Raw genomic sequence first — 137,512 nt, 5'->3', positions numbered from 1 at the left:
TATCTATCTATCTATCTATCTATCTATCTATCTATCTATCTATCTATCTATCTATCTATCTATCTATCTATCTATCTATCTATCTATCTATCTATGTACCTACCTACCTACCTACCTACCTACCTATGTATCTGTCTGCCTGTCTGTCTGTCCGTCCGTCCGTCCGTCTATCTTTATTTATTTAGTTACTTGTTTACTGGAAAATAACACATTTAACTTTATAACCAGAACAACACACAAGAAGGGACAAATACTCGGATAGAAGATGAATCTCATTTCCCACATCGACAATAATTAATTGAACCACGGACTGCTTGGTTGGGAGTGATTACGCTATCTACTAAAACAAGGCGGCAATATTTAAAGTAATAATAATAATAATAATAATAATAATAATAATAATAATAATAATAATAATAATAATAATAATAATAATTGGAAATTTATCGTTTGAAGGTGGAAAAATTCAAATATCTCGGAGCAACAGTAACAAATATAAATGACACTCGGAAGGAAATTAAATGCAGAATAAATACTCGTATGGGAAATGCCTGTTATTATTATTCGATTGAGAAGCTTTGTCAATCCAGTCTGCTCAGCCGAAAGAATTTATAAAAGAGTTATATTACCAGTTGTTCTATTTCACTGAGAAATATAAAGTATATATATATATATATGACTCCCAGGCCGAAACTAATCAACTAAGGTAACTTTAAACCTAGTTCATTAACACGAGAAAGTAATATATACTTTATATTCCTCAAAATATTTGGGGCTAAGAGGATGAAGTTACAGGAAAATGGAGAAAGTTACACAGCGCAGAACTGCACGCATTGTATTCTTCACCTGACATAATTGAGAACATTAAATCTAGACGTTTAAAATGGGCAGAGCATGTAGCACGTATGGACGAATCCAAAAATGCATATAGAGTGTTAGTTGGGAGGCCGGGAGGAAAAAGACCTTTGGTGAGGCCGAGACGTAGATGGGAGGATAATATTAAAATGGATTTGAGGGAGGTGGGATATGATGGTAGGGACTGGATTAATCTTGCTGAGGATAGGGACCGATGGCGGGCTTATGTGAGGGCGACAATGAACCTCCGGGTTCTATAAAAGCCATAAGTAAGTATAAGTATTGATAATAAATTAGATTCGAATTGGAATTTCAGGAAGAGTGGATGTGATCCTGAATTAAAAAGCCAGATTGAAGAAGGAAAAGAGAAACGTAAAGAAATAGCGGAAAAGATTGGAAATAGTGTAAGAAAACAGTATGATGATCTGGGACCAATAACATGGTATGAGATAATTACATTGGTACTGATAATCTTGGCTGTTATTCTTATGATTCTTCGAGACCCTGTATGGTTCCCTGGTTGGGAACAAGGATTCCAGTCTATATTTAAGCCAATAAAATCACCTGATGGGGAGGAGATGTAAGTAGATAATGGTAATTACTTTATTTATAAACAATTTTATGTTTTTTTCTATAATAATGTCACCAGAGGTCTGAGATTTATTAGGACTATTTTGTGAATAAAATAAAAATGTAAATAATATACCTCAAATATACAAAATGTTAATATTTGTATATTTACGAATACTTAACCTATTCAGACATTGTGAAGTTGGAATAGAAGCATATCGATTACTCTAATAAAGAAATTGGTTGTTATTCAGTAATGCCAATTGCGAAAAGCGAAATATAGGTTTAACAATGTTAATTACATGTGCTGCGCTTTTCTCTTATTATTATAACAAGTACATTTTCATTACCTGCTGACTCATAATTTAATTAACACATTTGATAATATAAGTAACCTGACTAATACATTAATTACAAGTAAAATTAATTAAATGAAGAATTGTTGAAAACGCAGTTTCAAATCTGAATGAAGGAGTATCATTTTCTTCAGATAGCCTACAATGGACATGAGATTAGAAGATGTAGATGAGGAAGTAGGATTTCGCACTTTATTTAGTACTTCATCGTTACATTACACACTACACCGAGAACTATGAACTATGTGTGGAGACAGCAATGTTTATGTATTCACACTACAGCGAGAAATATGTTGCTACATAATACTATACAAGGTCTTTGGGTTTTGATATGCGCTGATGTTACATAAATTTGACCATCTGACTTTCTATTAATTGTTCAATTTCATTCACGTAATATAAATTTTATAAGCTACAATTAGATTAGTTTGCCTGTGGGAGCGGAACCAATGTCAGCTATGCCTTATTTCGACCGTTATTCCGTGCTACAAGAAAGCATTTTACATAGCTGCATCTACACGGTTCAATTTTCCATGCGCGTCTTGGAACAATATTGAAAGAATCAAGGTTCAATTAAGATGCATGGAGATTTTGTGTCTATATGATGCGCCGTTTTGAATGTCGTCTTCACTGCGTAAATATAATTCTCATCGATTTACGAGGAAACAGTTGGCGACACTGATTATACAAAAGAGCGACCATACGATAAATTGATAGTGATAAATCTAGCTGCAAAAATTATCGCGATATATGATTGTGATTGATTGGAATTCAACATTTCATTGAGTCGAAAATGGAATGACGTCATATAAACGAAATAGTCATACAAAATTTAACAGGTGTTAAATGCTGATATATATTTTATAATTTGTGTTTAATTTCAGGCGTATAAAGGATCCATCCGTATTTGCAATTATTATATTCCTCATGAACGCCATCCCTTCCACTCTGAATTTCATTCATTTCTTCAGGCCTGACAGTAGGTATCAAGATCTTCCTACCAGATAACGAAATAACGGGTTTCTCACTTACGACGCAACTCCAGGTCTCCGGCGTTGCTCGTAAAGCATTAGCTTGGCAGGAAGGCAGCACTCACCGATTGCGCAGCTGGCGGTCTTCCCCGTTTCTCGTAACAAGATTAGTCTTGTAGGCGCCTTAGCTGTAAACAGTGCGTATTACTCAGCCTCGTTCAGTTTCGTTTGCTGTGTGATTGAGTACACGTTTGTTCATGCTTATTGTGTGTAGTTTCTTTCGATATGTTATACACTAGGGAGCAACGAGTCTTTATTGTGTTAAACTATGCAAGAACAGAGTCGTATGTGGAATGTCAGCTTGCTTTTATACAAAAATTTCCCAGCGTACATGTTCCCAATAAATCGATGATATGCAGATTACTAGAAAACTTTAAAGAGACTGGATCCGTGTGAAACATAAAGAAAACTAGAAAACAAAGCGTTGTAACTGAGGAAAAATTAGACGAGATGGCAGCGGCCTTAGGAATAGATTAGAAAAAGTCGTTGCCTCGTTTAACATTTCAGTGATTGTGATTTCAACAAATAAAATTTCTGTAGCCGAAATTCGTCTAGTGTTTAAACGTGCAGCAGAGAAACGTCATTTTGAGCACCTTCTTTAAATAAAGGTAAGTTTAATGTAGTCATATTACTTCTTAGTTTACGCACAACTCAGGGGAGACAAGCCGGGCCGTGACGCGGAAACTGTGCTAGGCGTATGCGGTAGACGTGCCGTGGGAGATGTGGGCAGGCGGTTGCGTCGTACGTGATAAACCCTTTAGTATCGTTGAAGAGAACCAGTCTAAAGAAGATAGCTTAATTTGATGATAAATTAATTTTAGAATTTTGTTATAACTTAGGAGCGGATTCCTAGGTAATTAAATATTATTTTTGCGTGTGATAAAACACAATTAACAAAGTTAAAAATTCCGAACATGAAGTTTCAAGTTTAAAACCCGAATTTTATTGCACATAAAACACATATTTTCACAAAAAAAATTATGTAAATACATATTTTCAGGAAATCTGTCATAAACACATAAATCTTGGATTTTTTTTTTACTTAAATAATTTTTTACAAGAACTTTTAAATATTTTAAAACTAAATCAATTATATCACTCAGAAGTACGTCATCTTTTTTTAAGAATTCTTGGTTGCTTCGGGTTTCTAAGCGCTGTGTGGTGTATCCGTGATCCATTTTTGTAATAGTATCGCCTCAAGTTCTGAGAACTGCTAGGCAGCAATTCAGTGTTATTATTAGAGAATAAATTAGCATGGACACGGAGGAGAGATCTTGCAACACATAATTAGGAATGTTTATTGTTGCTGAAAATGATTTCATTCCACGCTTTGTTTGTGAAACACAACAGATAAGAGCTCCGGAATGAACATTATTTAATTTAAACAAATCTCTCGCCTCTCGCTCATGTCCATCAAGTAAGGCAATACGTCTTGTTGTGATTCCCTGTTATTGGGCTTCGTCAATCGATATCCTTCAAGATATACTGAAAGATAGTTATTTAAAAAAACGATTTAACTTTCCTATTAGCAAATTTAAGCTTTTTGTGTGACACCATAAAAAAAACTCGAAACATCCAAAAATCTGTTGTTTGACAGGGAGATGCGTGCCGTGGAAATTAAACTAGACTCGCTACCAAGTTCAGAAGCACAATTACTAAGGGACAAATTTCAGAATGTGTTTGGGAAAAACAGTGGATATAAAAAATGTGTAAAGTTGCTCACGTATTGGAGGATGTGTCTGTAGGTGAAATTGACGGTGTATGTGTTTGTGACATTCATCTCTTTAAATATGCACGTCTGACGTCCTGTGATGTGGAAAGATCGTTTTCACAGTATAAGTCGTTGTTCAGAGATAATCGGCATGCATTTGTGATGGAGAATTTGGAGATGACCTTTGTTGTTCACTGCAATTCTCGGTCAATTACTAGCACTCAAGTGTGGTTGGTGAGTACCTAGTAACATTTTTTTTTCAAGCTAATTAAGGTATTTTTGTCATATTAAAAAAATATAATTTTTATTTTTAGTAAATATTTTCTTACTTTTTAGCACATAAAAAAATAAATGTATTTAAATTTTTTAGCACATAAAAATCCGCTCCCTAGTTATAACTATTTCTTCTTGTAAGATTTGTTTCTGATATCGTTCATTTCTTTCCACAAAAAATTATATAGACTCATTGAAGATATTTAATTGTTAAGTAGTAATCAGTCGCGGCTCCTAGTTGAAGGCTCTAAGACGAAGCCATTCCTACAAAAATGTAAAAGTATGTTATTTTCAATGATGGAATTCAGAATTTAAATGAATAGGAAACATTTAGAAATTTTACTCAGTCCATTCGGTAAAGATAGTAAATACGTTGAGAACTGTTGATATCAGTAGATGTTTTTCAGATGTAAGTAAGCCTACCAGTACAGTAGATCAGGCAATATGCTATATGTACGGTATAGTTTATGTCAAGTTTAAAAAGCCTTCGCCTATAATCAACAATTCATTCTAGTCAGTGACGTACACAGAATTTTGTCAATTTTATCATTATTAAAATTGAAGACTTCACTGCAAGAAGGGGGAATGTCGAATTTATTTCATTTTGCAGGAAATGAAATTTAAACTTAGACCTAATTTGCCATTCATAACTCTGTTTTATGAATCGGGACTTTTCATCCCCGTAAACTCGCACCTGGGACATTTCGCACATAAAAGAAAAATGTCATTAGGACGTTTTCTAAGTAACTTCACAGGATCTGATTGTCGTACATATCCAACTTCACAGGATCTGATTGTTGTATTACGTTTCCTAAATAACTTCACAGGATCAGATTGTTGTACGTTTCCTAAGTAACTTCACAGGATCTGATTCTTGTACGTTTCCTAAGTAACTTCACAGATCTGATTCTTGTATGTTTCCTAAGAAACTTCACAGGATCTGATTCTTGTACGTTTATTAAGTAACTTCACAGGATCTGATTCTTGTATATTTCCTAAGAAACTTCACAGGATCTGATTCTTGTATTACGTTTCCTAAGTAACTTCACAGGATCTGATTGTTGTACGATTCCTAAGAAACTTCACAGGATCTGATTCTTGTACGTTTATTAAGTAACTTCACAGGATCTGATTCTTGTATATTTCCTAAGAAACTTCACAGGATCTGATTCTTGTATTACGTTTCCTAAGTAACTTCACAGGATCTGATTGTTGTACGTTTCCTAAGAAACTTCACAGGATCTGATTCTTGTACGTTTATTAAGTAACTTCACAGGATCTGATTCTTGTATATTTCCTAAGAAACTTCACAGGATCTGATTCTTGTATTACGTTTCCTAAGTAACTTCACAGGATCTGATTGTTGTACGTTTCCTAAGAAACTTCACAGGATCTGATTGTTGTACGTTTCCTAAGAAACTTCACAGGATCTGATTGTCGTACGTTTCCAAAGTAACTTCACATTCTTGTATTTCGTTTCCTAAGTAACTTCACAGGATCTGATTGTTGTACGTTTTCTAAGTAACTTCACAGGATCTGATTCTTGTACGTTTCCTAAGTAACTTCACAGGATCTGATTGTTGTACCTTTCCTAAGTAACTTCACAGGATCTGATTGTTGTACGTTTGCTAAGTAACTTCACAGGATCTGATTCTTGTCTTACGTTTCCTAAGTAACTTCACAGGATCTGATTGTTGTACGTTTCCTAAGTAACTTCACAGGATCTGACTGTTGTACGTTTGCTAATTAACTTCACAGGATCTGATTCTTGTATTACGTTTCCTAAGTAATTTCACAGGATCTGTTTCTTGTATTACGTTTCCTAAGTAACGTCAAAGGACCTGATTCTCGTACGTCTCCTAAGTAACTTCACAGGAGGATTCTTGTTCGTTTCCTAAGAAACTTCACAGGATCTGATTCTTGTATTTCGTTTCCTAAGTAACTTCACAGGATGATTCTTGTACGTTTCCTAAGAAACTTTATAGGATCTGATTCTTGTACGTTTCCTAAGTAACTTCTCAGGATCTGATTCTTGTACGTTTCCTAAGAAACTTCATAGTATCTGATTCTTGTACGTTTCCTAAGTAACTTCTCAGGATCTGATTCCTGTACGTTTCCTAAGAAACTTCATAGTATCTGATTCCTGTACGTTTCCTAAGTAACTTTTCAGGACCTGATTCTTGTACGTTTCCTAAGAAACTTCATAGGATTTTATTCTTGTACGTTTCCTAAGAAACTTCATAGGATCTGATTCTAGTACGTTTTCTAAGTAACTTCTCAGGATTTGATTCTTGTACGTTTCCTAAGAAACTTCACGGGATCTGATTTTTGTACGTTTCCTAAGTAACTTCATAGGATCTGATTCTTGTACGTTTCCTAAGAAACTTCATAGTATCTGATTCTTGTACGTTTCCTAAGTAACTTCTCAGGACCTGATTTTTGTACGTTTACTAAGAAACTTCATAGGATTTTATTCTTGTACGTTTTCTAAGAAACTTCATAGGATCTGATTCTAGTACGTTTCCTAAGTAACTTTTCAGGACCTGATTCTTGTACGTTTCCTAAGAAACTTCATAGGATTTTATTCTTGTACGTTTCCTAAGAAACTTCATAGGATCTGATTCTAGTACGTTTTCTAAGTAACTTCTCAGGATTTGATTCTTGTACGTTTCCTAAGAAACTTCACGGGATCTGATTTTTGTACGTTTCCTAAGTAACTTCATAGGATCTGATTCTTGTACGTTTCCTAAGAAACTTCATAGTATCTGATTCTTGTACGTTTCCTAAGTAACTTCTCAGGACCTGATTCTTGTACGTTTCCTAAGAAACTTCATAGGATTTTATTCTTGTACGTTTTCTAAGAAACTTCATAGGATCTGATTCTAGTACGTTTCCTAAGTAACTTCTGAGCATCTGATTCTTGTACGTTTCCTAAGAAACTTCACGGGATCTGATTTTTGTACGTTTCCTAAGTAACTTCATAGGATCTGATTCTTGTACGTTTCCTAAGTAACTTCTCGGGATCTGATTCTTGTACGTTTCCTAAGAAACTTCACGGGATCTGATTTTTGTACGTTTCCTAAGTAACTTCACATACGAAGCATAATATAATAAGATGGATGAAAAGATCATCCGTCTCTATTTTGTCTTCTTGAGCACTTACAAAGGGAGGTCATCAAAATTCAGCGGGATGTGGAGAAATTACAAAGTGGGCAATCACTTATAAAGAAGAAGAAGAAGAAGAAGAAGTATCAAGATGATAAGCGGGTTGAGTGTGTTGTGTTTGTCTATCAAGAATATCCTGATGAGGGTAATATCCCCCAGTGTATAAGAGTTCTTTGCCACAACTTTGCTGGAACTTTTTGAAGTTAATTCTGGTAATCTCTATTTTCAAGACAGTAAAATTACTGTAAATAAATATTGCAATAAATGAACAGTGTATAACCTCTATTTTTACTCTAGTAGCCTGGTACGCATTGAGCATATGACCAAAAGTCCACTCGTACGTATTGAGCACATGACCAAAAGTACATTGGTACCAACTGTTAGTCTGACGAAATGTCCATGGCATGAGTTTTCTGGTACAAAATATCCTTGAATCCTATTTTAGACTTTTAACATTACTGTTCTAACTACTTACGAAAATAAATAGACGAATAAATAAATATACAACTCCGGAAGCCCGTCTTTTAGAGCCTTCTCCTATTTGAAAACCATGAGCCGGGACTGGTAATAATGTAATATGAATTTTTGTACAGAATCAAAATTTCCTTAAATTTTAAATTTTTTATATTTAAAAATCGTTATTTGTTCTTAACTTTATTTGCAGATGATTCTCGCCCTACAAGAGCAGGAACATCATTGATTCCATGGAAGGCAACCACTAAGAGATTTCCTTGGTCCATTTTCTTTACAGTTGGTATGTAGGCCTAAATGTTTGTAATATTTAATTTCTTTGTTGATGAGTGAGATGGCGGGAAGTACTCACTAATAATGCTGTCATTTTTCATTATACAGTTTATGGAGTAACTAAAAAGAAAATTGTTACGGAGATGGCATGCAGCCTACTCATTAATTCATTTTTAAGTAGTATGCATTTCGCTATTTGGTTTCTCTATCATGTTTCGAGCGATTACTAGTTAGACTATGATTTGTTTTCTTGAACCGTATTTGAAAGTCGTAGGTAAATAAAATCATTTAGCAGTCATTTACATAAAAAGCTGAACTTCAGTTTTCTGGATTACATCGAAAAATCATTTTTTATAATACAAAAATTAAGACTGTTGTCTTCATTGTTATAAATTTCACTATTGAAGTAAGTAGATACCGGTACATGTAATTTTTCAGGAGTTCACATAAAACATTTATATGTAAATAGGAGGGAGGATCGGAAATAACGCACTTTTTTTTCTGCAAAATATTTAATACTTACTTATGGCTTTTAAGGAATCTGTAGGTTTATTGCCGCCCTCACATAAGCCCGCCATCGGTCTCAATCCTGTGCAAGATTAATCCAGTCGCTACCATCATATTCCACCTCCCTCAAATCCATTTTAATATTATCCTCCCATCTACGTCTCGGCCTCCTCAAAGGTCTTTTTCCCTCCGCCCTCCCAACTAACACTCTATATGCATTTCTGGATTCACCCGTATGTGCTTCATGTCCTGTCCATCTCAAACGTCTGGATTTAATGTTACTAATTATGTCAGGTGAAGAATACAATGCGTGCAGTTCTGTGTTGTGTAACTTTCTCCATTCCCCTATAACTTCATCCCTCTTAGCCCCAAATATTTTCCTAAAAACCTTATTCTCAAACGCTCTTAATCTCTGTTCCTCTCTCAAAGTGAGGGTCCAAGTTTCATAACCATAAAGAAGAACCGGTAATATAACTGTTTTATAAATTCTAACTTTCAGATTTTCCGACAGGATATTAATATATAGGCCTAGCACTTAGAAACGTCATAATCATTTTGTTCGTAATTGAACCTTTTTATTGATTTTGTATATTGCATAATATTCTAATTGTATAAAACTGTTTATTGTCTGTATTCCCCAGTAGCATTTCTTGGAGTTAAAAATATTACAAACTTCTATGATGTGTAATATTACTTTCAATAACATACATTCTCATACTTCACTTACAAGCAAACATTCTGAGGGGCAGATAAAAAGGTTTTTTTCACCATGTTAACAATGTCAAAAGAAGTGCTTACACAAATTTTGGCCACTTGACCACAATCACGAGGGCCGTAAAAAATAAGTTTGCTAGGGCCCATTGACAGAACGAATACAGAATTTTATTGGAAAAATTTATTGGAACAGACACAGCAATAGTTGAGCTATTTTTCAACATTTGTCATATCATGGGATCGACAGAGAGGTGCAGACGGCTGTCAAACGCTGGTTCCGATTCCAGGCGGCTGACTTCTACGACACAAGGATACAAAAATTGATCCCATGGTATGACAAATGTCTCAATTCCAGTGGGGGATATGTTGACAAATAGCGCTTCAGTTGCTGTAACTATTTGAATAAATATTTCCATGCAATTGTGCTTTTTTTCTATAAACGGCCCCAGAGAAAATCACTTTCTGGACGGCCTCGTAATTGCGATCGAGTGGCCGAAATTTGTATAAGCACTTCTTTTGACATTATTAACATGGTGGAAGAAAAATATTTAACTTTTTTATCTGCCCCTATCAGAATGTTTACTTGTTAGTGTACAAAATGTATTGATGGAATATCGGTCTATGTTGCCTGTCTGATAGTAAATTTATGAGCGGAATTACGATGTAACATTTCTGTTCCTCCTGCACAGTTAGCAGATTGGAACATAGACCGTTATTCGATCCAACTCTTCAATTTGTGTAGTACAACAGTGACATTAAACAGAGCATTTGAATTTCCTTTGCTTCAGGCGGTGGTTTTGCAATGTATCTTGCAATGAAGGACTCGGAATTACTGGAATGGCTTGATGTGAAGTCGCTGAGAGAGATGCACCACGGACTGATACTGTCCCTGGCTTGTCTCTGCACAGTGATGCTCACACAAGTCATGGATAGCGTTGTCGTGTTCTTCATTTGTGCTCCAATATTTGGAGAATTGGTAAGTTAATTTCTGTTGCCTTTAATGAATGAACATTTAAGTGGTTGTATTTAAAATTAACATAGGAAAATAAAACAAAACTTAACACATTAATTTTGTTTGTATTTTAGTGCAAAAATGCTAAAATATATGGCTCTCATGTGATTGTTGCTATTGGAGTGTGCTGCTCGTTTTGCTTCCTCTTTCCATGGAGAAGTATACCAAATGCGATTGCTTATCAGAAAATCAAAACTTCGATCAAGGATATGGTAGGTATCGTAGAAATTTATTTATTGTATCGCAATAGAGTAGACATGTGTACCTACAGTACAATGACGAAATAGACTATATCTGTCCCACACAGTGGGCCAAAGAAAAGGCAAAAAATTTAAAGGTTATATTCAGTAGCTAATGATTTCACTTGAAAGTTTATTTCACAGGCAAATTTCACAGTCCTTGTAGACTGGGAAAGTACTGTAATATTTAATTTTGTACTATTTATTAAACATTCAACCAACCAGACACTATATATTACAAAAGGATCTAAAAATACATTTAAAATTGCAAGCCTCATCCAGATCTCAGATGTTCTTCAAACTGTCAGATGATATCCTGTGTAATTTCTATAAAATAAAAAAAAAGAAGCAATACCAATCTATATCATAGACACACTTATTGCTAAAACTCCAGTTGTGAACGAAATTCCAACATGGAAATGAGTGATTCCAGAACATAGCATACAAATTCCAGGAAATCATTCCAAAAATGATCCTCCATACATTCTTAAGTTAGATGCCATGGAACTACTCTGCAGCACATATAAGGATCACCTTCAAATTTATACAGATGGATCTCTAAATCCTAATAATGGAACATCAGGGTATTATATTCCAAAATATCAAGAAAGTTATTTCATATCATGATCATCCTCCTCCAGTCTTGACACTGAATTGCTAGCTATTGATACTGTTCTTCAGTGTGTTACTCAAATTTCTGAAAAATCTATTTGCATACTTACCGACTCCAATATATAATATAATTAAATATGTACCAAACCTATATGCATATAGAATTATTCCAATTCAGAAACAACTACTTAAACTAAAAGAACTCCAAAAAGAAATAACGTTTCAATGGATACCTAGTCATTGTGGTATACCTGGAAACGAGAAAGTTGATAACATTGCAAAATAGGCAACATATTTGCAACCAACACTTCTTCAAGTGATATCTCTATCCAGTGATTTTGCTTCAGTAAAGTCTCATTTTACAAACCTATGAATCAACAATTGGTTCTCTTCTGACAAAGGAAAAATTTTACAGTCTGTACAAAAGAAACCAAATGACCTGGAAATGTACAAAACCTTGCCCAGACATGTTCGAACATTTTTAACAAGAGCCAGAACAGGTCACATTGTCACTCAATTGTACCTACACCGATTTCACATTTCTGATAATCCTACTTGTATGTGGTGTAATAATCATGATGAAGATCTGGAACACATTCTTCTATACTGTCCATCCATAAACCACAAAAGAAGTCAATTAAAATCATCAGTACCCGTTGCAGAAGACACAGCCCTGCAGTATATATTGACTACACCCCAACTCTGGCTACTAGCAACAGGCATCTATAATGAACACCGATCAAAATACCCCTCATTTCTCGTGAAAAACAACAACTGAATATACTACAGTGGACTATAGTGGACTTTATGTTGTCGGCAAACAGCTGGATACATTAAGAAGATTGATTGATTGATTAAACATTATTTTTTATTTTTTGTAAGGCAGTGCAAAATCGATCGTTTATGCCGAACTAAGCATTATGGTCTTACGAGTTCAGCAGGCCAAGCCGTTTGTTGTGCTATCATCATTTGTTTTCTTCCGTTTTGAGTTCTCATTTTGTGAATAATGGGTCGCTTAACGAACGAAGACAAGATTTTCATTAAACATTTGCACCAATATGATAATTTATCTGCCCGTCAAATTGTAAGGAACTACGCTCAGCGAGAATGGTCTGTTTCAAGTGTACAACGATTGATCAGCGAATATTGATTATAAAGAATGGACACTGAGCGAATTTTCCTGTGTTTTGTTTCTCTGTGCGCCGGCGTTTAGTTCCACTTTCAAGCGCTAGAGGTTAGTGTAATCGAGCATACGCTAAGATAATTATTGAGAATAGAGTTGAGACACAGGATCCAAACATCGCCTACCTTATTGCATAATCCAGTAACGCTTTGCTTCAAATAAATTCAAGTGAACAGCTTTTCCTTATTTCTCAGTGACAAACTACTTGTAATAATAATTTTTTATGTTTCAGATTTAATAAATTATATTATAGAATAATATAATACATTATAAAATTATGTATCAAATTCGTTTACTATTAAGGTGGGTGCTCCTGTTATGGCCATGTTCCTGATATGGCCACTCCCCTAAAAATTCGCTAAATTGCAGCAGCATCCAGTGAAAGAGCATCCTGGTATGTCACTTGATCGTTTTCCATCCAGTCAGGTTGAGCAATATGGCGTCAGTTGCCTGTTTTGCGGTTTTCATGTGACCTCTTCTTATTTTTCTCTGGTAAGTCTCCTTTGTTTTATGCATGTTTTTCAAAGACTTGTTTCATGAAAACCATAGTACTCCATTAAGTTTTTAATGTTCTGTTGGTTGGTGTTGTCGTTGATGGCGTATCTTTTACGAGTTGTTCATAACGAAATGATTTTCGTGAAAGCTTACCTGCTCCTGATATGGCCATATCAAATGCACCATGGCCATATCAGGTTCATTTCATTTTTATTTTTTCACTTGACAAATTTACATGCCTTATAGCTGGGATTACGCAAAAATTTTGTGTTTTAAGAAAAACAACTTAATTTTTTTTATGGAAAAACCTGTTTTGACTACACTTTTGAATTATAAAAAATATTATTACGTGTCATTTTTATTCATTTTACACCAAAATTATTTAATTTTAGCACAACTGCGTTATCAAACTGAAAACAATCACGATTTGTAGAACATGGAACAAGGGTGGCCATATCATGTGCACATGTTCCTGATATGGCCACTAGGTAGACTTTTGGAATTTGAGACTTTTTGGACAATTAAAGCTATTTTTATGGGGAAAGGAAATTGTTTTAAGAAAGTCCATTAGACTGAGAACGAGTAAGAAAAAAGTGGTTTACATTTTTTTCAAAATGGCGACTAGAAAAATTCTCAAACCTTAGCATGGCCATATCAGGGACACCTACCTTAGTATACAATATAATATAGGTATATGGTTGAATATTGTATTTTATTCGGCATTGCGTAAAGTGACTACTTTTTTACGCACTAATGTTTTAAAGGTTCATTTTACGCACTGATAACAGTGGGTAAAATGCAGCTTTACGCACTATCGTAGAAAAAAATAATAAGAACATCCTTATGTATTTCAGGTGATTGCTGGAATTGTGCCATTGGTGTTCTCACTGGCTATCACCGTGGCATCTTTTATGTTTATAGGGAAAATGACTTTGGACGTTTGAACACCGTGTAAAGATTCACATTATATGTCTCTGATAACGTTAACTTTTACTATATTATTGTAGATTATAAGAATACTAATAATGTGCAATGTGCAATGGAGGTACAGCGTGGTGCAGTATTACCCCATCAATGCCATACGCCACAATGAACATCACCTTCACAGAACTTTGTGTAGGGCGCACTTTCTTCGGACGAGAAGAACCTGGATGCTTCCATTCATTTGATTGACGTTTCAAGTTTCGTTGGTTCGTATGAGCGAGCCCAGGTTTCGTCCATAGCGACGATTCGTCCAAGAAAGTCGTCATCTTTCCTTTGGTACCGGTCCAACAAAGCCTGTGCGACTACATAGCGGTGCCATTGTTAAACCTTGGAAATTTCATGGGGTATCCAACGCCCTGTAATTTTGCGGTAACCCAGAATGTCTTGCAGAATGTGGAGCACAGTTTTGTGACATACTCCGACTTCCGCTGCTAACTCACGCGCAGTCCAGCATCCAACAGGGAAGCAAGGAGTTGAACTGTGTTGTCCTCCACGCTGAGTCGTCCTGTACAGAGGTTGTCCTGAACGGCATCCCTGCCTTCCCGGAACGCTTTAACCCATCGTGCCACTGTGCAATATTGCAACGCTGCATCGGCACATGCTTCACGCAATCCCTGAAAGAATTCTTGTGCACTATGACCTCGTGTCACTTCAATTTTGATCCAGGAACGTTGCTCTAGTTTTGTAAACGTGGTCTTAGGGCGCTCGCACTATCCCTATGAAAGTCAACGTTCTACACACTGCAGTAGATTGACAGAGTACTGTCGCCGCTGGCTGCACTAACTCATCTAACAGTCCTTGTTCATGTCCACACAGCTGGCAGCTCTTGAAAGCACTATCGTCACGTGACAGCAATGTTGCCATAACTTTTTATCCAACCTATGTAGAATGTACTTGCCGTCACAAACTGGTTGAAGGGAAATTCAGTGCACTTTGAATGATATGTTACAAGGGAGACAATGTGTTATTTCATTTGTGTAATTTTCTTTTAAATGAAAACCTACCTTTAAAGGGGCTTATGTGGTGAAATATGGTACCATAGAAGGTTCTTTTCTTCTGGTGCGAGTGGACATTTTCAAGCAGGCTAATACAAGTAAGTGTATGCATGAATTCAATTAAAACATTTTCAAAAGTGTCAGTCTCTGTATTTTATTGCATTGTGCAGTTTAGTGATTTGTTGTATCATGTTGTTTTGTGTTTTACCATATGTGTTGTGTCATATTGTGTTGTGTTTTACCATATGTGTTGTGTCATATTGTGTTGTGTTTTGTCACAGTATGTCACATTACATTGTGTTCTTTCATATTGTATCGTGTTGTGTTGTGTCATGTCACATTGTGTTTTGTTCTATCATATTGTGTCGCATTGTATTGTGTCATATTATGGCATATTGTGTTGTGTTCAATCATATTGTGTTGCATTGTGTTGTGTCGTATTATGTCACATTGTATTGTGTTCTACTATATTGTGTTGTGTTCTACTATATTGTGTTGTGTTATATTTAGGAAAGATTGGAGAAAGCTGGGTTTGCTATGAAAGACCTGGTCTTGGGCAGAACACTATGAATGAATGAATGTGTTATATTATGTTACATTATGTTGTATTCTATGCATTGTGTTGGGTCATATTATGTCACATTGTGTTATGTTCTGCCATATTGCATCGTGTTGTGTTGTATCAAATTATGTCACATTGTGTAGTATTCCGCCATATTGTAATACCTCTTTTTCTGTCATATTGTCAGGGGCAGGTATTTATGGAGATTAATTTTATCATTTGTGTTTTTAATATTGGTGCTGGCGAAGATTGTTGGAGATTGATTTGTATTCTTGGCGGAGATTAATGGAAATTTTGAAAAATACAAGTTTTTTTGGAATTTGAGTATTAACTCAGTATGAATATTACTTTTAAAATAATTAACATTAAAGATTCGTTGGATTCTGGTAAAGGTGCGGTATGGCCAATAGACAATATTTGTTGGATTGAGGTTGTATTTAACACACATTCATTAGAAACGAAAAAAAAACTTGCAGCCCTGAAATTAACACTTTCAAATTAAATTATCCGTTTTTGAGTTCACTAATGTAATCAGAACACCTGGAATACCATGTAATGTAGCCTACTTGAATATAAATAACAAATTCAAATGAAAAAAAAAAAAACGAAAAAACTCAGAATATAAAATTCGCTATAAAACGACGCAATAACAATAATTCGCCAATGTGTTCATATTTAGCTATTATGAACGCTATTCCGCGATTTGTCGCGATTGTTTTATCCGTATATTATTAATCAGAATCACTTAATTCGTTAAGATTGGTAAAACATATCTATTGTATATCTATTATGTCGTGAATTTCGCGATCTCCATAAATACCCGGCCCTGCATATTGCGTTGTATTATATCACATTGCATTGAATTCTGTCATATTGTGTTGCATTGTGCTGTGTTATATAGCGTCGCGTTGTGTTGTATTGTATTTCAATACACACATTGTGTTGTATTCTGTCATATTGTGTCGCGTTGTTTCATTTTATCACATTGTGTTGTGTTCTGTCATATTGTGTTGCTTTGTTTTGTGTTGTATTACAATACTTCGCATTGAGCTGTATTCTGTCATATTATTTCTCATTATGTTGTGTCATAGTATGTCACAATGCATTATGTTTTATAATAGTGTGCCACGTTGTGTTACGTCATATCGTGTTGTGTAATTTTATTTGAAACGGTGTCGGATCTTCTCAGATTGTGTTATGTCGTCTACACATTGCATGAGAAGGCAAGAATTTATAAATTTTGAGGATATATACAAAAAGTGTTTAAGAGAAAGTTCAATCAGCGATGTGCCTTTCCAATCTGAGAAAAAGTATAAATCATTCTGAATATTTTCGGAAAAGACAATTCTTATTGAAACTGAATCCCTGAGTTTCGCAAAGTGATGTCACTCAGGTAGCATGTTAAGAATTAGGCTACAAGACTTGCAGCAGAGTTTCTTGAATCCAGGAATAACACAGTAGCGCCCTAGAAGAACGGTTAATCGACAGTAAGTGGACATATCACGACGACATGGCTTTGGCTTGTAGCATAGAGGATCTTTTCTTCTGAATTCCCCCTTACATGGACGATGCTCGTCGGAGGGAGATGGTCCACAATCAAAGAATGGTTCGCCACGAGGAGCGGGACATCGGAATTCCCGTGTCTCTACTCCATGTCCGCAGCTCACAGAGCACTGTAAACACAAAGGTTTGTTTTATTCATTATGTGAACTTGTTTACATTCTTCAAGATTATGATTGTATGTGTATGTATGTATTTATTTACACTGCAAGTGGGCAAGCACTCGGTCGCAGTGGTATATACAATATAAACAATACACAATAAAATGATCAGCAATACACAATAAAATTTACAATACACAATACAATTTTACAACACATATACAATTTTATACACAATACAATAAGAATACACAATACAATTTAACACAATAATAATAAAACATAAATAAAATATCTAATTTTACAATACAACCTACATAATTATGTATAGGTCCTACATAAGTTTCAATAGTCTTTCACTTTACTCTCATCTCATTCCCTGTAGTGGCACTATGACGCATTTCACTGACACTCTGTAACACATTTCACTGACACTATAGAACACATTTCATTGACGCTATAAATTATCACTGATCGGAACTGTTCACTGCACTGTAAAACCATAACTTCACTGACTCACCTCGCTTCACTGATACAACAGTTCAAATAAGTCAAATAATTACATCCTTATGCATACTTATAAACAGAACTACATTTAAACTAAACATTTCTAGTCTAAGGCCCTCTTACACGCTATTTTTAAATAATTTACAATTCAAACCAAGGAAGTAAACTTGTCAGGCTAGATAAATACATGTCACATTAAAAAATTAAATGTTCAATGTCACCTTAATTTTAATTTGCACTTTATACACAACTTTTAAAGTTATTCTTGAATCTTCTTTAAGGAAGGACAGCCCTCAAAGACCGCTGCAGGTAGGTCATTCCAATCATTTATAGTTCTATTTAAAAATGAGAATTTACCTACATCCGTTTTCTGTTTCCTACATTTGATTTTAAAATCATGATCGTTCCTACCATAGTACGTTGGCTTTTCTAACCGAGCCGTTATGTCTACCCATGCTTTCTGACCTAAATGTGCTCTATACAATGATGTTATTCTAGTTTTCCTACGTCTGTTTTCCAAAGTTTCCCATTTAAGTTCTTTTATCGTATCGTTTCCATCTTCTCTTTTACCTTTAACAAATTTAGCTGCCCTATACTGGATTCTTTCTAAGAAATTTATCTGATATATTCTATAGGGATCCCAATATGTAGTTCCGTATTCCATTAACGGTCGCACTAACGTTAGATATGCTATTTCCCTCGATTTGGGGCTAGCCTTTCGTCAAATGAAAAATATATCTACAAGTTTTTATGAATTAGTATGAAATCTTGTTTTGAACTGTTGCTCGACGTGGGATAATGTAAAATCATCAAATTATACTTTTTATAAAGAAGAAATGGAGAACTATTTTGCTTATTTCTTTATTTCCGTTAATAATTTTGGAATATTTTTCATGAAATGAAAGGAGACAATACGAAACGTCTGTCTTTACATACTTTTTAAAGAGGACGATACACTAATTTGAAAATCAGAAAATTCATACGAATAATGCGGTATAAAACAAACGAAATAGACTAGAATATAGTAGCTTACAAAAAGTTTAAATATTAATCTGGAAACTACAGCTCTTTAAAGTTTTTTCACGTTTGTTATTATTCTTAACCCTTAAATTGACAATGTACCTTATAGGATACAACAGTTAATAGGCTGTATGCTGTAATTTTAATAGAATAAAAAAAATGGTAGGGAAATTAAAATTTCACAATACTATAATATTGTCCAACACATAAAAATATGAACATTGCGATAGTTGTTTCCTTTACGGTCCGACAAGGTTTAATAAACTAGTGTGAGAAATGAAGCTTTGCCAAATTAAGGGTTAACTTTTCATTAATCTTCTACTGAAACCCCTTTCATTTTTTTTTTTTACATCTTTCTGTTTCCATCCGCATGTTAACATGATGAGACAGATGTCGAACTCAAATCGTTGTGTGATTCCCTCTGCCTTTCTTTTCCTGAAGACTTTACTAAAGCTACAATTCGAATTTTCGAGAAGAATTGAGAGGTCGTGAATATGAATCATGGAAGACCCTTTCAGGACGGGGAAAAGGTGTTGAGATGTATAGCGAAGTAACAGCCGCCAACAGTTGGATTGCAAACAAGAAAGGACTTTCGACTAGTGAACGGATATCTAGCCTGAGAATGACAGCAAATTTAGCAGCTGTTCGTTCCGTTCCCGGCAGATCTCTCGACGGTACCCGGTGCAGACATGGCTGCCCGGAGATTGAAACTTTAGCACACGTCTTGGGATTCTGTGAACAGGGATTGCTCTTGAGGAACTCTAGACATCATCTTAAAAGATCCAAAATTGCTGCCGCATTAAGAAATAAGGGCTGGATAGTAGAAGAAGAAATCTCCTGTCTAGCTGAAAATGGGTCAACGAGACGAGTAGATATTTTAGCGTACAATGCTGACACTAAACAGGGAATCATTGTGGACCCCACGATACGTTTTGAAGTAGAATGTCATCAGTCAGCCGAGGTCCACCTTGAGAAGAAGTCGATCTATGAGCCTACAGTCAACTATTTCAAGCTGAAATACGCCTTAATTAACGTTGAGGTATTCGGCTTGCTCATAAGTGCTCGAGGGACTATACCAGCTTTTTTCGAAGAATTTCGACGGCAGTTTGCTCTACCAACACCTCTGAGGGATGACATTGTGATAATTGTGTTAAAAAAATTCTGCCAAATCCTAATTAATCACATGGTGCCACATTAATAGCAATTGCAATTTTTCACGCCCTTTTCTTTGTTTCCCGTCTTTAAAATTTAATATCAATGTTTACATAAGTATACTAATTTTTTTTTTGAGGATATACTGAGTCCGTAAGGGCTACCCTCAATGGGGGGCAGTTTACTATTATTATTATTCTTTCATACTTGTTTTGTTCTTCTTTGTGTTCTCAATTTTTAATTATTAATGTAAAATTTAAACATACAAATTGACAGAAACCACCTATAAATAAAATTATACCACGAAAAGCCACTTAAACGGACTGAAAAGGACATTTTTTTTATAAATAGAACTTATTTTTTAATTGGTTATTTTACGGCGCTTTTTCAACAGATATGGTTATTCAGCGTCTGAGTGAGATGAAAGTGATAATGCCAGTGAAATAAGTTCGGGGTCCAGTGCCGTAAGTTACCCAGCATTTGCTCTTGATGGGTTGAGGGGAAAGCCCAGAAAAAAAAACCTCAACCAGGTAACTTGTTTCGACCAGGATTTGAACCTGGGCTCTCTCGTTTCACGATCAGGCATGTTAACAGTTACTCCACAGCGGTGTAAAATAAAACACAATATTTTAATTTCTTGGAAATGCTCTATAGAGATAAATACATTAAAATTTGTGTAATATGAAATTCAAATTGATATTATACTTGAATAAAATTTGTGTAATATGAAATTCAAATTGATATTATACTTGAAAAACCATTGTAAATATTATGCACAATGTTTTATATTCAATACAACATTTTTACTCTTTGGATTACCTGGGACCAGTTTCCTCCGATCCAGTGCGCAGGACAGGGGAGCCGATTGCAGGGTCTTGTGGTATCTGGTTTGATTCCCACTCGGCATTGCTCTGGATTTACCATATGCCTCCAAGGTGGATCGCTGCTATTTGTACGGTTATGGACACAAAATATCTCACGCTCCTGCAAGCCTCTAGAACCACAGGTTGTGGTACATTCCTCCCAGTCTCCTGATACCCAGACAAAGTCACAACTGTGGGAAGGACACAAAATCATTACCTTAATAATAATAATAATAATAATAATAATAATAATAATAATAATAATAATAGTAATAATAATAATAATAATAATAATAATAATAGTTAGTGAAAATAAATCTTGATGTGAAATTTTAAATAATATAAAATTAAGATTCCTAATTCTCCAAGAACAATAGAAGTTGTTATCTTCAGACTAATAAATAGTAACTGGAAATGATTGACAGCTCATCTCTTCAGAATTGGAATTTATACGTCATCAAAATGTGCTCTGTGAAGAAAAGAAAATTCAACTATGAACTTGGACCACATATTGGACAGCAAAGCTGTCAGAAAGAAGAAAGACACTCTTTCAGCTTTCCCAATAACGGGACTGCCTCATTGGACAAAGCATAACACAGAGTGAAAACAAAAACAGACCACAAAAGAGAAATGTGGGGAACGAACAAGAAAGGGAAATTAAAAGTACAGGAAGGTTAAGAGCGTATATACAGATTGTTTAAAAAATACGGGGCATAATTTCAGGTATGCATTTCCCACATGTAGACAATCAAAATAGTTCATTACAACATGTGTCCGGAAATGCTTTATTTCCGAGTTGTGGCCTTCACAACATTGAAATTCACCGGAACGTTTTTCTTTCCACAGGTCGTTGCCGTCAAAGGAGACATTAAGAGGGCACTCTGACAGTTCATTCCGAGGCGAAGGTTACATTCAGTGTTGTGTAGGCGTTAGACTGTGTGACATGTATTCAAATCAAGAGCTGGCGAAGATACACTTCATGTACGGTAAGGCGGACAGCAAAGCTGCGCTGGCTCGTCGTTTGTACCAGGAGAGGTACCCACAGCGACAGTGTCCAGATCGGAAGGCATTTATACGTCTCCATTACCGTCTGTGCGAGTATGGAAAATTTAACTCTCCTGGTTTGGGAAGGGGACGACCAAGATCTACAACTCCAGAAGTACAGGAGGAGATTCTGGAGGCTGTGAACATGACTCCTTCTATCAGCACATGAAGGGTAGCGTTGCAAGTCAATGTTCCTCATACGACTGTCTGGAGACTGTTGAAAGGGTATCAATTGTATCCTTATCATTTGCAACGTGTACAGGCCCTGTCACCAGTAGATTACCCTGCACGAGTTAGGTTCTGTCAGTGGTTCTTGCAGCAGTGTGGTGTAAATCCGAACTTTCCTGCCTTAGTATTATTTACAGATGAAGCACAGTTCACACGAGATGGCATAACAAATTTCCACAATCAGCATGTATGGGAGTATGAAAACCCACGTGCAACTGTTCCATCTCATCACCATGCGCGGTTCTCCCTCAACATGTGGGCCGATATCATTGGTGATCGATTAGTTGGACCCCATGTACTTGTAAACGGACTTACGGGGCAGGCGTACACAAACTTCCTGGAAAACACCATTTCTCATGTTTTAGAAGACACTCCACTGATCAATCGTCAACACATTCACTTCTTGCATGATGGCGCTCCTGCACACTTCAGTCGTACGGCTCGCCGGTACTTGGATCGAAGGTTTTCTGATCGATGGATAGGTAGAGGTGGCCCAATTGCTTGGCCTCCACGCTCACCTGATCTGAACCCTCTCGATTTCTACTTGTGGGGCCACTTAAAATCATTGGTTTATTTGTCTCCGGTGCCTGATTTGGAATCCCTTCGGAATCGAATTGTGGCATGTTCTGAGGACATACGCAATACTCCTGGAGTTTGGGATCGTGTTCGCAGGTCAATGAGACATCGATGTGAGGTCTGTATTCAAGCAGGAGGTGGACATTTTGAACATCTTCTGTAATGACAACTACCTGCGGAAAGAAAAACGTTCCGGTGAATTTCAATGTTGTGAAGGCCATAACTCGGAAATGAAGCATTTACGGACACATGTTGTAATGAACTATTTTGATTGTCTACATGTGGGAAATACATACCTGAAATTATGCCCCGTATTTTAAACACCCTGTATAACAGGCCTAAACATAATAAACGGATTCGACGTTCTTACAGTCAAAAGTGTTAATAACATCACAAACATTTACTGGCATATTAGAAAACAAATATATAAAATTCAATGTTCTGAGCATTTGATAAATAATAATAATAATAATAATAATAATAATAATAATAATAATAATAATAATAATAATATGATGTTGCTATTGTTAAAACTCTTTGACTGAAACAATTATAATGCATCAAATATTCTTCAGCGACAAACTTGAACATTTTCACCCAAGAAAATTAAGATTTAGTTTTATTACAAACTACAATAGCGGTAGAGAATTTTATTATTATTATTATTATTATTATTATTATTATTATTATTGTTATTATTATTATTGGTGATGTTCACGGTTTTATTGTTTCATGATTTATTGATTTTTGTATAAAGTAAAATAAAATGAAAACCGTAGGAGTTCCGCGGAATATATTTTGAGAAACACTGGTATAAGGCATATTACTGCGAGTTTTTGTAATTTTAAGTTATGCAAAAAATTGAAGAAAACACTCAACAAGTATTTCAAACATTTCGCAAGAAGGTATTAAGGCTGGTTCACAATAAATCGGGAATAGAAACGACAACGAGAACGAGAGCGAAAATAATGTTAAAATAAATGTATTTAAATGTGAGCATTCACAATTAACTATTGTAAATGCTAACATTTAAATACATTTATTTTAACAATTTTTCTGTTCTCGTTTTCGTTGTCGTTTCCGTTCCCGGCTTATTGTGGACGAGCCTTTAGTTGTGTATTTCAGAATAATCTTCGGAGATATCAAAAGTGTATTGAAGAAGAAGGAGGACACTTTGAACATCTCTTGTGACGTAGATAACTTGCATCTGTATCTATATTTTTTAAGTTGTTTATAAACATTTTCCCCGCGGAACAGGGTTTAGAAACTAAAGTTGTTACCGTAGGAAGGCCGGCGGTCGATTTCGTGGTAACTGCGAGAGACATATAAAATGCCGCTTTGCTGCGGTGTGAAGGTAGCGTCATAATTTGGACACTAATAGTAAGTAGAAGTACAGTACGATTAATTAGTCCTGACAGTCGCCGGAGATGTGCGCGTAGGACAGGCGAGTCCATTTAGTTACGCCAAGGTGTGTTTGGGTTATTCACTCGCTTGCCTTTACCGACCGCTCGCCCTATCTCTACTCCGGAACTCTCCCCACTCCTCCTATTACTTCCCCTCTTTCGCGTCGCTGAGCTGTCAGGTCTAAATAATCTGTCTGTAAGAAGACTGTACACATTCCACGTATTCCTTATCGGTCTTTAACAGAAGCTGATAGTCTACAGAAGACAACGAATTAACAAACCTGAAGACATAATGATCGGTGAAGAATCACAGGAAGTACTGTCGGTGACTCAGGAGAAGACGAGAGCGGACTGATGAGGAAGGGATGTGAACAGCTAACGTACGACAACACGTGTAATATTTGTACTGCAGTAAGCGGAAACATTAGGTCTCCTTCTGTTCAACTTAGATTTAATTTTCATACGCATTGTTACTCATGTTTCCTGCACGAGTAATAACCTGGCTACTGGGATGCTTGTCTGAGCGATGTTTATAATAATCAGCAGCGATAGTCAAGAATAGTGATAGCCAAAAGCTGTGTCGCGACACATGCCCCTGCCTCCACTCAAGCGTAACCATGCCATCATACCTCCACCCTCTGTTTTACAGCCTTCACTTCGATATAAGACAAGACATTTTGTGCGAGATCGTGCGTATTTGCTTGTTTTCCGCACAGAACCAATACGCGGTAAGTGTGAAATACCACATTCAGTATTCCCAACGTAACACACATAACAATTTCCCTCTTCTTACCGCTTAAGCGCGACATTCATTTTACTGCTTTAGGCTTTTAACATATTATTTTTAGAGACGTTTAACATAGTAATAATTATAAATTGTAAACTTACCACTGCAATTTCACCTAAATTGCAATGTTAATTATTGTTTTTAAATATTTGCAAAAATTAAGTAAAGTCTACTACTCCACGAAACTTATTGCATTCCTGATACAAGTAACATTAAGGAAGCCGTGAAAAAATCAACGAGATTCCAGATGCCGATGTTATTACTGCAATATGTTATATAAATAATATTGTTAAAATATTAAAATGAAAAATAAATCATTACATAACCTTACCGTTTGTTTTAAGTTCGCATTTATAGACTGGGGGGGGGGGGAAGACAGACGTATATCACGGCCTGCTGGAATATAGTAAACACAGAAAACATTTTACAGCAACAATGTTGAAGAAAGATATTTTGGTTTTCCGAAGTTGCCGTCATTAAACAGAAACCAACATGGAGATTTCATTGCAACTAATTAGAAATTCGTCTTTCAGGTATGTAATAAACGATCTTGGCACAAAATAAGTATGATACACGAGCGGTATGTTTGTTTTCATGTTCTCGGAAATTAAAAAAGCTCAACTACGTTTCGCTTTTTCAATCTTTTCCTCGAACATGAAAACGTCAACATACCGCTCTTGTAACGTATATTAATATTATAAGCAGCGGACGTACGCATGTAATGTTACAAGTGTGCAGCAGGATAATATGTTTCCATGTCGTTTTCAAAACAGAAAACAGATAATATGCAAAACCTTAATTTTAAGGAGCATGGGAGCAAAAGTCCTTCTTTTATAATAATAATAATAATAATAATAATAATAATAATAATAATAATAATAATTTATTTGTGCAGATGGCAAAAATATGAGATACTTAATTTGTTGTAAAATTTTAAATGAAGTATAAAAGAACAATGTACGTTGTCATTATTTTTCTTGATATAAAGACTAGCACACCCTTACCTGTAAATTCATTAATTAATGAACAATAAATAGTATCGGCTTCTATGTGTTAGTCGGGGTAAAATACTTCGACGTTTTTTTTTTCGACGTATGTAGTGTAATTTGAATATTTAATTAACAAACAAACAATAAAAAGTACCGGCTTCTATGTCTTAATCGGGGTAAAATACTTCGACATTTTTTCCGGCGTATGTAGTATAATTTACAAATTCGTGACCAGCCTGGTACATTTTTCTAATTTCAAATAGCCTATTTGCTGATGTAAAGTACACGTTGTTTTTATGATAAACAAGAAAATATATTTTATTTTATTAATAACATAAAAATAATGAATATTAGGATAACAGTTAACACGGAAAAAAGTGTATGTGTAGTTAATAAGTGAAATATTATTATATTCCTTTTGCTTTTCGGTCACAGTCCGTGTCTGCACTGTTATTCACTGCATTACCTGAGGAGATACCCACTCCACTCCTCTTCCTGCGATAGTGGTGAGCGGGTTGCATTTCTATTACGTCACAATTTCGTGATGTTTGGCAACCACTGGTCAAGAAGGTCACATTCTTTCCGCTCGTTTTCTCCTGAGTAACGGACAGTAGAGTCCACCGAATTTTCTCACCTGATGAGGTTGCACCGCTCCATTCTGGCGGTTGGCTTGGCGACCAGCGAGCAATGCCTGCGCGGCACAAGACGACCCGTGTCTGTGTCTCTGCAAGCCACCGTCTTGTGACGTCTGCCCCCTCCACAGCTGCGGGAGCACGGCCCCCAGCCACCCACCTGCCACACGTACCGGGAGCCAGCCCCCATCACCGTCTGGTGCAGCGTGTATCCACTTCGAGATGCCACTTCGACGCCCTGGTCCAGCGACGCGCCCTCTGCAGACATCTGCAAGACAAAGCGTACATTTGATTAACTGTATTTGCAAAATACTTTCATTTTATCTGTCATGGACAAAATAATGGCACTATTTGTGTTCTATACTTGATTTTTTTTAAGATGGGACATGACAGGAGCGTTGCGATCGGAAAAACAACTGAATGTCACATAGCGTGGTAGGCCTGTTACTATGGTAACAACGGTTGAGTTGCCAAACTTACAGTTCCCACATGGCGAGCGCTTAATAGCTCTCTTGGCGACATTTATTGTGCACACAATGTTAGCATTGGTACGTTTCGTGTTTGATTCTCTGTCGATTTTTGTATTGTTTTCTTACCTTCGCGTCAATTGTCAATGAATGTTTTAACGTCAGCCATCTAACGTCAATTGCTAGCTTCCATCAGCTAGCAGCGTGGTAGTCCATATTGGCAACATGGCACTACAGTTCCAAGCTCGTCCGCTTAACTGTCATGTCCCATCTTTCAAAAAAACAAGTATAGTTAACTTTCTTCCTACAGTGCATGAGGATTAAGTTGGCGTGATTTCTACTGTCCTTGTCTGAGGTCCTTGTCTACCGACTGCCACCAGATGTGACCGGCAAGAGGTTTCCTTTTGTACAATTCTTGGAATGCCCTTTCTCCTCCCTTCTCCCTTCACACTTTTGCAAACCCAATTAGTGGATCTCTCAGTGGCGGCCCGGGGTTGTTCGAGTTCATTAGTTAGTAGTATTTTGTGAATAGTGAAGTGAGTTTGTATCTTTTTTTTTATTGGGTTATTTTACGACGCTGTATCAACATCTAAGGTTATTTAGCGTCTGAATGAAATGAAAGTGATAATGCCGGTGAAATGAGTCCGGGGTCCACCACCGAAAGTTACCCAGCATTTGCTCGTATTGGGTTGAGGGAAAACCTCGAAAAAAACCTCAACCAGGTAACTTGCCCCGACCGGGATTCCAACCCGGGCCACCTGGTTTCGCGGCCAGACGCGCTGACCGTTACTCCACAGGTGTGGACGAGTTTGTATCTTGTTGTACCAATTTAATATAATATGATTCACAAATTAAAATGTTTTCGGAGATATATGGTTTCACTGTTACCTTAAATATTGTAATGAGTGTTGTGCTCTTGTATTTAATAATAATGGTAGGCAATATGGGAAAACGCGGGGAAGCCTTGAAGTCGGACGTTATGAACATGGTTATTAATGCACATAAATTCTTTACTGGAGAATATGCGGAAAACAAACAATATCTGTGCCGAGTTTTATCGAAAGTACTGCTGCAGCGACACATACATCATCTCGTGGTGTTGACAGGATTAAAATAGAAAAAAAAAAACAAAGAAAAACAAAAAAACCAAAAGGAAGCGCTAGAAAGCGGAAGTGGAAGTGTGCTGCGAATTCCAGGAAAGAAACGCCCGAACAGAACTCTTAAAAAACGTGTGTAACAGGTTAAAAATGAGCGCACTTGCAAAAGTGACGAAAGAAAATTGGAGGAAGGCCTGTGAACGCAAAGAAAAAGTTGAAAAATTTTATTGGGCGAAGGATGGACTTGTAGATGGAAATTTATTATTGGTTCGTAATCAATTTGGACGACACGGACACGGACGAACTTTCTGGCTGAGTGGAGTCAGAATTTGAAGAGGAAGAGAATGCCGCCACTGGTAACTCGTGGTCGTTTGAAGGAGTGTCGACCATCATAAATGAGGGTAGAAAGAGATGGTGAGCATTCTCTCTCTTTCTAAAAGGGACTAGACAAGTAAATCCTCATGGACTGTAAGTAGTCTAGTGACTACCATTCCATCGGAGTTCGCGGATCCAAACCCGGTTGAGGGAAATGGATTTTTAAAGAGTGATAAAATTCGGAGTTTACAAAACAATCGTGAAGTCAAAATTGGCATGAACTTCTGACAATGAGAAACGAAAAAAAAAAAAAAAAAAGCTGAAAACAAAACAAATGCCAATGACTATAGATAGACTCCTGGTCTCGAGATAGCAAGCTTGTCTCGGAATCCGAGGCCGCGCTCGGGTATGGGTTCGAGTCCCACTTCGTCTGATTACCTGTTTTGGAAAACCTTGGAAAAACTCAAACTGTAAGCCGAATATCATGTAATTTCATGGCGAATCTCGGACTTATTTGACCAATTAGATATACGTGTCGTTAAGGCTACATGTTATTTCAGAACACTTTGTAGAGTTTTCTACAGAAATACAGCAGATAGGAAAACGAAATTTTCAGTCATCATAAAACTGACCTTGTTTTGTTTATTAATACCCATAATAGGTAACTAGAATTATTTTCTTTCAGTTGACAATAATTAAATACTGGAGTGACAATTTTTTTTCTCAGAGACTGTTTGTAAGAACATAATAAACAATGTTATACGCATTGTTTATTAGTATTTTATATTGTTTTTTTACTTGGTTATTTAACGACTCTGAAACAACTACGAGGTTATTTAGCGTCGATGGAATTGGTGATAGTGAGATGATATTTGGCGAGATGAGGCCGAGGATTCGCCATAGATTACCTGACATTTGCCTTACGATTGGAGAAAACCTCGGAAAAAACTCAACCAGGTAATCAGCCCAAGCGGGAATCGAACCCATGCCCGAGCGCAGCGCAGGCAAGTGCCTTAGCCGACAGAGCTACGCCGGTGGCTTATTTTACATTGTAGGTGAAAGCTTTTTTGACATAAAGTCTTAATTATTATTTTAAAATTATTGATTAAATACATAAAATTATTATTATAATTATAATAAATTCATTAATGCATAGTGTTCTGCCCAAGGGCAGGTATTTCACTGTAAACCCAGCATTCTCCAATCTTTCCTATTTTCCGCCTTCCTCTCAGTCTCCGCATGCGATATATATATATATATATATATATATATATATATATATATATATATATATCCTAATGTTGTCTATCATCTAATATCTTCTTCTGTCCCGAACTCTTCTCCTGTTCACCATTCTTTCCAGTGCATCCTTCAGTAGGTAATTCCTTCTTAGACAGTTGCCAGCAAATTTATTTTTTTTTTCCTGATCATCTTCAGCACCATTATTCTCTCTTCACTCACTCTTTCCAACACAGCTTCATTTCTTATTCTGTCTGTCCATTTCACACTCTCCATTCTTCTCCATATCTCTATTTCAAATACTTCTAGTCGTTTCTCTTCACTTCGTCGTAATGTCCAGTTTCTCCCCATACAATGTCATATTCCACACAAAGCACTTTACTAGTCTCTTCTTAAGTTATTTTTCCAGAGATCTGTATAAGATGCTCTTTCGCCATTGCTATCCTGCTTTTGACTTCTGGTAGCAGCTCTTGTTGCTATTTATAGTTTATCCCAAGTATTTGAAGCTGTCCACTTATTAATAAATTAATAAGCAATAATTAATATTTTTTATCAAAAAATCTTTCACCCACAATGTCAAACTACTGATAATGAGCAATGTGTAGACAAATTTTCATTGAGTTCTGACAAATCGTTTCTGGGAAAATGATACCAAACAAAAAAAAATTGTCACTTCTGTGTTTAATTATTGTCAAGTGAAAGAAAATAATATTAGTTCGTTATTTTGGGTGTAAATGAACTCAACAGAGTCCATGTTATGATGAGTGAAAATATGTTTGTCTATTGCTACAGTTGTCCCGCGACATGGCGTCGTGGTCTAAGGCATCCTGCCTAGGACTCGCTTTACGGAATGCGCGCTGGTTCGAGTCCTAATGGGGGAAGAAATTTTCTCATGAAATTTCGGCCAGTTATGGGATCGGTGCCCACCCAGCATCATGATGCACTTGGGGAGCTACGATAGGTAGCGAAATCCGGTTGCAAATATCAGCTATAAAGGCTGGGGGGGCTCATCGTGCTAACCACACGATATCTCCATTCTGGTTGAATGATCGTCCACCTCTGCTTCGGCATGTGAGCGTGAGGCCAGCAGTCGGCTGGTCGGTCTAGGCCCTTCACGGACTGTAGCGCCATGAATTATTATTGCTACAGTTATGGAGAAAATTCAATTTTTTTTAAGTAGGCCCTAAGGTAAAGCATACGGCAGGCATGTCAATTGATGCCCACAGGAGCAAGCGCGCGCTTTAGAGCCCAGGAGAGCCTGAGCGCTTTACAGCGGAAAGGAAAGAGACAGACGAAAGAGGTGGTATATGCCGCTTGGTCGAGCTACATTCAGGGATGGCCAGCACTATTCAATAGATAAAGGGAAGAGAACTTATTAAAACTGTATCCATGTTAATTTTTAAATTTGCCTGAGAAGTATAAGTGCATTATAAGAATGTAAGTTTTAATTTTAATGCTCATTTTTCACAAGTTTGATTTTTTTATACAAAAGAAATATTTTCTCAACTTTTCGTATAGAAAAGTGAAATTTTCAGGTATAGGCCTATTTATTTAGTAGCCTTATAGAATGTCTTCGTAAATCTAATATACCGTATATACGTATTACTGAAGACAGTGTATTGAAAATTTTGAAAATAATCGCATGAAAATTGTTTGTAAGGAAATGAATTAACAAAGCATCTACTGTTACATCATAGGCTAAGCAAAAGATACGTGCCCATGTGTTGTAAAAATGTCAGCTGTATAGCTTCAGCAGATTTCGAGAAAATAATTTAATATTCTGATGATAGGAAGTTGCTCACAAATATCACCTTAAAAGCATAATGCGATAAGAGATTTGTTATGTAATATTAGTTACACTTAAAACAGATACAGTACCTAGGTAACTTTGCTTTGTACTGTAATATTGTTTTGATTAGTTTATTGATTACCTAAAGATACCATCAATATAAATTCCAACTTATCATGTCATACTCAATCTCTTACTTTGGAATATCACTTTCTTTATGAATGATGTGTTTCATCCACTTAATACAGTATAATATTATACTACTATGGAATTTAAGTGAATATTCCTTCTTAACTCTCTATTATGTTATTAAGATTTAAAACACAAGTGCAATATTAAGAAATCAGTGTCAGTACTTTTGTTTTAGAGGCAATATAGATAATATTAAACAGAAAGAAGCCATATAAAAATAACGACATAAAATTTCACGTTCCGTTTGAAGTTTGTGCACCACAGTTTTCTTAATCCAACAGGTTGCTTATTCATGTACACAACCTTTCCTCTTTCCATACTTAGCGCTTGCTGCCCGCGCACGACGTCAAGGTCAGAAAAATGTGCTTGCTTTGACATCACTGGTCTAGGTCCTTCACGGACTGTAGCGCCATGGATTATTATTGCTACAGTTATGGAGAAAATTCAATTTGTTTTGAGGTAAGGTAACGCATACGGAAAAGCTGGCAAACTCTACCAAGTGTCCTGAAATAACACTTGCCAAACATCTCATCCATGAAGTGGCAGGGTCGGCTCCAAATTTGGTACCTGTACAAATAGACCTTGGGTTCGCGTCCTTTGAATTTCTCTCCTACTAACCGACACGACGAGCTCTGCAAGCAGTGGTCCGCGCGCCCAGAGTCGTTCGCGGTCGCCCCTCCTCTCGTAATGGAACCTGGCGCCCTCCACCACGACGGTGGTGCTGGTGTGGCGCTCCTTGGTCGCGGGCACCGTCCACACCGTCACGGTGCCGTACATGGGCACCGGACCCGACAGCTTGAGGCGGAGGTCGTCGGGCGAGGCCAAGCTGTACTGGCGGCTGCGGCGGTCCCTGATCACCAGCTTCACCAGGTCCGCGTGAGCCGTGCGCGTGCGCACGTCGATCCACACGTCGCGAGCCAGCCGCGGGAACACGGCCACGCGCGTCATCGCTGCCAACAGGTCATCAGCTCACATTAATATCCTTCTGTAAGTATATAGTCTTCAGTCCCGTTTGTCATCACTAAAAATAGAAATTTACCCACAGAGACTACGAGGTGTGATCATTAAATTCCGAGACTGTCTCTGCTGGGGGCGAAGGGATCACGTGATTGACACGCACGCGCAGCAGTGACATTAAACGATCTTGAAGAGGTGCGACTCAAAGTTTCAAAGCGCTATCTTCATTGAGACCTGTGTTATACAAGGTTTTGTTAGCACATGAATCCGGGCATTTGCGAAATCACGATGGACTCGAAACTGGAGCAGACAGCCAACATCAAATTCTTCGGGAAATCGGCAACCAAAACCAATGGAATGTTGAAGCAAGCCTACGGGAATGAAGCAGTGAGTCGGACGAGGTGTTTTGAATGGCATTCGCGTTTCAGAAATGGCAGAACATCGCTGGAGGACGACGAGAGTCCAGGTCGACCACATACGTGCAACACTGCCGAAAATATCGAAAAAATTCGACAAATTGTGCATGATGATCGACGCATCACCATCAGAGAAATTGCTGACGTCAACATGTTATTTGGAGAGGTTCACATGATCGTCATATCCAAATCCAAGTGGATGCTCCATGACGACAATGCACCAGCTCACAGAGCTCTCGCAACACGCCAGTTTTGCGCCCGTACCAAGATGGTCGTCGTTTCTCAACCCCGTATTCACCAGATATGACCCCCTGCGACTTTTTTTTGTTTCCGAAGGTGAAATTGAAGCTAAAGGGTCGCCGTTTTGGCACGGTGGAAGAGATCCAACGCGAATAGCAGAAGGTTCTTGGCAGGCTTAAAAAATGCGACTTCCAGGAGGCATTCCAAAAAAGGCAGACGCACTGGGATCAGTGTATAGCTTGCCCAAGGGAACTATTTTGAAGGGAATGGCAGCCAAATTTAAATCGGATAATTTTATTTCCACATATGAGACAGGTCTCGGAATTTAATGATCACACCTCGCACGAGGTTAGGTATGCATAGAGTGTTCGTTGTTGAAAAAGAGAGTGAGCGTAGCTAGCAATGCAAGTGTATGGGTACCTGTTGAGGAACTCTGCCGTGGTATAAGCAGGGTGAGGTTGTAGCTTTATGTGATTAATCAATCAACGAATCGCAGTGAAATGTAAACAAATCACTGGAGCACAACGCTGAATCCTGCACATGAAAAACGTATCCCCATTCAGTTGCTGCGATACACAATACATTTGAGTTGTAACCTGGCCATATCTCAGGATTCATGTCATTCATGACGTAACGACATCTAAGCCAGCTGCGACTAAAGCGGGTGTCGTGATTACATCGTGTAATCACAGATATTCAAACGGGTACGAGGAATTTCTTGTACATTGCTTGTGTTTCATTCACGTATTGAAGGCAAGCAATGGCGGTATCATGTCGCTCTACAACCAGTAGTAAGAGGTGTTTTCGTAAAGAATGAGAAGAACTTTTTTGATGTTCTGTCGGACAAAATGTGATATGTTTACTTTGCTCAACGATTTAATTAGGACTATAAAGAAACATTAATTGCCACGCTGAATAATTTGTTATTATTATTATTATTATTATTATTATTATTATTATTATTATTATTATTACTGATCACTAAGTATGTGTTTCTATAATTCTTCTGTACGTGCATAAATATTGATATTTTTAGATTTTCTCCCTAGAAGGATAAAATTATTAGGTGTTATCTCAATTTTAATCTTCTTAATCTTTAGGTGAGGGTAACTATTTATTAGTTATTCATTTAATAATAATATTGTAGAAAAACTGATTGAATACTTTGTGCCAACGAATTGTTAAACGCCAGGAATTAACATGTGTTAAATCATAGCCAGGAAGAGAAAGATGAGATAAATAAGCGTAAGGAAGTCAGCTACCTAATGGGGTTTAAAATATCTCGTGCTCTAAAGCCTTTTAATAGAACAGAATTTCTAAAAAAAGTAATGATTAAAATAGCTTAAATAACTTGTCCATAAGAAGTTTTTAATTTTGAAAAACTACGAATTTCTCGACCAAGATCGAGAGAAGAATTTAGAAAATTCCTGATTATATTCAAGAGGAAGGTTAAAAAAAGAAGCAAGAAAAATCGTATATTATTCACTGGCTCTTGATGACAGCAGTGACAATACTGATATAGCAAAGCTTGAGATTTTTATCCGCGGGATTGATCAAGATGTCAGTACAGAACCACCACTGGTTATAGTTGCCAGACAAGTACCTATCCTCCGTCACCTTACTTCATAGGCTGTCTTTCTCATGTAATCACTGCAGCTCGAGTTTTGGTCACCGCTGATATAAGCACAACTAACCTAACATCCTCATGTTGTGGTATAAATTCCTACCTTTAGTCAACACTTTAAACATGAAACATTTATGTGTTTCACATTCGAGAAATCTGGTCACAGTTTCTGTTAATATGGTGACGTTATTAATGAATTACAGTAGGTCTTGGGTGACTGAAATTATCATAACCAGAGTTAATGTCCAATGCAAATAGTCCATTGTACTGAAAAGTCCAACACAAATCGTCATGGTTGTTTGTGTGTCTTGTATTACGAGATCGATTAATGTATGTGTATTTAATTGTAATTATGTGTAAGTATGTGCTATGGGTATGTTATTGTGTGCTTGTATATTTCGCATTGTTTAATATGTTTAACTGTGGACTTTTCGTTGTGACGTGTAGTATTTCCATATTTGTTCTATGTTATTGTAGTCGTGATTGTTGTTAGCAATATGTTCTGCGTAATTTGATGTGATGTATTTATTGTTTTAATATGTTCATTGTATCTTATTTGATATGATCCTCCTGTCTTTCTATGTAAAAATCTGGACAGCTATTTATGTATTTATTTTATTGCTAGTAAGTCTGAAATGAATACAAGTTAATAAATACAATGTAAGATAAACTAGCCCACTTCTGAATGAATAAGACTCGTGCTCAAGAGGGGATTCCAATACAGACAAAAATAAAATTAAAATTGAGAGTGAATACAGATTAAAATGTGTTTATTATGTTTAAACGCAAACTACAAATCCAATAAAAATTACATTTTAATCTGTAAACCCCGATTGAATTATATTTATTTGTTTGTTTGATATGATTATTTAGATATTTCTGTATTCGGTTATTTGTTTTATATGCTATCTTGTATTTTAGTTTTCTGAATGGAGTTGCAGTTTTGTATGTATTAATATTGTGCTATATTAATGTTATGTATGTTATGTATTCATTCTCGTGTGTTGTTTGTGTTGGTTTGTCATGTTTTTGTTTTGCCATTTTTATTAGTGTGTCTATTATGTTAAGGTTATATCCGTTGTCTTGTGCTATATATTTTATTGTATTTACGTAGTTCTTCAGTGTAGTTGTCATTGTTCATTGGTATATTAATTAATATATGTGTCATTGTACGAAAGCTGTATGTTTTTGTTTTATGGGATCTCATAATACACGATATACACGCAACCTTTCCCCACCATAAGAGAAACACACCCCCACTCCCACCACTGACGAAAGCAAACGCCGGAAATCAAGACCAGCTGGCAGCAGTAGTTCGAAGGACACTGAAGATGACACCACACCGGCGTTGAAACGGGGCTCGTCTGTCATAAGCAGGGAACGGATTTATATGGACTAAAAATATATGAAATATGTAAATATATATGTAGTTATTTTTACCAAAATATGGAATTAAATATGGATTTTTACCAAAATATGGAATTAAATATGGACTTAAAATTATAAAAAAATGACTATGTACGTTAAATATTGGTACATTTTAATCAAACTAAACAAAAAATATAATGGACGTACCTTATCTTCCAATGTAGTTTCAACAAAACACAATTTTTATTGTCTGTTACCATAACAATAGGTTACAAACATTTCTTTCAAGTGCTGAAAAGTGAATCTTCTTCTATTGTCTCTGAGGATAGATTTATACTGACTAAAAGAGCGTTCGACGTCACAAGAAGTAACTGGTACATAATTCAATTTCACAATGTCTGCTGGGGATAAGTCCAAGTTAATCTTCACTGTTGATTCACCACTCATCACAGCAACAACCTTTTGTAGTTCTTCATATCCAGGGTTTTTTGAAAGTACAGTGTCCACCTTAGCTCTTACTGCATCTGCAACTTTACCTCTACCACGATTCAGTTGTTCCACAGTACTATTTATAATTTCAAAACTTTCAGATAGTGAAAGGTGCCTATTTTGGAGACTTTTGAGCGTTTTTATGATGCATGAAAATGTATGCTGAATGTGAGCTAAGTCATTCTTCACACTTATGTCACAGGTAACTGTTTTCGCAGTATCAATTGAGACTGCATCTTCAGAGTCCAATGCAAGGAGAACATTGTTAATAGAGTCTATATGTTCGGCATAATATTCAACTGCTTCTAGCCATGTACCCCATCTAGTTAAAATTGGCTTTGGTGGCAATGGAATTTCAGGGTACATTTCTTTCAACACGTTAACTCTACTGGGAGCTTTGAGAAATACTTTTTTCACTGATGAAATCAACAAATCTACTTTAGGGAAATTGTCTCTGACCACTTCTGCCACACGATGAAATGCATGCGCCACACAAGTAAAATGAGTCAATTTAGGATATACAACAGATAATGCTTGTCCAGCTTTGACCATATAAGGGGCAGCATCGCTAATAAAGAATAACACATTATCGTACATAATACCCTTTGGCCACAGGATACCCATAGCTTCGTTGAACAGTTTAACTATAGTTTTGTTATTGCACTTTTCTAGAACATCACAATGTAAAAGAATTCGTTCAGAATATTGTTCACTTAACAAACCGATAACTACATTACCAACAAGTCTACCTTCTTTGTCGGGAGTCTCATCAATGGAAACCCAAATTGAACTATCTTTAATTTCATCTCTTATCTTCTGTATTGTCTCATCGTAGATGGATGGAGCATACGTCTTCCTAAGTGTTGACTCATCCGGGATTGTATGTTGAGTATATTTTTCAAGGAATTCCCTGAAGACCTTATTCTTTAGTTTGTAGAGAGGAATATCAGCAGAGATGAGAGAACGGCACAGGTCGATGTTAAACTCAGATCTTACATTCGATGTTGTTGGTTGTGTTAAAAACAATTGTCTCTGCTTGGAATTTAGTTGTTTGTTGGCCTGATGTTTACTAGTTGTAATGTGTTGTTGCACCAGGAACTTTTGTGTAGATGATACTGCACACTGACACAAATTACAAAATAATATTTTATTGTCAGTTGATAAACCATCTTCTTTAAATTCTGAAATGTAACTTGTTAGTTTTGATTTTAAATTAACTGAATGACGTACTTTTGGCATATTTACCGTCTTTATAGTATGATTTACAAAACTGAACCTATGTGTACTCTGACTGGCATTTAACTGTTGAGCTGCACAACTGAAGTCTGTTAAAAATTTTAAATTAAATTAATACAGTTTTGTAACTTACTTTCCCATTGTTGATAGGACTGCTAATTTTCAAATAACTCTGATGTTAAAGGGATTACTGAACATGTGTTTAAATCTCTATTGTTGAAATGTATTTTTAAAAGTTAATGGAATTTTGTTTTGTTTTATTGTTAAACCTAATATAATATGGACTGTTTTATATGAAATATGGAAAATATATGGAAATTAACGAAAATATGTACTAAACTCTAAAATATGGAAAATAAAAGTAGGATTTTTCAACCCTACACATTGTGAAACATAAAGATAATGCAAAATATAAATTATATTAGCTTTATAAGTAAATATGTATTTACATATAAATCCTTTCCCTGGTCATAAGGTACATTGCCTTTTTTAAAAAATGGTAACACTTTTGACGTCAGTGGCGGCTCCTGCATATTTCTTAAGAGGAGGAAAGAAGTTAACAGCACGAAATGACACCTTCTTGAATGAAACATGCTACAAATTAGCCTACATGCATACATGTAAGACCAGGTAGTGTTGGGGTTGGCCTTCCCTTCTGTATAGCATAATGTGTTCTCGTGAACTGAGTTTCCTAAATTGTCCAAAATATATTATGTTTTCACGTCCAATCATTGTTGAATAATTGCACAAATTAACAATTACAAGGAAATTCACAACTTCGTAGCATTTTTCGAGCACACTACAGCATCACACGTGTTGGAAGAGACTAGCTACTAACACGTAACCGGAACTTTTTACAGAAATCAGAATGGGAAATAATCTGTTAGGAAAGCGAGAACACTGCACCTACCCACGTGGTCTTGTTGCCACATGTACATTTTACAAGTTCAGTATCACACACTTTTGAAGAATGTCAGTTCTTGTAAAGTCATACTATCATTATTGTTCAAAGCTGCCGGTGGCCGATTAATTTTTTATGTTAAAAATAATGTAGTTTGCAGTACCTACTTTCAGTTTCAAATATATTTGTACAAAACTGACAGCTTGGCTGTTGCCCTGTCTAGTAAACAATGACTAGAAGTGAATTTCAGGGGCCAACTACGTAGAACTACTTCCTTTTTGTTTTACATAAACCCGACTTTAACTTTCAAATATCCACGAAAGTTTCAAACCATGTGCCTATATAAAGTGCAATGAATAATATTTTTGATTTATAATTTAAAAAAAGTTTACATGGTTTCTTTCATAGCTTAGCGTTAAAACTGTTTTTATTGTGCCTCCTCCTAGATGTGTTATAGTCTGGTTGAAGGCATCATCGTTAGATGGCAGCGGTAGCGAGCTTGCTGCACGACCAGTCGGTTTCTATTTCCCGCCCATGCGCTGATTCAGAGGAGGATCTCCTCCCTCTCCGTTCATTTACTTGCTTTAAAACGCTGTTTCTTTCTCTGGCCGCTAGTGCGCTGTTGTCTATGTGTGTTAACTGCAGTAGAGGAGGAATGGAGTGCCTTTCCTCCACACAGACAATCTCTCATCTTTCTCACAGTTTTCTACAGCACATGAGCGCGCGTCGTTTAAAACTCGATCAACCGAGTTTTTCTTATAGCTGTGAACTTAAAAATTATCGAATCTTCCTCGAATTTCAAGGTACATATTTTATTTGGCATCTTTCAAAAAAAGAAAATGTGAGGATGACGTTCCTCCCTTCCCTCCCCCGAGGAACCGCCACTGTTTGACGTGTTAACTCTTAGAAAATTTTATAGTTTTAATGAAGTGTTAAAGTGAACAGTAAAAAACAATGAATAATGCTGTATTTCGTAGTGGAGACTTGCCTCTTCGTAACTTGCGCTCGAATGTGTTGGTGATGTTCCGACACTGGGAGTTATCGCCACCGCAGACGCCACAAGAGTCCTGCTGCACAGACGACTCCAGAACACCGTCGCACCCTAACGCCTGACAGTGACCCTGTAGTTCAAAAACAGCGTCAACCGGTCTGTTCTACACTAGACTTCTTTGGGCATTTTAAACAGTTTTAACTTAAACATTGTTTTACAGATTCAAGAAAGATGTGATACAGTAGAACACAGTCCCAGAATAAGACGGAGAAAACAGTAGTGTTTTACTGGGACTGAATGAGCGTTAGATAAAAATTAAATTATATTAAAAAAAATTGTGCTTTACTTTTAAATCTCACTTCATAAATTATCTATCGATAATAATTTGTTTCCGGATCCATGTGCTTATACTTGACCCACCTGAATGCAGATGCTCTTGTCGTAGTTGTCATAGGAACACGGTGTGCCATCTATGAGGTTTTCACCGGACATAAATACTTCGCCAGTCTCTCTGCTTACACATGTCAGCTGACATTTCATCGAATCTGCGGACAGAACAATCATGAAAAGGTACAGTAAACAATGCAAGTAAACAAAAACGACTGGTCCGAACTGGACTAAACTCTATAAGGGTGCTATTCATAGACATTTCGCTAGCCCGCGCTACGAGCGTGCTATACTAGCCCCGACTATCGACTGGTTACTTGTACAGGATTCATATCATATCATATCGCTAACACTAGTTTATGAATACGAAAAACGTTAGTTCGCTGATCATCCACCGGAAGCCCGCGATAAGAATGTCTATGAATAGGCTATGGCCATAACAGACTATAAACATAATTAATTACTCTATATTAAACTATAAACATAACAAGCTCTAAACTAAATTACGCTTCAAACTATCAACTTAACTAAGCTTTTAACTAGACTGCAAACTATTTTATAATCCAAAGTAAGCTCTATTCCAAACCAAGTGAGATACTATGCGACCAAGCTTTCAGCTGGATCGGCTAAATAATGAATCAAATGTCTCATGTTATTGCGAGTTACTGAACTAAACGTCTCATGTTATTGCAAGTTACTGACTAAACGTCTCATGTTATTGCTAGATACTGGACTAAACGTATCTTATCATTGCGAAATACTGAACTGAACGTCACACGTCATGGAGAAATACTGAACTAAACTCAAACGTCATGGAGAAATACTGAACTAAACTCAAACGTCATGGAGAAATACTGAACTAAACGTCACACGTCATGGAAAAATACTAAACCAAACGTCTCATGTTATTGCGAGTTACTGAACCAAACGTCTCATGTTATTGCGAGTTACTGAACTAAACGTCTCATGTTATTGCGAGATACTGGACTAAACGTATCTTATCATTGCGAAATACTGAACTGAACGTCACACGTCATGGAGAAATACTAAACTAAACGTCACACGTCATGGAAAAATACTAAACCAAACGTCTCATGTTATTGCGAGTTACTGAACCAAACGTCTCATGTTATTGCGAGTTACTGAACTAAACGCCTCATGTTATTGCGAGATACTGGACTAAACGTATCTTATCATTGCGAAATATTGAAATATCATTCAGTTACACGTCATTGCGAAATACTGAACTAAACGTCACACGTCATGGAGAAATACTGAACTAAACGTCACACGTCATGGAGAAATACTGAACTAAACGTCACACGTCATGGAGAAATACGGAACCAAATGTCTCATGTTATTGCGAGTTACTGAACTAAACGTCTCATGTTATTGCGAGTTACTGAACTAAACGTCTCAAATTATTGTGAGTTACTGAACTATACGTCTCATGTTAGTGCGAGTACTGAACTAAACGTCTCATGTTATTGCGAGATACTGGACTAAACGTATCTTATCATTGCGAAATACTGAATTGAACGTCACACGTCATTGCGAAATACTGAACTAAACGTCACACGTCATGGAGAAATACTGAACTAAACGTCACAAGTCGTTGCGAAATACTGAACTAAACATCCCATGTCATTGTGAGATACTGAACTAAACGTCACAAGTCGTTGCGAAATACTGAACTAAACATCCCATGTCATTGCGAGATACTGAACTAAACATCTCACGTCATTGCAAAATACAGAATTAAACGTCTTACGTCATTCTTGACAACCGCAGACCGCATGTAACATCAGACCTACCAACCTACGAGACGTGAAATGCGCGAGATGAGAACTTAGTAGGATATATATTTTTTACTACTACTACTATTAATAATAATAATAATAATAATAATAATAATAATAATAATAATAATAGAAAAGGGATGAAGACGTAACATTGAACACGAAAATTATGCGATCACCTCTAAATTCTGCAGATTTTTATCGTATCAGTGTTGGGGATAGAAGTCATGAGCTAATATTGTGAATGACTCGCGTATTATGCGTGAAAGTTGGTAGGTATGTAATATAATCACAAACTGATGACAATAAACCTACGGCAGCGACCTGCTTCGTCTCTTGGCCGTACAGTAAGTGCAGTTACTTCATCATATTCTTTGCTTTGACCAAAAAAGCATGACCTTCATAAATGCGTCAACTAAAGTGTCCGACAAACTGACAAATTATTTGACTGGGTTTGTTGAGAAAATTATTTAGCGAGGCGTTAGGAAATTGAAGGTTGTTAAGATGACATTTGCCAGACAAAATGTGACAAAAAATTATAAAGTAAAGACCATATGTGAGCCAGTGAACGCACTCGGGTCCGCCTCGTGAGCGAGCCACGTGTTGTTAACCCTGTGCCCCAGGCCTCCCAAGGGCACGATGGTGGGGAGCCGAGCGCACTGCTGGGCCCGCACGTCTTTCAGCGGCTCTGGACAGGCTGTCTGTCCGCAGATGAGGAACTCCTCGCTCTTGCCGATGCATTCCCTTCCTCCGTACACCGGCCTGGAACATGTGACAGAGGAATTGAGGAAATCCGTATGATTGCCTGTAACATCTATAAAGGATTTAGGATAGTTAATTATAATAAATACTGAACTTATCTATACTAATAATAAATCTGTAGCCGAAAATTTTCTGGTAATTTTCGATTTTTCAAAAACAATTGGTCTTAACATATATAATTAACCACCCTGAAACCGAAAATCGCATTTTTGAAATTTTTGTTTGCATGTCTGTCTGTATGTTTGTTACCTTTTCACGCGATAATGGCTGAACCGATTTATATGAAAATTGGAATATAAATTAAGTTCGTTGTAACTTAGATTTTAAGCTATATGGCATTCAAAATGCTTTATTTAAAAGGGGGGTTATAAGGGGGCCTGAATTAAATAAATCGAAATATCTCGCTTATTATTGATTTTTGTGAAAAATGTTACATGACAAACGTTTCTTTAAAAATGTTTTCCGATAGGTTTTATTCTTTACAAAATTTCGATAGGACTGATATTTCATGAGATAAATGAGTTTGAAATTAAAATAACGCCATCTAAGACGGTGCAATGAATTAAGAACAAATGACTTCGTCTATAAGGGGCCTTGGACAACAACAATCGAAACAGCGGCCTTGGACATCAACAATCGAAAGCTATTAAACATAGCCTACAGAGAATGTTTCTGTGTTTGTATGAAGTAATATCAGAAGCTAAATTAATCGATTTGTATAATTAATTATTATTTCACCATTGGAAAGTGTAGTTTCTCTAGATGGACATAATGCTATAATGTTATTACAGTAACGTCTGAGTAAATCGAGGACAGGTAAGATTAAAATAGCTTCTTATGCACAGAAAATTTGATAGGCTATTTTGTACATTCGTTTTCTGTATTTCTTAAAATAATATTTATGTACACTCATTTTAATCTCAGAGAATTAACGAACAACGAGTGTGTATTGATTTAGTATGCAGTAATAGTACGTTAGCTTAGCAATCCATTATTTTATAATTCAAATTTTAATTATGCTCAATTGAATCGTGTTAAAATACATAAAATACATATGCAATAAATGCAATGCAAAAAAAATTGGGTAATGAGCGAAGCAGATTATCTTGCGCTGTTGTAAAAGTTGTTCCCTGGATCAAACGTCCTACTTTAATTATGTAATTACTTTATATTTATTTCTAACAGGTGCAGCGGAGCGCACGGGTACGGCTAGTAATAAATAAATACTGAACGAGGCGCCACTTACTGCAGACGCGAGCGAACTTGTGCCTTGCAAGAACCGCATACAGACACTACAGCTATACTGTTTTGTGTTTTCGCTGTAAGAAAAATCCTAATGTAAACATAAGCACGTTGCTGTCATACCCGTGATTGACTCCCAGTCGAAACACTCACATGACGCAGGAAAATATAGTTCGTATTTGGAAACCACGATCTTGTATTATTTGAAAGTAAAACATTGAATTCTAGTTGTTAAATACGATGAAACATTTAGCTTTACTGATATGTAAAACGCCATGTAAAAGAAAAGCTACTTTTATATTTTGTTATGTACTATGAACGCGGATGAATACCAACAGTAATACCGAGGCAGTCTGTTCTTGTAACAAGCTGGCGTTACTTGAGCTCGTATTTCACGTAAGCACATGGTACTGAAATATGGCTTCTGCATTCTCAAGTGTCCATTGTGAAGACATAGGACTTAAAAATAATTTAATTATAGTAATTATAAAATAAATGTTTCCTAAGCAAACGAATGTATAGTAGTGAGGTTAGGCCTACTTGACTAGTAACGGGAAATGTTTATCATGAAACAGAATGTACAAAAGTAGGCGGGAACACGTACTGAGAATCTATGGCGCCAAACAGCGGCCAATGAAACCTCACTTCAGTCACGTGCTATTGTTTACATTAGGATATTTCTTACAGCGAAAAGATTATAGTACAGAAGAGTCCGTTCTCTCACTGAGGTTGTGTTGACACTTTGAGGGCACGAGTTGCCTACACATGGGAATGACTGTTCCTAGTGAAACCTTAGTTGCTACGGCTTTTCTCTCCTGGGTGGCTTTCAATTTAACAGCAACTCCGATTACCGCTTCTCTCTGCATTAACTGGTACACGTTCGAAATTACTTCACGGTTTTGGTTGTTTACTCCTTTCTGTTTCATTTTCTTTTAATTTAGAAGATTTTAAAGCCGGTACATGTTTCAACTCAGTTAGTACGACATCAGGGAGAGAAACTTTACGATAAGCACTTTGTGAAAGATTACAAAATAATGACCCATGCCCCTCCGATTTCGTAACTCAGGCTCATGGACTCGTCCACTGCTGTTGCACATTCTGTTTATACTTTTATTCTTCTCTAACATTACAACCTATACCTGATTAAGGAAATCGTGGTTTTTTGTTTGAATCATTCTAACACCACAATGCTCTCTGGAAACTTGAAAACGATGAATAATAATAATTATTAATAATAACTTTTATTGGTTTACAGATTCCGGTAGACGAAATCCCAGCCTCTCGTCAGCGGACCATCAAAATCTAACACTTAAGATGAGGGAGGAAGAAATGAACATCTTTAAGAGAAAGGCTGCCAGATTGAAAGTGGCTGTTTCTCTGGAAGTACGCGTATGGAAATTTCCCATTCATACACAATTAATACACATATGCACGTACCCAGAGGTGACAATGGGAAGGTCCACTCTGTTTTTTTTCCCCCCATAAATTGCCATTCCTATACATTTTGAAGTAAGATTTTCATATCGTACATATTAATTTTGTGTAAGTTGTATGTTCCAATTTATAGGTCATCCTCAGATTTGACTAATAATAGCCAACTTGATTGTCGGTATATCATATTTTATTTGCATGTTTTTTTTCTGTTTAACTGAATGCCATTATCTACAATATGTTTCAATTGTATACCCATTTCCTTTGTATAGATATTGAGTAGAATTAAAGATATACCACATCCTTGTCGGATATCTTTGTTGGTAGTTATGGGTCCTGTTATTTATCCATTTGTTTATTTTGGACTTTTCAATTTTTATATAAGCTTTGAATAGCTTTCAGTAATAAATTGTGGATCTATGTTTTCTTCGTTTAAAATCTGCAATTATTTGTTGAGATTTACATATTCGAATGCTTTATCAAGTCAAAAATAGGACTAACGCATATAGTGAAAAATAAAATTATGTTCTTTTTCAGTAGGTAATTATTGTTGAAAGATGAATATAATTACAATATTATATGAGTAGAAAGAATTTACAGAAAGTCATATTTAGATTAATTCATTCATAGTGTTCTGTCACTGAAAGCTCAGCATTTTCCAGTTTTTCCTATTTTCAGCCTTCTTCTTAGTCTTCATATATAATCTATAAGTCCACACCTGTGGAGTAATGGTTAGCGCGTCTGGGCGCGAAACCAGGTGGTCCGGGTTCGATTCCCGTCGGGGCAAGTTACCTGGTTGAGGTTTTTTCCGGGGTTTTCCCTCAACCCCATATGAGCAAATTCTGGGTAACTTTCGGTGATGGACCCCGGACTTATTTCACCGTACATATTATTTTAATGTACCGAAGTACATATGATATTTCCATGCAGATATTCTGCGTCATCATACGATGAAAGAGTAATGGAACGGAGAAAAATTCTCTCCGGCGCCGGGATTTGAACCCGGGTTTTCAGCTCTACGTGCTGATGCTTTATCCACTAAGCCACACCGGATACAACTCCGACGCCGGTTAGAATCGTCTCAGATTAAGCTCCAACTCTTGGGTTCCCTCTAGTGGCCGCCTTCTGCATTACGTCATAGATGTCTATGAACGCAGGACCGAAGTCCACTCATGTGCTGAGGTGCACTCGATATGAGTGATTAGTTGGCCGGGATCCGACGGAATAAGCGGCGGAGAGAATTTTTCTCCGTTCCATTACTCTTTCATCTTATTTCACCGGCATTATCACCTTCATCTCATTCAGACGCTGAAGAACCTAAGATGTTGATAAAGCGTCGTGAAATAACCTACTAAAATAAAAATATAATCTACATATCTTAATGATGTCTATCATCTGATATCTTTTTCTGCCTCGCACTTTTCTCCTGTTTACCATTCCATTCACTGCATCTTTATGCCATGTTTCCAGTTTTTCTTGAGAAATATAAATTCGATGTCTTCGACTGAACAAACCTATAGTAGAATATGTGTGTTTTTTTATTGTGTTTCAAGGAAATGAACTAGTCTACTTTAAGCAGTAATGTCATTGACAATATGATAAAGGTAATAAACTGTTGCGAAACGCGTCAAACATATAATATGAAAGCATAATATATATATATATATATATATATATATATATATATATATATAGTCTATACATATTATGTCATCTTCGAAACATTCCTTTATAACAAGTCATAGATATGATTTTTTCTCCTCCTGGGAATTTCCGCTTTTTGAACCGACACCTATCTCTCTTACCTACCGACAGAGGGCAGTGTTGTTAGCTACTTTCTGACTATATGGATAGTCCGTTGCGGAAGATGACATGTTATGTCGAAGCGTGGCGATTAAGGTTTACTTTATAGCACAGTCTAGTATATAGTCACGAAGCCTGAGGCGATGAGAGTACTAGGAACAATAGACTGTGCCAGTACTATTTCGCATTGTCTGTGATGGGGCGATAGTAGCGATCCTAGTGGTTAGCAAATATCTACGGATGCATATTCCCTACGTATTGAGCTTCGTGACTGTATATACTAGACTGTGGTTATAGCTTATAGGATGAACAGGAAACGGATCGTGGTACTTTTATAATTGATAATATACCAGTATTTGCCTGAAAACATTTGGGGAAACCATGGAAAGTCCAAGTGAAGAGAGACTACTGACCGTATCGAACCCTGAACCTCTCGGACATAACATAAACATGCTAATCTTGTCAGAAACGTACTCTGTAAATTGTTTTATGCTCGACCATGCCGAAATGTAGTAATTATACACCTGGTAGCAGACCTTTAATGCATGTCATTAAAGTACACCTACTCATTAAAGGTCAGGTCTTTCAGCCAATGACGACTCAGGTTACAACTGTTCAGCCAATGACAGGTCAGCTTTCTACCGTTATAAAACCGCAAGTATCGATTATTCTCGGATATGCAATAGAAAGAGAATTAGCGAAAAGTCACGGAGGCTGGAAATCCAATACTGTCACAGAAGGTTATGTTCTGTTACTATAATAATTAGCGTTAATTGTAAGTAATATTCAAATAAATTCAATTTGTCATCTCGTTTTTCAATGTCTAATTTAATTTCAATGTTATCTCTGTAGGTTCTTATGGCCTAGCAAGGTCAATGTGAACATCTGTGCCTCGGAAAAAATTAATACTTTCGCGTCTGCGCACATCTCACAACATACGGGACATTGCTCCATGTCAGATACAATAAAATTAATAATATCAAGTTAGAAATATGGTCGAGCATAAAAAGTCGTATGAAACTCGCCTATAATGGTAATTAAGACGCTCGTATGAAAATTATGAAACTCGCTTGCGCTCGTTTCATAAATATCCATACTCACTTCTTAATTACCTTCATTATAGGCTCGTTGCATAATGTACTAATATTACATAGGTCTAACGATGAATAAAATGCATGGCCTTCTGCTGTAAAACGGAAGAGTATCTGATCAGCAGCATAGAATAAAATGCATGGCCTTCGGCTATATACACGGAAGAGTATCTGTCTGTGAGAGTAGTGAAACTTCTGCTTCTCTAAATGGACAAAATAACGTGTTGTCGGACTGCCTGACTAACTGCATACTTTTTTTTCCCCTCAAGTTACGTATCTCGTATAAGTGGGGTTGAGAATTGGAGAGTAATGGCGTCTGTTTCGGTGAAGTGCGGAAATTAGCAGTGGATAAAATTATTATTTGTAGTTGCTAGTAACATATTAGTGATCTATATTTTTACATTCCCGTATCGTTATACGTACATGATTTGATTGACAGTAATATTTTATATATGGATAGTGGTTTCGGTTTCCAAATATGAATTAACATAGACGGAAACATTTTAGATCGTAACATTGAAATGGGACGTCTCTAAATAAGTGAAACCAAAGCAAACCAGGTTGAGTGTCGTTGGCTATGTGAATGTATAGTAAAATAAAAGTATATACTCTTATTTATTGGTGACATATTCGTGGCTGCAATAGAAAATAACTAAATTTAAATGTATCTTGGATGAGTGGTCAGTGAAATGTGAAGGAATCGTTACGGGAATAGACTTTGCGATTCTCGGAAAAGAAATGGAAACGTAATGCCACAGTGGTGCAGGTTAAATGACCTGGTGGATATTCATAATTGAACAAAATATTCCAGTCAGATTAATTGAAAAGGTAAGCGTTGATTTAGGCCTAGTAGTAGGTCTATTTGTTTTAGAAAAAAAAACACTTTTTGAGCCTGAACAACTATAAGAAATGTGATTAATATGCGCTGACTTTGAATACATATTTACTGTAATTCGCTAGATTATTTTGTAATGGTTTGGAATCGTAATTGTTTACTTCTTTCGATCTACAGTGTGGGTATGATTCCAGTTCGACTACAAACGGAAGTGGTCAGACCTTCTACATTGTGGTCGACGTATATCTCTGGGTCGACGCGAAGAGCATTGGAGGATGTTAGAAGGTAGGCGGTTTGTTGGCATCTTAAAAAATGCTGTCCCAATTTTTATTCATATTTATGGACTTCGTATGTTAAGTGTATAACTTATAATACCCAATTACGCCAAGATGGAGTATATTACCGGCCACTGAGCGAATATTTCACACGACACGAGTAGCGGGGTTGCCAATACACGCAAACGAAATGATACTAAACGTGAGGAATGTTGCTACAGGTGGAAGGTTAGGTTAGGTTTGATTAGGTGTGTAGTATTATTACTATGTTGGCGACACTGAAACCCACTATCACATTAACGAAATATGGCGAAGTGGAGTCCCCGTAATTTACAATTACCACCCAATTGTAGTAAGCTTACTTAGAGCGATTCCATGAAAATGTCATACCTAATACGGGAATGTTTTTGTTGAAGTATGTTTCTTTGTGGTTTGTTGTTTTATTCCGTTAAATAATATTTCAAGTATTCTTTGATTGAATATAGCCTACATGCGCTGCTGTATCCGAATTTTTCACACTTTTATCACTGCCACAACATATTTAATTTTTTATTGCACTATATAGGGAATGTTCACTACGTTAACGCATTGACTATTGTACAAAGAACACACTGAAGGAACGAAATGTAAAAATTATGAGTAACCGTTTCAGAGCGAGTCACCATAAATTCCCTTCCACTAAGTATTACACTTGCTTCCCATTTCTTCCCACTTCTTCCACTCCGATGGCTCCCGACTCGGCGTCTAGCATGAAAGAAAACATCTCAAAACAAAATGACACTAACAATGATGCCAACGTTAGAGATTAGTGACGTCAGATTCGGGATTAATGACGGGTTAGGTTAGGTTAGGTGTACAGTATTATTCACCCATAATTCTCCCGACCATACATAACACTAAAAGCATTACCTTCCCATTTTTACACAGCTGGTGACCACATTAAGAGAATATGGCGGTCTTCTTCCTTCACGCTGAACGAATTTTTTACATAAGTAAGCTTTACTTCACATCTAATCTCCACTATCGAACTTCATACTATAAACGCTAGCGACATTCCAGGTGTTGTAGGAATGTTTTATAGTGGCGCATACATATTAAACCTTCACCTAAAACCTATGGGTCTACATTGACATTTTAGCGGAAGTGTTTACTTCTTCCATATTTATTATAGTGGACGGATTGCCATAGATTTCTTAAAATACTAGAAATCAAAACCCTCGTAATATTTCCATCATTTTTTTCATATGTACCAGAGATTAATTTGTTCTTCCAGTTTATCGTTGTAATTAAAATGGTTAATTTTAATCTTGTTACGCTACTTTTATATTCCCCGCAACTTCAATGTTGTAGTATGACTGAGGAGGGAATGCATTTCTGCACTTATCTTTGCCCTCATCAAACCCAACTCAATGTATTCACAGTCCTCGACTTCCTGCACTTTGGTTCAGGGTAAATATTTTGTCAATTTAGCTTAACGAATATGGAAGTTAGTAATTTCAGTGTAATGTCCCTTAAGCAAGCCAATAGGCCTCAAAAGTGATGTGTTGAAAATTTTGTTACAGAACGAACATAAATCATTACTTGATTTTTATATTATTTTTATTTTCGAACCAAAGACGCAATTTGACATAGTATTTATTTTTATATTATTTCTCACCTCGGATTATCGCAGAGTCTGCTTCTGAAAGAGACTCCAAAGCCGCAGGTCCTAGAACAAGATGTCCAGCTGGACCACTCTGACCATCCGCCGTCTCTTGGGTTGTGTGTCACGGGTTCGAATCGAAACCTGTGCAATATTAGAAAGTGTAAGGAATACAAACTGTTTACTGCACTGGAGGAATAACGGCACGATATTCACAAAAAAAAAAACACACAACGAATAAATAAATAGCCTATAATAAGTAAATAGCTGAATGAATGAACAGATAAGTGAAGAAGTGAAAGATGAGTTAAATTAATAAATAAGTAAATAAATGACACGAAGTTGAATATGTTCATAAATAAGTTGAAAAATGAATGATTAAATTAATGAAAAAATAATTGAAGGATGAATATTATGGCAACTTGTAGTATAGGAGAGTGAAATTAGATATTATCCGCAAATGGAAAATTTGAATTAAATATACAAACAAACAAACAAATAAACATACAAACATACAAACAAACAAACAAACAAATGATTGATCGAGTAAATAAATAAATAAATGAGTGATTGAGTAAATAAATAAATAAATGAGTAATTGAGTAAATAAATAAATAAATGAGTGATTGAATAAATAAAAAAATAAAAAAATAAATAAATGAGTGATTGAATAAATAAATAAATGAGTGATTAAGAAAATAAATAAATGAGTGATTGAGTAAATAAATAAATAAATGATTGATTGAGTAAATAAATAAATAAATGAGTGATTGAGTAAATAAATAAATAAATAAATAAATAAATGAGTGATTGAATAAATAAATAAATAAATAAATGAGTGATTGAATAAATAAATAAATGAGTGATTGAGTAAATAATTAAATGATTGAGTAAATAAATAAATAAATGAGTGATTGAGTAAATAAATAAATGAGTAATTGAGTAAATAAATAAATAAATGAGTGATTGAATAAATAAATAAATAAATAAATAAATAAATGAGTGATTGCATAAATTAATAAATAAATGAGTGATTGAGTAATTAAATAAATAAATAAGTGAGTGATTGAATAAATAAATAAATAAATGAGTGATTGAATAAATAAATAAATGAGTGATTGAGTAAATAAATAAATAAATGAGTAATTGAGTAAATAAATAAATAAATAAATGAGTGATTGAGTAAATAAATAAATGAGTGATTGAGTAAATAATTAAATGATTGAGTAAATAAATCAATAAATAAATAAATGAGTGATTGAGTAAATAAATAAATAATTTAGTAAATAAATTCATAAATAGATAAATGAGTTATCAAATAAACGAGTAAATGGGTGAAAACGTAATAGAATGGTGAAATAAATAGATAAGTTAATAAATGAACTTAATAAATGTTATCGGGAATGTTACACGAACATGCTTGAGAGGGTTTGGCGAGAGTGGGAATACCGCCTAGAAATCAGCCATGCCACACATAAAGTGCATGTCGTATGTACTGTATTTAAAGTCAGTATGAAACTGCAAATATTCAGCTTTCAAATGGTGGTAATATGTGTTTCTATTCAGTTTTGATGAAAATAAGGTATTACAAATTCGTCCGGAAATGTATGCATACCACAGTCTACAGTCACGAAGCTTGAGTTTTGAGGGTGCTAGAAACAATAGACTGTGCCGGTACTATTTTGCATTTCCTGTAATGAGGCGATATTAGCGATCCTAGTGATGAGTGACTATCTAATGTTTGCATATTTACTACGTATTGAGCTTCGTGACTGTATATACTAGAGTACATGGGCACAAGATTTGAAATAGTTTGTTTACTAGGAGAGGAGACTCCAGAGTAGGATGGGAAATATAAACTGCTGTGACCTGCGTCACCTTATCGTAATCGCTAAGGCGGTCAGTGGCGAATTATTAGGCAAGCACTTGGTTAACGTGAGACTCTCGAAAACTTTTATTCAATTTGGCAAATTAATTCGCTAGCTTTAATCATAAACCTCTTTACTATTTCTCCATCATTTAATTGATTTCAATTGCAGGCGAGAAATTGCGTAACTAGCCAATAATATTCCATCACGTTGTCTACGTTTATTTTCTTGAATATTCTGGCGTTTATCAAGATTACTTAATAGATTTGCACGTTCTCGACCTAAAATAATTTTAGAAAATCATATTTCGTTTTCTACGCACATTTGATACATTTTTTTATAAATTTCGTTTGGAAATAATGCGTGCAAACAACATTTAATTCCTCGTACCTTTTAATGCAGCGTGTTTAAGGTATAATGTCGTATTTAGTATACTATACAAATGTTAAGATCATAAATTTTCTTCGGAATAGTACGAAAAAATAACATTTAATTTGTCTTACCTTCTAATTCAGCATATTATTTATGACATAAGGAGTAATGTCGTTGTATATTAAATTTATTAATGCCTAATAGGATTTTCGAGCATAACATACATCGCAAGTTCTCCCTTTTCAAACAGAAAAAAAACTCTTCCTCCCATTTCTTATGAAATAATCGTTTTCTAACGCGTACACACTGCTTTGATAATGCTATTATGCCACCACTGATATTGCTTATGAAACTGATATAGAACCTGCCCACGCCTAGGAGCTACGTGAGGGAGGAACGGGAACTGTAAAGATGATGTCACTGAGAGCGATAAGCTCTGTGAAGGTCAGTGAGGCACTAATTCTCAAGTGAGGCACGATGCCCATCTATGTACTAGACTGTGAGTACGGGTTATATTTTTATATCAATCCTCTCAAATCCGCGAAACGACCTTTGACCTTATTAGGTTTCCTTTCAAGGAACTGTGTGTGGGTTTATATCTGTTTGACCTGCAGGAAAGCGGTTAGGATGCTGAGTTAGACTAATTATGCGATTAGTGCCGGCAGTCTGCGGTTGCGTTCCACAAACAGTCCACATTAGCAATAGTACAAGTTCTTCATTAGTTCAAGGCACGCCCAGCAGGAGGAGATGGAGAGTCGTTGAAACAATTGACAGGATATCAAATGGTTGCTTTCCATGGTTAATTACAAGACATGGCCGTGAAAGACTTCTTTATTTAAGTATTATTAAAACAGAACCAGTCTTAGCCAAGTCAGGTGACGTCTTCTCTCGGAATGAAACTGGGTCAGATTCATGAGAGGTCGGTGACGGACAGAACTACTGCTGCTGATACTTATTTTTCCTTCTTACTTTGAATTTAAAGAGTAAGTTAGAATGCACAGAGTTTGGGAACAAATTAACTTATTGATGTCTGCCGTATCACCAATGACAGTTACTTCGAACCTCACTTAAGAGTTCCTATACAGGGTGATTCAGTGACTATGTTACAAACTCTTAAAGATGATAGAGGAGACAATTATGAACAACTTTCATATAAGAACCTATGTCCGGAAACATTCTGTTTGGTAGTTACAAGCCTATATATATTAGGCAGTGCAACCAGCGAATAGGGATTATAAAGAATGGACACTTCGCGTCGGTACCTTTGATGTAGCCGGACTGATTTCAATGACCTTCAAGCCAGCTAAAGCGTCAGATTCTGCTTTCTCCCTAGAGTTGGCGCTGACATCACACCAGCTAGCAGTCGACACAGCGGAAATATAACACATACAATTAATACATCTAGGTACATTATGTACTCAAATAAAATAAGTTGGATCCATAAAATAATAAATCCTTCATTAACTGCAATGTCTAGACTCTAGAGTTCCTTTATAATGAGAGTTGAGACGTTGACCCCAACAACAATTAAAATATGTAATGATTTGATAGCGCTGAAAATGGAAAAACAAAACTCCTACGAGAAGTAAAACCATATACCTATATTATATTATTATACAAATATTAAACGAATTCGATACTTAATTTTATAATGTATTATATTATTTTATAATATAATGTATTATATCTGAAATATAAAATATTATTATTACAACTAGTTTGTCACTGAGAAATAAGGAAAAGCTGTTAACTTTAATTTATTTGAAGCAAAGCGTTACTGGATTATGCAATAAGGTAGGCGAAGTTTGGATCCTGTGCCTTAACTCTATTCTCAATTAATTATCTTAGCGTATGCTCGATTACACTACCTCTAGCGCTTGAAAGTGGAACTAGCCGCTGGCGCACAGAGAAACAAAACACAGGAAAATTCGCGCTATATCCACGGCAGAAGTAGTCATCTGTATATCTATGCAGACGATACTGCCCTCTTGGCGATGGGCAAAACCTATAGATTAGCGTCCCGTAGATTGCAGTCGATCTTAGATCACCTCCAGCCGTGGTTCCACGACTGGAGAATCAAGGTCAATGTAGAGAAATGTCAGGCCATACTCTTTTCACTAAGAGCGAGGCTCGAAGACATACCACCACCACCACCCACACTTTTCGGACGAGAAATGCCGTGGATGAACCAAATTAAATATTTAGGGATCATTATGGCCTCTCATCTCACTTTCCGAGATCACATCCAATCCCTTCTTCGTAAGGCCAACGGGCTGATAGTTAGACACTATCCCATTCTGGCGGCCATAACTCCTGACAACCTGAGGGTAGGACTTACCATGTATAAGGCCCTCATTCGCTCTGTCATTACCTATGCCGCACCCGGATGGGGGTTTGCGGCAGTGTCCCATCTCCGTAAACTCCAAGTTATCCAAAACCAGGTGATTCGACTCATTACCCATCTCCCCCGAGTCGCCTCGAGAAGAAAGTTCCATGATAAACTAGAGTTGCCAACCATAGACGAGTACATTGCTCGACTGGCTAGGAACCTGTATGCGGAATCTCGTGCACATCCTGCCTAAGGTTTTCCGTGGTTTTCCTAAGGCGCTAAGACAAACGTCGGGATGAGCCCTAAAAGAAATGGGCCACGGACCTGCACACATATCCCCATGAATCTCCCTAATTACTCTAAATTAATTAACAATTACATCTCTCCCCCCTCTTCGTAATTGAGCCATCATATAGCCAAATGGCTGGTCTCAAAATTGAGACGATTCAACAAGGCTCATGACAACAATCACCTCCTACATAATAGCCAAATTGGCTAGTCTCTTATATATGAGACAACTCATCCTGCCTAAGGTATTCCGTGGTTTTCCTAAGGCTAAGACAAATGTCGGGATGAGCCCTATAAGAAATGGGCCACGGACCTATTATGCCCTTCCCCATATATATTCCCCTTTAATATAAACGACGTATGCCCTAGTTCAGAACCTATAAATTCTCTTTTAAATATACGCGGTCACTCAATTAGTCGCAGGGACCTCTCAAATTGCAGATTTAGATTTCACGGCGCTTCTTCCGACGGCCTTCACATGTTTTGTCATCGAACAACAGATGACAGCGTCTCGCCATCCTAACGGCAAACACCAGCCATCTCCTCAGTGTCCATTCTTTATAATCCCTATTCGCTAGTGCAACCAGCTAGAATTGAACTCAAGGCCAGCCATTTGAAGTTTGGTTGCAGACGACTTGTTCCTGCAAACGTCGGTGATTTCTAATAAACATGGTATAAGCACAGTCTAGTATATACAGTCACAAAGCTCAATACGTAATAAATATGCATCCATAGATAGTTGTTAACCACTAGGATCGCTAATATCGCCTCATTACAAACAATGCGAAATACTACCAGCACAGTCTATTGTTCCTAGCACCCTCACAATTCTCGCTTCGTGACTGTATATACTAGACTGTGGTATAAGCTAGTTGACATCGGAAATTATATTTTGACCGAGTAAATCTTGCAACTTTCCTCGTAACTTGCTGATATGATTTCATTTACGGAAGAGCAAAAGGCAGTGGAAGGAAAAAAATTAGACCAATACCTGCGGCGATCCACCAGCACGCAGAATCCTCCCACACACCAGTGGTTGACCCCGCACTCGGTGCCTTCCAGTGGCGGACCCTTCTTTGTCTTGCAGACGAGCGGAGCTGTGTAGTGGCCGCACCACAGATGAGAACAGGGATCGGGCAGGTTCAAAGTACGGCATAGCGAGTACCTGTTATGAAACAATATACAATTTTAATTCCCAATTATGTACGAACTAATTAATTCAAATACGATTTATATTTTCTCCTATTGATATCAGTCATCCTCAGCATTCGTCTTCTCTCGTTTTCAGCATTCGCCGTCTATCGTCCTCAGCTTTTGTCGTCTCGTCCTCAGTTTTCGTCATCCTCACTGTTAGTCATCTGTCATCCTCACTATTCGTCATCTGTAATCCTCGTTATTCGTCGTCTGTCATTCTCACTATTCCTCATCTGTCATCCTCATTATTCGTCACCTGTCATCCTTACTGTTCGTCATCTATAATCCTCACTATTAGTCATCTGTAATCCTCGCTATTTGTAATCTGTAATCCTCGCTATTTGTCATCTGTAATCCTCGTTATTCGTCGTCTGTAATCACTATTCGTCATCTGTAATCCTCGTTATTCGTCATGTCATCCTCACTATTCGTCATCTATAATCCTCACTGTTCGTCATCTAATCCTCGTTATTATTCGTCTGTCATACTCACTATTCGTCATCTGTAATCCTCACTGTTCGTCATCTGTAATCCTCGTTATTCGTCATATGTAATCCTCACTGTCCGTCATCTGTAATCCTCGTTATTCGTCATTTATCATCCTCACTATTCGTCATCTGTAATCTTCACTGTTCATCATCTAATCCTCGTTATTATTCGTCTGTCATACTCACTATTCGTCATCTGTAATCCTCGCTATTTGTAATCTGTAATCCTCGCTATTTGTCATCTGTAATCCTCGTTATTGGTCATCTGTAATCCTCACTGTTCGTCATCTGTAATCCTCGTTATTCGTCATCTGTAATCCTCACTATTCGTCATCTGTAATCTTCACTGTTCGTCATCTAATCCTCGTTATTATTCGTCTGTCATACTCACTATTCGTCATCCGTAATCCTCACTGTTCGTCATCTGTAATCCTCGTTATTCGTCATTTATCATCCTCACTATTCGTCATCTGTAATCTTCACTGTTCATCATCTAATCCTCGTTATTATTCGTCTGTCATACTCACTATTCGTCATCTGTAATCCTCGCTATTTGTAATCTGTAATCCTCGCTATTTGTCATCTGTAATCCTCGTTATTGGTCATCTGTAATCCTCACTGTTCGTCATCTATAATCCTCGTTATTCGTCATCTGTAATCCTCACTATTCGTCATCTGTAATCTTCACTGTTCGTCATCTAATCCTCGTTATTATTCGTCTGTCATACTCACTATTCGTCATCCGTAATCCCCACTGTTCATCATCTGTAATCCTCGTTATTGGTCATCTGTAATCCTCGTTATTGGTCATCTGTAATCCTCACTATTCGTCATCCGTAATCCTCACTGTTCATCATCTGTAATCCTCGCTATTTGTCATCTGTAATCCTCGTTATTGGTCATCTGTAATCCTCACTATTCGTCATCTGTAATCTTCACTGTTCGTCATCTAATCCTCGTTATTATTCGTCTGTCATACTCACTATTCGTCATCCGTAATCCTCACTGTTCATCATCTGTAATCCTCGTTATTGGTCATCTGTAATCCTCGTTATTGGTCATCTGTAATCTTCACTGTTCGTCATCTAATCCTCGTTATTATTCGTCTGTCATACTCACTATTCGTCATCCGTAATCCTCACTGTTCATCATCTGTAATCCTCGTTATTGGTCATCTGTAATCCTCGTTATTGGTCATCTGTAATCTTCACTGTTCGTCATCTAATCCTCGTTATTATTCGTCTGTCATACTCACTATTCGTCATCCGTAATCCTCACTGTTCATCATCTGTAATCCTCGTTATTGGTCATCTGTAATCCTCGTTATTGGTCATCTGTAATCTTCACTGTTCGTCATCTAATCCTCGTTATTATTCGTCTGTCATACTCACTATTCGTCATCCGTAATCCTCACTGTTCATCATCTGTAATCCTCGTTATTGGTCATCTGTAATCCTCGTTATTGGTCATCTGTAATCTTCACTGTTCGTCATCTAATCCTCGTTATTATTCGTCTGTCATACTCACTATTGGTCATCTGTAATCCTCACTGTTCATCATCTGTAATCCTCGTTATTGGTCATCTGTAATCCTCACTGTTCGTCATCTGTAATCCTCGTTATTGGTCATCTGTAATCCTCACTGTTCGTCATCTGTAATCCTCGTTATTGGTCATCTGTAATCCTCACTGTTCGTCATCTGTAATCCTCGTTATTCGCCGTCTGTCATCCTCGGTATTCGTCGTCTGTGGTCTTCAATATTCGTCGTCTGTCATCCGCAATATTCATCGTCTGTCATAATATTATTGTTGTTGTCTCTTATCATCATCATCATCATCATCATCATCTTCGATATTCGCCATATTTATCGTCGTCTGTCACTCATCATTGTCATTATTTTCATCATCATCATCATCATCATCATCATCATCATCATCATCACTCACTGGAGTCATTTTTACAATTTTCAGCTTTATATCTCTCAGTTTTTAAACCGAATTTGAAGGTTGGTGTTAGAAGTTTGATATTTTTATTCTGTCACCTTATTTATAAAATCACGCATTGTTTCATCTGTGAAGGTAATGCACATTTAATGTCGACTATCTTCTTGGAGACACTTTTAATTATACTTTCTAAGAATAATTGGAAAGGTAAGAAGAGATAAATAAAATGGCGAAGAAACAAATTAATAAGCAGACGGAAGAAAAACATAACAAAACAGGCAAATAACTGAGCGAATAAATAAATAAATAAGTAAATAAATAAATAAATAAATAAGTAAATAAATAAATACGTAAGTAAATAAATAAATAATGAATAATAAATAAATAAATAAAATTAATTTTATTCATTCATTCTGCGTTCTGCCCAAGGGCAGGTCTTTCATTGCAAACTCAGTATTCTCCAATCTTTCCTATTTTCTGCCTTCCTCTTTGTATTATATGATCCATATATCTTAACGTCGTCTATCATCTGATATCTTCTTCTGCCCCGAACTCTTCTCCCGTTCACCATTCCTTCCAGTGTATCCTTCAGTAAAGAATCCATAAATAATGAGTACGGTAATAAGTAAATAAATGAAAGAACGAATAACAAGTAAATAAATGAATGAATTATGCCTAATGAATAAATAAATGAGTGAATAGATAGTTAAGTAGGTGGATAGATAGATAGAAAGATAGGTATGTAGGTGGGTACACAGTAGGTAGGTAGATAGGTAGGTAGAGGGTGAGTGGGAATGGATAAATAAAAAAAATAATAAATAGACAGCTAAGTAAGTAAATAAATAAAGCGATAAGTAAATAAATAAAAAGATAAGTAAATAAATAGAAAGATAAACAAACGGATAAAAAGATATCCAAACAAATAGATAAAAATATAAACAAATAAATAACAGTATGTGAAGTTATTACACCGGTATGTGAAATGTCGTGTAGGTTAAATCCTGTATATTAAAAGTCATAGATCCAGATAAGTAGATAGATAGATAGATAGATAGATAGATAGATAGATAGATAGATAGATAGATAGATAGATAGATAGATAGATAGATAGATAGATAGATAGATAGATAGATAGATAGATAGATAGATAGATAGATAGATAGATAGATAGATAGATAGATAGATAGATAGATAGATAGATAGACAGACAGACAGACAGACAGACAGACAGACAGACAGACAGACAGACAGACAGATTGATTAATTGATTGATTGATTGATTGATTGGCAAGTAGGCAGGCAGAATAATAGATAGATAAATAGAATCATAAATAAGTAAATACATGCAATGGAATGAATCAGTGAACTAAACAGGCCTAAATTAATATGCAGAAATTATGGCCTTACTATCCAATTTAAGGAAGGGAAGAGACTTCATTCTATGGCTCTCGTACTTCATGCAAATCACTCACCCATCTCCGAACTCCATGCGACATTGTTCGTCCATCGAGAACGTAGCCTGTAGCGTTGAATTGAGATGCGTAGCGTTTCCTATCTTGGGCTGATTCCTCAAACAAGGCCATTGTCTGTCAACAGAGGTTGGTAGTTAACAGAAAGCGTATCCATGTCTCTCTCTTCTAGCATAATAGTCCGTTAAAACGCTGTATTGCATACTCGCTACACGAAACTAAATTGTACTTGGTTGCCATGGAAACTAATGCTTCTGCTCTGAAATTTACGTGCAAAGAGAATAACTACTATCTGTCCAAATCCTGGCGAAGTTAAAGTTTCAAGTACCCATCAGGGACCTGTTTCACGAAAATGTTCTTGTGGTAATTAGCAGCTTGCATTAAAATAAAGCCAAGGGTTTTCAAAACCAGGTACAGAGACACTATAATGTTTACGATAAGCTACATTGGTGATGACAGTAAATAAAATTGTTATACCTAGAGTAAATTTAAGAAATTATAGGAGAATACGTAGTTGATATAGATATTCGGATGATATTTCTATTTCATCAGAATATGGGAGGAGTAAGAAAAGAATGTTAAGACATTATTATCAATTTTAGGAAAGTTTAAATTAAAATAAATGTTAAAAAGATCAAATAATAGTGAGTTCTAACTAAAAGGCCGAGCCTTTATGCCAACGCAAAAATTGGAAATGCTAAAATGGAAGAAATTAATCGGTTCTGCTGTTGGCAGTTTCATTACAAATATGGTCTAGTAATAAGAACTTACAATCGAATTAATTATGATAATAATAATAATAATAATAATAATAATAATAATAATAATAATAATAATAATAATAATAATAATAACCTTTGCCAATATGTGGAATACTCCACTATAAACTTTGTCAGTATTTATAGATGTAATAAAATACAAAATAAATTCTCTTAATTAAAAACTTCTTCTTCTTCTTCCCTTCAAGTATTAGGTCATATGGTTTGTTACGATTTCACAGTTGAATTTTCAATCCAGCGCTTCTTTGGACGACCGAGAGATCTCTTCCCGTTTGGACGATAGTGGAGCATGACTTTTGGTATTCTATCTTTACGCATGCGATGCAGATGATTTATCCAGTTGTTCTAATATGTTTTACGTGATTAATTACAGGTTCTAGTTGTAATTCTTCCATTACATCTTCATTGCGTTTGTGATCCCATTTCATGTATCCCGCTCTATATCTCATAAATTTAATTTAATTTGCCGTTATTCTGCTTTCGTTTTTCTTCCTCAATGTCCATGCCTCACTGTCGTAACAAAGTACAGGTCTCGCCAAGGTCTTGTATAGACGAATTCTAGTAGCTATGCCTTTGTACTAGATAAGGTTTCATAATGTTGTTAATTATTCCCATTGTTTTGGTGTATTTAGAAATTTTCTGTGCAATGTCTACTTCATCGAAAAAGGATAATGTGTATCCGAGATGTGTAAAATAATTTAATCTTTGTAATATTTTTTTAATTTAAACATATTTGCTAGGCACATAGTATTTTCCGCAGTAGGCCATAATTTTAGTCCTTTTCTTTGTTGATTTGCATATCATATTTAATTCCAATTTTGTTAAAATTAAAAATTGAACGTTGTAATTCATCTTCTGAGAATGCCACCGAAGCTAAATCGTCTGCCAAAAGTAATGAATCAAGTTGTAAATGTCTATTGAGTTATATATATTCATGAGGTAATTGTTTCCATTATATATATATATATATATATATATATATATATATATATATATATATATAATAAACAGCGACGGTGAAAGGCCGCAAACTTGTCTTACTCCTGTATGAATTACAGGCATAAAATTTAAAATATTAAATTAAAATATAAATTATTTATAAAATTCTGTATAAAAGATTGTTAAAACTACTAAAATACTGCATATTTTTATCTATTACAAACTGCCTCCCAACGGAGGTAGACTCTTCAGCCTCAGTATACTGACATAGGATTTACAATTAATATAAAGTAATACAGAGTAGAATAAGAAGAAAAAAAATAAGAAATTGATATGTATACTAAAATCTAATTAAAATAGGCTATATCTTAAAGAGTGTAAATGTTTATTTGAAATTTGACATGATTTTTTCAAAACTATTATGACAATGTCTTCTATTAAAGATTTAGGTAAACCAAATTGCTTCCTAAGCGTATTAAAGTATTTTGGAATAACACCACGGGCCCCGATAAAAAGACCAATCACGTCTATATGTTTAAGATGGTATTTTTCTGTAAAGTACTCAGTAGTTGGTTCATAAAAGTCTTTCTTTTCTTGGTGAACTTCCTCAGGATGGTCAACGCTCCGTTCATATCTAAATGTATTTAGTATCTATGGTGTTCTTTGAATACGCCAATATAGTAGAGCATCGATTATCCGAATACCGATAAACCGAAACATCGGTTAACCGAAAGCGTTCAGGTCGGCAAATTTGAATTTGCGCGCGCGCCATGTAGGAGTTTCGCTAGCCCTGTTTGTGAGATTTAGTGGCAAAAAAAGTTTGGACTTCTTTTCCTAAACTGTAGGCCTACTTTAATGACCGTTCTGAACTTGGCAAACTAGGCTAGCCAGTTTTCTATATTATTTTTATAAGACGTATGATACAAAATATATACTGTATGTACAGTTTCCTGTTTAATATCAGTGTTTCTTTGTTTCATACTGCTGCTATGACACCAGCACAATTTGTTTTCGTAAATGATCGATTATCCGAACACCTCCCGCTCCCGATTGTTTCGAATAATCGATGCTCTACTGCATGGGCGTCCAAAAGGATCGTCTGCACCGAATCACTTGCAAGACGCTACTTGCATAAGCTCATGACCTTCGGTGGGAGGGTTGAAGATGTAGGTAGCGACAGGTGAGTTAACTAGAACAGTGGTGGTTTATTGTACGCTAGACATCATCGGGGAAGTTTGTGTACTTTAACTTGATTCAAAATCACAGTTTGTTAATTAATACAAATAAAAATTCAAATAAATACATAAACAAACTATAGACGTTGGAATAGTGTGATAACTACTCGTAGTATAAACCATTAAATAGATTCAAAACACTTTGTAAATAAACTATTATGAACTACAAGGCCCATGTAAATGGAAATTAAATACATAATCATCATTAGGCTGATGTAAAAATAAACCAATATTTATGGCTAAGTATAATAATGAATTAAATGTATTCTACTGAAATTAGTCTTCTTCAGTTTCACATATTTGCTTCAGCAATATTGCATTGAAATCCGGAGTTACATCACACACTGGTCCGTCATGCGGGTCCTACATCTTGACTTCGCGCTGTTTCGAATTTTTTTATAATATTAGGTATCACGTATGACGTGCTGAAAATTAAAAGTTTCCTCATAAAGGGCTTTTTGATGAAAAATGCAATGTACATCTTTTTCGTTAAGAAATACTGTACTTTTAGTCTGCCAATTAAACCCTTTTTCTCGGCAATAATGTAACGGGCTCCATCAGTTGCTATGGACACTAGCTTTGACTACTTTAAACAATTATGTTTATGTATGCAAGCGCAAAGGTCATTGAATATCTCTTCTCCAGTGGTGTTACTTTTTAAAGGAATCCGGTCTAATAAATATTCTTCAACACCTCGTATAAATACAGAGAACTGAGCCGCACCTATCAAATCATTGCTTTCATCACAAGCAAGAGAAAAATGTAAAACGTTACGAATTGTAGCATCAATCTGCCTAGATATGTCAGATATTTTAATTCTTCGTGCAACAGTTTGTCGAGAAAGGTGTAAATTGTGAAAGTGTTGCAATTCTTTGGGGCACAAAATTTCTGAGACTCTAACCATGCATGTTTTTACAAACTCGCCTTCCTGAAATGATTTGAGAGATTTGGCTATCTCCCATGACACAGTTTAACTAGCAAGTCTTTTTCTGTCATGTGAAGTGCAGGAACGTCAATATGCAGAACATGCTTATTTAACAGGTTACTCAATTCTTTTGCCCGATCTACTCCTGGAATAATGAAGGTATATGCATAATAATAATAATAATAATAATAATAATAATAATAATAATAATAATAATAATAATAATAATAATAATGGTAATATAATATTCAATAACGCTAATATAATATTTATAATAATCAATAATAGATTTCATCTCAGCATATTGAGAATGCCATGCTACAAATGACGTTTTACATTCCCTCGAAACATGTCGGAAATTATTTTGGAACATATAAGACATTTTATATTATCACCATCTTCAAAGCAAAGAAACTCTATAATGAAGAAATAATATAATTTCAGTTTTGTCAAGACGGACACAAAACTGAAGTTATATTATTTCTTCATTATAATTCGACTTATTTGACAGCTTTACTAAAATGAATTCAAAATTCAAAAAAATTCTAGTTCCCACTCTACATTAAATTTGGAGGTCGAAGGCTTGGACAGACACATTCGTAAACCACCTTATACGCCCGGTACGCCCGCCACTGCCTTGTTTACTGTATCAAGCACACGCTATGGCAATCAGGGTGCCTTACGAGGGAGGAGGGTGAATGGAGGGGGTTACATTGCAGGTTGCATAGTGACTACAGAGTGATTCGCGAATCACCTTTTGGACATCTCTGCTACTGTATATCTATGCGTCTAGAAGAACCATTTGTTGCTATACAACTTACTTCCTCTTCTACCTCCCAGGATTTCTTATTTAATGCTGTAGAAATTAAAGATCTCACTTTATGGTGTCGAGCATTACACAGTAACAGGCCATGATCACATTGGCCTTGCACTTTTATTAGTATTACAGGTATAGATCCTATATGATTAATATCTGTTATATAGGTAACATAAATAAAATACGTATATAATTCCTTCAGCTAAATAAACTTCCGTTAATAAAAAACAGTTACTGATCTGTCATCATATAAACATAAAAAAATTTTTGGAGTGTATTAATTGAGATAGGGAAATCAAAAACTTCCTAACTCCAATAAACCAAATTTTACAGGAGAGAGAAAAAACTCATTATTTCTCTTACTAACTTTAAATATTATACACTTATCTATTAATATTGTGAAAAATTACATTCTTCAGTAGTTATATACTTCAAAACCTAAATTTTTACATTATCTTACGCTACAATTTGAAATAAACACTGCTGGAGTTAGTGATTTTCTGACTTCCACAGTGTATGAATTAAGAAGACTACTACACTTTTACTACGTCACACTACTTTCGACCAATAAAACGGTACGAAAGGACGTCTTTCAACCAATCATGGCCGCTTATCGCACAATTTTATCGCGTCCCTAGCATTTGTTTAATTTTATCGCGTCCCTAGCATTTGTTTATTTTTATCACTACCCTAGCATTTGTTTCTTTGTTTGCCAACATTTCAAACTGCACTGGTCTGGCCGTCAAAAAACAGAAAATTACAAACCACTCCAGTCGATGCACATCACTTTGAAATATGACTCGCATTTTGGCATTCAAGAACAAGAATTAATAAAGATCACTGGTCATATATGAAGAGCACCATTCGGAAATCCTGAATGAGTTGAGGGATACACCATGTACACCAACGAGTTCACTTCTTTTACGCACACGTCCAATATAACATCAACTGAACCACCAAAACATTCAAATTTGAAAATTGCACTTTCAATAATTGTTTCTTTTAAAATCATTCATGTTTATTTTTTATTTCATCATCGTTAATTAAAACGTTTCTTGTTTATTTCATCATCCCTAATTAAAACTTTTCTAACACTTGTTTATATTATTTAGGTTATGTTTGTTATAGCTTCTGCTATATATTATGGATAGTCACGTAACAGAGATTGTTTAATACTAAGATTTATTGAAAATCATCTGTCAAGTGACATTGATTACTGGGATCCGGATGATTGAAATGGGGAATGCAAATGTTTTAATAAAAATGAAACTGACTCAACAAAGCCTTCTTGACTAGTAACAGTCCACAGAGTTCAATGATGATTCCATAGTTGGCACAACTGATACCGGTAACAAGAAAACATCATCATAAAACACTACTGCCATCTAGCGTAATGTTGAGATGGTACAATAATACATTTGAAGACAGTTGTATTTTCGTAAGCCAATTAATATTTTATTGTACACTTTGTTACTTCTAATCTTTATATAGCCTACTTTCTTCTAATCGTGTAATAGTCAATTAAATCCCACTCGAGTTTTGATTTTTTCTAGATAAATCAAAACCTCTAGTGAGATTACTGTTGAAAAAAAGATAAGTATATCATAATTCCCTTATGAAACATTGGAATATACGAGAAAATGGTTGTTTATTATTAAGATTAACATTGCTACATTTTTTTTTTAATTTCAAATATATGAGACAGAAAATCACGAATTACCATAAAGCACATCAAAATACACAAATAAAACCACAAACAATATTAAAATGTTAACACAGTCTCATTCATGTTACAGATTCTGTTTCTTTCTCTCACTCTCATGTTTTTCCTGTGCATCTAGATCAGGCATGTAAAAAATCAGACACTGAAAGTGCAGTGTATGTGCGCGGAACGCCGGTCTGTGAAGATTGCGTCATTCACGTGTTGCTCTTACCAGTTCTTAGCGGGAGGGATGTACAAGAATCTATTCTGCGCTTCTAGTGTTCAATTAAATTGACATTTGGACATTATAAACATACTTAGCAGAAGGAAAAAACACAACTATTGTCAGTGTCTATATTTGACAATAATTTTAACACAAGAAACAATAGACTTACTCAGTTACAATTCACAATGCAGTCGTTTGTAAAGAATAATTTATTTACATGATTTGTATACAATATTTGAAGAAAATATAAATATTGCAGTAATTTCGAAACAAGAGAAAACGAACACAATATTTCATTTTACGTAGTAGGTACCGATTATTTCAAAGTAATACTCTTTCATTGTTCCTCAAGCATTATTGGGACCATTGGTGCACAAATGCTAAGAAAGAAAATATTTTCTCCCAATTACATGCAATAGAACATTGTGAGGCTTTTACACTGGAATCATTTCCTTGCTGTATATTAATATAAATTCACATTATTATTAGTAAATTGGATAAATTAAGCTTGAATTTAAATTTATATATAGTTTATTTGGAAAACGTTGAGAGCAAGTATTAGCAAGTTGGGAGCGTTACTGAATTGAGTTAAAACAGTACTTCACAAGCTGTGAAGCGAGGACATTTTCTTTGTGTCAGGTTTAAAGATTTATTAACGTAAATATATTAGATAATATAGTAACATGAGGTGGAAAATTCGCCATTATGTATTATTTTTCCAGAAAAATATTCCGCCTTACAAATAGTTGCTTTCTTCCTTCCCTTACAACCTCAAGAGCCTCACATGTATTACTCACTATATTCTCGTCACTTATCAGCTTATCAAATAAAAGTTGTGAGTCGTCTAACCATTGATGGATGTGTTAGTACAGACTCCAAAACAACATCATTTTCATGTTTGTCTTGCCGTGAGAATACTAATTAAGAAATAAGAGCAGGCGAATATCATATTTTGAGAACTTTACTAATATGATTTAAATTCTTATATCACTATTAGGTCCACATGATATGATGAAAGCCTTTCATTTTAAAATAATTACTATTGGCTGAGGAAAACATCATAACAGTTATGTTATATGATTCGTGATTCCTCTTCTTCGTTATATCTGTGGACTCCTCACTTTATTTTCCATAACGCATTCACAATCACAGCTCAATAAGCACACCCGTACTGATCTGTGTTACTGAAACCAAAGCTGTTCTGCTACTCAGGGGCGGCTTTCGAAGAGGGGCCGCGGAGCTGCAGCACCCCCAGACATTTGTGGCTCTTGTCTCGTTTTATGTTGCGAAAAACATTTATTATACAGTCTCTATTTAGCGGCTCGAATTTTTTTTTTAAATTTCGCTCTCAATGACATGCACGCAATCGTTAGTGAAGTCACTTCCTCCCCTGGTGCTGCCAGAGCGAAATCAGAGACAAGGACTATAGGGTGAAGCCACTTCCTCCCCTGGAGCTGCCAGTCTCGTCTCGGATGCTTTGCGCGTTAGTTTTACCCCTCCTCCCTGCTGCCCCTTGCCGTGAATTCTGAGTTTCCAGGCTCTGCAAAATTTGCAGCAGTTTGTCAGGAGCGCGCAGTTTTAAATACATTTTCTTTAATGTTGTGAGTATAACAAGTGCAAAAATGTTTAATTCTGTACAATATTTACAGTCTATTCAGTTCAGTGCCTTAACAATTCAGGAGAAATGTAAAATTAAGTGCCCATCAGTTGAATCTCATAATGGAAAGAGCCGCTAAACAAAATACAAAGGCTCGCATATTTTTTGATAATTTATCCAGTATCCCTACTTTCTTCTCTCGATCTCCACACAGTCTGTATTAGATTAATGTATTTCAAAGACAATTCCATCTGCTGGGGCAACAAGATGGATTTAAAATAAGAACAGTAAATGTTGTTCATGAGAAGAAGGAGCCATTGCTAGTATGTTTTCAAACCATAATGGAATCTGAAACATCTAACATCGCAATAAATGAGGCAAGCGCCATGGTGCGTAACCTTGAATATCCTGAATTCAATTTCTGGCTCAGTTATTTTTTTCATTTATTGATGTATCATGTATATATATATATATATATATATATATATATATATATATATATATATATATACAACCAACTACAACATCACCAGTTAGATATTTCTAAGGTTCAAATCTGCATATAAAAATTAAATTATGGCTTATTTAACGACACTCGCAACTGCAGGGGTTATATCAGCGTCGCCGGTGTGCCGGAATTTTGCCCGCAGGATTCTTTTAAATACCAGTAAATCTACTGACATGAGCCTGTCTGATTTAAACACAACTTACAAGATAAGGCGCATGGAACTAATCTTTAAATAAAGTAAGTTGCTTGGTTTAATTTTGTATGCAGCCCCCTTAATTCAATAACCACAAGCCGCCACTGCTGCTACTGCAGGTAATGTACAGCCCTGTCGCGTTCCTCTCCAAGCCAATTCACTCCCTCCAGATAGGGGAATAGGAACTGCACGTTGCACGCAGACCAGTGCACAATGTGCAGGGTTTTGACATGCCTGATCTAGATCCTAGATTATTACTGCCCGCAAACAGAGTTTGGTAATTCATCCTACTTTCCTCAATAATTAACTGCATTAAATTTTGCAAGTCCTTTTGCTTTCTTCTTTCAATGGCAATGCTGAATTGTACTTTAGTTGACTGGGGAATGATGCATCTGTATTGGGTTTCTGGAAGTTAATCGACTCGATATTGTGCCTTTAATAGTCTTACTTACATGAATTTCATAGATTTTTGTAACATTCTGAATACCGTATCGTATCGTTTTACTCAGCTGGTTAAGCGTTAGTGTTGCCACCTACCGGGAAATTAAGCTTGGACTGCAAAAACTTTCTTATTCCATGGAGTAAGTGGTGTTCTGACTTCCAAGAGTTTTAAAACAACCCCCAGAATGCAGATGAATGTCGATATTAGTGTGTGCTTGCCTTCCGCGCATGCGGGACAAACTAAAAAACACCATCCAGCCCATAACTCAATTTTGTAAAAAATTGGAGTTAGTAGGTTTTTGATCTACCTGTCTCAGTTATAGCAGCGTAAGTTGGCAAACAAATGGAAAATGCCAATAAAAAATGCTACGTTCTGATTGGTTCAGAAGGCTACTGTGCACTGGGCACAGTTCTTCAGTTTTTTTTTTCATGAGATCCAGCACTGTTCGCTCTGACTGACAGTGCATGTGCTCTCTGTGAGGGGCTCTTCCCCATCCCTGTTCTAGATTATCCAGGCACTGTTGAGACGGGACTATAACAAGTAAATTCAACTGCGAGGACTCAGACTTCCACAAGTGCTGGAATCTGTTAACCTGTTTACAGGAATGAGTGAAGTTATGGAAACTTCCGACGTGTGGTGAGATCGTTTATGTAGGGAGATTCCGAGAGTGCTGAGGATGAGGGAGAGAACTTGTTAGTGCTGTAACCTTTGAGAATAAGCAACATCTACACAACGCTTAACAGAGTAGATTTAACTAGCAACATAACCATAAGATTTTCTAATAACAACTTTGAGAAATTAGGAGGATTATTTTCGTGTTCGGTGTTGGTACTCATTATGCATGCACATTGTTGAATTGATGCTTACAAGCAAACGTTCTGATGGGGGCAGATAAAAAAGTTAAAATTTTTTCTTCCACCATGTTAATAATGTCAAAAGAAGTGCTTATACAAATTTTGGCCACTCGACCGCAATTACGAGGCCGTCCAGAAAGTGATTTTCCCTGGGACCGTTTATAGAAAAAAAAAGCACAATTGGATAAAAATATTTATTGAAACAGATACAGGAATTTTTGCGGTATTTGTCAACATATCCCCCACTGGAATTGAGACATTTGTCATAACATAGGATCAATTTTTGTGTCATAGAAGTCAGCCGCCTCAGATCGGAACCGGCGTTTGACTGCGTCTGCACCTCTCTCTGTCGATCCCATGATATGAGAAATTTCTCATTTCCGATGGAAAATATGTTGAAAAATAGCTCAACAAGCTGTGTCCGTTCCAATAAATTTATCCATGAAATTGTGTTTTTTTTCTGTTAGCGTCCCCTGACAAACTTATATTTTTACGGCCGTCGTAATTGCGGTCGAGTTGTATAAGCACTTCGTTTGACATTGTTAACATGGTGGAACGAAAAAAATTAACTTTTTTATCTGCCCCCATCAGAACGTTTGCTGTTAGCTCAGAGTCTGTTGAGGAGCGATCAGAAATAGGAGCATTGGTCTGTAATGATTATTTTTTTATTGTTTAATTGCAATCCACGGATTGGATTAGACCACAAATTTGATATGTTGTGGAGTGGGGTAGACGAGGGTAATTGTAAACAGGGGGTAACTGTAAACAAATGCTATGAGACATACAAAACTCTCAATATAAAAATTTTAATTCGAGAAATATTTAAATTAACACGTTGGCTAACCTACAAAGCAATTTGGCGCCAAATAGGGGTAACTGCTTATTTGTGAACGAATGTTTTGTAAGAGTCTATAAAAAAGTTAAGAAAGAATTTTGCTTCACCTTCATTTTTGGCATTGTAAGTAAACGTACAGTGCTATTTTTTTAAGAATATGTTGTTTATATGAGTAATGTATAGTAGTTAACATTTATTACAATGATTTTGAGATCTCCCATAACCTCAGTTCATTAAATTATGACGTGTTTACATTTGCCCCATAGTTTTAATTGCTTTGGGGTAATTGTAAACATGTTTTACTATGCTTACATTTCGTACTCCTCAGTAATCAAAGAGACCCCCACCCAACTACAATGTGGAGAATTTAGAGAGGATTGTCACACATGAGCCGTTCAGAGCAAAAGTGGTGTAAGTCAAAATTGGGTAATGAGGTTTAAAGTAAAAAAAGTAGCAGTTAATATGTCCTTCGTGCTATGAACTGGCTACTAATAGTTTAAATAAATTGAATATTAATTGCTACTTTGCGCTGTATTTTACAGAATGTTTACTTTAACCCTCATTACCCATTTCTGACTTACATTACTTCTGCTCTGAACAGGCTCATATGTGAAAAATAGTAACTACAGTTATCGTGAAGCTCAGGAGAGGTACGGAGTTCCTATGTCGTCATATATCGTAGGTTAAAGGGACGAAATGTAGCAGTGACCAAAATTTGAGTTGGAAGGAGTACAGCTCTTTCTTCTGAAACAGAACAAAAAATGTTCATTGTCTGATAGCCCGTGCGAAAATTGGTGTTTACAATTACCCTCCTCTCAGAGGGGTAAATGTAAACAGATGGGGTAAATGTAAACCAGCAATTAAAAGATGAAAAAAGTAAACCTTATTATTTTAAATCCATTTTCAGAGAAAAGAAATATCTAAAAATAACACAATGTTCCTTTGTCATGCTTACCGTTACTGAGGGTTGTGTAATGTTGAAATATATTTGAAATCAGTGAAAAGTGTTTACAATTACCCTGGTCTACCCTAGATGGTTTTGCACGGAGGCAGCGCGTCTGGCTGCGAAATCAGGTGGCCCGGGTTCGAATCCCGGTTGAGGTTTTTTCCGGGGTTTTCCCTCAACCCAATACCAGCAAATGCTGGGTAACTTTCGGTGCTGGACCACGGACTCATTTCACCGGCATTGTCATCTTCATATCATTCAGACGCTAAATAACCTAGATGTTGATAGAGCGTCGTAAAATAACCCAATAAAATAAAAAAAATTGCACGGAGGAATAGACTAAATTCTTATTGTTGTGGTATGACTTCAAAGTGTTACGAATGTTATTAAGAACTCACGCAGCTTTTGTGTGGAACTCCCTTTTGGAGCACGTGGACCAGCTGAAACGATGAAATGTGGCCGACACCATGGGTGCCATAACACTTCCAGTCACCGCTTCCTGGATGCAGTCGTTCCCAGCTGCTAGGTCTCCGTCATGGGTCAGACCCAGCCTGTGAGAACATTATAAAACAGTACAAGAGTTCGTGTAAATGGCCTGTGGGGAGTTACATTCAGCTACTCACTGCAAAAGCAATTCAATGTTACTCTCCACACCTAATCCATATAATTCTCTCACTCACATTTCTGGGCCCTCTCACACTTATTCATTTACACCAGGGCTTCACAAATGCTCAAAATTGCACGAGGTATCCAAATACATCTTCCGCGATTATTGCAGTAAGTCTAGGAAGCGGAACAAGATGGCGTAGCCTGAGTCGAAAGGTTACGCAGTTTAGCGATCGATCGTTTTTTGTTCTAACCTTCAGAATAGTGTTGTTTAGATAAATAAAAAGTACGTTTGTTATGTTTGGTTAGGCTACATTAGATAAATAAAAATTAGGTTGGCACAACATGTAAAGATAATTTTGTGGTATCGATCACTGAACGGAGCTTAACTTTGTTTACTTTAAGTTTTACCACAGTCTAGTACATACAGTCACGAAGCTTGAGTTGTTGAGGTTGCTAGGAACAATAAACTGTGCAGGTACTATTTCGCATTGTCTGTAATGAGGCGATAGTAGCGATCCTAGTGGTTAGCAACTATCTATGGATGTATATTTACTACGTATTGAGCTTCGTGACTATATATACTAGACTGTGGTTTTACTCAACTTGTATATGTGAACGATTTTTTTCTGTCCTCAAGTGTACAAAAATAAAATTGCGGTCGAGTATTTCAGATGCTAATTTAAACCATATTCTCAGGGTTTCTGTCAGTCGTACTATTGCTCCTGATATAACTGGTATCATCGCAAAAAAACAACAACGAAAGAAACATCAATAGGCTACGTTTTATGTTAAGTGTTATGTTTCTGTCAATAAAAAAACATTCAAGTTACCTCAACACACTTCCTGACAGATATTACTTAATAAATACAAAAATTGTAAATAAATATGTAACTTGCATATATTTATTTCGCCGTCGCGTATTCAGTTTACACTGACATTCCCTTAGTATTGTCTTGTTAATGAACGTGCGAAGTGCATTGCGTAGTACAGTGCACTCACAATCATGCACTCGATTATTCTAACAATTCTCCTTTTGCAAACCAGCTCGCCAAACTACACTAGCACACTCTCTCATGTCCATTTGCTCACCCAAATTACACTCACTCACTCACTCACTCACTCACTCACTCACTCACTCACTCACTCACTCACTCACTCACTCACTCACTCACTCACTCACATTCGTTTACTCATCAGCTCATATTCTGGTCACCCACTCACCCATCCATACCCCTTAGCTCGCACACTACATTAATTAAATGGGTTGCAAGGAGTAGTGAAGTGCATTCCATAACCTGTCCTACTCAAATCCCATCCTCACCTTCCCGTGGTGCAACCTGTTTTAACAAACGAGGCTCTGGGGACCGAGTTACAGCTGTATAACTGATCTAAAAATGGAGGAGATGCCATTTTAACACGCTGACCTGCCATGACGTGCATAAGCGTCTCCTAAGTGATGAAGAGAGGATATGGTCTGTGGAGTTGTCTGACAATCCTCCAGGTTAGGTCGTAAGGACCCGCTAACCAACGGCAGGTGTGGTCCTCCAAACAGTTTGGGGGTTGCGTGTAGATGATAATTCTGCAGTGCTCGGGAAAAGTGGCATAAGTCAGTTTCCACAAACCTTTTTTGATAATTTATTGACAACTTACACAGGTTGATGTCGATTTGATTTTTTTCTATATGAATTGAGTCGTTCAGAGCAGAAGTGGTGTAAGTCAAAAATAGGTAATGAGGGTTAAAGTAAACATTCTGTAAAATACAGCGCAAATTAGCAATTAATAGCCACTTTATTTAAACTATTAGTAGTCAGTGGATAGCAAGGACATAGTAATTGCTACTTTGCGCTGTATTTTACAGAATTTTTACTTTAAACCTCATTACCCAATTTTGACTTACACCACTTTTGCTCTGAACGGCTCAATTATTGTAATGGGAGAAATACTTATGTTTTTTTTTTCCAAGCGAGCAGATGTTCCGTAAGTTGTCAATAAATTATCAAAAAAGTTTTGTGGAAACTGACTCACGTCACTTTTCCCAAGCACTGCAGAATTATAACCGCCGTAACATAAAAAAATTGGTGCCTACATTAAAACGGTTATAGTTCTTGCTACATCACTCTCACATATTGGGAAGCAAGAGAGTTAATGGCTTCCTTGTCAAGAACTCAACATAATTTAACACATGAATTAAATTACACTTATTTTGTTCATCCATTCACATCTATTCATGTATTCACACATAACTTACTCTTTCACTCACTTCTGTAAATAACATACGAGTATTACACAGTGTTTAATAGAATATTAGATTTACTTTAGAGACGAATTTGTGGTCTGAAAGAGTCAATAACATTATTTAATAAAATCTTATGTCCAATTACTTTGATTGCAAGTCATTATTGTTGTTTGTGTTTCATAAAGTAGACTTTCTGCTAAGGCCGCTATTCCAAATTAACTTCTTACAAGCATTGTTCCTAGGAAAAAACAATTATTATAACTTTCAATGAAAGCGATTTGGGGCTTAAGATTGTATGAACTTTAAAATTATTCTTAGGTACTGAATCCGTCGTTGAAGTGGATGGCACATAATTATCATGAAACACTGTGTACGTTATAGAGATGGGCGATAGTCACTTGTATCGATTGTACTATCGACTGTAGTTTCTACAATACGTAGTTATAATCAAAACTATCGATACTATCGATTCATTACAAACTTTTTTTGTTAAGGGGTTAGGTACAGCTTACAACAGTAAAATTTTGGAAATATTCAACATTTTTTTCCTCCATTACTGTATCTTGTACAATAATGAAAATTAGTATGTGTAAAACACTGTCCTTCTGCTATATGAAAAAAAAAATATATTTTTACGATTAAAAAAAATATTTACATTTTTTTTTTTCAAAATTCATTTCACTGTGCAGCGATGAAGCGTTTCCCACATAACTCAAAAACTATACAACATTCTGTGATGAATTGTTTTGTGTGTATTTACGCATGTCATATCTACAATATGATGCAAGATCACTTCTCTACCTTTGATAGATTGTCTGATAAAAAATGAAAGGATCAAATATTAGTATTTGCTTCTAACACAAAAAATATATATTATTTGTTGAAGAATGTAGTTGAAAGAGCATGATATTGTAAACATGAGTTTCAGCAATAAAATAAGAGAGAGAACATGAACAAGTTAACAAGTTTATGAGTTGTGAGGGAAACGCTTCATCACTGCACAGTGAACAGCCACCATTTTGAATTTAGAAGAAAAAAATATAAATAATGTTTTTTAAATCGTAAAAATATTTTTTTCATATAGTAGAAGGACAGTGTTTTACACATACCAATTTTCATTATTGTACAAGATACAGTAATGGAGGAAAAAAATGAATATTTCCAAAAATTTTACTGCTGTAAGCTGTACCTAACCCCGTAATATATTTCTGAATTAGTATTTAAACACGTGCTGAACTATTAATTTAATGCTATATACTGATAATGGAATCAGAATTACATACCAAGAATATACAATATTATAATTTGTCTTTGAAATCCAAATATTAGACGTCATATGTTTTAAACATGTGGCCATTGCTCCAAGGATAAGTTTCCCATTAAAATAAGCATTTCCAATGTAGGGATGCAGACGATTTCACCTTTTATTGATTAAGTTTCCAGTTTTGGATAACAGTCTTTCCGATGGAACTGAAAATCCCAGTGAATAAAGAGACTTCCTGGACAAATGACTTAGTTGTGAGTGAATGACGTATGATAAAAGAAACGGACAAGTGGAAATAAAATACTGGATTTGTGTAGTATACTTACCAGAAATTTGCGTAGTCGTTAAATAGGGACGTAATAAAAAAAATGTACTTAATGGTAAGATTGAGTTTATAAATTATAATTAAGGAACCGTATCTTGCATAATTTGTAGATTAATGAAGGTTATGACTGGTTCCCGCCAATCACAAAGAGATCATCAAATGTCTCAACTCTCATTATAAAGGGACTGTATCCTTCCCGGGCCTAATCTGCCATCTATGCGAGAGCTGTACATCGTTTTTATTCTTCCTTCGTTTTTGAGTCGTTGTTTGCGATTCAAAAGAATATTTGGAATCACAAACTGGGATGAGTTGTGACCGAATTGTTACAAACGATTCGTAATGTCTTATTGAATGGATGGAATCGACTCCTGAAAAACAATCGTACATCTCAGCTCCAGTTTGAAACCCTTATAATATGATTTTCCTTTCTTCGATATTTTCAGTAATTGCTTGAACTATCGATAGTACTGGAAATAATTATACTATCGATAGTTTCGATAGTTTGTCATTTTTTAGTAGGTTATTTTACGACGCTTTATCAACAGCTTTGGTTATTTAGCGTCTGAAATGCCGGTGAAATGAGTCCGGGGTCCAACACCGTAAATTACCCAGCATTTGCTCATATTGGGTTGAGGGAAAATCCCGGAAAAAACCTCAACCAGGTAACTTGTCCCGACCGGGAATCGAACCCGGTCCACCTGGTTTCGCGGCTAGACGTGCTAACCGTTACTCCACAGGTGTGGACGATAGTTTGTCATAACTATCGATAGTACTATCGACTATTGCCCATTACTGGTACATTATTACAGTGAAACCTCTCCTTACGGACATCCCCAAGATACGGACACTCCTCATATACGGTCAGATTCTTATGTCCCAACTGAAATAATATAGAAATAATGATAAATTAAACTCTCGTTTACGGACACTTAGACACGGACACGGACAGCTTACTTCACCTTCTGACTGCGGACAGAACTTGGATTTCAAGACATAATATGTTACAAAAATGGAAAATTTAGTTTTGAGAATTGTACAGAAATTCCTTGACATGAAAGAAGACAATAAAGGACTCGTAGGCTGCCACTAGCCCATCCGGCTACCCCTTGTTAGCTGGAAGCGGGTGGATAAACAAAATCATTAAATTTAACCTGTTTGATAGGTCCAAGGTTTCCGCGATCGTGAAATTGTATTCGACACATGATAGGGTTAGTAGGATTATTCTCTTCACTTCAATCAGCTGTTCTGTTGCGAGAGACATGGACCTGAACGTAAAGGTTAAGTTGAAAACTGTAAATTACAGCACTGCATAACTGTAGATCTAGAATAAAATTACCTTGCACAGGACTGTATTTTCCTTTTTCGGTCTTATCTACTGTAGTTCACAGTTGCAAAGAATTTACTGTAGTACAGTAGACTGTATTTAGAATTAAACTACAGTAATACATTTCATTTAAAGCGTGAAGGGATACATAATGCATATTATAAATTTACTGTGAGATTGGGGAGCCTCCCTCCCAATTAAGGACACCTTCCTGATGCGGACAGATTGTTACGTCCCTTCGATGTCCGTAAATGAGAGGTTTCACTGTATTTGTTTCATCAGTTTTTATCGACGTCGTTAAAGTAAAAACATGTAATGTAGACGCTGGGACGTACACATGGGCCAGCTCGTGTGCAATGATGAAGGCGCTGGTGAGTCCCTCGTCTCTGTTGAGTGTACAGCTGCGTGTGGGGTCGCATGCCCCAGACACGGGGGCGTAGCCCGACGGTCCGCCGATGTCTGCACGCGTCAGCCACACGGCGACGTCATGCTGACCCCCCAGATTCTCGTTCCAACGGTTTACGTTCTCTAACGATCGCTTGGAATTCCCTTCCACCACCTGTAACAACAACAGTTGATTCTGTAGGTTTGTACACTGCGTTCGTTAGAAATCCCAGTACATTTTTATGTAGGTATCAGTAAATGTTAATGTAAATGTTAACGATTTACGATAGAGTAAATTCTAAGTTAATGAAACCAAACTTTGTTCTTACTCAGTTCTTATCTGGACATGGCAAGTTTGGTAGCTATTTCGAAAGGTTCAAGGTTGAAACAGAAGGTGGAAATATTTGTGCATGTGATGACTCCCTGCAAACAGTCCAACATTTGTTATTTGAGTGTCACACATTTGAACTGCAACGTCTTGAACTAGTTCGTCGATTAGACAGGTGCGACACCAAGTACTCCCCACCAATGCAAGTGTTCCGAAATAAATGCCGTTATCAAGATTTTATGAGATATGTAAATTACGTTCACAAAAGGTGTAATCTGAACACATGATAAAATTTGTATATAGCCACTGTAATTATTATTATTAATTTCTTTCTATAGTTTTTATATATTTTGCTAAAATATTTAAATTAACAGTTGATAGAAATAAATTAGGATAATAATTTAAAATAGATTCACGATAAATGTGTTGTATAAAATTTAGAAATTGCTTGTAACAACAATGTTCAACGGAAAATGTGTAACGAGATTTCAACCCACAGAAATTTAAACTACATTCTATTGAATATTAGGATTAGTTATTTGCTTAGGTTATAATCAGACATCGGATTCTAGGGCAAATGCCTATTTTGTTTCTTTGGGAGAAAAGTAAAAATAATTATTAATATTTGTGTTTTATGGAAATTGAAAGGTATTCAAAGAGTTTTATAGTGCCCTAAAATGCCCTAAAACTGTTATTAGAACCTAATTTGTTAATATTCGCCTAAAAATGCCTAACTCACTGTAAAGTTTCGCATTTTACTCTTACTTTTTATAATTTATACATGCATTCACTGCGAAATTTAAGGCATTTAAAAAGTGGAAAGTTTGCTTCACACCGGCCATGAAAACACTGATAAAGGAAACAAAATGTTTTGAATCTCACGACACTCGCAATAGATTTCACCGAATTTAACATGTTTGGAGGCCTAAATGCCGACAAAGATCCAACCTTAGTTTTGAAGCAGGCAACAATCACAACATGTGCTGCTACCGATTCAGAGATATACTATACTATAAAAATGACTGTTTTCGGTCTGAAACCGATTAGCTGTACTGCCCTTCAGAGTGTCATAAAATCACAATTTTTGGAGAAAGAGTGTTTTTGAAATATTTATGAAAAGTCGTAAAACTGCGAATTAGTAGGGTAAACCGTTACAAAATATTTAAAAGAATGGCCCTCCTAGTGTTAACACTACCAGGAAATGCAACAATGTGGAACTTTGTATTTTTGTCCAATTGAATCTCAATAACAACGGTTCATTTGAATGCTCGTTAACAGTTGCTCTTTCCCTCACCTTATTTGTGTTGAGAAGTTTTGAGCGGTAGGACGTTTTCCTGTGAAGTTTAACGCGATAATGCCAAAAAATATAAGTGCAAAATCTACATTGATCCGGCAATGGCTAACAGAATATTCAGAATTCACTTATGATGGAAAAATAATATTCTGCAAGATTTGTAGCAAACAGGTACGTAACAATAGTTGAAATATATAAATTCTATTAATTTTAATGAGTAGGCCTATAATATTTATACATTGACTGAGCTATCCTGAGGTATAATTCTTTTTAAGACCACTACACTTTAACCTTTTAAATTCCGATAGTTAAAGTATTTGCAGGTCATTAAAATTTTGATTGTTCGAACCCACTAACTTTGTAATGGAAATACGGCAATACAACAATTAGGATTTAATTTTAATTCAGTTTACTTTACATTTTTAGATTTCGCAAGAAAAGAAGTGCCACCTAAAGCAGCATGTGCAAGGAGCGGCTCATAAGGCTAAAGCTCAGCAGAAAAATCAACTGCAACAAACTTTACTAACACAGCCTACTTCATCCAATCTCAGCAGCAATTTCTATGCTGATTTAACCAGAGCGTTTGTTGCTGCTAACATTCCCTGGAATGCAATTGAAAATCCGGTTTTAAGACAGTTTTTACAAAAATACTGCAAACAAAATATCCCATCTGAGTCGACCCTAAGAAAAAATTACTTAGACAGAATATACAATGAAACTTTAGCTTCCATTCGGGAGGATATAGGTGATTCTTACATATGGGTCTCTGTGGATGAAACCTCAGATCCTATGAATAGGTATATAGCAAATATGGTAGTAGGAAAATTTAGTCCTGATGGACCTTCGATTCCACACCTCGTATGTGTTAAGGAACTTTCGAAAGTGAATAGCCAAGCCATTGCTTATTTTGTAAATAAAGGCCTACAGTCTTTATACTCAGGTAATATAGACGATTCTAAAGTTCTGTTGTTTTGTACTGATGCTGCCTCATACATGGTTGCTGCAGCTCCACTTCTTAAAACATTTTATCCTAACCTCACGCATGTAACCTGTCTAGCACATGGCCTTCACAGGGTTTCTGAAACAATCCGGAATGAATTTCCTCTTGTCAATTCGTTTATTTCTAACACAAAAAAATGTTTTTGTAAAGCCCCATCCAGGATTTCAATATTCAGAGAGAACTTTCCAGATATCCCACTCCCACCTCAGCCGGTTGTTACACGATGGGGAACCTGGATTCAGTCAGTGGTGTATTATTCTAAGTATTTTAAAGAAGTGGTCACAGTTATTGATAAATTACCTGAAACTGATAGTACAGCGTGTGTGAAAGCAGTGGAAGATTGTCTGAATGACTCACGAGTGAAAAACGATATTGCCTACATAACATCAAACTTTTCTTTCATACCTGCAAGCATTGAACAATTAGAACGTGAAAAACAATCTCTTTGTAGCCAAATAGCAATAGTAAAGGAAGCTCAAGTGAACATACATTCTGCTTTGGGCGAAACTGGGAAAAAAGTTAAAAATAAGTGGGACAACGTATTAAATAAGAATGTAGGATTTTCATTGTTGGAAAAAGTATCAAGAGTGATAACGGGGGAAAGTGTAAATGTTCCAGTAAGTATTGATGTTTCTATTGTACCTAATTTAAAATTTGCGCCTCTCACATCAGTTCCGGTTGAAAGAAGTTTTTCTGCTTTCAAAATGATTCTCAGTGACAAAAGGCAAAGATTAACTGTGGAGAATTTAGAAAAAATTCTGGTGGTGTACTGTGCAGATAATGATAATAAAGTCTGAGCATGGAACTGAATTTCAATAACTTAAAATGAGTAATCTTGATATCAATAATCATTATTTCATTAGTTTCAATATATTAAATTTGTGCAGCTCTGTTTATAAATATAATATAGTATTCTTTTTTAATGTTTAAACATACTTTTTTGTGCGTATTTTAGTGTATAACTAAAAATTTCAGTGAAAGAAATAAGTATGATACCTTGATGTGCCTAAAATGCCTATTTTCATTAAAATAGAGCCTAATTTTACAAATTTTGAGCTTATTTTAGGTGCCTAAAACTGCAATTTTTAGTGCCTAAAAATCCGATGTCTAGTTATAATATAGTAGACATTTCATGAAACTTGTGAATTGAAATATAAGATTATATTTTAGTATTTAAATTCATCTCACTGCATTTCATTCATTCATGTGTATAAATTATAAAACTTTGTAGAGATTTGCTGAATTTATAGATTTGTAAAATTGTATTAATTTCATAATTGAAACGTAAGATTAATTCAATAGGAGACTTCATTAATCAATATCATATTATTATTATTATTATTATTATTATTATTATTATTATTATTATGTATTTATAACCCTAACATACCTATCTCAGGTAAAATAGGGTTCTCTGTAAAATTGGAGTATAATAAATAAATAAATGTTAATTGTTTCACGGGGACTTTAATAAACAAACGACGTATTATAAGTCCTATTGTTTCTTGTAAGGGGGGTGACCAGTAAAAGTTTTATTTTCTACTATTTTTAATGTAGAGACTTCATATTTTGTACACTTCATTCCCTTCCTATATATAGGCTAATTAGATTATTTAGATTTATTGAAATTCAAATAATACACATACATATATATAATGAAAAATAAAATATAGCACAAAAGCACAATACAATTTACTTACTTACTTACAAATGGCTTTTAAGGAACCCGAAGGTTCATTGCCGCCCTCACATAAGCCCGCCATCGGTCCCTATCCTGTGCAAGATTAAGCCAGTCTCTATCATCATACCCCACCTCCCTCAAATCCATTTTAATATTATCCTCCCATCTACGTCTCGGCCTCCCTAAAGGTCTTTTTCCCTCCGGTCTCCCAACTAACACTCTATATGCATTTCTGGATTCGCCCATACGTGCTACATGCCCTGCCCATCTCAAACGTCTGGATTTCAAGTTCCTAATTATGTCAGGTGAAGAATACAATGCGTGCAGTTCTGTGTTGTGTAACTTTCTCCATTCTCCTGTAACTTCATCCCGCTTAGCCCCAAATATTTTCCTAAGCACCTTATTCTCAAACACCCTTAACCTATGTTCCTCTCTCAGAGTGAGAGTCCAAGTTTCACAGCCATATAGAAGAACCGGTAATATAACTGTTTTATAAATTCTAACTTTCAGATTTTTGGACAGCAGACTGGATGATAAGAGCTTCTCAACCGAATAATAACACGCATTTCCCATATTTATTCTGCGTTTAATTTCCTCCCGAGTGTCATTTACATTTGTTACTGTTGCTCCAAGATATTTGAATTTTTCCACCTCTTCGAAGGATAAATCTCCAATATTTATATTTCCATTTCGTACAATATTCCCGTCACGAGACATAATCATATACTTTGTCTTTTCGGGATTTACTTCCAAACCGATCGCTTTACTTGCTTCAAGTAAAATTTCCGTGTTTTCCCTAACCGTTTGTGTATTTTCTCCTAACATATTCACGTCATCTGCATAGACAAGAAGCTGATGTAGCCCGTTCAATTCCAAACCCTGCCTGTTATCCTGAACTTTCCTAATGGCATATTCTAAAGCGAAGTTAAAAAGTAAAGGTGATAGTGCATCTCCCTGCTTTAGCCCGCAGTGAATTGGAAAAGGATCAGATAGAAACTGACCTATACGGACTCTGCTGTATGTTTCACTGAGACACATTTTAATTAATCGAACTAGTTTCTTGGGAATACCAAATTCAATAAGAATATCATATAATACTTCCCTCTTAACCGAGTCATATGCCTTTTTGAAATCTATGAATAACTGATGTACTGTACCCTTATACTCCCATTTTTTCTCCATTATCTGCCGAATACAAAAAATCTGATCAATAGTCGATCTATTACGAAAGCACAATACAATAGTAACAAAAATGAAAGATAGAAAATACACATTCCTTTCCGTTTAAGATAAAAAAAAAAAAATCACACCTACTTAAGTGTGTATGTAGCCTACGTCAACGATCACAGATAATATCAGAAAATGCAGGCTGTAAATTTCTAAAATTTTACAATAAAATGAACTCACAAGTGGACAAAAATACCATGTATCATAACAAGACTCATTAGAACTTAAATATTATATAAAATAATAAAACGTGTTACTAATAATAATTTTTAAAAGCCAGCTTTACCAGAGTACGAAAAAAATGCAGTTATAGAATATGGTAACCATAACAGTATTGGGATTTCTCTGACATCTTTGATTTTTATGTTGCATATAATAAACACTTATTTCTAAAAAGTGGACTATTCTCAGACATGTAGAGTTGTTAATTTTAATAGAATTAATTTTTTATTTGTCCTATATAAAATATATTAAAATGTATGTCATATTTTCTGACCTAATTTTTTTATTTAATAAATATGGGCTTTAATAAAGTCTACGTTTTGCATAAATTGATGTGAAATAAGTGTGCAAAATTTCAGCATTCTATCTCTAATGGTTGTGGAGTTATGAACTAATATGCATGGAAAAATGATAACTTTTGGGAAATTAATGTAAAGCAAAAAGTGATAGAACATGTCCATTTAAATAAATAAATAAAATAAATAAATAAATTAATTAATAAACTATATATCACTGCATTGAGAAAACTCCGCGTAATTTTTTAATAATAAAGAAAACAAAGAAAAGTTTTTTTCTTTTTTTAATATTCACTTACTACATTCGGAATTTCTTACAACACAATTACATATTACAATAATTTGTTATATTATAGTAATTTATTGTGTAAGAGAGTAAAATTGGATTTTATACGCGAGTAGGAAGTTCAGCGCTTGAGGCGAAGCCGAGAGTGTTAATTTCCACGAGCACATAAAATAAGTTTACTATCATGTGCTATAAAATATTTTATCCAATAATGGTATCTAAATTCAGATTTAAATTGCACGCCTTTCTTTGTAATGTGTTGTTTCTGAATAAGTTATAAATAGGCTAATGAATGTATGGATTTTATGGTTGCTAATGTGTTGATTGTCATGGAAAATGTTTTTAATTCACAGCAGTAAATTAAAAACTTTTAATTGAATACTGTGAATTAAGCCATTATTTAGGTTGTTAAAGTCGATGAAATAAAGACCAATTTAGATAACAGTCATGGATAAATAAAATTATAACTTGGTCACACTCGAAAAAGCAAGATGCTTGAGTTCGGGTATGGCAAAATTGAACTACCGGTATATCGAACAAAAATCATAACTGCGATTAACTCTTAACTGTAATTAATTAGATTAGATTAGGGATTCAGTCTCGTAACTGAAGAAGGCATATTTCTTTCCTTTTTTTTTTTGCATTTTCTATGTTGTATGTATGTACGAGGCGTGTTCTTAAAGTAAGTTCCGTTTTCAATTATAGCCGTCACATCGCTGCAATCGTTATTTTGCGCATGCATATTTTCTTCTTCAATCTTCAGACAAGCTGTGCATGCAGTTTCAGAGCTTCAGTCCGTGTGTGTGGTTAGTTGTGATCAGTTGAAATGTTTAAAGTGATCGAGCACCCCGCCGACTGTGAGATGCGCTCTGTTATCCGTTTCTTGAATGCGAGAAACATCAAACCAGCTGACATTCATCGTCAACTTTGTGAGGTGTATGGTGATGATGCCATTAGTGATGGAATGGTCAGGAGATGGGTTAGGAAGTTCAAAGAGGGCCGCGTCTCTGTGCATGACGAGCAGCATACCGGTCGGCCATCTTTGGTCAATGACAATTTGGTGCGTGCTGTCGATGAAAAAAATCATGAGGACAGGAACAAATTGATCATTCCTCCTACAGCCCAGATTTGGTTCCGAGTGACTTTCATCTCTCCCAGTACCTCAAGAAGTTCCTCGGTGGTCAACGTTTTGATGGTGACGACACCCAAAATCTCATCTCGAAATTTGGCTGGGAACAAATTGACCATCCCCCCTACAGCCCGGATTTGGTTCCGTGTGACTTTCATCTCTTCCTGCACCTCAAGAAGTTCCTCGGTGGTCAACGTTTTGATGGCGACGACACCCAAAATCTCATCTCGAAATTTGGCTCGGAACAAATTGACCATCCCCCCTACAGCCCGGATTTGGTTCCGAGTGACTTTCATCTCTTCCTGTACCTCAAGAAGTTCCTCTGTGGTCAACGTTTTGATGGCAACAAAGTGAAAACAGCAGTGCGGGAGTGGTTCGCATTGCAGGCGGGCGAATTCTACAATGAGGGGATAGAAAGACTTGTGCCACGAATCGATAAATGCCTCAATAATGGTGGAGATTATGTTGAGAAGTAATTGAAGTGTGGAGAATACAATGCAACAAAAATAGTTTGTAAATATCTTCCCGTTTATTTACTACACCCTTTTGGAACTTACTTTAAGAACACGCCTCGTATTTATTCACACTGCAATGGGTATATACCCGGTGGCAGTGGTAACTAATTACACTCAATAAAGACAATAATAAACACAATTAATAAAAATATAATTAACAATAATACTAATAATTAATACTAATAATAATAATAATAATAATAATAATAATAATAATAATAATAATAATAACAACAGGGAACATACTAAATTAAATGAAGCACGATCAGTTAAAATAACATTTAAAGTAAATCTAATTTGTACTTTAAACCTATGTTCGAACTAAAACCCACGAGTATATGTTCATATCTGCACAAGTACCTTTCAAATTACACTCATTTCGCTGTCAACTCACTCACTGCACTGGAACTACGACACATTTCACTGATTCTATCCTGATTTCACTAACACTTCAAAAACATTTCACTGTTCAAATACTTTGCACTGCCACTATAAATTATAAAGCTTCACTGACAGGAACACGTTTCACTTACACAACACACTTCACTGACACAACATAATTCTTCACTGATAGCACACTTCAATAACAAAATATCAATTACACCCTTTAAGTACTGTGTATAATTATCGTCTATTAGTAAAGTCCTTAAGCCTATTTTTAAATACATTTTTGTTTGTTGGTAAAGCCTTTAGTAAGTCTGCAGGTAAAGCATTTCTGTAGGTAAAGCATGTTGGTAGTACGTCTTCAGCCAACAGTTACTAATTGGATACTTCCATTCCTATTCAACATGTTTTTTTTTTGTATAGCCTTCATATAATTTCCAGATTATTTAAGACGCCAATGAGGGACGGGTGGAGTAGGACGCCCACTGTCAAAGAAGAAACAAATCTCATTTTCACCTCTGTCTTGAGTTCAAAAATTTTTATTGTTCTATATTTTGTGTTCCTAGAAGTGTGGCACAATACTGAACAAGTACCCAAATGATGCCCATAGAACACAATATAAAATAAATTGTGAAGTAGACAGATACAAAGCCTTAAATACGATATTAAAGTTTATCACTGTTCAGCATTTTTCACTACGAGACTCAATGAAACCACGCCTGTTGTAAACTTTTTGCATTGTAGTTGAACGACTGAAGTGTGGAGGAGAAGGGAGATGTGAGGAGAAAGAGACTCTCAGATCTCCGTTCCTAAATCATAAACAAACGTAAGTACCCTCTCAAAGGTCCATTTAAAGCCCGCCATCTAGTTCCACGATGAGAAGTTGTAGAATAGGTAATTAAAGGCTGGAATTTCACTTCCGAGTTGTTGGGACTCGGTTGCCACGGTGATGGACGGCACTCGGATAAGTTACGGCTCCGTCTTTTGTTTATCGTCTGATGCAGCACTACAATAAATTTCAGAGCTAACAGCGCAGAGTTGATGACGCTAGCTGTAGCCCCTGTTGCTAAGGTCTCGTAGTGACGTAATTACATTCAGTTTCTATACGTAAATTCATTCTTTAGTTCCTCGATAAATCTATAGCACATATCCAATGAGTAACAATAAAATCGTATAGGGCAGTTCCTATCTAATGCTTTTCCAATTCACTGCGGGCTAAAGCAGGGAGATGCACTATCACCTTTACTTTTTAACTTCGCTCTAGAGTATGCCATTAGGAAAGTTCAGGATAACACAGAGGGTTTGGAATTGAACGGGTTACATTAGCTTCTTGTCTATGCAGATGACGTGAATATGTTAGGAGAAAATCGACAAACGATTAGGGAAAATGCGGAAATTCTACTTGAAGCAAGTGAAGCGATAGGGTTGGAAGTAAATCCCGAAAAGACTAAGTATATGATTATGTCTCGTGACCAGAATATTGTACGAAATGGAACTATAAAAATTGGAGATTTATCCTTCGAAGAGGTGGAAAAATTTAAATATCTTGGAGCAACAGTAACAAATATAAATGACACTCGTGAGGAAATTAAACGCAGAATAAATATGGGAAATGCCTGTTATTATTCGGTTGAGAAGCTTTTGTCATCTAGTCTGCTGTCAAAAAGTCTGAAAGTTAGAATTTATAAAACAATTATATTACCGATTGTTCTGTATGGCTGTGAAACCTGGACTTTCACTTTGAGAGAGGAACAGAGATTAAGGGTGTTTGAGAATAAGGAAAATATTTGGGGCTAAGAGGGATGAAGTTACAGGAGAATGGAGAAAGTTACACAACGCAGAACTGCACGCAACATAATTAGGAATATTAAATCCAGACGTTTGAGATGGGCAGGGCATGTAGCAAGTATGGGCGAATCCAGAATGCATATAGGGTGTTAGTTGGGAGGCCAGAGGGAAAAAGACCTATAGGGAGGCCGAGACGTAGGAGGGAGGATAATATTAAAATGGATTTGAGGGAGGTGGGATATGATGATAGAGACTGGATTAATCTTGCTCAGGATAGGGACCAATGGCGGGCTTATGTGAGGGCGGCAATGAACCTCCGGGTTCCTTAAAAGACGTAAGTAGGTAAGTAAGTAAGTAACAATAAAATAGTTACGATTACTAGACCTCGGATTTTTAGGCTTTTTTTTTAGCGTAGGCTGAAACATAGTTCTTTAATGCACCAAGTTTTAGGCAATATCATCGTTCGAGTTTTTCTCGTCTTGCATACGTTAAGGATTTTTACATAAATTGTTGCAACCTATTCTATTCGAGCCTAAAAATCTGACGTCTTATGATTACACATACTTTTCACGTACAGTTTTCAAGATCAAGGGACAGATATATGCCTATAGAACTCTCATTGGACGACTTCTCTCGAGAATGGTTCATAGTTCGATTCCGTGCAGTTTCTGTAAGGTGTGTTGTGGACAAAGTCGTTATGGAAAATATTTATGTTGTTTCAGAGAAACGTTAGAATAATAAAGGAATAGAAATAATGATAATGACAACATTTTTCGTTATAATTTTCATGTGTTTAGTCCCGTGCCGTGGCGTCGTGGTCTAAGGCATCCTGCCTTACGGAATGCGCGCTGGTTCGAGTCCTCATGGGGGAAGAAATTTTCTCATGAAATTTCGGCCAGTGTACCGGTGCCCACCCAGCACCGTGGTGCACTTGGAGAGCTACGATAGGTAGCGAAATCCGGTTACGAATGCCGTCTATAACGGTTGAGGGGATCATCGTGCTAACCACACGATACCTCCATTCTGGTTGCATGATCGTCCACCTCTTCTTCGGCATGAGGGCGTGAGGTCAACAGCCGGCTGGTCGGTTTGGGTCCTTCACGGGCTGTAGCGCCACGGATTATTGTTATTATTATTATTATTATTATTATTATTATTATTATATCATGTGTTTAATAAAAATTCAATTTCTACTCAAGTACTGAGTTAGGGCTTAAATACTCATAAAAGGCGGGCTAAATCCGTGGCTAATGAGAAAGACAGGCTACGGCATGAATCGGAGTCACGTGGTTATCATGGTCCAGTCATGGCCATCTTGACAATCGCCTACTATAAATACATGTTCAAGGTTCTAAAAAAAAAAAAAAACAAACAAACAAAAAACAAACAAAAAAGCAAAAGAATTGCTATATTAAACTCATGTTAAACGTGCATTTATGTATGAGCCATTGAGAGCAGAAGTGGTGTAAGTCAAAAATGAGTAATGAGGGTTAAAGTAACTTATACATTCCGTAAAATACATTGCAAAGTAGCTATTAATAGTAAATTTATTTAAACTATTAGTGTCAATGGATAGCACGAAGGACATATTAATTGCTACTTTGCGCTGTATTTTACAGAATTTTTATTTTAAACCTTATTAGCCAATTATGACTTGCACAACTTCTGCTTTGAACGGCTCATATATATGTTGGCCTTGTTGTGACGTCGCGTCATAGCGTCAATCTCTTTAGCCACGGTTAAATCTAAGTGACGTATTCTATGTAGCGGCGTATTCCTGATACAGCGCAGAATTTTCACTTCGTAATAATTGCCAACTTATAGATGAACGAGAATATGTTTGAGAGTCATGTTTTAACCACGTTTGTAAATTTTAATATGCTATTCATAGTTTTCTTACCTGACTCAGATGTTCGTCTTCAAAGAATATCATCCTCACAATGACGAGTCGCAAGTTAGAATCCAAAGAAGGATCCTTATAGATGGCGCTAACCTGAAAAATAGGCACAATTATTAATTCTACACACACATACATTCAATACGTTATTACTAACTTTAATATAATGTACTTAAATAAAAATGTCACATTGAAAACTTTAAGGAAAAATAAATGTCACGAAAAGATTCCCCGTACACGTTTTACGTGTTTAACGCAGTTCCTTTATCTGGTTGGAAATCGTAGTCTATTAAAATTTATAGCTTATAGTAATGTGCAAATCAATATAAACATAGCTAGAAATATAGGCTACTTATCATTATTTATCCTTACTGGAAACAAGCTTTAGTATTTAAAGGGTTAGGTACAGCTTACAGCAGTAAAAGTTTTGGAAACATTCAACATTTTTCCCCTGCATTACTGTATCTTGTACAATAATGAAAATTGGTATGTGTAAAACACTGTCCTTCTGCTATACTAAAACATTTTTACGATTTAAAAAATATTTATATATATATATATTTTTTTTTTCACAATTCAAAATGGTGGCAGTTCACTGTGCAGTGATGAAATGATAAACTTGTTAACTTTTTCATGTTCTCTCTCTTTTATTTTATTTCTGTAACTCATGTTTACAATATCATGCTCTTTCAACTACATTCCTTAATAAATAATAATTATTATTTTATTTCGTGTTAGAATAAAATACTGATATTTGTCCATTTTTAAAATGAATTTATTTTTTATCAGACAATCCATCAAAGGCAGAGAAGTCATCTCGCATCATATTACAGATACAACATGCACAAATACACAGACAAAAAATCATCACAGAATGTTGGATGGTTTTTGAGCTATGTGGGAAACGCTTCGTTACTACACAGTGAACTGAATTAAAAAAAAAAAAGTAAATAATTTTTTTTTTTTAAATCGTAAAAATATTTTTTCATATAGTAGAAGGACAGTGTTTTACACTTACTAATTTTCATTATTGTACAAGATATAGTAATGGAGGAAAAAAAAGTTGAATATTTCCAAAATTGTATTACTGTAAGCTGTACATAACCCCTTAAAGCGACGTCCTTTTGGTTTTAATTACTACTGTTACACGAAGTGGCATAGATTTAACAAGTTTTCATACATTTACTTCACTTGAAATAAAAACTTGTATCAGACTTGAAATCATGTGAATGTGAAGCTTGGACGTACAGTCCAGTTTTCTCTTCTTCCCTTCAAAACTGCGTTTTAGTTTTCAATATGATTTATATCTGGTGAATTGCCTGGCTAATCGAAGAAACTAATTGATACATTCAAAGATGTTCCATGATTCTTTTGGATTTGTGGCAGGGTGCAAAGTATTGTCGAAAAATGCCATTTCAATTTGGGAAAAACGATTTCAGAGATGGCGCATTTTTTCTCTCCACCATTTCAGTATATTTAGTTGAATTCAAATGGCATCGTACGGGTTTGTACCCGCCAACCTCCAATCCAACGGCTAGTACAGTAGCCACTAGACCACCGTAGATGTATGTATGTATATATTTGTCTTCAAGCAATATACCTTTCGGTGAGGTGGCACTTCACATTATTAGTATACAGTGCCGTCTCCCCGTTTTACACACCTCTCTTACAAGTCAATTGGGACATTACTTATTTTTAATTTATAATTGCAATTCTTCTACTAGTCTTTTCTTGTCTTTCATCAATTCTTCCTCTACTTTACTCCTAACCCATCATTATACCAAAAATACTGTAACCCCCCCTCACTCTACATCTCTAATTATTTGCATTTTCACTGCTCCATTTTCCACATGGCTACTTTTTAGGTCTTAGTTTTCTTCTCTCACGATTTATTTCCCCTCCACACCATTTCCTTAAGTCATACCTTTTTCACCTTGTTTTCCCCTCTTCCTTCATCACTGCTTCCTGAACTATCTCCTACTTGCGTTACTCTACTTCTAGTCAGCCTCGATTTAGATCTTAGTTCCTTCACCCGCTTCGGTATTGCTCCCATCTGATGTCCACTATTTCCATTCGCTTGCATTGAGGTCTTGTTCTGCTGAGCTTGCTGAACTTGCTGAACTTGCTGAATACCAGTTCGCGTCACTCCTGTTTCTTCTTCAGTTGACGTCACTACTTGCTTTCCGGAAATTTTCCACCGTGGATGTGTCATATGTCTTTAAGAGTACTGGGTAAAGCTAGTAACAGTATTTTAGAGTATAAATGTGAATATTTACATTATTTGTTTCCTCTATTTCTATCAAACACAGACTAATGTTCTTTGCATCGTGTGATAAACAGATTTTAGTGACTTGTGAGCTGGCCACAGAAAGAAATTATCTTTCATTGTTTTTATACACGAATGGCAGAAAAAGAATATTGAAAAAAAAAGTAATTAAGAAATTTATGATTTTGATTTTCAGTTCTGCTATTTGTGGTTTGCATTAGTATGTTTTTGTTGATTATACTTAGTACAGAAAAGTCTGAAGTTTAAACAGCCTAAGTGTTAGTCTAATGAAAATGTATATTTCTCATATAGACTATTTTCATAAAGTCTTACAGGTATTTGTGTATTTTAGAATTTTCTTGATATAGAAATTATTTAGTAATATAGTAAAGTAATTCTTAGTCCATTAAAAAAATCGAAACAAATAGCGGGAAATTTTTCCCCCCTCCCCTTAGACATCCACGTGACATATCGTACCTTAGTAGTGATAGGGTTAAATTGAGATATAAAATACATTTTTATGAGCTTTTACTTCAGTTCTAAGAAGATTCTGTCTTTTAAGACGGGTGGTCTCTTAACGGATACGGTCTTTCAGAGAGGTTTCAATATACAGGGTGATTCACAAGGATTTACCATCACGGAGCTTATTTCCGAAAACATTCTGAGCAAAAAATTTCATATAAACATTTGTCCTAATCTCAATATTTTCAGAGCTACACTAATTTGAAGTTGTTTGTGAAATACAATTATTCTCGAGTTTTAAGAGTAAAAGAATATGTATTACAGATAAAGAATGAACTATTCAGGAGTATCATTTATTTAATTAGCTAGTATTCTGAACCTAAAATTGTGTTGTGAATTTCATAGTTGCTTCGTACAGAATTTTTTTTCCCGATTTTTAACTACAAAATTACGTTTTCTTACGCATTTATCACACCAATATTGTTACAAATCACACCGCTCTTGTAAGTTCATCAAGACTCTACATTAGGATGCATAATTAAACTGTAAAGAATCAAGTTCCTAAAGTCGTATGATTTATAACAATTTTTGTAATAAGTGCGTGAGAATGATGTAATTTTCAGTTAAAAATTGAAAAATGAAATCTCTAAAAAGCAATTAAAAACACATTTTTAGCTTCAGAACACTAGCCCATTAAAGAAATGATACTTCTGAATATTTCATTCTCTATTTGTAATATTTTTTTACCCTTAAAACTAAAGAAAAAAGGTATTTTACAAACAACTTCAAATGAGTGCAACTCAGAAAATATTGAGATTAGGACACATGTTGATATGACTTTTTTTTCTCAGAATGTCTTCGGAAATAAGCTCCGTAAGTGACGGTAAATCCTCGTGAATCACCCTGTATATGTTGATCAGTGATAGAGACCGGAACTTTGGCAGAATGCCTTTTTAAATGTGTTAAATCTATCTTCATTTTGAAAGTAAATCTGTAGGGATTATACCTTTGTGATTGAAACGTCACAGTTTTGTGTTGCCCTTTTCTGCCTTTTTTTAATATAAATGCCTAATTTACAAAATAAATGCTTTTTTTGCCTTTATTTGATTATTTATCCATTTTTTATTAATTTATTATTAAAAATTGCCTACATGTATATTTTAATTTATTTCTATAACCGCTACAATGAAAGTGACTTCACCGAATGTATATTATTGTCTTTCAGCCAGTTCATATTCTCTTTGCAACAATGAGTGCTGCCGTGCAAAAATGTATAACAGTAAGCGTTTTAATTATCGCTTGTGTTTATTTGACAAGGCAGCAATGAGTGCGGGTCTAACGTTATTTTTAACGGTTATTTTTCTCTCAGTTTTCATTGCGACGTTGTTGTAGCTAGCTAAATATTTCATATCGCAACATATCAGTACAACCAAACGCAAAAATGCGCTTTCCAAGGCTACTGGGAAGAAGATTTCTTTGCTTCCAACAGTAATTGCAACATCGAGTCGAAAATCTCAATTTGCATTCGACTTATGTAAAGCTTTTCTTGCTGCCGAAATCCCTTTGTGGAAAGTGCAAGGTTGTGGGTCTAGTGCAAAGTTTTTGTAATTGCCTTTTATTGCGTATTTTAGCTATTTACAATGCCTTTTTGCCTGCCTAGTTTAGCTATTTATGATGCCTTTTTACCTGCCTATTTTAATGATTCATAATGCCTGATTCCGATCTCTGGTGATAATGCTTAAATATGTAAAGTGTGAAGTTTTTTTTACAAACATGGACAATTACAATAAATTTGTAGAGCATGAAGAATAAGAATGATGTATCTTAATTCTTTTTTTTTTATTGGGTTATTTTACGACGCTGTATCAACATCTAGGTTATTTAGCGTCTGAATGATATGAAGGTGTTAATGCCGGTGAAATGAGTCCGGGGTCCAGCACCGAAAGTTACCCAGCATTTGCTCGTATTGAGTTGAGGGAAAACCCCGGAAAAAACCTCAACCAGGTAACTTTCCCCGACCGGGATTCGAACCCGGGCCACCTGGTTTCGCGGCCAGACGCGCTGACCGTTACTCCACAGGTGTGGACATCTTAATTCTGAGATTGAAATTTGTAATTTCCTTTCTGAATATCAGTTACGTTTAATGGAAAGAATTAACTTCGTTTTTATGACATGTAAAGAATGTAGATTTGCATCAAGCCAGTTTTGACAATACTTTGCTTTCGAAAGCATTTATATTACCATATGAATACAACGTGTACGACAGATTCAGTAGTAAATGATAGGTTAAGAAGAGTTAAAACTTTGAATGTTTCAACTGTAGATAGACGACGAATAGGTTGAAATGTCTTAATCTAATCCTAGAATCTAGAGAAGGATAAGAGAATAAAAGGAATAGCAGTGTCCCGGTTCCTTGAATGTAGGCAAGCTGAATTCAAGAACGTCACATCAGTGAGAAGCGGGTTGCGTTTCGAAGCAGGATAAACAGGAGGAGACGGTTTGCATAAAGAACACGGCGCTATGCAGGACGGGGATGGAAGGAAGGAATACAAGTTCGGTTGACTGCCTCCATTAGCTGCGCCCTCCAGGACTGAAGTGGATTACAGGAATGTGATGCCGCGTTTATTATTAGAAGCGGTAGCCAAAGTTTGAACGCCTCTCTCGACTCGAAATTGATAGCTGCTGGCAGAGTCAGGGGTGTCAAAGAGTGTAAGACAGAGCATACGAGATTTTTTCGTTGTGCTTTATGAGTAAACATTAAAATAGATTTACAAATAAGTAGAGAGCGGAATTTTAGGCCCTAAAAAGTTGCATTTTAGGCGCCTAAAATAGGCCCTTAAACTCCATTATTTAGGCTCTATAAAATAAAAAATATACTTTTTTTTTTGTTAAAGAATGTTACTAATATAAGACTCAACATTTATTTAACGCAAAATTCTAGGATTAAAAGAAACTTCCACACATTTCACATTTTACAAGGGTACACATGCATACACTAAATGAATATATTCTGTCTTTAAGTTAGTGTTTTTCATTCACCAATCGCATTTCCATAGTTTGCTTCACAGTAGATGATCAGTATCTACTGTGCTCCAACCACGAGAAAGTCTTTGCGGAATGAAACGGAGCGGGGTAATGCTGTGAATGAATGTTGATGTCATAAGATGTCTTAAGGTCACACACGTGGGTACTCGTATCTCTATTGGCTTGCTCTCACCGCCCAAACAATAACATTGTTACATATTTATACTACCCTAGTTACAAAATTAGATCACTGTTAATCTCCTGGTCTTTTAATCTCTCCATATAGGAAATAACATATGCAGGAGAGCGCGTGGTTTTTAAACTGACGTTATAACGATAATATTATCTATCTACTTCGCTCCAATAGATGACGCAATAGTAAGCACATTCCTTTCACGGTTGATCTCCTGGTTGGAAAAAAGTATTGTGGCTATTGTGTCGCTCACTGCTGTACTTACAAATGGTGAGAAAAAGGAAGGGGTTTTTATCTGTCTTGGAATGTAAGAGAATGCTTATTCGGGTACAACCCAGCGAGTTTGTGTTAAATTTCTGGCAGAGGAATAATAATAATAATAATAATAATAATAATAATAATAATAATAATAATAATAAAAAATAATAATAATAATAATAATAATAATAATAATAATAAAAAAAAAAAAAATAATAATAATAATAATAATAATAATAATAATAATAATTTGTCCCGCAGGAGTTCTTTTACATGCCAGTAAATCTACTGACATGAGCCTATCGCATTTAAGCATACTTAAATACCATCGTCCTGGACCAGGATCGAACTCGCAAACTCAAGCACAGAAGGCCAGCGCAATACCGAAAACGCTACCTAGGCCGACTGAAAGTTGGAATTTTAGGATTGAAAGATTGTAAGAATGAGAAAGGATGGCCTGTGTGTCGTGCACTGCTAGGAAGGAATTGTTGTTATCCGTCTTGTAATGTAAACGGTACGAAAAGTGGTGCAAAGATTAAAAAAAAAAACTTAAAACAGGCACTAAAGTCGAAATAGGCGTTTTAGGCATTATAAAACTCCTTTATTTATAAATAAATAAATAAAGAGAGAAAGAGAGAAAGAATGAATGAATGACTGAACTAATTTGCCATATTTTATTCTGTATTTAATTTCCTCCAGAGTATCATTTATATTTGTTACTGTTGCTCCCAGATATTTGAATTTTTCCACCTCTTCAAAAGATAAAGTTCCAATTTTTATATTTCCATTTCGTACAATATTTTCGTCACGAGACATAATCATATGCTTTGTCTTTTCGGGATTTAATTCCAAACCTATCTCTTTACTTGCTTCAAATAAAATTCCCGTGTTTTCCCTAATCGTTTGTGGATTTTCTCCTAATATATTCACGCCATCCCCATAGACAAGCAGCTGATGTAACCCGTTCAATTCCAAACACTGTCTTATCCTGAACTTTCCTATTGGCATACTCTAGAGTAAAGTTAAAAATAAAGGTGATAGCGCATCTCCTTGCTTTAGCCCACAGTGAATTGGAAACGCATGTGAAAAATAAATATTAAATAAGTAAATAAATAAATAAATAAATAAATAAATAAATAAATACTAATAATAAATCTGTAGCCGAAATTTTTCTGGTAATTTTCTATTTTCCAAAAATAATTGGTCCTAACATATATAATTAACCACCCTGAAACCGAAAATCGCATTTTTGAAAATTTTGTTTGTATGTCTGTCTGTATGTTTGTTACCTTTTCACGCTATAATGGCTGAACCGATTTATATGAAAATTGGAATATAAATTAAGTTCGTTATAACTTAGATTTTAGGCTATATGGCATTCAAAATACTTTATTTAAAAGGGGGTTTATAAGGGGGCCTGAATTAAATAAATCGAAATATCTCGCTTATTATTGATTTTTGTGAAAAATGTTACATAACAAAAGTTTCTTTAAAAATGATTTCCGATAAGTTTTACTCTTTACAAAATTTTGATAGGACTGATATTTAATAAGATAAATGAGTTTTAAAATTAAAATAACGCCATCTAAGACGGTGGAATGAATTAAGAACAAATGACTTCGTCTATATGGGGCCTTGGACAACAACAATCGAAAAAGGGGCCTTGAACATCAACAATCGAAAGTTATTAAACATAGCCTACAGAGAATGTTTCTGTATTTGTATAAGTAATATCAGAAGCTAAATTAACCGATTTGTATAATTAATTATCATTTCACCACTGGAAAGTGTAGTTTCTGTAAATGGACATAATGCTATAATGTTATTACAGTAACGTCTGAGTAAATCGAGGACAAGTAAGATTAAAATAGCTTCTTATGCACAGAAAGCTTAATAGGCTATTTTGTACATTCGTTTTCTGTATTTCTTAAAATAATATTTATGTACACTCATTTTAATCTCAGAGAATTAACGAACAACGAGAGTGTATTGATTTAGTATGCAGTAATAGTACGTTAGCTTAGCAATCCATTATTTTATAATTCAAATTTTAACTATGCTCAATTGAATCGTGTTAAAATACATAAAATATATATGCAATAAATGCAATGCAAAAAAAAATTGGGTAATGAGCGAAGCACATTATCTTGCGCTGATGTAAAAGTTGTTCCCTGGATCAAACGTCCTATTTTAATTATGTATTTACTTTATATTTATTTCTAACAGGTGCAGCGGAGCGCACGGGTACGGCTAGTAAATAAATAAATTAATGAATGAATAAATAAATAAATAAATAAATAAATAAATAAATAAATAAATAAATAAATAAATAAATAAATAAATAAATTTAAAATTATGCTGCTATCTATTTGTCGCTCTTCAACTTTCATTTACACATTTACATATTGTATTCATATCTGTATTTATCTGTTACACAAACGAGGCTATTCGCGTCTACATGCACTGCGAAAGGACACGGCATCTTTCAATGTACAGACTTACAACTCCCGGAGCTGCTTCTGGCGGTCTTGGCTTAGCTTTCGAATATCTCACCTGTTACACGAGCGAGTTTACTCGACTTCATTCGCACTGCGAAAGGGCAAAGTGCCTTTCAATGTGCAGACTAACACCTTCCGGCGTTTCTTCTTCCGATCCCGCAGTCAGCTTCTGTAACGTCACCCCCTCCCCTCTTTATATGGTAGCGAAACCCGGAATGAGATAAGTGATCAACAAGTTTGGAGTCCACATATTCAGTTTTTCTCAGATTTAAAGTCCCTTGCAAGGACGAGTTTTCGCGTGCCCTTTAAAATTTTTCCTCTCATTTCCCTCTCTTTCAATTCAATACGTCTGTAAGTTTGGTCCAGTACTAGACTCCATCCCAAAAAGTCGACCGACACATTTTCAGGAGAGTTTTGCCGCGCCTATAATTTCTAAATCACTCTATACAGGGTGTTTCCGAGGTGGTGTTACAAACTTTCAGGGATGAAGACGAAGGGCAAATGTATCAATTTGAGATAAGGAACTTTGGTCCGGAAATGACTGAGTCGAAAGTTATAAGCAAAAATAGTTGTGTGGAAATGAAATTGTAATTTCGCACCACGTGCCCTCCTTCCCATAACCTTTGGAACAGTTGTGGAAAGATAGTATGGGCCGGATGTCTCCTACGTGGGTACTAGGCCCGATACAATCTGTGAGCTTGTCTATTGTTCCCATTTGCTCATCCGTATTCGAAAATTAGCTCTGCTTATTCCGCTCTCGTGTACTCCTCCATTTCACTAGGATTGATCCAATGGACACTGCAACTTGTACACATACACTGCTGTCTACTGACGTGCATATCAGGACCGACCATGTCCGTTACACATTACGCTATCTGCATTCCTTTAATGTAGTTTCCTGTCCCCCACCCCTCAGACAGCGCACTGAATGGAATATTGTAAGTAGACAACGTAAACGAATACAGTATGTGTAAGATGTACAGATAAATACACATAAATAAGGTGTACAGAGGAATAAAATTATTTCATTTCCACAGAACTATTTTTGCTTGTAACTTTCGACTCGGTCATTTCCGGACCAGGGTTCCTTATCTCAAATTGATACATGTGCCCTTCCCCATCATCCCTGAAAGTTTGTAACTCCACCTCGGAAACACCCTCAATATATTACAATAAAGTAAACGGCGACAGACGAAGGATCAATGTATTCAACGTGACCTTGAGTTAGAGCGGGTGACGTCATCTAGCGTTACGTGGAAGGGGGGAATTTGGCAGTCGAGGCACTGTAACTCGAGAATATGAAGTGATAGAACGTTCGCATTGGAGTAAAACGATTATTAACGAGCCAGCCTAGAATAACAATCGAGCAACACATTAAATTGAACGAATTTACGAGTGAATTTGAGTGAAGAGAAAAAAATTCACAATATCGAGGCGCAAATGTGAGTGGGCGTATAAGCAACGGATACCTTAAATTCAACATCCATCCCGAGAGACGTATTCATGCATGAAACTTGAGGTTGTCTCTTCGATATAGTCTACCGCAATTTTTCATATCCTTTTTACATGTTTTCCATTTTCTCATGACATAAGTGAATGTAAATTTTTACTGTGTAACGTAATTAGGACTTTGTCCTATTATAGACAAATAAATGAACTAAAATAATGTAAAATACAAATAAAATATTTTTATAGAGTATTTCAAAGATTAATCAATATCAAAGTTTGCCGGAGGATATTCAAATATTGCCCAATTGAAACAGATATTAAGGTCAGAGTAGGATTTCAGGAATAAATTCACGAACGAGTAAATAAATATGGTGCCAGATATTCGTGTATTTGCACCGTATCATTTATCTTCTTTTGGATTTTTTTTTTAGCTTTTCATTATTTTTAATTTATCATGCCTGAAATGTGAACAAATTTAGTAATTTTGTTTAATTGCAAACCATAATTTAAGGGCTTAGGTACAGCTTACAGCAGTAATATTTTTGGAAATAGTAAACATTTTTTTCATCCATTACTGTATCTTGCACAATAATGAAAATTGGTATGTGTAAACCACAGTCCTCCTGCTATATGAAAAAAATATTTTTTACGATAAAAAAAAAAATATATATTTTTTTCAAAAATTAAAGATGGTGGCAATTTACTGTGCAATGATGAAGCGTTTCCCTCATACTCATAAACTTGTTAAATTTTTCATGTTCTCGCTCTTTTATTTTATTGCTAAAACTCATGTTTACAATATCATGCTCTTTCAACTACATTCCTTAATAAATAATATTTTTTTGTGTTAGAAGAAAATATTGATATTTTACCATTTTAAAAAATGAATTCATTTTTTATCAGACAATATATCAAAGGTAGAGAAGTCATATTGCATCATATTGTACATATGACATGCATAAATACACACAAAAAATTTCATCACATAAAGTTGGACAGTTTTTGAGTTATGTGGGAAATGCTTCAATGTAAATGGAAATATATATTTTTTTAAATCGCAGAAATATTTTTTTCGTATAGCATAAGGACAATGTTTTACACATACGAATTTTAATTATTGTACAAGATATAGTAAATCAGGAAAAAATGATGAATATTTCCAAAAGTTTACTGTTGTAAGCTGTACCTAACCTCTTAAACATTTCTGAATCAAAACCTAAGGTTGAAGCTTTTAGAGAGATATAACATAATAATAATAATAATAATAATAATAATAATAATAATAATAATAATAATAATAATAATAATAATACTTACAAATGGCTTTTAAGGAACCCGAAGGTTCATTGCCGCCCTCACATAAGCCCGCCAGCGGTCCCTATCCTGTGCAAGATTAATCCAGTCTCTATCATCATACCCCACCTCCCTCAAATCCATTTTAATATTATCCTCCCATCTACGTCTCGGCCTCCCTAAAGGTCTTTTTCCCTCCGGTCTCCCAACTAACACTCTATATGCATTTTTGGATTCGCCCATACGTGCTACATGCCCTGACCATCTCAAACGTCTGGATTTTAAGTTCCTAATTATGTCAGGTGAAGAATACAATGCGTGCAGTTCTGTGTTGTGTAACTTTCTCCATTCTCCTGTAACTTCATCCCGCTTAGCCCCAAATATTTTCCTAAGCACCTTATTCTCAATCACCCTTAACCTATGTTCCTCTCCCAGAGTGAGAGTCCAAGTTTCACAACCATACAGAAGAACCGGTAATATAACTGTTAATAGTAATAATAATAATAATAATAATAATAATAATAATAATAATAATAATAATATATGGTGGTGGAAAATGTTATGAACTATCTCAAATTGAGTTACGATGTAGAGAGTAAGTACATACGTTAACTGAAAATGTAGAAATAGGGACGTTATTTATATAATTTCTCATTTTGTAATATAATTTTACTCCTTGCTGTTAGCGCTGCGAGACAAAATGGAAATGCTTGATTTAGTTAGTAACGGGACGTAGGTTTTGTTAATTTTGTCTCATAATTTCCTGAACTCAATTTTTATTTTTACTCCGTTATCCGGACAGGAAGCACAGAGCGCTCTAGAGTGTGGGCAGAGACTTGTTCAAACAGTAACGCAGCGATGCGCGTATAATGTACTTGCTAAGTTTTTTTTTTTAATATAATACAAACAGTTTTCATAACCGTGCAGATAGAGCACACAAGTTTCAGGTTATCTTAAAAATAGAAATACAACATATTTATCCCTTTTAATAATTATGTACTCCTGTTCAACAAGGTAGTTAATCCATGTTGAAGTCCCGAGGACCAGAGGACACAATACATCTACATATGCCGAACACATAACTGACGCTAACCACACATACAATAACATAAATACAGACATGGAAATTCTACACATACAATCCAAAAACCAAAAACTCAACACACTAGAACAATATGAAATATACAGACACACTAAAACACACCCTAATCAAATTCTCAACACGCAGATCAATTTCAGAACACATACACTATTTGACACAACTCATCACACGAACGCACCCACACAACAGGCAGCAAAGTTGAGATAGCGCCGAGATCTAGTAGGGTCTGAGGATGGTGTCAAGTAGCACCGAAACAGCTGTAAGCCGCACATGCTTACATAATTAACACGAGTAAGATCGCCATTTAATCAATCATTTAAAGTAGTTAAATTTTTGGCGGGTATAGGATCTAGTCATAACAGCTGATGTCTTTTCAATAGGACGATATTCGTTGCTTGGAAGATCGTATGAGATTTTGGAGGACAAAGCATATGTGCAATAGGTTTTCTCAGAGAACTTCGGGCTCTTCTAAAATTTGTATTCCATCAGATCCCCATTATTGTATTTTCAAGTCCTCGGATCTGTATATCCTTAGTATTTGCAAAATATATTAAATGAAGAGTAATTATAATTTATGTGTTTAGTTTGCATAGTTTTTTTGTGAATGTTTAGTTTGTATAATTTATGTGTTTAGCCTGTATAGTTTTTCGTGTTTAGTTGGTATAGTTTTTTATGTGTTTAGTTTGTAAGTGTATAGTGTAAGCTCTCTTGGGCCGACTCCCCAAGTGTAGTAGACCTTCAGCTTACCCTACACTCCTGAAGGGGGCCGTTGCCCTTATGGGATTTCAGGCTTTTCGTAACATAATTGTAATATAGATATATAAATTTGCAGTCATTTTACCAAATGGGTTCATTCACAATGATTCACTTTAGAGATGAACAACAATCGAGAAAGCAAGACTGAGAGCGCTCTCAAAGTCGTTGACGTAAAGATGCTTGTGAGTGTTTCGAGACGTCGAGATTGATCACTCCCGAAGTCCCGAACGTCAAGTAGCCTTGAATCGCCACAGTTCTTTATACTTGACTGAACTTTTATCTACTTTGGCAACTGTTATATATGTATAAACAGTCAAGTAGTCTATTTGAAACATCATCTCTACCTCTCAGTGTATAATAATCCGTTCCCCAGTCTTTCTTTAATTACTAGGACCTTATTAAAAGGGTAGGAATTTTCTTTTCATATGTTTGAGATGAAGTGTGCAATCTCAAGTAAAAAGATATTAACGTTATGTTTTATGTTTCTTAGAAATGCAAATTTATTTAATATTTTTTTCTATTTATATAACCTTAGGTAATATCATATAATAGAACCAGAACATTTTAATAACTAAGATACTGTTCTGTTTTGTCTTTTTGTATCAATTAAACATTTATAATGTTATTTATTTCAATGATGTATGTTATTCAAAGTTACGAAATCTTTCCACGCCGACCAAATGCTATTTCGAGAATGATGAGCGAGACTCGAAGCGCACGAGAATGACGAGACGAGACTCGAAAGACAAATGCAACGAACATAGCGAGCGAGAGTGGCAGTTAGTTTTGTTCATCTCTAATTCACATAAACACTAACATTAACATCACCGTTAACTTTCGCGAGAAAACGGACATTTGACACACTTAGAATGACTGTTGTGGTTCATTGTAACGCTGTAAACATAAACTAAGAAAAGAGAAATGAAAATAAACTACTGTTAATAGATATAGGCTATAATATGCATATTATGTTATGATTAGGCCTGTGACATTGGAGCATGTTTACGATGAAAGAAAGCCAACTCACCAGTGGCGGCTCGTGGGTATTGAATTAAGGGGGGCTGCATACAAAAATAAACCAAGCAACTTACTTTAGTTAAAGATTAGTTCCATGCGCCTTGCCTTGTAGGTTGCAAACTTTTGAATCATCATCTTATTAAAATCCGATATGTCGTTTAACATAGTCTTTACGATGGAAAACATAGTTAATGCGGTCAGTCTCTCTTCTCTCATCGTATTTCTAAGATAGGACCTTACTCTCTTCAAACATGAAAAGCAACGTTCTGGCTCGGAAGTTGTCATTGGTATGGTGATAGCTATGAGTAGTAGTTTCACAACTTCTGAAAATGACGCCTGCAAGTTCTCAGATAGAAGAAACTGCAAGAGTTTGACTGCGTCACTGATATTTCTGAATTCTTGTCTGATACAACACAGTGAGTCCCGTTTTTAGTTTGTCTTTATCGAGCATTGGGAAAAGCTTCACACATACATTTAGGTCGTTTTCAGGAAATTAGCTTTTGTAGCATTCAAATTTTTCTTGACACTGAAGGGAAGATAATATCAGATGATCTATGAACTGGAATCGGGTGTTAGCTTGTGTGATAATGAGGACACATACTTCCTTGGCTGCCGCAACCCTTGTCTGAATCCCTTCGACCTTACGACGCTTTTTAGGGTTTTCATTTTCACAGATCTCGCTGCTCAACAACTGTGCACTGTTCCGTATTGTCTGTATGGCATTAACAAAGCTTGATATGCAGAGTCGGCCTCGGTAGCATAGTCGGTTGCGGGTTCGATCCCGGCCCAGGTCGATGGCATTTAAGTGTGTTTAAATGAGACGGGCTCATGTCAGTAGATTTACTGGCATTTAAAAGAATCCTGCGGGACAAAATTTCGCCACACCGGCGACGCTGATATAACCTCTGCAGTTGCGAGTGTCGTTAAATAAACCATAATTTAATTTTTTATATGCAGTTTTGGACCTTAGAAATATCTAACTGGCGATGTTGTAGTTGATTGTATGATATGTCTACATGATACATCAATAAATGAAAAAAAACTGAGCCAGAAATTGAATTCAGGATCTTCAAGAGTACGCACCAGGGCGCTTGCCTCATTTATTGTGATGTTGTTAGTTGTTTCAGATTCCATTATGGTTTGAAAACATTCTAGAAATGGCTCCTTCTTCTCATGAACAACATTTAATATTCTTATTTAAAACTCCATCTTGTTGCCCCAGCTGATGGAATTGTCTTTCAAACACATTAATTTAACCCTGCATTACTCAGGTGGGATGTGGTAAACCCCGGTGCGTATATTTCAACGAAAATCTAAGAGATGGAGCTAGTGTGTACTCTGTGCATCTGTATACTTTTCAATCACATCCAGAAGAGTTCACTTAAGAAATTGTTTAAGTGAACTAAGAATAGTATATTTAATTGCGTTTATCTGATTTCTGAAACTTGCGGAAAAATATATTAGTTATTTAAAATGGGGTTTGTGAAACCCCACCTGAGCAATGGTGAGAATATTTATAACATGAGTAACGTAGGGTTGATATAGACTGTGTGGAGATCGAGAAAAGAAAGCAGGGATACTGGATACATTAGCAAGAAATATGCGAGGTTAGTAGGCTATTTTGTTTAGCGGCTCTTTCCATTATGAGATTCAACTGATGGGCACTTAATTTCACATTAATTCTCCTGAATTGTTAAGGTACTGAACTGAATAGACTGTACATATTGTACAGAATCAAACATTGTCACACTTGTTATACTCACAACGTTAAAGAAAATGTATTTAAAACTGCGCGCTACTGACAAACTGCTGCAAATTTTGCTGCGCCTGGAAACTCTGGATTCATGGCAAGGGGCCAGCAGGGGGAGGGGTAAAACTAACGCGCAAAGCATCCGAGACGAGACTGGCAGCTCCAGGGGAGGAAGTGGCTTCACCGTATAGTCCTTGTCTCTGGTTTCGCTCTGGCAGCACCAGGGGAGGAAGTGACTTTACTAACGATTGCGTGCATGTCAATGAGAGCGATTTTTTTTTAATTCTAGCCGCTAAATAAGACTGTATAATAAATGCATTTCACAACATAAAACGAGACAAGAGCCACAATGTCTGGGGGTGCTGCAACTCCGCAGCCCCCCTTCGAAAGCCGCCCCTGCAACTCACTCCAGAACATAGATACACAGAGTATGCAGCACCGCTCCGTCTTGTACAGTACAGTCTGCAGAAGAGAATAATACACACATCCCTCTGAATTACTTTATATCTTTATTTAACTTCATTTCAACTATTAGAAAATTCCATTCAACACATATGGGCTTAGATGTATTGCCTATTGCGTGTTTAGTTTGTAATTACAGTGAACAACAAGATGAATTCTCAAAGTTTCGAAAGTGAGTGAGTTCTACTACTGTCTAGTATGGATTTGAATGCAGAAAAGCTGCGAAACGACAGGTGCATATGTGAAATATATTTTACATCATTCAATTCGACATCTAAATTATCTACAGTGTATTTATCACCGGACAGAATATTAGCTATCTGACAGACTGAACTGAACCAATTATTTTTTTGTAATACATATTTCATTTTTGTTTCAGAATCTGTTGCCTACTTCTACTTGTATATTATTTAGTTTAGACACAATATTATTCATTACTGAAATTTGTTCCACCGATTTAACTCCACTCTTTTCTAAACTTTCAATTGGATGAGGAATAAATCCAAAATTTGATACAATATTATACTGTTGTTCAATACTTGGGTTACAAAGAATGTTGTATCAGCGTGCCTGAGTAAAACCCAGGAAAGAGGAAAGGATCGTAACTTTAGGTATTTTTGGTTGCCTTTGACAAATAATATAAGTACCATAATAATCATAACAATTTAATATTAACAAACTGAGAGAGATAAATTAAAGTAAAAATACCAAAACAAAGAATTATAAATGTAATAACAATATAAATTAGTGAGATAATGAAAGAGAGAAAATTAATGTCTGCCATCAAAATGAATGTAAGAAAGGCGATGTATAACAGAATAAACTGAACACTCATTGAAAATACAGTCTGAATAATCTCGGCTCAAATAAGACATATAAAGTTGTAGTCTCCAACCTTTAGCTGAATCAAAGTTCAAATCCATGGAACGCACACGGTAACCAAGTAAGCCGTTATATACGTTAATGGCGTAACGGTCCCAGAGAACTTCCCTGTAGGCTTATGGACGTCGATGATCCCTCGTCGTATAGAATATGAAAAACAGGAATGCTGAGAATGAAACAGACCATCCCTTAGTCTGTAAAGCGATGATATCCAAACGATGTTCCACCGATGAATTATACCACACAGACGATAGTCCCAGCTATCCAAATCAGCGGGGTCACCTTGACCACCGGAACCACGTAATACGATGAGTTGACTATCTCAGCAGAGACGGGAGACTACCCGTTTCTCTCTTGAAGTCGTAACTGCGTCGAATTGTCTCACCAACTGAACATTCGCTCGGTCTCCAAGCCCAGGCCGGCGGTGCGTGTCGTTCCTCCAAACAGCGGAGGAGAAGATCAGGGTACGTTCAGGAAAAATAAGGTAAACAGTATAGCCACCACAGGGGCGTATTTTGCGCCGGTAGCCCAAGGAAATTACAAAAGAAAAAGTTTATAATATAACATAATGTAATAATTTTGTATTATTAGTTTTACCATAGTAATTAAAATTAAAGTAATTGTTAGATATATTTTATGTGATAATAGGATCAGCGGTAGCCGAAACCCTTTAACCAGTATACGCCACTGAGCCACCATAAACCATAAAATTGCCCACAGCATAAACTACATCACAAGAAGTAATTGAACCACACCTATAAAATCTACATCATTTTTATAGAACAAATCTATCACTTTCTTTACACTGGAAAAACGTTCACGCAAGTATCTGCATGCTTGCAGCCGGGATCCCCACCGTGTTAAAACAGGAACAGGCGGAAGAGGCAATCCAGGACACTCATTCCTCAATGTAGTAACACGAGCTGGAGTTTTTACAAATACTTTTTCACATTTGCAACTAGCCTATCGGTTATTTAGAATGCAAAATACATCTACACCATACTGTGAAACTAACTATTTTTACCCATACTACGGAGCGCACTACACTTCACTCGAATGAACTGTACCGCGGCAGTTGTGTCGTCTCCGCGGACTTGCGTACTCTGTGTATATCTTATAGTGAATTGGCTTCCTTTCACTGTAAACATGCTCCAACGTCACAGGCCTAGTTATGATACACATTGTGTGCAGTGTTGCCAGGTCTTGAAAACATATTTCCGGAGGTGTAATGAAAAAATCCGGAGATTTTTCCACAATTTCCGGAGCACTTTCGAAAATCACATAAAATGTTGTTATAACCTTCTATTACAATACATGAACCCATAATAAAAAGATTTCTACTTTAATTTTTCTAATCACCAATTTGATTAGTAGTCACCACCTTCCTTATTAACTTAGCAGTCCCTTTCCTCTTCTCTTCCTCTGCTTTCTTATAGATGTCACTGTTCATGAGTCGAGTTAAGTCGGCGCTAACTTCAAAATCGTAGCACGATGCTGAGTTAGTGAACCTTTCAGTATGCTGGAGTCCGGAGTCTGCTAATTGTCTTGGTTTATAATCGATTTCTGGTTTTTGTTTTCATTCTATTTATAGTTGAACACTCCCTCTCAACACTGGCGGAAGAATGTGGTAAACACAGAAGTGACAACATTAAGGACGATACTTTTGGAAACATAGGTGCCCCATCCTCCCTTTTTTCACTACTTACAGCAACCCAAAATTCTGTTGGGGTTACACTTTTTACTTCTGCTTGAACTATATTTACATTTATAAAACTTGCAAAACGTATCTCACTCACCTTAACCGTTTCATTAAGTTTTGTTTTGACACTAATTCTCGGCATATCACTAATTTTCATTTGTTTTTTAGTTCCAGCACATTTACTTAGGTGTTTTTTACCTGTCGCGTGTTTCTTGAGATCATTTTTCCCTGATGAAACGTTCAAATCACAATCACATGCACAACAATAAGCATAGTAAGGTCCTTTCTTGCTTTTCTGTAACCACCCACAAAATGCTGGGTCTTCCTCCCATTCGGTATTATATTTTGTACTGTATGTGTATTTTATTTTTTGCTCTTACTTTCTGACATTACTTTAGCTTCGGAATCTGAACTCGAATCCATTAGTAACGACTTTTAAAATCACTGAAACCAATAATTAGAACATAAACCGAGTACCATTACGCCTACTTATTTGTCAAAATACAAACACTTGATAGAAAGTGAGTTTCACAGCACTACGTGTAACAGCAAACCGCGAAACGTTTTTGTAGAAACTGATTTACTATAAATGAAAAATCTAATGTACTACATACAGGTATTGTCGTAAGAGGTTACTTCTGATTGGATTATACGAATATGTCATAACCCAGTCCTACCAGAATTTCTGCGATTTTATTTGTTGAAATTAATTCGTAGGTGGAGCTAGATTTTGCCCACAACCTCAAGAAGTGAGAGTTTATATCCTCAAAAATAATATAAAAGCACGTTTACAAAAATACAACTACATATCGGAATCGAAACGTTTCTCCAGACCAGATGTGTTCGTTTTTATGCGTTACATATTTTATATTTAGGGAAGCATTAGTAGTCAAGTTATAAAATATTAACAAATTTAACTATATGATGTTCATCTACCAATTTTAATGTATGCCAGAGATTGGTTTTTCTAAAAAGTAAATAATTTTCTATATTAGAAAATCCGGAGATTACAACTTTATTTCCTATTTTTCCGGGAAGTTAAAAAATTCCGAAGATATCCGGAAATTTCCGGAGACCTGGCAACACCGATTGTGTGTCAGGTATGTTCTTCACCTCATGTTGTGGTCTATATAATGTATAGTCCGACCATCGGTTCTGTGCCCCCGTAAGATATGCGAACTGAACCCTAATTCCTTTTCAGCCTCGGCAATTCATTTCTCTCCTTGTATTCCTATTTCTCTCTTTTCTATCCCTCTCTTTCTCTCCCCCACTACTAAGCAATTTTGAGCCTTCTTGCGGGACAGTTTATTTGCACTTGAAGTCCAGTGTTGTCAACTCAACATGAATACTGTAGCACGGAGTGGTGAAAGAAATATTATTAAGCAAGTAATAGCATTCTGCATAAGTCAATCAGCGTCATTAGACCTACTTAAATTAAATTATGAATAAGTAATAATTAACCTTACAGTATTATAAGCAATATTCAAGAGACATGACACTGTTTGACGGAAGTTTGGCAACATCCCTATTCGGCAAGGTTCGTGGCCTGCTGTTTGACGTAGTGGGAGAGAAACGGGTGGAATGGGGTGAGTAGAAGCGTTAACTTTTCCAAGAACGACGACAACGCTGAAGGGGCATGGATCCGATGGTACGACATTACACCGGTACATTGTAGCCTACATAAAATATTCCAGTATTCTTTGTAATTTGTTTTAAAAATAAGATAAATCAAAATCACCAACATTATATTATTTTGCTGGAGTGTACAATCTAAGTATTGTTTTTGTTGTCATGCTACAGTGCCTGTCCTTCCAAACCCCACCCGTACACTGACTGACTCTTGACGATCTCTGAATTCACTGTCTATCAGAGGTCTGCATCGGACGTTTTCGCTCGAGCGCCAAGTAGTTCATAGCATAATCTGATAGGTAGCGCACATGCATGATGGGTAAAATTATCGCGAGCGATAAATCCTCGAACGGTATAAGCCGAGCGTTAGACATTCGTTCTTGTTACAGTGATGAACTGTGTAGTAACATCATAGATGTTTATCAACAGTAAGTCTCACTAGAGGTTTTGATTTTATCGATAAATCTGCGAGTGGAACACGAGCAGATTTATCTAGAGAAAATCAAAACTCGAGTGGGATTTAATTGACTATTACACGATTAGAAGAAAGAATATAAAGATTATAAGTAACTAAGTACTCCAATACAATAAAATATTAATTGACTTACGAAAATAAACCTGTCTTCAAATGTATTATTGCACCATTACGCAAGATGGCAGTTGGGCCAACTATGGAATCTTCATTGAACTCTGTAGACGGTTACTAGTCAAGAAGGGTTTGTTGATTCAGTTTCGTTTTTATTAAAACATTTGCATTCCACTTCAATCATCCGGATCCCAGTAATCAACGTCACTTGACAGATGATTTTCAATAAATCTCAGTATTAAACAATCTCTGATACGTGACTATCCATAATATCATATAGCAGAAGCTATAACATAACCTAAATAATATACACAAGTGTTAGAAAAGTTTTAATTAACGACGATGACATAAAAAATAAACATGAATAATTTTAAAAGGAATAATTATTGAATGTACAATTTTCAAATTTGAATGTGGTTGGTGGTTCAATTGATGTTATATTGGACGTGTGCGTAATAGAAGTGGAACTCGTTGATTTAGGCCTACATGGTGTATTCAACTTATTCAGGATTTCCGAATGGTGCTCTTCATTTATTTGTAAATCGGATTTCAGAAGATGCATAGGTATGATCAGTGATTTTTATTAATTCTTGTTCTTGAATGCCAATGCGAGTCATATTTGAAACTGCTGTGCATCGACTGGAGTGGTTTGTAATTTTATATATATATATTTTTTGACGTCCAGACCAGCGCAGTTTCAAATGTTGGCAAACAAAGAAACAAATGCTAGGGACGCGATAAAATTGTGCGATAAGCAGCCATGATTGGTTGAAATACGTCCTTTCGTACCGTTTTATTGGTCAAAAGTAGTATGACGTAGTAAGAGTGTAATAGTCATTACAAAACTTTGCAGTGTTTAACTAACCTCTCCATAGTACAACTACTACAAAACTTGCTTTAAAATGTAATTGTATTCTTAATATTGTAGTTGTAATCCCCTGGTAGAGGGGAAGAGAAGGCCTGATGGCCTTATCTCTACCAGGTTAAATAAATAAATAAATAAATAAATAAATAAATAAATAAATAAATAAATAAATAAATGTTGTAGGTAAATGGTTTTTTTTCCAACAGGAGTGACAACCCAACATTCTTAAGGAATTGTAATATCTAAATATTGGCAGGTAAAGAAATCAACATCAGGCATCATAACAACTAATCGCTGTAACTTATATTATGCAAGAGTTTCGCACGCCATGTTTTATCTCTCTAAGTGCTTCACTATGAGTGTAAGTGATTAACATCGGACAATTAGTGAACATTACCCATCAAGAAATAAGTTCATGGCTTAATTTCTACATATTTTAATAGCATAGTGCAACCAAGTAACGTGGTGATACTTAAAAACTGGTTATTCCATTTGAAATATCAAACAACGATGGACATTATAGCAGCAAATGAACATTGTTTTTAAATAACTGTTTTTAATCAACTGATTTTAATTAACTGTGTATATGTGTTTTTATTCGCATTTTATGTAACTATTTTAACTAATAATGGGTATATATTACATGTTTTTGTGCATACATAATGAACATGGCGATATCACATGTATCCATTTGGCAGGGTTAACATGCAGTATCCTTCACACATCTGATGATGGCACACACAAGTGCCGAAAACGTTCATGTAACAAATTAGTAAATACTTTATATAATGAGATAAGCACAGACGGTCTATTAAAACTTTATTATAGGAGTGATTTTGTTTTTGCCACAGTTTCTTTCTAAATACTCCCAAATGCCACACAACTGCTGGATTAAAACACAGCAGAAATTTTGGACCCAAAATATATAATACATTAATTAGAGCTTACCCTGAGCTAAGTACACTTAACACACATCGATTTAAGAAACAAATCAGATTAATTATTTAATTGTTTAAGCTAATTGAGTTAAAATTGTTACTCTAATATTCATGTACTTCTGTATTTTCTATTTGTATATAGACCCTGTTATTACATGCTGTATATATTTTACCATTTATTAATGTGATTGTGCTCAATGAACTCTCGTAATTTTGTGATATATTTTGTATAACTAATCTGAACTGCGCCCGAGCACGAGCTTCTGCTCTTTCGGGCTGCAATGCCTAAGGTAGCTCAAGTGTATAGTATTAATAAATATTATTATTATTATTATTATTATTATTATTATTATTATCTGATATATGTTATTGGATGTAAATGTAATTATTATAAACGAAGAACACAGTCACGATAATGCAAGAACCGTATCGAGTTTTCTAGTAATAATAATAATCTCTAATAATTAGTGTATCAATCTTTGCGTCTGTAACAGTTGTGCAGCATGATTATTCGTTTTATTATATTTTCTGTGGCGTTATCTCTGTACTAATATTGTTATTAATTTACTGCTATATCAATAATATTTTGTAAAACGTTTCTACATTGTCGCAGTATATAGGCGGAACACATATTATGTTATGTGGTAAATCAAATATTGAATAATAATTATTAATTAGCAATAATAACTGTATATCGAAGTTTTTCATAATATTTTATTTATAACTTCGCGTTACTGCTTTGGTACGTTCCATTAAACGTTTGTCATAAACGCAGAAAATAAAGCCTTATTTTTACCGTGTGAACAAAACATGTGTATCTTATCTGTCGCCTTCCATACAAGATAAGACATGTCGGTGAGATGACCTTGTACTGTGCTTCTATTTATTACGAGCGCATCACGACCGATCTTATCTTACTCGAGGGTGCGACATTCGACCGAGTTCAAGCGAGCGATTTAATTCCAATGCAGCGCTCTGCTGTCTATATTATCCTTGTCATAGTTAACTGTTTTTTTCGAGTACTAAGTTTCTAAGTCTGATTATACTCGTATGACATGACTGAGGAGTCCAAAATTCTCATACTACGTTGGTTACATTAGTTTATGGCGTAAGTAGGCCCTAGTAATAACATTAGCATTCCGTTGTAGCTCTTAGTCTTGTCACAGTAATTACAATTCAAATTGTGCCATGTTTTATTTCACCACGGATTCCGGGTTAGGTGCCCATACTCGGTGCGGGGAACGAGCTACATTAAGGGTACGGCCACACGAGCTACATTTGTAGCAAGTTTGCTGCGACAAATGTAGTTGGAATTAGAACGTAAGAGAACGTAAACTCTGTTTTCTATTGGATAAGATGTACAATGGGAGAAAGACATTCTCAAATTTGAAGGAAGACCCGTTTTTTTTTAAGGTTGAAATTCTCAGTATGTATATGTAATCATAACAACAGAATCAACTTGTGTTTATGAGGGAGTGAAGTAGAGAGGGAGATTGACTTTTAGTTGGGAAATTATTATCATGACAGATTTATAACAATACGATGCCAATATATGTGACATATTTTCTTACTAACAATACGGTGCCAGTAAATATTGCTTCGCTATTTATAGCCCAGCTAAGTTACCCTGTTTTTTAACTCTCTTCAAAATACCTTTCTTTAAAAATTGCATACATTTTTCTTCTTTCAATTTCGACCTAAAAAATTCTTCAATAATAAAATGTATACAAAAGCGTTCCAGCAAACCCTTCACAACTATTTTGTTTGGTAAAAAAAACGTACAATTCTTTTTCAGGACAGACCTCACAAATCAGTATTGTTTATAAATATTATTGTGTTATAAAGACATTTTTCCACTTTGAGTTGTATTTTGGGATATAAGAGTCAAGTTTAAATTGCCGCAACATCCAATAAGAATTCTGCAAAACCAAGAAAAAGAGAACTTTTATGATAGATGTGTTTACTTAGCCTATACTCTTTTCAAAATGCCGTTCTTTGAGAGTACACATTTTTTTCTTTCATTTTCGACCAAAGGTTTCTTCAATAATAAAATCTATACAATAGCGTTCCAGTAAACCCTCCACAGGAACTTCAATTGGTAAAAATACATTTCTTTTGCAAGATAGATCTCTCAAATTTGTTACAAACAGATTGCCTCTTTGAGTTGTGTTTTGGGTCATGCTTAAAACTCCTTTTTACTTGGAGATGCTTTAGAAATTCGTGTATTGACAAGGGAAGAGCATGTCTAATCTGTCGTACAATCCCAATGACCCTTCTACAGAACCACGAGAAATTAGGTCTTCATACAGCCTTTCATCAAACTCTTCACCCACACCGTACTTCCGATTGTTATTGAAGAACATATATTCTAAGTAAAAATTGCAAAAAAAGAAATACAGGTAGATGCTAAGAAAATGGGTCATGAGATGGAGAAAATTTAATATTGTTACTTGGTTATGAAATTTTCCAAATTCTCTTAAAGATCAAAGTGTTATGATGGCCGAAAATTGAACTCTTTGACTACCGCTGTAACTTTAGTCTGATTTCTGTAGTAGAATTCGCCTGTCTGCTTATGAATAACTTGAATTCCAAATGCAGCAAATATCGCCGAGTTATTTGTACTCATAATATCGAAAGTTTCCCTACTCTGAACGTGATATGAGAGCGTGTTATTCGAAATTGTCTTTTGATCAGTCTTGAATGGCAGAATGACGAGGGGAAGGGGTCGTCTGACGTTGCATATATGCTTGAACTTCAAAGATGTTCATCCTGAGCTGTGTCCCCACTCTCCCATTCTCTTTGCTTCCTTCCTAGTGAAGCTGTTAAATTGAGTCTTCGCTCGAGAACTTCTCCATCAATTAATTAACCTCGTTCTGACATCCACAGCGGAACACGAGCCTTCACAGCAATAATGACACAAGTCACGGGTATTTCTTTCTTTATTGCCAGAGCTTTTATTAATCTCAGAAATCAGCTCTTCGTATCGATCTGCTGGAGCGCTCTGCTTAGTTGTTTACACCGCGCTTCTGAATTTCAGAGAGGTTTATTTTGTTAGGAAGACTGTGTAAGAATTCTTTTCAGTTCATATATTTACTGCACTTCCTTTATGAAAGGAACGAAAGCAAATTGTGCTGCTGATAATAAATCCAAGAGACCATAGTAGTCAGTGATGTAACTGCCGCTGAGGTGTTTCATACAAATAATGAAATAAGTAGAAGTAAGAATTATGGAATTAGTAACGTTTCTGGGGTCCAGACATTCAAATGCGTTAAAGCACAATTTAGAGAATTCTACGAAGTAGGATAATAAAGTAATGAGTAGGGCCGTAACATCGGTATATTAGTTTGAGGTGAACCAGTGGTGCTCATCGGAGTGACTACTACCGCGGAGGAATCGGAGATTGCGAATAAAGCTCTCCACCGGTGATATCCGATACTACCGTAGGTGGAACAGGGGACATACGGAGGGGTGCGGGGGTTCGGAGCGAAGCGACAGTTAGCTCAAGGACGACCGGCGCGTACGGACTGACTGTAGTTGTGAGGGGAATAAAATGGCACCAAATCGGATATCCGTCGCATGGAAATTCTTTAATTTAGTTGAAGGTAATAATAAAGTCGCACACTGTAAACTTTGTGGGCGAATTTACTCTAAGGGTAGTGGAACTTCGAATTTGTTAGACCATTTGAAGCGATCGCACAATCGCGAACATGATGAAAACAATTACGCAAAACATTTGATATGATTTCTTTTTAAATTGTTTTAGTGCTATTGTTCCCAAAGGCTCACAGTCTATGAAAAAGTCTTGAAATTTCTCTAAAACGTAACTTTCGAGGCAACAAAAAACAAATGAAATATTTACAAGACGACTTGAGTTATATTTTACTGTTTAGACAACTTGAGTTATATTTTACTGTTTGGATTAAAATATTTCTGAATGAAACTAAAGAAACATGTGGTAATAATATAATTACAATTATCCTTAAGTTGATATCCACTTATATTTTTATTACAGAGCAGGAATGGCGCGCTTTAGAAGAGGCAGTTCAAATACTGACACCCTTTAACACAATAATCACAATCCTGTCCGGTGAAGAATCTCAATAAATTATGTTGGACAGTAAACTTTATCCCATTGATAGCCCACGTTTCTTTTGTTTCATTCTGAAGCTTCCTTAATATGTTTTACGTTAACTAAACCGATTAGAATAATAATCGACAAACCCTGTTTGGGATTAAACGAGAGTTTCTAGGAGAATTAAAGTATACATGTTTACATTAGCTACTGAAAAGCTTTACTTCTGCGTTAGTTTTGCAGTTAGATTGAATGTTATTAATTTGATCAATGACATAAAACTAATACGGCTTTCCACATATACTATGAATTTCAAAACTAGAAAAAAAAATCTGTCAGCTAACGTAGCACTTTAAGCAACACAAAAAAAGAGCCGAAGAAAGAGAGAGAGATTAACATAAAAGAGAGATTAAACAACAAATTAGAACTTATTTTAAAAGATACGCGGACGTCAGCGGACTCGAATCACTACCTGATCCGATTAAGGGAATGCTCAGCGGAAAGTATATGTCTGCGCCACAGCACGTATACAACCTGCCCGGCATCAATCGGAGGTAACCGGAGGTCTCCGATTGAAAGCGCGCAAACAACCGCTCCGGAGAAAACCTAATCATAAGCAGCACAAAGGTGAACATACGACGCCGGACAGAATGTAGTAGGCATTTCAAGTACAGCAGCGGAAGAGAATTTGACACACGCCTAAGCAAGCACGTTCCGTGTTTTGTATACGATTATTGCGAGTTATAAAATCAAGACAATACAATTATTATTGTATATAAGGGTTAATATCGGAAAGGTCTTAATGCTGGTGAGGTTGAGAATAATAAAATTGTTGAAAATCATACTTAAATTGTCACAAAGTAGTAAAACATGAGTCTGAAAAGATGTTCTTTTTTAATATTCTGAGATTTGCATTACAGTTTTAGAATGCCGAAAAGGTATATGGCGTACAATTTTGCATTCCCTATATTTAACTGTTACATTAATTTATTTATCACATTTATTCAGTACCTACCTTACTTTTCTTGCATGTTATTCGCCTGGTTTCGGTTCCTGCTGCAATAAACAACATTCATTTTCAAAGTTTCAAAGGAAAATGACCGCTGAGTGTCGGATAGTATAACCTTGTATGCAGAAAAACAGCGTTCTACATCGGTTGAAACCAAGGGCGCATATGTAAAATATTTCACATCATCAATTTCGTTTCTACATCAAGTTCATAACAATCGCACTTGTCATATGACAAAACTCTTGCAATTTTGCATGATGTATTGAAACCACAGTATTTTGTATTACTGTGTTCATTTTCGCACACACCTTTTTTTCTTATATCATCATACGCTATGTACGTTTTCGGCATTCCAAAACTGTAATGCGTAACTCTAAATATTAAAAAATAGCATGTTTTCAGACTTATGTTTCACCACATTTGTGACAATTTAAGTATGATTTCCAACAATTATTCTCAACTTTAACATTTTAGATCTTTCCGATGTTAACCCATATGTACAATGATTGTATTGTCTTGATTTTATAACACGCAATAATCGTATACAAAACACGGAACGCGCTTGCTTAGGCGTGTGTCAAATTCGCTTCCGCTGCTGTACTTGAAACACGTCGACTACATTCTGTCCGGCGTCGTGTGTTCACCTTCAAACTAATACAAATACCGATGTCATGGCCGTAGTAATGAGACTGGTTATAAAAGCACTTTTACTTGCATTTTTAACCAACTACAATGTGATCATCTTCAAAGCAGTTCCCTTGAGACTGCACACACATTTTCCAACGTTGCTGCCACTGCTGGTAGCAGATGTGAAACTCATGTTTTGAGACACTGTTTAATGCCTCGGTTACTGCCTTTTAGACCAGTTAGAAAATAAATAATTATCGCAAAAATGCACAAATTAAAAGTTATATTGTGCAAATTCCGAAAATATTGTGCAATATTAGGTATAGGGTAAATAATTATACAGAAGGATAAAATTAATAAAGTATGCAGAAAAAAAGTTACGTAATTTGTTTCTCGGAGAGTTGTATTACTTTCAATCCATCTTACCACATTCTAGATATACTTATGTAGGCCTAAGTAAACCATTAGACGTAGGTATGTTTAGAATCAGTTACTGCTGAATTTACATCACTTTAAAAAACGTTATTTTATGGATGATATAAACATTAAAATTCTTCACGATAAATTCAAGATTTAGCAGAGTGCTGACTCTTTTTACTGAAAGGCGGTTAACTTCCAGTTTTTACGAGATTCATGCAACTTAATCCTCGCTCACAATTTACAGTATGCGATGGAATTATATAAATCAATTACAGGATTGTGTATTGTCGATCATTATTCATATTACACCAATGCTACTAAAGCACGATTATTAGCACATTAAGCGCCGAAATAAATTATTTTGGAATGGAATGGAATTTAAGTGAGGGGGGCACGGATGGCTCAGCACTGCGACCTGTTGAGATCTATTGCGCTAACCCTCGATATGGAATGAGTTGCGTGCCATAGATCCCCTACGCGCACCAACCCTAACCACATGACTCCCTAAGGACCGGTCCCTACAGCCAACAGAAATCCATATACCATTCCTGCTTCGGCAACTTCCCCCAAGGCCCCCTTGTCGGTCCGAGGCGAAACTCCTGCCCCGAGTAGGTCCGCCTCGGGTGCTCGTAGCAGAAGCCATTCAACGTCGTTTAGCTACATTCCACGGAGGCCGGTCGAGAGAGCCAGTAGTTTCGGGAGGTCGCCGGTAGAGTGATCTGAAAACCCAGAAACGGGATGATAAGGAAAGGATGATGGGAGAGGAAAGGAAATAGCGAAGATGAGTGGGGTTCCAATCGTCTGATAAAGTTACCTGATATTCATCCATAGGAGTGAGGGGGGGAAAAAACCTCACCCAGGCAACTCGTCCTGACCGGGAATCGAACCCGGGACCGCTGGGTTTGGAATTAGACTCGCTAACCCCTCAGCCACAACCATTTAAAAAGAAGTGTGCTTCATCTGTCTAGAAAATTTTGTCCAGTCAATGACAACTTGGTTGAACTCTGCTAGCCAAATAAAGCAACATCATACTGTATCTCTTCTGCCTGTCACTTTCTTTCAGTGTGATTACTTGTTTATGTTTACTGTATATGGGTACAGACTAAGATGTTTTCTTACGAGGTCGGACAATATAGTAATGAGACTGATTTTTCCCACCTGATGAGGCAACCCTGCAGCCTCCCACCAGAGATATGTTTCACCTTGGTCCTTCCTCCACCCGAATTCCAAGTGCAAGCCGTAAGTGTGGAGTAACTGTTTGATTAGTGGAGTTGTCGAGTGACAGAAGGTATAAGATCGGTTAGCTAGAATGCCTAAATTCAGTAAACCATTGAAAAGTAAACTTTGTGCTTACGTTAGTGAATTTGGTAGGCCTACCCATGTGTTTTCAACCGATGGAACAGTTTTGTTATGTAAGGTTTGTGAAAAGACAGTTAATCACGAAAAAATAAGTCAACATGTGTCACCTACGAAGTAAATATGAGGGTTATGTTGATATAATTTAAATTTATTGCTAAAATATATTATGCCTTTTTTAAAATTTATAATGCCTTTTTCAAAGATTATTGTGCCTTTTTTACGTTTTTATTGCCTATTTTAACTGTTATAAATGCCTAAACATCCGGGCTCTTAGCAGTCTTACCACATGTCATGTATTATAAAACAAAACTTTTCGAGTTTCTCTTTCCATCGGTATGAATTTTAAATATCTGAGTTTCATTGAACGTGAGTTACTGTGTTCGAAACCGTAAGGTTTTTTGTGGGAGCCATGTATTACTTTCACCGCGTATACAGTTAGTACATACATACATACATACATACATACATACATACATACATACATACATACATACATACACAGATACATCATTTTATTTTTACTTCAATTTTTATTGTACCTGAGTTTTTTAATGTACTTCACTCCCACCCCTTCTACTAATGAAGTTCAACCGTCTTCCACACAGATCCAAGACCGCATATACGTCATAGTAGCCTTACGGTCATAGTAAACAGTACGTTCCAAAAATATGTTCGCGTTTTCCAGTGACGAAAGAGCTTTCAATATTGAATCATTTTCCCACAGGTACTGTCGTCCATTTGCCTACGTCGTATCCCGGTTTCCCCCACCAGCTTTTACTTGCCAGCTAGTGGCTGGGCTGTCTTAGCTCTTTTCTGAGAACATTAATTTCTGTTAGGAATTGGACGTCTACGCAAGATTATACAACTGTTTAAAATAACTTAAATAAAAGGGCCTCGTTAAGTAATTGTCACGTGATTTCCTCCCTTTCTACGACCCTAAGACATAACCACTTGATGGACAGCAGATAGTATGTATGAGTAATTTTATCTTTTCGGATCGGGCAGAAGTGAAGATTGAATTTACAGTACGTAAAGTGCTCTTTTATAGAGTAGGTACAGAATTATTTCAACATGAGTTACTAGTACGAAGAACGAAACTGGTAATTTGGATTAGGTAGAATAGTCTATAGTGCGATAATATGCACATTAGAACTGAAGCCTGTATCGAAATGAACGACCACCATTTTCAAAAATGTGTTTAAATATCCATATTATGATTATTTTTTTATTTAACTCCATTCTCTATATTGTACGCTAATGTACTGTAGACAGTATAATATGCACTGCATAATGAATACGTCCACATGGACAGCTCAGTTCGTGAGTAAAAACACTCATTGTTAATACTGTACTGTATTTTGATTAAACAAAAACCTAATGAAAATGATCAAACTCAAAAGCGCGATATTTCCTAGTTTACGTAAATGGATGAACTACTTTTCTTCTCTCCTATACCTAGTAAAGTGATTTGTTTATATATTACGCCAATATCATCGAACTCCAGCCGTGGAAGGGGGTAGCAAACGGTGTTGATCCAGAGGTATAGGCAAGTTAATATTAAAAATGTTAGTAAAAATAAAATGATGTTCCTGTACATGCATACATACATACATACATACATACATACATACATACATACATACATACATACATACATACATACATACATACATACATACATAAAATTGAAAATACGAAAACTACAAGCAGTGTTCCTTGCTTTTTACTCACTTTGTTTAATAAATTAATAAACATTCCACCAATTTCAGTTGAACATAGATAACTTGTGTTTGATACAGGTTCATTACAGCGCAGTCCTATTTTACAATCTAACAAAGCGATACTCTAAATACCCGTTGAGGATATGCGTATTCAAGAGCAAATCGGATGCTGTGCAGAAATCCAGGCCCAGAGACTGAATCCTCACTCCAGTTCACATGAAAGACAACGCATGCGTCCTCCCTGCCACCCACGTCAACCAGCTTCCCGATTATAATCTCACACTCGCTTGTCAGATAAACGATGGAAGGGGTAATCGTGTCGTATTTACTTTCCACTCCTCATGGATTTCCCTTCGCAGTGTGTTTAAGCATGAGATGGCATGGCGGAATGAATCTTCGATTTGACGATGTCGAGTGCGGTGCACGACTGTCATTTTCTACTTCGCTTTTCTTTATTTTCCGTCCTTCCTTTCTCATTAAAGAAAGTATTTTGATTCTGAAAAAAAAATAGATTTAGAGATATTCGCAGAAATACTCGTTAACAGATTCCTTGATGCAGTTAAAGATCGTTATAACGAACACCATTTCAACGAATTTGTTCAGTTCAACGGAAACATTCATAATTCCCGTCCATGTCTCCATAAGACGCAGTCTTAAATAATTTCATTTGTAGGAATGCCGGCGTTACGAATATTTCTTGGGAACGGAAAAAAGCATCCCTTCATCGAAATATGACCGATTGAACGAATTTATTGATGTGAAAATATCTTACAACGAAATTTCTAGAAATAATTAGGTAGATAGACAGATGGATGGGTGGGTGGGTGATGGATAAATGGATGGGTGGGTGTGTGGATGGATGGATGGATGGATGGATGGATGGATGGATGAATGTGTAGATGAATAACTGAATGAATAAATAAATAGATAAATAATTAGATAAGTGAATAGATAAATATATATGTATATAGTAAATAGATATAGATAGATAAATGAAGCTATAGATAAATAAGTAAATAAATGCATAAATAAAGAAAATTAATAAAATGAATTAATGAGTGAGTGAGTAAGTGACTGAGTTACTGAGTGATTGAGTGAATTACTGAGCGAGTGAGTCACTGAGTTACTGAGTGAGTGAGTGAATTTCTGAGCGAGTGAGTGACTGAGTTACTGAGTGAGTGACGGTATGAATGAATGAATACATAAATAAGTAAATAAAAATAAATAATTAAGAAAAATAAATACATGAAAATGAATAAATGAAGCAAGCAAGGAAGGAAGCAAGCAAGCAAAATAATGAATAATAAATATATAAAATATAAATAAATAAATGGGTAAATTAATGAATAGGTAAATGATTAGTTGGATAAGGAAATAAATCAGTAAATGAATGAATAAATAAATTATTAAATAAATAAATGAATAAATAAATAGATGAATAAACAAATGATTAAACATGCGAAAATAAGTAAATGATTAAATAAATAGGTGAATAAATGATTAAAATATAAGAATAAATAAACGATTATATAATTAAATTAATAAATGAATAATTAAATAACTACATGAATAAATGAATGATTAAGTAAATAGATGAATAAATGAATGATTAAATAAATTGATGAATAATTAGAAGATTAAAAAATAAAATAATAAAATGATTAAATAAGTAATTAAATAAATACATGAATAAATAAACGATTAAGTAAATGAATGAATGATTAAATAAATAAATGATGAAATAAGTGAATAAATAAACTATGAAATGAATGATTAAAGAAATAAATGAATGAATAAATAATTCGTAAGAGCTGAAGCCATACTGAATTATAATGGCAAGTAAAATAATTGTATCGTGTTTCCATGTCTATTATATACTCGTAATCTGTAAAGTCATTAGAACCAGGTATCCAGTTGCGGAAGGCGTTGGCCTAGTGAAATAGGTATTTATTTATTTTCCCTGTTAAATTCACAATATTATGATGATGATGATGATTATTATTATTATTATTATTATTATTATTATTATTATTGTTATTATTATTATAGATATATTGTACATAACTATCAGCCAGAACCTCAATCAGAGGTGATGATGATAGTTATAATTATTATTATTACGTAATAATAATAATAATAATAATAATAATAATAATAATAATAACAATAATAATCATAGTCATTATCATCATCACCCCTGATTAAAGTTCTGCCTGATAATTATGTACAATACAGCTATAGTAATAATAATAATAATAATAATAATAATAATAATAATAATAATAATAATAATAATAATAAGTCCACACCTGTGGAGTAACGGTCAGCGCGTCTGGCTGCGAAACCAGGTGGCCCGGGTTCGATTCCTGGTCGGGGCAAGTTACCTGGTTGAGGTTTTTTCCGGGGTTTTCCCTCAACCCAATACGAGCAAATGCTGGGTAACTTTAGGTGCTGGACCCCGGACTCATTTCACCGGCATTATCACCTTCATATCATTCAGACGCTAAATAACCTAGATGTTGATACAGCGTCGTAAATAATCCAATAAAAATAATAATAATAATAATCGTCATCATCATCACCTCTGATTAAAGTTCTGGCTGATAATTATGTACAATAAATCTATTATAAGGCAGTATGAAAAGAAGAGATGGGTCGAGTAGAAAGGGAAGCACAGATAATGAGAAGAAAACAAAGAATGGGAAGCAATTGTGCAGTGAATGAATGAATGAATGAATCCACTGTGTCCCATGAAGGGCTAGGGCCTCCTACAGGAGGGGAAGCTCGATTGGTGTGGTTCACATGATGAGCTATTTCACGTGAACAACATTCACATTCACATTCACTATATTGTGCAATAGTAAAGAAAAACCAACCTACAATTGAAGAAAATGGTGTGTAGCCTAAGATATGAACAAGTGGCAAGGGTTCTTGAAAGGAAAAAGGATGGAGTGTAGTTTAGTGTTTTTCTTATCAAGACTGGTTAAGGAGATTTATCACCACGGATACAGTCATCCTGTCCTACTTTTTCATTAAGAACAGCAATAAATTTTGCAGTAATATACCGAATTAGATGATTTCATCATCCTTAACAGAATTATGACTTTGTTTTTCCCTTGTACTCTTCATTTGGTAAAATTCGCCATGCATTCCAAAAGTCCAAATCTAAAATATTAAAGCAACTTTGAATGAAAAAGGCAAGAATAAAACGAGAAATTCTTAATGAGAGCATCTTTGGGACACACGGTACTTACTATGTTCATTAGAGCAAGCACATATTGTTGAACTCGCTCACGACCATGGAATCTGATTACAGTGTGGTCTACTGCCAAGGCGAGCTCCAACCACCTTGGGGGAGCGTTGACGTTGTACTCCAATGGCCTCTTCCTTTCTGGAACTAGGATACAAGTTTCACTTAATTTTAAAACTTGGTGTGTCTGAATGCTGTAATTCACTGTTACACAAATTGATTCAGAATAACAATTCCTAATTTTTAGATGTAATGGAGGGCATGTAATTAAACATTTATTATTAATACAGTAGTGTCCGTAAATATCCCGAAAAGACAAAGTATATGATTATGTCTCGTGACCAGAATATTGTACGAAATAGAAATATAAAAATTGGAGATTTATCCTTCGAAGAGGTGGGAAAAATTCAAATATCTTGGAGCAACAGTAACAAATATAAATGACACTCGGGAGGAAATTAAACGCAGAATAAATATGGGAAATGCGTGTTATTATTCGGTTGAGAAGCTCTTATCATCCAGTCTGCTGTCCAAAAATCTGAAAGTTAGAATTTATAAAACAGTTATATTACCGGTTGTTCCGTATGGTTGTGAAACTTGGACTCTCTCTCTGAGAGAGGAACATAGGTTAAGGGTGTTTGAGAATAAGGTGCTTAGGAAAATATTTGGGGCTAAGCGGGATGAAGTTACAGGAGAATGGAGAAAGTTACACAACACAGAACTGCACGCATTGTATTCTTCACCTGACATAATTAGGAACTTAAAATCCAGACGTTTGAGATGGGCAGGGCATGTAGCAAGTATGGGCGAATCCAGAAATGCATATAGAGTGTTAGTTGGGAGACCGGAGGGAAAAATGCCTTTAGGGAGGCCGAGACGTAGATGGGAGGATAATATTAAAATGGATTTGAGGGAGGTGGGGTATGATGATAGAGACTGGATTAATCTTGCACAGGATAGGGACCGATGGCGGGCTTATGTGAGGGCGGCAATGAACCTTCGGGTTCCTTAAAAGCCATTTGTAAGTAAGTAAGTGTCCGTAAATTCTTCTGTATCGAAATAGTCAAAAGTCATCATTGATCTTATTATCGTCCATGGGTGGTTTTCAATTTTATTTCAGCTATTTCTTTTATCATTAAATCAATCTATGTTTAATGGTTAGCATGGCATCGACATGTTAGCATATTGGTCATCCTGTAGGCCTTGGCTATGAACTATGTTGCGTTTTGTAAATGAGTTACTTTCCACGTCTTCCACTGACATACGTAGACCACTGGAGGGCAACATTTGCAAACGAAATGATAATAAACGTGAGGAATGTTACTACAGATGTATAGTATTATGTGACAGGCTAGGTTAGGTGGGTGGTATTATATGAGAGTTTAGGCTAAGTTAGGTTAGGTCTGTAGTATTATGTGAGAGGTTAGCTTAGGTTAGATTAGGTATGTAGTATTATGTGAGAGGTTAGATTAGGTATGTAGTATTATGTGAGAGGTTAGCTTAGGTTAGATTAGGTATGTAGTATTATGTGAGAGGTTAGCTTAGGTTAGATTAGGTTGTAGTATTATGTGAGAGGTTAGCTTAGGTTAGATTAGATGTGTAGTATTATGTGAGAGGTTAGCTTAGGTTAGATTAGGCGTGTAGTATTATGTGAGAGGTTAGCTTAGGTTAGATTAGGTGTGTAGTATTATGTGAGAGGTTAGCTTAGGTTAGATTAGGTATGTAGTATTATGTGAGAGGTTAGCTTAGGTTAGATTAGGTATGTAGTATTATGTGAGAGGTTAGCTTAGGTTAGATTAGGTGTGTAGTATTATGTGAGAGGTTAGCTTAGGTTAGATTAGGTGTGTAGTATTATGTGAGAGGTTAGCTTAGGTTAGATTAGGTATGTAGTATTATGTGAGAGGTTAGCTTAGGTTAGATTAGGTATGTAGTATTATGTGAGAGGTTAGCTTAGGTTAGATTAGGTATGTAGTATTATGTGAGAGGTTAGCTTAGGTTAGATTAGGTGTGTAGTATTATGTGAGAGGTTAGCTTAGGTTAGATTAGGTGTGTAGTATTATGTGAGAGGTTAGCTTAGGTTAGATTAGGTATGTAGTATTATGTGAGAGGTTAGCTTAGGTTAGATTAGGTGTGTAGTATTATGTGAGAGGTTAGCTTAGGTTAGATTAGGCGTGTAGTATTATGTGAGAGGTTAGCTTAGGTTTGATTAGGCGTGTAGTATTATGTGAGAGGTTAGCTTAGGTTAGATTAGGTGTGTAGTATTATGTGAGAGGTTAGCTTAGGTTAGATTAGGCGTGTAGTATTATGTGAGAGGTTAGCTTAGGTTTGATTAGGCGTGTAGTATTATGTGAGAGGTTAGCTTAGGTTAGATTAGGTGTGTAGTATTATGTGAGAGGTTAGCTTAGGTTAGATTAGGTATGTAGTATTATGTGAGAGGTTAGCTTAGGTTAGATTAGGTGTGTAGTATTATGTGAGAGGTTAGCTTAGGTTAGATTAGGTATGTAGTATTATGTGAGAGGTTAGCTTAGGTTAGATTAGGTATGTAGTATTATGTGAGAGGTTAGCTTAGGTTAGATTAGGTGTGTAGTATTATGTGAGAGGTTAGCTTAGGTTAGATTAGGTGTGTAGTATTATGTGAGAGGTTAGCTTAGGTTAGATTAGGTATGTAGTATTATGTGAGAGGTTAGCTTAGGTTAGATTAGGTATGTAGTATTATGTGAGAGGTTAGCTTAGGTTAGATTAGGTATGTAGTATTATGTGAGAGGTTAGCTTAGGTTAGATTAGGTGTGTAGTATTATGTGAGAGGTTAGCTTAGGTTAGATTAGGTGTGTAGTATTATGTGAGAGGTTAGCTTAGGTTAGATTAGGTATGTAGTATTATGTGAGAGGTTAGCTTAGGTTAGATTAGGTATGTAGTATTATGTGAGAGGTGTTGGCGACACTGAAAACCTCATCACATTCAGGAAATATGACCATGTTTTACATTTACGTACGACGAATTTGGTGTATAAGTAAAGTACGTATTTGGGGCGGGCTGGGGGGCATACAGCTCGCCCAGTGATCACATCCAATTTTCACTACTCCATACTATAAATCCTATGCATTTTCTCTATATCAGGGACATAAGTAACCTTTAAGATGGAATATTCTTACCTTCGCTCTCCATTGTTACATCTAGGAAGTACCCGACCTCCTCTTCTCGCTGTAGCTTCCTCCTGATATGCTCCAGGTTTTGCGGAGGCTCCTGTATGTGGAGTCTGTTCCTTTGCGTAGAGTTCACAACACTAGCGTTATTTCTTCCTGCACCAGGTACTGCAACACGGTGTCTCCAGTATGATTCCCGCTTCGTTCTGCTCAAATCGTGATTAATTCCGCCAGTATTGTTCACATTACAGCTATCATTGTCCATACTTCTGTTCGATGCAACAAACTCGTTCCCGAAGTCTTCATCGTCACCTAGCTTCAAATTTTTCTTAACCTTATAAACCAAGTGGGGATGTTGTCTATTCAACCCTCCAGTAGGGACAAGAGGTTGAACGAAATAAGATTCTCCGTCAATTTGAATCAGTCCAGTCATATCGCCGGTTTTATTATGATCTATAGGTGAGGTGTCGCAGGTGGTCAGAGCTACAATGGAATTCGGGAATCCTCTCACAGTACCAGTTTGAAGTAAACATCCGTCAGTTGTATCTACCGGCTCACTCTCCTCTGTTGACACCCATTCAGCTTGCAGGTCATCTTCAACAAGTATATTTTTATTGTCAGTCACTTCAATGATCCAGTCATTCAAAGATATTACAGTAAAATCATCGCTTTCGCCCTTGTTTTCTTCAATTACATTATTGGTATTAATTGTTTTGTCTACGCCGTTTTCTAGCAAATCGTCTTTCCTTTGCACGATACTCGAATTTCTTACATAACCTCGACAATTATCACTGTATCCACTGGATTTTAGTTCATCTAAGTATTCCACACTCGCATTTCTATCACTAATTCTCTTTTCGTTACACTCACCATTGTCACATAGTTCGTGTTTTATCACAAGCGCTCCATTCACACTGAACGAAGAGTTTGTTTTCTTCTCACGATCTTTGATATCTTCATTTACGGACTCATCGTTGTAGATGTGTCTTCTTTTTCTCGCTGATTGTTTCACAGTACCTTGATTTAACACCAGGGGAAACACTATATCGTGGTGTTCGGAATCTTCTATCGTCTCTAGGAGTATCCTCAAAGATTCTTGAATGTTCCATCCTGTCACTAACAATAAAGGCCATTGACACGAAATTGCTACCAACATGAATAACATCAGCATGTTCATTTTTAGTAACGACTATCCTAGATTAATTACAAACGCGTAATTGCTTTATAATGCACTATATTAAGTTGTAACGCACAATGATATATCTTAAATTTTACAGTTAGAGTTCATGTTAAAATCGAGCAGAAGCTGTCTTCCTCGACTCCTCTGCGTCTCATGTCGAGGAGGCACTGATTTTCATAAGGAAATGTTTCTTTCGTTTCACGTTGCGGTACTATAGTATGTCCACGATACTTTGACGTTTATTTCCAGGAAGTAATGGGACTGAGATTTGTAGGCTACATATTTTCATGGTAAAGAGTAAAAGTTACACACACATTGAATAATGATTGCCTAAAATCAATACAATATAAATGGCTTTTAAGGAACCCGCAGGCTCATTGCCGCCCTCACATAAGACCACCATCGGTCCCTATTCTGTGCAAGATTAATCCACTCTTTATCATCATATCCCACTTCCCTCAAATCCATTTTAATATTATCTTCTCATCTACGTCTCGACCTCCCCAAAGGTATTTTTTCCTCCTGTCTCCCAACTAACACACTATATGCATTTCTGGATTCGCCCATACATGCTACATGCCCTGCCCATCTCAAACGTCTGGATTTTAAGTTCCTAATTATGTCAGGTGAAGAATACATTGCGTGCAGTTCTGTGTTGTGTAACTTTCTTCATTCTCCTGTAACTTCATTCCTCTTAAAGGCTGTGTGATGTATCTTGTCTCTGTGAAAAGAGAGAGAAAGGAGATATGTCTTACTTCGTATATGTTGTTATGGCGATAGGAGAAGTGGAGCGGTGCCGTCCATCCATCCAGTGGCGGAAGGGACTAGTTGATACATTCTGTAGCGCAAAATAAAATAACAAAATATCTCTCTAAGTACTGTGTAGTTCCGTCACTGAGCTTGTCTTTTAAGAAACTGAGTTCCGGTAGCCTGTACAATGACAAGATTTTGAAAGGAATCCTGAAAATTTACAACCCTCCTATTATCTCCACCCTCATTTGAAGGGACTTGGTTTTATTGCTACTGAGACAAGATAAACCTTACCAGGTATAGTCCCAAATATTTTCCTAAGAATCTTATTCTCAAACACCCTTAATCTCTGTTCCTCTCTCAAAGTGACAGTCCAAGTTTCACAACCATACAGAATAACCGGTAATATAACTGTTTTATAAATTCTAACTTCCATATTTTTTGACAGCAGACTAGATGACAAAAGCTTCTCAACCGAATAATAACAGGCATTTCCCATATTTATTCTGCGTTTAATTTCGTCCTGAGTGTCATTTATATTTGTTACTGTTGCTCCAAGATATTTGAATTTTTCCACCTCTTCGAAGGATAAATCTCCAATTTTAATCAATAATTAAGAAAACAAATCAGTTGTGAAATACGGTAACTTAAATACCTAATGGTTATGACTAGGGCTCGGAAGTTGATGAAATATAATCTTTTTTCTCAGACATCACAGACAATGTTGGATGCAATACAAACTCGCTTCACTTCAACACGAAAAAATATAGCCTACTTTTATTTTGCATTTTTCGGTCATTTATTATCTATTGGTAATTTTTTAGGAAATGTTCTACTTTTTGTAGCATTTTTTGCCCTTTTCTGCTTATGAACGGACTTTTCTTTACGGTGTAGTTTTCTATATTCGAGAACCTACAGCAGATTATTCACGCAATTCGATTGCATCATGCAGAAATTTTCTTTATGATCGCCTTGACTCTTGATCACGTGTGTTGCGTGGTTTCCCCCAATTCGGCGCATTAGAATAAATATTGCAACTGCAGTGCCCGCAGTCTGCATTTGAATCTCACAAGAGACGACGTAAAAATTCCGAAAGTAAAGTAACCGGCGATCCTTCAAACCCGAGACCCTACGAATGGCGATGGCTCTTACTGCAATGCTGAATAAGAAGTAGGTTATGTTTGGGAATTTCAATTCCTCCTAATATTTAAATGTGCATTGGCGTGATTTCGGAGACATGCAATAATAATAGTAATAATAATAATAATAATAATAATAATAATAATACTTACTTGCTTTTAAGGAACCCGGAGGTTCATTGCCGCCCTCACATAAGCCCGCTATTGGTCCCTATCCTGAGCAAGATCAATCCAGTCTCTATCATCATATCCCACCTCCCTCAAATCCATTTTAATATTATCTTCCCATCTACGTCTCGGCCTCCCCAAAGGTCTTTTTCCCTCCGGCGTCCCAACTAACACTCTATATGCATATCTGGATTCGCCCATACGTGCTACATGCCCTGTCCATCTCAAACGTCTGGATTTAATGTTCCTAATTATGTTAGGTGAAGAATACAATGCGTGCAGTTCTGTTTTGTGCAACTTTCTCCATTCTCATGTAACTTCATCCCTCTTAGCCCCAAATAAGAATGTATATTTTTATGTTGTACGACAAGAACAAAATCTATAATAGGACATAATGAAAAATAGACTTAAATATAAATATTTTTATAAAATAGTAATCAACCTTTCCTTTGGATTCTCTTGTCACCATAGCCGATCATCACCATTATTTTAATTTGTTCTCTTTCTGTAAGATTCGTTATGAATAATCACATGAAGGAATATAATTATTCAATTGTTTTAACGTGAAACGTTCAAGTGGGCACCTATTCGCAAAAAGTGTCCGTTATTATTTCTGCAATATTCAAACAAAAAGGTTTAATACAATTTTGCTAGTTTTTGCTTCCTTTTCGAGATAAATTTGTTCTATATGAAACATTTCATAGCGTATTTTGGGGGAAAGCCTTGATTCCCTTATCAGTCAGTTTAAGAGAGCAAGGTATTTTGATAATAAATGATTGAATAAATGCAACTCTTCTTTCTTCAAAGGAATTTTACAACCTTCCATTTGTTCGAAACAAATTTCTATACATTTAAAGGACAAAACTAAAATTCTTCCTATCACTTATTATCATAATACACTGCTCTCTTAAATTGACTGAGCATATTGGGAATGAAATCAATGGCTTTCCCAAAACACACTATGAAATGCTTCATATAAAACATTTTTACCTCGAAAAGGAAGCAAAAACGAACAAAGTAGTATTTAACTAATTTGTTTGATATATCGCAAAGAATAACCCCATTAATGAAATTACTTATGGTTCATCCTGTATTGGCTCTATTCGTAAAAAAAATAATAGGAAAAGTCCGGAGGAAAAAGGGGGGATGTCCACTTTTAAACAATTTTCAGGAAATCAATTTTAAAATTTGAAACTCTATCATTCCGAAAATAATACTGATAATTTAGCCAGCAGTTATTCGGTAACTGAGAACTTTCTTCTCCTTTTCTAAGTGTAGAATGAATACACTTCATATGAAATATATAAGCGAATGGAAATCTGAATTTTGCCTGAAAGTGGACATTCCTCCTTTTTCCCCTGGACTCTTCAAATCTAAAAGTAGTGTTTCATAATTTTACTCACTTTTTATAATAGTTATAAAATTATTGCAGAATCGAATGGTATTTGCAGAAACAATATTTCAAGGTACTAGGTCTCGAGAACCTAGTTTGGGTTGCTTTATCTTTGACACCCAGTAGCAGTCTGATCTTGAAGGGCATGACACAATGGCGCGCCTTGTGTTTTAGTACCCCGTGACGTCATTATATATCTCTCGGTCCTTGGAGAGACTTGAACAAAAAGTGATCATCAGAGGATCCATTGAATCGTCACTTTCATGACCTCTGTGGACGACTTTGAAATAGTTCCACATACATCTTATAACCAAACGATGTAGGCTTATATAATGGCATAGCGACAAAAACGATTCCATGTCACTTGGTACACAAAAATTGGCATATCGATGGTGAAGAATGGAAACCTCCTATGTCAAAAATCGTTAGTTTTCAGGAGCGCGAAAGAATCATTTTCTAAACATCCATAATATGTCAGTAACATTAATTATAATGAACTTCTTTTAAAAATTAATAATTTTGGGAGTATGATATGACATAGGAAATTATCGCATCTTATCCGCGAATATTTTATCAATTGTTTGGTACCATAACCCAGAACTGGCAAAATTTGACATAGGAGGTATCCATTCTTCACCATCGATATGGACATTTGACATACTCAATTTTAGCGTATTTTATTTTCACCTACTATTCTTTCACCTACTCAAGTTTAGCCTATCTAAATTTGTTGTACGGCATTTCGCATACTCAATTCAGCCTAAACGACATTTCATACAAGTTGAGAGGATGCGAAGGCATTTCTTTCCCCTTCTTCTTGCCCTGACTCCGTCAGTGACAGACTGGTAGCTGTTACCTCTTACACCTGCACCCCCCAAGCTATACACACTAGCAAATAAAATATTAAATAAAGCACATAAGTGCATATAAAATACAGTGTCACAGTTGTTTGACAATTACTTGTTAGAGTATATTTTAGTGTCGTCCTTACAATATTTTCAAATAATAATTAATTAGGTTAAGGAATGTTAGTTTGTATTATGAAGTCAGGGGAAGCGACTCAGTGCAGATTGTCCCAGTGTATATGCTGAAGAATATAAACTAGCGGTGGAGAAAACATTTATCATCTGTTGTCAGTAACTTTTTAATGTGCCTGTTAATATAAACAGCAATAAATTCAATATAAACGCTTAGTATGGGCTTTCGAAATATAGGCTAGAGTACCGGTAAACACTTTCAGAAATAAAATTTGTCACTATGTTGAAAGTTAATTAGTCAAACGTTTGTAAGATGGACAGTAGCACCTTTCCCTGTGTGAGTAGAGGGGAAAGCCTATCAACCAAACTGAAATGGGGTTTAGTGCAGTTTTTATAAGAAAACATTTCCAGTATCATATTATTAATTGAGTCTTGCGTTTGTACCAACTGAAGATGTCACTGCTGCTTTTGATGAACTTCATGATGCTGCTCCGGAATTACTAGTTGACATGGAATACTTCGATGTAACTTATGTCAAAAGAAGACCAGCACGTGGGCCGTTAAACCTCGATAACCTCCACAACTCTGGAACCAATATCTTGCTGCAGTTAACAATGCACCAAGAACTAATAACCTTGTGGAAGGCTGGCATAATCGCTTTGCTATTATGGTGAGAAAGCATCACCCATCTTTATATTCACTCTTAAGGGAAATTAAAAAGGAACAGGAAGATGTTCACCAGATGTTCCTAAAATTGGATGCAGGGAGAAGGATATAGGATCCGCAGAGAAAGCATTACACCAGAGTAAATAGACGGCTAAAGAATATTTCACTGAATTACCAAAAATACAAGCAAAATAACAATTCTGGATTATTTAAGTGCTTGTGGTCATAACTTTAGTCTATGGGTAATATACTACTACTGTACCTATATTTCGCATCATATTAAATTCATTCTATGTTTGTTAAGGTATACCAAATTTATTAAATTCATTCTATTTCTGTTTGTTAAGGTATACTAAATTTATTTAAAACAATTTTTTTTAATGAAAACGTAATATGCCAAATACACGTATTCTAAATATATTATGTCTCACAATTTTGAGTATGTCAAATGTCCGTATGCCAAGTGACTTGAAATGGTCAAAAACAGTCGTCTAAAATCAGTTTGTCTTTTTTATATTATTGTCTTCCTTGAAATACGTACGCACTCTCAACATTAACATTATTATATATTTTTTTCAGTTTAACTTTGACTAATATTAGGTCGTCTCGTAAGAAATGTGAGTTTTTTAAGGTTGGAGTTTTGTATGATTTTAATGATTTTCTTTAGTTTGAAAATACAGTTTAGAGACGCTATGGTTATTTTGCGTATTGTGAGCATGTGGCAGTCGTCAATGCAAAGAATATAAATTATAGATGATAAAGTTTAAGATTAGAGTCCTTCTGAAGCACTATTGAAAACAGTGCCTAGTATTTGATACAATGTCATTAAATAACTAACTAAAAGGTGCCTTGGATTCTGTGTAACGTCTTTATTCTTGGTATATAATTTTCAGGTTAGGTAAGGGTGAATTTAA

The 137,512-nt window shown here is 35.8% G+C and overlaps 2 protein-coding genes across 2 annotated transcripts in view; one reads left to right on the top strand and one right to left on the bottom strand.

Annotated features, from left to right (window-relative positions):
• LOC138701950 (protein I'm not dead yet-like) overlaps positions 1 to 14,496 on the top strand; it is a 20,141-nt gene extending 5,645 nt beyond the window's left edge. The window contains exons 6-11 of the mRNA XM_069829329.1: positions 1,172 to 1,435; positions 2,666 to 2,760; positions 8,626 to 8,715; positions 10,715 to 10,902; positions 11,013 to 11,150; positions 14,322 to 14,496. Coding sequence (XP_069685430.1) covers positions 1,172 to 1,435; positions 2,666 to 2,760; positions 8,626 to 8,715; positions 10,715 to 10,902; positions 11,013 to 11,150; positions 14,322 to 14,411 — 865 coding nt within the window. The 3' untranslated portion in view covers positions 14,412 to 14,496. The remainder of the gene's footprint in view (positions 1 to 1,171; positions 1,436 to 2,665; positions 2,761 to 8,625; positions 8,716 to 10,714; positions 10,903 to 11,012; positions 11,151 to 14,321) is intronic.
• A 1,627-nt stretch (positions 14,497 to 16,123) lies between these two features.
• Positions 16,124 to 131,580, bottom strand: LOC138701949 (A disintegrin and metalloproteinase with thrombospondin motifs 1-like). The gene is made up of 15 exons (XM_069829328.1): positions 130,335 to 131,580; positions 127,187 to 127,329; positions 91,599 to 91,691; positions 79,500 to 79,723; positions 73,805 to 73,957; positions 61,412 to 61,525; positions 57,307 to 57,480; positions 51,474 to 51,602; positions 42,952 to 43,139; positions 40,612 to 40,736; positions 40,189 to 40,321; positions 32,588 to 32,919; positions 26,873 to 27,138; positions 21,168 to 21,402; positions 16,124 to 17,681 (listed from the first exon to the last, which is right to left on the bottom strand). The coding sequence occupies exons 1-15, from the start codon at positions 131,500 to 131,502 to the stop codon at positions 17,394 to 17,396; spliced, it is 3,765 nt and encodes a 1,254-aa protein (XP_069685429.1). The 5' UTR covers positions 131,503 to 131,580; the 3' UTR covers positions 16,124 to 17,393.
• Between the last annotated feature and the right edge of the window lie 5,932 nt (positions 131,581 to 137,512).

The sequence above is a fragment of the Periplaneta americana genome, chromosome 6 (assembly GCF_040183065.1).
Source record: "Periplaneta americana isolate PAMFEO1 chromosome 6, P.americana_PAMFEO1_priV1, whole genome shotgun sequence".
NCBI lineage: Eukaryota > Metazoa > Arthropoda > Insecta > Blattodea > Blattidae > Periplaneta > Periplaneta americana.
This window is presented reverse-complemented; position numbering and strand designations above follow the sequence as displayed.

Excerpts from the sequence above, each read along its gene's own strand:
- LOC138701949 (XM_069829328.1), bottom strand. The coding sequence starts at position 131,502 with ATGAACATGCTGATGTTATTCATGTTGGTAGCAATTTCGTGTCAATGG. Across the intron at positions 57,481-61,411 it reads CGCATGGAGTTCGGAGATGG|GTACTCGCTATGCCGTACTT; the intron begins GTGAGTGATTTG and ends GTTTCATAACAG. Across the intron at positions 40,322-40,611 it reads ACAAGAGCATCTGCATTCAG|GGTCACTGTCAGGCGTTAGG; the intron begins GTGGGTCAAGTA and ends TTTGAACTACAG.